Source organism: Oncorhynchus masou, chromosome 13, assembly GCF_036934945.1.
Source record: "Oncorhynchus masou masou isolate Uvic2021 chromosome 13, UVic_Omas_1.1, whole genome shotgun sequence".
In the NCBI taxonomy this organism is placed as follows: domain Eukaryota; kingdom Metazoa; phylum Chordata; class Actinopteri; order Salmoniformes; family Salmonidae; genus Oncorhynchus; species Oncorhynchus masou.
The window spans coordinates 36,631,114-36,761,496 of record NC_088224.1 but is presented as its reverse complement, the minus strand read 5'-3'; the positions used below and the strand labels follow the sequence as shown (position 1 = coordinate 36,761,496).

The following is a 130,383-nucleotide window of genomic DNA, read 5'->3' as shown; positions in this document are numbered from 1 at the left end:
ACTGTGGGCCGAAGGCAGAGACAATAAGAAGACAGTGCTGCATAATAAGCTCAACCACACAGGTGAAATCCACAAAGCATATTGCACGTAACAGACAGTTACATGACCTACAGCATGGTCAATCAAGTTAATGCTTCCGCCATTTTCAGACCACTAAACAACTATGGATTTAGAACCATGGAGAGTTACAAAAACAGTTACTGCCTCCACTATTCCAGCACCATTTCAACATCAAATCACCTATGCTTAGTCTTATGCAGTGACAACTAAAATATACCAAAAATGAGTCCAATCAATGTAAGCTAAATATGATGTGGTTGTCCATGGTTCTGATTTGTTTGTAGAAAAAACATGACTCACTCAAGCCAAAACCATGATCCTTTATCTCATGTTGACTAAACGGTCTATCACTGTCATACAGTACACGCTTTAAGTTGGTTGTCTTGCTACCTGGCTAAAAACTTCACTTCATGGGTAACGTTAGCTAGTTAACACTGGCTTACTACATCTAGATACATGTTGAACTTCCATCCTCTCAGGCAAGGGGCACAATGTAGGAATGTATGGTTGAGTCAGATTCCCCGTTATAATCATTGGCCAGTACGGAGAATCAACTAAAACCACAAGTCCAAAACCCTATCTCCATCCCATGGCTAATTTAGGAAAGAGACAACTTTAGCTAGCTATCAACCATGTGTTCAAATGAAATGTTTCTTATTGTTGAACACGTGATTGATTTTTAGAGCATGTCCTTTGAAAGGAATGCCAAATTACATGTCAACCATTGAATATTTTCAACGTCACTCAAAATTCTGACGTGCGATTGGGTCGAATCACCTTATAAACCTCTTACTTTTGTCCATCTACGACGGTCTACTCTGTCTTAATAGTAATAATATTATTGGATAGGGCGACTGAAGAATCAATCTAACAAATCCTTGCTTTGATTGGATCTTGTATTGAAAATGGGCGGGCTTTTTGCGGAAATTTCGTTTCTTGTCTGGATGTCGTCATATGCGAGATGGTTCTGTGGACCGAGTGGATATTATGAAACAAAATACATACAAAATCTAATGTTTCGCGTAAGAAATTATAATTGTATTTTGTACGTCGATGGACCCAATCGCCAACTGAACATTATTTGCTGTAAATCGAATTCGCGGATTTATATATTTTTTAATATAATCGATCGGTGATTGTCTACACTCCCTCTAATTAACAAACGCCTTGTGGCTATGACTACGGATTTACTATCTGATTTGGATAGTCGTTTCTTCGCTGATAACCTTCTGACAAGCGAGGATTGGGGTAAGTGAGAGATAATAAATGGTACTGTAATGCATGTTTACCACCTGGGCAGCATGGATGCGTTAGATAGCTAAAATGATCAGCTAGCTAACGCGACTTTAGCTGATAACGAATGCGTGAAATTGACTATGCATCTTTAATTTCCTAACCTTATCAGGTTGACCCTGACAACAAATTACGAACAATCATAATGTTAAAGTTGGTGGTAGTTGGGTTTCTTGCGTGGGTGTGTGCGCCAATGTCTAGCTATATGTACACTGGGCAGCAAACCGGATATGTCACTGTATTAGCACATATAGGAGTGTTAACTTTAGTTATAAAAACCCTTTGGTATTAGTGTGATAAAAGCTTGTGCTCGGCAAGCTTTTATTTTCCATAAGATAAAGACTATCTGAAAAGACCATCGATTCCAAATACCTGAATTTAAAACGTATGTAATGTGTTGAATAAACCATAGGCCTCAGCCTACCTAAAGACTGAAAACCAAGCTGGCTTTTTGCGACATCTGGGTATCTCGGGCCCTTTTTTAAATCAATAGCATTTGCATCTGACAGATTGGCTTGCTTTCATTGTATGGCACTGTATTTTAGAAACAGACTTTTCCCTTTTACTGACTCCCTGATCATTGCTTTTATATGCTGAAGTTTGCAGACTTAAGTGTCGTTGTCTAGGGCGGGTAGCCTAGTGGTTAGAGCATTGGACTAGTAACTGAAAGGTTGCAAGTTCAAATCCCCGAGCTGACTAGGTACAAATCTGTACTTCTGTTCTGCCCCTGAACAATGAAGTTAACCCACTGTTCCTAGGCTGTCATTGAAAATAAGAATTGGTTCTAAAGTTAGTTAAATAAAGGTTTAAAAAAATGTCTCACGCATTTTCACTCACTTCCTGTGATCACTGAACTTGATTACATTTTACATTTACTATTTGTGATGGACAGCATTTAACCAGTCAGGCCTGCAGTGTGAATCAAAACTAGTTGTGGAAAACGAAAAGCATTCTTTCAAGAAAAAACAAACATCCCACGATAATGTAGGCTAGAATTAATTTCAGCCCATAAGTTGTCCCTCTAGTTAATGGGGTCTACTATTATCATGAGTAGCAAACACTTGGCTAATTCAAATTCAACAGTAATGGGGAACCATTCTCAGCACTGAGCAGGTTGGTTACCGATCCCTCTGCTATTGAAGATGGGTCACCTCAGGGCAGAAAACCTCCCATCTCATGTATTTTAAGCCAGCTTCCCCTCCATTGCTTAGATTTCACTCAATTTGTAAAGCTGGAAAACCAAACTGGACTCCAGTGAATTGAAGCTGCTTTGAATTTAAAATGGGTGTAGAAAAGCACCAAACCTCGAGCTCATTTTTAGGTGTGTTTATGATCACAACCATCATTTACTAGTAGATCCCTCTTCTTGTTTTAGCTCAAAGGTCAGAGTCGTGTTTCAAGCCCTTGTCAAACCAAATAAGGCACGGGAAACCATGGCGACAAGGGGTCACTGTGGTATAGTGATAAGGCTTTACTTACAACCGCGATAGCAACTGATACTCAAGCAACTTGCATGTCTGTCCATGTGCATAATTATGTTCCTACAGTGCTAACTAATTGGTCTGTCTGTCTCAGATGCCTGTCTGTACCAGTGTGAGAGCATGGAGGAGGGAGAGGACGGAGAGTACACGAGAGGACCAAAATATGAAACATCGGTACGGACAAAGATTTTCTGCTCACAGACCCTGACTGTATTATCTGACCACTGTACTACACATGTTGTATCACCACAATGAAGTTAATTCAAAGCTGTCAATGATTTAGACCTAATTTCCTGTCTACTCAACATGAGGCCTATTCCAGGAATGGGCATTTGAAATGTTTTGACAGTTAGCGCTCTTGCTTTGTTTTTGTTGAGTACTCCAATGGGGGGAGGGGGGTCTATTTTAGAACACAAGGGCCACACTGGAAATAAATATGTGTGCATTTGTCTATATATAAAAACAAGTGTCATTTAAGATTAATTTATTGTAACTGTTATATTATGGAACACAATCTTCACAAAAGGTAATAACCTTAGCAGTGGCACTTGCTTGTTGAAGCCTATGACTGTGTAATGGTAGAGCCTTGTTTTGTTAATTTAGCAGACAAGACACTTTGTTTTTTATTTCCCAAGCCCTATCACATTCAAGACTCATCATTTCTAGAAAAAAAAATGATGTCGTGTAACTGAATAAAATATAACTATTTTTCTAAGTGAAATAAGTTGCCGATGCGCATATCGCGTCTGGAATAGTTATTCTCAGAGTAATCATTTGAAACGGGGCTCAATTTAGCGAGTTGAAAGACAATTTTCTGAGGGTTACAAACAAAAATCTGTCATCAATATACAGATGTTCGATTTAGTTTTATTTTGCCTTTTGGAATGTTTCTAAATGAATTAAGAATTCTACGTTGAAAACTGCATGGAGATGAATTACGATCACAAGATCTGTTTAGTGAGTCGGCCTGTTCTTAAGATTCTGAAAATACACTCTGTCTTTTTTCTTTTCAGTGTGGAACTTGTCTATGTTTAGGGGGGGGGGGGGGGTTGTAGCCTAGGCTAACCAATTCTAAATGGCATTAGCAGTTCGCAAAGTAGCCTAAGCGGAAAATAGACGGGACGCAATCATTCCAAACCTGCAGCTCGTCGTTGGAACACCTATTTCCCTACATCAATCAACTCACGGACGGAACACAATTTGTTTTTAAAACTGTCGTCATTTAGCAAGGAATGTAGCTTGTGTATCCCATCAGTTAGACATGTTTTTATAGGCATTTGTTTCTGTAGGCTTAACGGGGGCTTGCGTGCGCTCTTAGCAAGCGTGTGTAGAGGGAGTGGACGGAACACAGTTTAGTGAGGGACACAGAAGGGAAGATTAATTCAAGGAGAAGAACTGATGCTTGGCTTGGCTTCTTTTTGTGTTGTGTCCCACAAATGCACATGTAGAAATGGAACAGGAGAAAGCAAATTAACGTTGTCTCCAAGACGACAAAATAAATATGTAAAATCGGGACATGTTTTCTTGCTCATTTGTGCAGCCACAAAGCACGTTCCACAAAAGTAGTTTGACTGTCAAACAAAGTGATCTTTAGTCGGGTTAAAGAGAGACTTTTGACATCCGTTTGAGGACTCGATTACTCATGTCCATCCCTATTCCAATCTACATCACCTACAGGTAGCCTAGTGGTTAGAGCGTTGGGCAAGTAACTGAAAGGTTGCTGGATTGAATCCCCGAGCTGACAAGGTTAAAAAAAAACTGTCGTTCTGCCCCTGAGCAAGGCGGACCGTTCCCTGATCTGTTCCCCGGTAGAGTGTCATTGTAAATTAAGAATTTGTCCTAAACTGACTTGCCTAGTAAAATAAAATACAGTGTGCAATAGTGCGGCAATCTGCTCATTCTTCCTTTTATCAAAATAAAATAAAATTTTATTGGTCACATGCACATATTTAGCAGATGTCAATACTTGTGTTCCTCGCTCCAACATTGCTGTAGTATCCAACAATTCACAACAATACACAGGAATCTAAAAGTAAAGAGTGGAATTAAGAATATATAAATATTAGGACGAGCAATGTTGGAATGGCATTGACTAAAATACAGTAGAATACAATACAATATATACAGTTGAAGTCGGACGTTTACATACACTTAGGTTGGAGTCATTAAAACTAGTTTTTCAACCACTCCACAAATGTTTTGTTAACAAACTATAGTTTTGGCAAGTCGGTCAGGACATCTACTTTGTGCATGACACAAGTCATTTTCCCAACAATTGTTTACAGACAGATTATAACACTTATAATTCACTGTATCACAATTCCAGTGGGTCAGAAGTTTACATACACTAAGATGACTGTGCCTTTAAACAGCTTGGAAAATTCCAGAAAATTATGTCATGGCTTTAGAAGCTTCTGATATGCTAATTGACATAATTTGAGTCAATTGGAGGTGTACCTGTGGATGTATTTCAAGGCCTACCTTCAAACTCAGTGCCTCTTTGCTTGACATCATGGGAAAATCAAAAGAAATCAGCCAAAACCTCAGAAAAACAATTGTAGACCTCCACAAGTCTGGTTCAGTCTTGGGAGCAATTTCCAAATGCCTGAAGGTACCATGTTAATCTGTACAAACAATAATACGCAAGTATAAACACCATGGGACCACGCAGCCGTCATACCGCTCAGGAAGGAGACGTGTTTTGTCTCCTAGAGATGAATGTACTTTGGTGCGAAATGTGCAAATCAATCCCAGAACAACAGCAAAGGACCTTGTGAAGATGCTGGAGGAAACCGGTACAAAAGTATCTATATCCACAGTAAAACGAGTCCTAAAGTGACATAACCAGAAAGGCCGCTCAGCAAGGAAGAAGCTACTGCTCCAAAACCGCCATAGAAAAAGCCAGACTGCGGTTTGTATCTGCACATGGGGACAAAGATCATACTTTGGAGAAATGTCCTCTGGTCTGATGAAACAAAAATAGAACTCTTTGGTCATAATGACAATCGTTATGTTTGGAGGAAAAAGGGGGAGGCTTGCAAGCTGAAGAACACCATCCCAACCGTGAAGCACGGGGGTGGCAGCATCATGTTGTGGGGATGCTTTGCTGCAGGAGGGACTGGTGCACTTCACAAAATAGATGGCTTCATGAGGGAGGAAAATTATGTGGATATATTGAAGCAACATCTCAAGACATCAGTCAGGAAGTTAAAGCTTGTTTGCAAATGGGTCTTCCAAATGGACAATGACCCCAAGCATACTTCCAAAGTTGTGGGGAAATGGCTTAAGGACAGCAAAGTCAAGGTATTTGAGTGACCTCAATCCTATAGAAAATTTGTGGGCAGAACTGAAAAAGCGTGTGCGAGCAAGGAGGCCTACAAACTTGACTCAGTTGCACCAGCTCTGTCAGGAGGAATGGGACAAAATTCCCCCAACTTATTGTGGGAAGCTTGTGGAAGGCTACCCAAAACGTTTGACCCAAGTTAACCAATTTTAAAGGCAATGCTACCTTATACTAATTGAGTGTATGTTAACCTCTGACCCACTGGGAATGTGATGAAAGAAATAACATCTGAAATAAATCCTTCTCTCTACTATTATTCTAACATTTCACATTCTTAAAATAAAGTGGTGATCCTAACTGACCCAAGACAGGGAATTTTTACTAGGATTAAATGTCAGGAATTGTGAAACTGAGTTTAAGTGTATTTGGCTAAGGTGTATGTTTACTTCCGACTTCAACTCTACATATGAAATGAGTAAAGCGTTATGTCAACATTATTAAAGTGACCAGTGATTCCATGTCTATGTATATGGGGCAACAGCCTCTAAGGTGCAGGGTTGAGTAACCTGGTGGTCGTCGGCTAGTGCTGGCAGTATCAGTATAAACCAGGTATTGTTACACACTACCTAGCAGTCGTGAGAGTTCAGTGTGTGATGCCAAAGTTAAGGTAATTTGAGTGAGCCTGAGACGGGCCGATAATGGGGCTGATTTCCCTGTTGGGCCAACCAATGGCGCACCCCCTGCCGACCTACTGACTAATCCAGACGATGGCCTAATTCTGCCCTCCGCTTCCTCTCTCTTCTCGCAGTTTGACAACGATCTCGTGCTGACCCTTGATCCCGACAATCCCACGTCGCCATGGAGACACCTGGACGACAACCTTCTCACAGGTGCAGAGATTAATCAAGTGTGGCAGGAAGGAGAGGTTTTCCTTTTTAAAAGTATTCGTTGTGGTAGTAGACATGTTATTACTACTATAGAAGTCCAATGAAGTAAAATAGCAACGTCACTTCAGTTTATCAGTAAAGTGTCATTGTAGCGCAGCGTCGGTTGTGGTGTACTTTTGAAACCTTTCTCCCTGCCACTCTCTCTCTGCTCTGCCTTCCTCGCACTCTCTTAAGGGGACATTCCCGTACTGAAAGATGAAATGACGATAACGCAGCCTTTGCCAGTGGACATGTGTAAGTCCCTCTTTGGCTATTGTGTATGTGTTTGTCTTATGGTTGAATGTGAATTATTCACTGTGTCCTTTTTGTATCATTTGTGTGTGCTGTTCCAGTGTTCCGGGTGAAGGCGGAGCCTCCCTCCCCTGCCTCCTCGCTGGCCTCCGACTGCTCCCTGACCTCACTCCCAGACTCACAGGTCAGTCCAGACAGATCAGCTTCCACATCGCACTACAATATTGATGCATCACAGTTTAGAGACTCTGAGATGCAATGTACACAAAGTGCACATGTTCAGTGACACAGAGCCTCGTCCGAGTATTTCAGAAGTAACTAAAGTGTGAAGCCTGTTTTTAACATTTCTTGCACATCTCTCTTTCTACCATTCAGATCCCAGTGAAAGGAGAGAACCCGCCCACACCTCCTTATATGTTTGGAGATGTGCTGGCACCACCACTTGGCACATGTGAAGTCACTGTGGCCTCTGCACAACTGGCCCGACCACAGTCCAAACTGCCGCCTCAGCAACACCAAACATCAACCCACAATGGCATGGACACACAGGCCACAGGTACTCGTTTCTGCAGTGATGTCCAGCTATTTGATGTGTTGCGCAGGAAAGACTTCAGCCACGAGAGTACGCTTCATGTTTAATATTATGTGCTTTGGGTGCAAATGCCCTTGACTTTGTTCTTGGCAGACATTTTATAGTGCATGTCATGTTCTTTCTCTCCCTCCAGTGCACCCCACTGCGGCCACAATCAAAGCCAGTACCATCCTGAGCAGTAAGCCTCTCATCCAACCCAGGCCTGTGTGTGTAGCGGCTCTCTCCGTCCCCCAGGCTCCCAGTCCAGCCAAGGCCCTCATACTGCACAGCCTGCCTAGCAGGGACCAGAGCAGGCCTGGTGAGTCCTGGGACCAGACTGACCATTTTTCACACATGACCTTATTCCAGGCTTACCGTTTGGTGAATCGCCGAGGTTAATTAAAGGGGAGCGTTGAATTCCAAGTTATTTTATGTATCTCTGTGGGCGTGCATGCTCAAATCGCCACAATACCTATTCATGTCTATTTCTGTGATTTGTTGATTAGAAATGTATTTTAATACTTGTATTTTGGGTATTTGGGTGTCTAAGAGACACAATATGACATAATATGTTACGTAATAGCTGAGTGATGTCACCTTCTTTTCCCTCTCTTAGTGGTGCTTTCCCAGTCAGTCTGTCTGGGGTCCGCGCCAGCCATCGTCAAAATGGAGCCCGCCTCCCCCACCATGCCACACTGCCATAGCCCCACGGCCCGATTCCCCAGCAAACCCATAGTCCCGGCGTCCTCTCTGCCAGGGAGCAACTGCAACGGCGTGGATGTGAGTGTCTGTCAGTCGCATGTCAGTCAGTCAGTGAGTAGTTCTCTTTCACGCTCTACATCAACCGCTGCCTTACCCCGGGCTTCACTGTCAGATCACACGCCCAGTTCTGCCGTGATTAACTGCCATGTGTTCTCCCCTCCGACCGGGTCTCAGATGAAGGTGATGAAGAGGCAGCAGCGGATGATCAAGAACCGGGAGTCGGCGTGCCAGTCACGCAAGAAGAAGAAGGAGTACCTGCAGAACCTAGAGGGCCAGCTGAGAGAGGTGCAGCAGGAGAACGAGCACCTCCGCAGGGAGAACCAGGCCCTGAGGGAGAGGCTTGCCGGGAAAGAGGTACAGGAGGGGTGGAGAGAGGAGTGGGAGGGAAGACGGTACAGGGGAAGGGAGAAAGGAGAGGTAGTGGCGGAGGTACAGGAGGAGAATGAAGGGGAGAGAGAGGAGGGAGGGAAGACGGTACAGGGGAAGGGAGAAAAGAGAGGTAGTGGCGGAGGTACAGGAGGAGAATGAAGGGGAGAGAGAGGAGGGAGGGAAGACGGTACAGGGGAAGGGAGAAAAGAGAGGTAGTGGTGGAGGTACAGGAGGAGAATGAAGGGGAGAGAGAGGAGGGAGGGAAGACGGTACAGGGGAAGGGAGAAAAGAGAGGTAGTGGCGGAGGTACAGGAGGAGAATGAAGGGGAGAGAGAGGAGGGAGGGAAGACGGTACAGGGGAAGGGAGAAAAGAGAGGTAGTGGTGGAGGTACAGGAGGAGAATGAAGGGGAGGGGTAGGAGAGGGTGGGAAGACGGTACAGGGGAAGGGAGAAAGGAGAGGTAGTGGCGGAGATACATGAGGAGAATGAAGGGGAGGGTTAGGAGAGAGGGAAGACGGTACAGGGGAAGGGAGAAAAGAGAGGTAGTGGTGGAGGTACAGGAGGAGAATGAAGGGGAGGGGTAGGAGAGGGTGGGAAGACGGTACAGGGGAAGGGAGAAAGGAGAGGTAGTGGCGGAGATACATGAGGAGAATGAAGGGGAGGGTTAGGAGAGAGAGGAGGGAGGGAAGACGGCACAGGGGAAGGGAGTAAGGAGAGGTAGTGGCGGAGGTACAGAAGGAGAATGAAGGGGAGGGTAAGGAGAGAGAGGAGGGATGGAAGACGGTACAGGGGAAGAGAGAAAGGAGAGGTAGTGGCGGAGGTACAGGAGGAGAATGAAGGGGAGGGGTAGGAGAGAGGGGAGGGAGGGTGGCAGGGGAGCTGGAAAGCCAGGAAACCTCCCTTAAGCAAATCTGTTCGGTGATTACATTGCTGAGGCAGAGATAGATTTCCCTAATGAACCGGATGGACTGCTTTCAATTTAATCTTTCTAAATGAAAGTCTTAAGAATGTGGTTAAGATTTGACTGTTCAAGCAACAACTAGGAATACCTTCAAAGAGGACATGTTGGTACATGCGTGTTTACTAGGGCCGGGACGATTGCAATGTCGCAGTAGGTTCAAATGAAAGCACGAAGCAGACCAAACTCTTTTGGTTCTTTAAAAACCTGCTGTATGTAAAATATTGTGTTCTATAGTTTTGGAAAGAAATACATTTGACTCTGGAGGACAACATAATTGTTTCCCACATCAGGTCTCTTTTTCCTAAAGTTAAATCCCCTTGGTGTTTTGTTTCCTTGCCACAATACTGAGTCTCGCGATACTGGTATCGTCCCGGCCCCAGTGTTTACACTGCTCTAAATCCTCTCTCTGTTCCAGGGCAGTGAATCTGGTAACAACAAGAGGGCCGTCTGTGTCATGGCAGTGCTACTGTTCATGACCTTCAGTTTCGGCCCTGTCAGGTAAAAGTCACTGTTCATAGTCACTGCCATTCAATGAAGTGTTATCAATTGGCAAATTGCCCCCCCCCCTTCAAAAAAAATCCTGTTTTTAAAAAGTATTGTACATAACTGCATGATTTAGTTGATTTTGACTACATCTTTTCCTCCAGTATCACAGACAGGAAGCTGGAGACGGGGTTACAGGAAGAGGTGGTCCCTCACACAGGAAGACATCTCCTGGAGTTTGAGACGGCTCGGGAACATAGCAGAGTGGAGGAAAGGATAGATCCTGAGGAGGAGGGAGGAGAGGATGGGTGGAAGGGAGGAGAGGTGGAGAGGGAATCCACTGATTCTTACCAGTTTAGGTTGGTAATAAAGTCCAACTCATCGTTAACTCTGCATATCCACGATGTAACTCTGCATATCCACGATGGTGAGCCTGTTCATTGCCACAGCCCTCTGCGGCTGCTGCCCTTGTGGTTCTAATCGATGAGGCTTCGCAAACATGGTTCAGTCAAGTAGAACGTCATTGGAGAACAAGACCGTGTTTGAGCTGGACATAGAAATATGTAACGGGCAGTGGTGGAAAATGTATTCAATTGTCATACTTGAGTAAAAGTACATTTACCTTAATAGAAAATGACTCAAGTAAAAGTGAGTCACACAGTAAAATACTACTTAAGTAAAAGTCTAATTGTATTTGTTTTTAAATATCCTTAAGTGTCAAAAGTATAAATCATTTCCAATTCCTTATATTAAGCAAACCAGACGGCACCATTGTATTACATTCTTTACGAATAGCCAGGGGCCACTCGGACATAATTTACAAACGAAGCATTTGTGTTTAGTGAGTCAGATCAGAGGCAATAGAGATGACCAGGGATGTTCTCTGTTTAGTGAGTCTGTCAGATCAGAGGCAATAGAGATGACCAGGGATGTTCTCTGTTTAGTGAGAGATCAGAGGCAGTAGAGATGACCAGAGATGTTCTCTTGATAAGTGCTGGAATTGGACCCTTTTCCTGTCAAAATGTAACGTGTACTAACGTGGGTGCGAGGTAAAGTGTATGGAGTAAAAATGACATTCTTTTCTTTAGGAATGTAGTGAAGTAACTAACTGCTAACAGGCTGTCATGAAATGATGTCCACATGTGACTTGCCTGTACGATGTTTACTTCATGTTTACAGCTCTTTAAGGACTTTTGCACTTTGAAATCACTATGGTTTTCCATATAATATTATTTTGTATAACGGTTAGGCTTTCAGAAGGATGTTTCCATCTGTGTTAGATGTTTTGGCTGTTTTCAGGAACCTGAGTGACGTGTTCAGCGACGTGAAGGACCTGGTCCTGCAGGACATCGACCGCTATTTCACCTCCAATGACTGCAGGCAGTTCAACCGCTCCGAGTCCCTCAGGTCAGCAGCGCTGCTCTGGTCCTAACTCGGGCGTCCGGGAATCTCTCTCTGCCATGTCTCTCACCACATTATGCAAATATGATATTGAGTTACAACATCGACAGTGCACCTGCGCTCTCACAGGCCTGTCACTGTATCCGTGTGTGTGTGTGTGTGTGTATATGTGTGTGTGTGTGTGTGTATATATATATATGTGTGTGTGTGTGTGTGTGTATATATATATGTGTGTATATATGTATATGTATATATATGTGTGTGTATATGTGTATATATGTATATGTGTGTGTATATATGTGTATATATGTATATGTGTGTGTATATATATACAGTGCCTTGCGAAAGTATTCGGCCCCCTTGAACTTTGCGATCTTTTGCCACATTTCAGGCTTCAAACATAAAGATATAAAACTGTATTTTTTTGTGAAGAATCAACAACAAGTGGGACACAATCATGAAGTGGAACGACATTTATTGGATATTTCAAACTTTTTTAACAAATCAAAAACTGAAAAATTGGGCGTGCAAAATTATTCAGCCCCCTTACGTTAATACTTTGTAGCGCCACCTTTTGCTGCGATTACAGCTGTAAGTCGCTTGGGGTATGTCTCTATCAGTTTTGCACATCGAGAGACTGAAATTTTTCCCCATTCCTCCTTGCAAAACAGCTTGAGCTCAGTGAGGTTGGATGGAGAGCATTTGTGAACAGCAGTTTTCAGTTCTTTCCACAGATTCTCGATTGGATTCAGGTCTGGACTTTGACTTGGCCATTCTAACACCTGGATATGTTTATTTTTGAACCATTCCATTGTAGATTTTGCTTTATGTTTTGGATCATTGTCTTGTTGGAAGACAAATCTCCGTCCCAGTCTCAGGTCTTTTGCAGACTCCATCAGGTTTTCTTCCAGAATGGTCCTGTATTTGGCTCCATCAATCTTCCCATCAATTTTAACCATCTTCCCTGTCCCTGCTGAACAAAAGCAGGCCCAAACCATGATGCTGCCACCACCATGTTTGACAGTGGGGATGATGTGTTCAGGGTGATGAGCTGTGTTGCTTTTACGCCAAACATAACATTTTGCATTGTTGCCAAAAAGTTCAATTTTGGTTTCATCTGACCAGAGCACCTTCTTCCACATGTTTGGTGTGTCTCCCAGGTGGCTTGTGGCAAACTTTAAACAACACTTTTTATGGATATCTTTAAGAAATGGCTTTCTTCTTGCCACTCTTCCATAAAGGCCAGATGTGTGCAATATACGACTGATTGTTGTCCTATGGACAGAGTCTCCCACCTCAGCTGTACATCTCTGCAGTTCATCCAGAGTGATCATGGGCCTCTTGGCTGCATCTCTGATCAGTCTTCTCCTTGTATGAGCTGGAAGTTTAGAGGGACGGCCAGGTCTTGGTAGATTTGCAGTGGTCTGATACTCCTTCCATTTCAATATTATTGCTTGCACAGTGCTCCTTGAGATGTTTAAAGCTTGGGAAATCTTTTTGTATCCAAATCCGGCTTTAAACTTCTTCACAACAGTATCTCGGACCTGCCTGGTGTGTTCCTTTTTCTTCATGATGCTCTCTGCGCTTTTAACGGACCTCTGAGACTCACAGTGCAGGTGCATTTATACGGAGACTTGATTACACACAGGTGGATTGTATTTATCATCATTAGTCATTTAGGTCAACTTTGGATCATTCAGAGATCCTCATTGAACTTCTGGAGAGAGTTTCCTGCACTGAAAGTAAAGGGGCTGAATAATTTTGCACGCCCAATTTTTCAGTTTTTGATTTGTTAAAAAAGTTTGAAATATCCAATAAATGTCGTTCCACCTCATGATTGTGTCCCACTTGTTGTTGATTCTTCACAAAAAAATACAGTTTTATATCTTTATGTTTGAAGCCTGAAATGTGGCAAAAGGTCGCAAAGTTCAAGGGGGCCGAATACTTTCGCAAGGCACTGTATATATATATGTGTGTATATGTACTCCCCTTGACTTCTACGAATGACTGCTTCACTTTCTCACTCAGGCTGGCAGATGAGCTGAGAGGATGGGTCCACAGGCACCAGATCGACAGGAAGAAGTCTGGAGGGAAGCCGAAGATAGTGAAAAAAGCTAAAATAGCGCAGGTGCGGTTTCATCTAGTTTCATCTAGCATTTCACATTCCCACGCGAGTACACATGATCCCTCTGGCGTGTTAAACGACCTCGTTGATGTGTGTTGTTTTGGTACACGTCAGTTGTTTCCCTTCCCTTTTCTACAGAAAGCGCAGCTTAGGAAGACCAACATCTCCAGATATCTTCCCATCCAGACCCATCGTTCCATTGACAGGTAACCGTTGTCGACCACATTTCCCAGTAACCAACAGTGGTGTTCATCCGTCAAAGTGATTTGTCGACTTGCATGTTCACTTGTACAATACTAAACCAAGTATGGTATTTGTATCAACTGAGGGAGGAGGGGGAAAAAAACCTGCTGCTATTGGTATTTGTAGTCTTGGTCTCACCCAAACTATTTGTCTCTCACAGTCAGATACAAGTGTTCCCTGCCGGTCCAGAGATCAGCTACAGTGACTTCATGGACGCCATCGACCGGCGTGAGGACACCTTCTACGTGGTCTCCTTCAGACGGGTAAGACGGAACAACAGCGCCAAACCTCTAGGGAAGTGACAACCGAGTGTCAATGAAGCGGACAGTGGGTGCCATTCAAATAATGCACGACGTATGTCTGACGTTCATGAGCCTACGTTCTCTCTCTCTCTCTCTCTCTCTCTCTCTCTCTCTCGTAGGATCACCTGCTGTTGCCAGCCATCAGCCACAACAAAACCACACGGCCCAAAATGTCCCTGGTGATGCCGGCTATGTCCGTCAACGGTGAGTTTTCTTTTCTTGATATCTCGACGCAACTATCAGCCGTTTAGAATTGTGCCAAAATATAGCTCTCCTTGTCAGTATGTCTTTTTTTACATTGCACTCTTTCGTTCTCTCTCCCTCCCACAGAGAGTTTATATAACAAATCCCAGGGCTATGAGATGATGATGCAGGTGGATTGTGAGGTCATGGACACCCGGATCATCCCCATCAAAGCCTCCGCTGTTCCCCCGTCGCTCCGCGACCCCCCTCCCGCTCCCCCCGCCCACCATCACCACAGCAACCACACCTCCCTCCGAGGCCGCCACCATCCCCACACCGGCGGAGCGGCGTCTCCACGGCAACCCTTACCTGCCAGCAGACAGGAGGCCGAGTATTACATCGGCCAGGGGGCGGGGTTTGAGGTTAGTGAAGGTGAACAAATGAGTGGGGGATTGGAGGAGAAAGGAGAGGATCGTGTAAAACGGGAAGGAGAGGGTAGAGGGAAAACAGGAAGGAGAGGGTAATGGGAGATTGAATAAGTGAAGTGAGATGGAGAGGAGGACTTAATAAGGGAGAGTAGGGTTGTAGGAGGCAGATCTGTCATGGAATAATGGAGGACATCTGTACTAATTGCAGCAAATGATTAACAATGAAGTTACGGTGCCACAATGTTGAAACGTTGTCCCAGCAACTCAAAGCAAATGTGTTTTATTCTACTGAAGACTCTGTATATTAATAGACCAATGAGTAATACCCATTTCACAAACCTGATCTGTTCAATATAGAAAAAGTAAAAAAAGATTTAAAAGGTTTACCAATGGCTCCTAACTAAATCATTTCTTAATATATACTTTTTGAAAAACTGCTCAAACATAGACCTATCAGTTCACTGCACTTAGACACAGCGCAGAATTAATCACTGAAATATATGCAGCTAATGTTAGTGGACTGCTCGTGGTTTCATTTGAGGACCATTTTTTTGTGTGTGTGACGGTTCCGTTTTGTATATTTTGTGTGTATCGCTCTCCATTGAAATTCCATTCAGAGGGCTCCTGCAGAAAATTCAGGTCAGATGCTCGTCAGCTTAGATTTCGTTGTTTTTGTTTGTTTCTTTTATTATGTCAAATGTGTTTGGATTTGAATGAGAATTATTTAACTTGTGTTTATTGGTTGTAAATATCAATGGTAGCTTTTGAGATATTGTTTTTTTTTTTCTTCAAATTCATAGCTATGTTTTGCTCTGTCCTCATCATCTTATGGGCACAAACCTTCCGTTCCTATACTCCAGAAGTTAACACATCAAGTACATGGATCGGCCTAAATATATTTGCTTTGAATGTAGACGACCACCTTGATCATACAGTGTGTTGTGTGTTTGTATATACTTGTCATTTTTTTAATCACTTGCACAAAGTCTTGCAACATCGAGCTCGATCCACTGTATCTCCATGTAATTAGTACAGAAAGAAAATATATAGGTTGTTAACATCTGAATACATTCTCAATGTCATCAGCAATATAGCAACGTTAAATTACTGACACCTTATCCAGAATCGATCATCCAGGTACTCTGTAATTCTAGAATTGATTGTGTTTCTTATACACGGTTTATGTAATGTAATTCTGTAAGCATCGTTTTCAGTTGTATTTCGGGGTTTTACCCCCCCCCCCCCCCCCCAATGCAGTCAACTTGAGTCTTCTGACCAAAAGTGGTTTCTGAATCTTACAATGAGATTTGAAGTCATTTTCGTTAGTTGCAAACTCTGTCTGTGAACTCTCGCTATGTTTTTGTCTGTCATGCTCTGCCTGAGGCACTGCACACACTTCTTCAGCAAGTGTTTTTGTTCGAGATAATGCCGTTTTACGGGAATACCACCCATTGTTTTTCATTTTTATATAAAAAATATAATTATTCTTATCAAAAGAAATTAAATATTAAAAAAATAAAATTTTATATGAAGCTGTACAAGTTATGTTAGGGGGTGTTGAGGTCTCTTTTTTTTTAGTAGTTTTTCCATTTCAGAACCCACTTTAGCCTCAGAACCCACTTTAGCCAACGGGAATACAGGAACACAATGCTACTAGTGATATGGTGAAGTGTTGGATCCAAGACATTCCCTTTTGCATGTACATGTCAATGCACTCTCTCACACAAACACACTCGCCACACACACGCACATTATATGTACACATACACACGGCAAAAACTTTAAGCATGAAAATTGGTGGTTGTAATGGTAGCAATGTACATATGGTCAATGCCTCCTTTTTTTTCTTAAATGAATTTCTAACTTTAAAAATGATCTTTCTCTGATTATACGAGAGGTTTGAACTGCTGCCTTTTTTTGTTTGTAGAAAATGAACATTGAATTTTATAAATAAAGTGATTTAAAAAAAAAAGTCTTTCATTTCTCTCGCACATACCAAAAAAGCATAACTTGAACATTACTAGTGGCTATCATCCAACTTTTTTTGTTTCAGTTTTCCTTAGGCTGGATGCATAAGAAGAATTCTATCACACTTTTTCTTTAACCTTAATTTGATTATCTCTTAAACCGAAGGTCTCGTTACAGCATCCTTGTATTTGTCAGTTGGTACAAAGAACATCCTTGGTTTAGTCTGGTCCAAAGTATCTGAAAATAAACATAACGCCCTCTCTACTGAATGCTTCCGCTTCGTCTCATGTAGCATGACAAATGCAAATGATTAACAAGTCAAATTTGTCTTTGCAGCAGGAAGAGACATTTGCATCGGAGGGGAAATACATGCAAAAGGACAACTTAAAAGTAAAGGCAACAGCGTCATGTAGACTGGCAGCCATGTTTTTCAGTACGAGAATCCATCATTATTCATGGCCAAGCTGAGGTAGCTGAACGTTCAGCACATGCTTTACTATCTCACGTCATCGGTATGTTTGAATTCCCAGAGGACAGGGGCACTACTTTGACAGAGAACCAGGGGCCAACTTGCTGAAGTAAATGCCCAGCTGTAAAGCAGAAGGCAGATGATGGAGGGCAAATAAGAGGGAGAGATTATCCATCGTAAATGCAGGATGAGGCCTCTTACACACTGACAAAAGTTTGAAGCTAAGCTCACACACTCACAGATCCTGTTCCTGAGGTATTTTCTGAGAATCGAGTCAAGAACAGTCACAAAATAAGAATCTGCCTGACTGGTGTCTTTGACATTAACTTTAAGGAATGTCGATGTAATCAGTCAGGTTCTTTTTCGGTGGCTTTTCTTGCTCATCCGGCTGTACGGATATCAAAGAACGCATTGGTAAAGGTTAATACAACAGCGACTCAAAACATGTTTGTCTTCATTAGGCATCTTTCACAGCTAGGGGGCACTCTGGTTCTGTGCATTGTGGCAACTGGGTAAATCAGACCCCAGTCTAATGGTGATATTGTCTGACCAAAGAAAGAAATCTCCATGTTAGACCCCTACAGGATCTCACAATGGTCCATAACATTTGGAGACATTTCGGTCTGGTCACTTGAACGGTCTGCAGGGAAATACTACTTTCGTCTGGAAACATTTGCTCCTGTTTTGGAGGTAATAAAATGTACTTTTGGCTCAGAAAACATGGGAAAAGAGGGAAGACTACAACAAATTTTGATCAAGTAAAAGGTTCAAAGGAGAGTGTTTTGGCTTTGAGAAAGTATGGATGGGGGGTGACACCCTAACTCTTGGGGGTGATACTGTAAACATGACAATTCTGCCTCCTGGACATTCCAATGTATTTTTGTATTTAAAAAAAAACAACCTTTATTTAACAAGGCAAGTCAGTTAAGAACAAATTCTTATTCACAATGACGGCCTACTCCGGCCAAACCCGGATGCCGCTGGTCCAATTGTGCGCCGCCCTATGGCACTCCCAATCACATCCGGATGTGATGCAGCCTGTGATTCTCTTTAGATCACACTTCAGTGTAGCTGCACAGAACGTAGTAATTTACACTGATTTAGAAGATGACTTGATTAGAAGTTCATGTTTTTTTAACAGTAGGTAGTATGTCTTAGATTTTAAATTCAGTTGGAAACATCCTCTCACACATACACACTCAGCTGATTAGGGAGTATTGTAAGGCTGTTTGGCCCTCGGGTAGGTGTTTACAGTCAGCTTCTACGTTAACCCCTAGAGTTACAGACATGAGAGGATGTCCCAATAAGGAAAATTACATTAAAAAGATGTTTAAAATACGACTTTTCCATTTTAGGTTCTGAATGAAAGGTGAAAATGTGTGACATTTAGAAGACGTCTTTTCAGGATGTTCAAAATCCATATGTTCTGGGTGTTAATGATGTGACGTTTAATACTGGAGCCCCGAGGCGTTCGTCAAAGTCGCTAAGCAGCTAACTTCAAAGCAGCAGGCCACCGCGTGTATCACTTTTAGCAGAAATACGTCATCAATGATGTCCGAAGCTTCATTTGTTCACGTGCGAACCATGTGTCGCAAAATGTGAGATCCCACTGATTTCACTGTGGTTCCGGTGCTTTCTTCGATTAAGCTGCTTTCAAATCCTGACCGCTACTGGATACCTATCTACTTGGGATCCTGAGTGGTACAGCAGTCTAAGGCATCGCAGCGCTAGAGGCGTCACTATAGACCCGGGTTCGATCTCGGGCTGTATCACAACCGGCCGTGATTGGGAGTCTCATAGGGCAGCACACAATTGCCCAGCGTCTTCCGGGTTTGGCCAGGGTAGGGAGTCATTGTAAATGAGAACTTGTTCTCAACTAGCCTACCTGGTTAAATAAAGGTGAAATAAAATTTTAAAAGATCTGACCAGCAGATGTCACTAATCTCCATTGTGAACAGATAATGAAGCTGTTTGACACAATTGTCTGGAAAGCCTCAATGCTTCAGGGAGCTTCGTTTCCCTATTACTACTGGATTTGAAAATACAGATGAAAACACAGATGTGGAAATCAAGTTTATTTCAGGTTCTACAATAACATTCTCAGTAATGGTTACAGATTTTTTTATTTTCCTGCTATGATTAATATGTTGTTGTTTATCTACGTTAGTTGAATGCCCTGACTACAAGTCACTTTGGATAAGAGCGTTTGCTGAATTACCAAAATGTTAAAAAAACGAAAACGAGGATTTGCATTTATTGTTTGCAAACATCACTATAGATATTGATTTACATAATATTAATGACATTGGTCTGTAATCATTTATTATGACAGTATTTCATGCTTCAGGTCATTCTGCATGCCTCTGCCCACTGATGCCCATACTTTACATTGACCACTTCCAGAACAAACTCTCTGCAGAGAGAAGGGAGAGAAAATGTACACCCCATCCCTCAGTACTTTGGCAGGAGTGACACAAGCAGTGTCATGCCAGCACAGCCATCTTAATGAGCGTGAGAGAGAATAAGAGAGAGAGAGAGAGAGAATGAGAGAGAGAGAGAGAGAGAATGAGAGAGAGAATAATAGCGAGAGAGAATGAGCGAGAGAGAGAGAGAATAATAGCAAGAGAGAGAGAGAATGAGAGAGAGAGAGAGAATAAGAGAGAGAGAGAATAATAGCGAGAGAGAGCGAGAATGAGAGAGAGAATAAGAGAGAGAGAAAGAGAGAGAATGAGAGAGAGAGAGAGAGAGAGAATGAGAGAGAGAGAGAGAGAGAGAGAATGAGAGAGAGAATAATAGCGAGAGAGAGAGAGAGAATGAGCAAGAGAGAGAGAGAATAATAGCAAGAGAGAGAGAGAATGAGAGAGAGAGAGAATAAGAGAGAGAGAGAGAGAATAAGAGAGAGAATAATAGCGAGAGAGAGCGAGAATGAGAGAGAGAATAAGAGAGAGAGAGAGAGAGAGAGAATGAGAGAGAGAGAATAATAGCGAGAGAGAGAGAGAATGAGAGAGAGAGAGAATAATAGCAAGAGAGAGAGAGAATGAGAGAGAGAGAGAGAGAGAGAGAATAAGAGAGAGAGAGAGAGAGAATAAGAGAGAGAGAGAGAGAATGAGAGAGAGAGAGAGAGAATAAGAAAGAATAAGAGAGAGAGAGAGAGAGAGAGAGAGAGAGAATAAGAGAGAGAGAGAGAGAGAAACATAAGAGGAATGGGGTTCAAGAGTAGAGTAAAAATGATCATGATAATATCAGGGATGGAAACTCATTAGTAAGTTTGCTTAACACGATTAAAAGGTCCCCATGACATCATTTCCTTAATTTGTGGTCCTGACAGATGATGTCATTTGAAATATATTACTCTCCTGATTTTTCTAATACAGTAATGGGGGTTATTTTTCTGTACTTTTTCTGTATTTCTTTCCCTTTTCTACTATTATTCTTTCTGGCACACAGGGAGAAAGAGTAGTTTTGAAACCAATTGCTGATGACAGACTAGTGTGTGTGTACGGGAACGTCTCTAATTCTCTCCCACTGTGTTTTACGACAGTGTCCAGTTATTGTCTTATTGCTGCTGAAACAATGTCAGAGTGCTCTTCAAACTGTTTTGATATTCTCATTCACACACAAACATAACAGGCATGTACACATGCAAACCACACAGTTTTGCACAACTAACCTTGTGTGGACACACAATTCAGTCCCATTCAAAATCCTATTTTCCCTAACCCCTAAACCTAACCCGTGCCCTTACCCTAACCCTAACCTTAACCCAAAAACCTAACCGTAACCCTAAACCTAAACCTAGCTCCTAACCCTAAAACTAATCCTAGTTCCAACCTTAATTCTAACCTTCACCCTAAACCCCTAGAAATAGCATTTGACCTTGTGGGGACCAACAAAATGTACCCCAGTTGGTCAAATGTTGGTTTGTTTATTATTGTTGTGTGGACTTCTGGTCCCCAACAGTATTGTTAAACACGTCCACACACACGTCCACACACACACACACGTCCACACACGTCCACACACACACGTCCACACATGTCCACACACACACATGTCCACACACGTCCACACACACACACACGTCCACACACACACACGTCCACACATGTCCACACACACACACACGTCCACACACACACACGTCCACACATGTCCACACACGTCCACACATGTCCACACACACACACACGTCCACACACGTCCACACACACGTCCACACATGTCCAGACACACACACGTCCACACACACACACGTCCACACATGTCCACACACACACACGTCCACACACACACGTCCACACACACACACATCCACACACATCCACACACACACACGTCCACACGTCCACACACACACACACACACACACACACACACACACACACACACACACACACACACACACACACACACACACACACACGTAAACCTTAATGCAAACCATTCATACTATGACCAAAAATGGGCTAAAGATGTCCATTCAAATACATGCCTATTAAATGTCAACAAAGGCCCAACTAGAGCTGCTGCAATGTGGGTGAGGGAAAGATAGACTCATGATAATAACAATGGGCCTGGAGCACAAATAACTTTTATGTCAAGACAGTGATAAAGTCCAACCACCCGGAACAGCCTCGACTTGTAAACACTCTGCCACAGGCTGGCTGAACGTGTGTGAGTATGCGTGTATGTATGTGTGAGTGTGTGTTTATACAGTATGTGTGTGTGTGTACCCACTGTCCAGGCATGTACATCTGTTTGCTTGTGTTTACATTGTCTCCAGGTGAAGTTGAGGAAGTGTCAGGGAATGGACATTGGTTTATGTTTGTGTGCTGTGTATCCACCTGCGTCGCTCTCTCCACCTTTCTGAGCGACGACGAGTTTGGAACCTTTCTGAGCGACGACGAGTTTGGAACCTTTCTGAGCGAAGACGAGTTTGGAACTTTTCTGAGCGACGACGAGTTTGAAACCTTTCTGAGCGAAGACGAGTTTGGAACCTTTCTGAGCGACGACGAGTTTGGAAATCTGTTATTACACTTAGTATGGGGGTTATGTCGTTTTGTATTCACACCATTTTATGTGTTGTTGCAATTAGTTGTGAAATGTTTTGATTACTTGTTAGATATTACTGCACGATCGGCATTTCGCTACATTCGCATTAACATCTGATAACCATGTGTATGTGGCCAATAACATTTGATTTCATTTGATTTATAAACGCAGACAGAAAAGACGAAGTAAGGTATACTAAGCACGGTGCTCATTTAGCTTGATTACCTAGTGGTTAGAGTGTTGAGCCAGTAACCGGAAGGTTGCTGGAAAGGTACAAATCTGTCGTTCTGCCCCTGAGCAAAGCATTGATTCGCCTTTTGGTGCCGAAGACGTGAATCTCGATTTAGGCGCCCCCCCGCACGTCTGATTCAGAAGGGTTGGGTTAAATGCGGAAGACACATTTCAGTTGAATACATTCAGTTGGACAACTGGCTCGGTATCCCCCTTTTCCTTTAACATGTAGCATGTTTAGGCCTCTCTAAGTTGTCCCCCTAAAAATGTATACCCTCCAGTCATTTTATTCAATTGAGCTTCATTTCTCTTTTATTTGACTGAGTCTGGTTGGCTTGGGCTAAAAGCAGTGGAAACTCTCCATTATATAAAACTGGCTTCCTGATTAACGACTGGCGGTCCAACTAGGATTGTGTGCGCTGATAGACAGTATGTGAGATGGGCAATGTCAGTGTGTGTGTGTGTACAGTAGGGTCTGAAATTATTGGCACCCTTGATAAAGATGAGCGGTAATGTCTGTATAAAATAAACATTTCCAAAACTGAGCTATATTGTATGCTCAAAATAATGGGGAAATTATATTATTTTATATTAATACCACTGTTTAGTGAAAGAGATTTTGTTTAACAAGTCATTTATTTTCTTTAAAAAAAATCTAGGGGTCAAAAATATTGACACCCCTAAAGATTCTTAGAAATAAAGTAGTCAGAAGTTTAGTATTTGGTTCCATTTTCCTAGCATGTAATGACTACATCATTCTTGTGACTACAAACTTGTTGGATGCATTTGTAGTTTGTTTTGGTTGTGTTTCAGATTATTTAGTGCCCAATAAAAATGAATGGAGAATAATGTATTTGGAGTCACTTTTATTGTAAATAAGAATATAATATGTTTCTCACCATTTTCAATAAAAGGGGAGGTTAGCATTTCTGGGTTGTATGATATTTATACCTCTGTAACTTTCTCACTCATCATTATTCACGACTCATTCAGGATTGTCCCTAATCATGGTAGCATCCACATTAATGTAGACGTGTTTAGAAACATATTATATTCTGAGCTACAATAAAAGTGACTCCAAAATGACACAATACATTATTTACCATTAATTTCTATTGGGCACAAAATATTCTGAAACACAACCAAAACGACCTGCAAATGGATCCATCACGTATGTAGAGTCACAAGCTTGATGTGGTAATTGCGTGCTATGAATATGGGACCAAATACTTAACTTTTGACTACTTTATTTAGGAAGATCTTTAGGGGTGTCAATAATTTTGATAACTATCTATTTGAGAAAAAATGATATATTACTTGTTAAACAAATATCTTTGTCTGAGCAATTGTACTAACATACATTATAGCTCAGTGTTTGAAATCTTCATTTTACACAGTCATAATTGCTCATCTTTATCAAGGGTGTCAGTAATTTCACCCTGGTCTCAGAGCATTTTGTTATATTCTGTACATAAAGCCGAGACACTCCATTTATTATGTTATGTTTTGTACAGTCTGTATTAATTTGTGGATGTTCATCGCTCATTTCATATGATATGTTACGAATTACAGTTCATATTATATGTTGCGAATTTGCAAAACATAGTATATGTAACATATTTGCAAAACGTATGCTATGATATCAATTTGAGCTAGGTGGTTAATGTTAGCCAGGCTAGGGGTTAGGGTTAGAGGCTAGGGTTATTGACCCATCCATCCACCCATCCATCCTAACCAACCACCCTACATTTGTTTTGCCTTAAGTAATCACATGTCTTATGTAACCATACCAAACATAACACAGCATACTAATTTGAGTGCCCCGGATTTACATTTACTATTTTACGTCTAGTCTATGAGACCAGGCTGATAATTTCGGACCCCACAGTACGTGTAGATGTGCGTGTATGTGCAGGGCCCACGTGTGAGGGGGACATGCAAATCTCTTGAAAGAGAGAGTCTAGATTTATGCCACCTTGTAGGAGCTGGCGACTGTGATTTACACAGTGCGTGCGTGAGCCAGTACTATGAGCACTGAAACAGCACATGTTCTCATTGTTTATATATGCAGGGAAATATGTGCTTGCTTTGTTTTGTAAGTGTTGAGCACATGCCCTGGGCATATGTCTGCCTTGGGCATATGTTTGCCTTGGGCATATGTCTGCCCTGGGCATATGTCTGCTCTGTGTGAGCCTATACTTTGTGGGAATGAACATATTCGGACACGATAACAGATTGAGATCTGATGAACACGCAGAGCGTAAAAGGTGGCCAAGCCTTCTCCCGCTGGACTTATAATTCTCCACTAATCCCGGTTAAATGCTGTTTATCATTTCTCATTTGAACATGTGGCAATTATAAGCAATTTAAGGACAGCAGCATTTAAGGTAGCTGTTAAATGTCTCCACATGCTCACAGCAAGGGTGGAAACAAGCCTCTTGCTTGCTCCTTTCAGGGCATTTTCCCTCATAAACACCTTGTGTCAGAGCCAGCCTCCTACACTGGAGTACAATGGCAACAAGCACAATCCCGCCATTAGCAATGTAATGTCACCCGCTCCCGGCTAAAAGCCATCAACGATCTCTTGTAACAATGCGGTTAAATGTACGTCCCATAAATGTTCATTTAAAGTGCTTGGTATGTGTTGGGAGATGTTAGGCCAACACAGCTATATGGAGAAATAAAGTTGGTAGCTCAGACCAGCTCCTCTTGCAATGGTAAGGCTGCATTGGGTTTCATGTGCACTCTCTGGCCTATATGCTGCCTTCGCTGAAGCCACCCTCACAATCAGCTCTTTTGACATGAGGGCCCGAGATGCATCAGATGCCCCAGACGGGCGTTGACACCTACGTTTGTGTGTGTGTCCTAACTCCAAGCCATAGGTCTGCGGGCATCTGTGTGTCTGTGTGTGTGTCCTAACTCCAAGCCACAGGTCTGCGGGCATCTGTGTGTCTGTGTGTATTCGGGCACATGTGTCCATGGATGGATGTTATGTATGAGTGCGTCTGCACTGGATGTGGTGAATGTGTTGTCAAACGGGCTTGACTCAGTAACGCTTGTACATGACTGCAGGAGGTAAGTCTAGAAGACTTAAGAGTAGCAACGTGACGTGGATACTGCCTTGATCGAATAATGCATCTGAATTCACCATTTGCAATAAAGGGTATGGTTTACAGTTATACATGCATTCAAGTGTCAAATGTGTATATGTGTGTGTGGGGAAATGTGCTTTATTGTGTGTGTGTGTGTGTGTGTGTGTGTGTGTGTGTGTGTGTGTGTGTGTGTGTGTGTGTGTGTGTGTGTGTGTGTGTGTGTGTGTGTGTGTGTGTGTGTGTGTGTGTGTGTGTGCAAAATAATGCTAAACGTCATGGATTGGGCGTGTTTGTTGTTAATGTATTTTTACTGTGTACTTAATCCACCTCATGTCTTCTCTCAAACCTCAGATGAAAAAAGTAAAATCGCCGGCGCCAACGGTCCCAGACCCAGAGTGTCACGTTCTGACCCTAGTTATTGTGTTAATTGTTTGTTTTAGTTGGTCAGGACGTGAGTTGGGTGGGCATTCTATGTTTTGTGTGTCTAGGTTGTTTTTCTGTGTTCGGCCTAGTATGGTTCTCAATCAGAGGCAGGTGTCGTTAGTTGTCTCTGATTGAGAATCATACTTAGGTAGCCTGGGTTTCACTGTTGTTTTGTGGGTGATTGTTTCCTGTCTTTGTGTCTATGCACCAGATAGGACTGTTTTCGGTTTTCACATTTGTTGTTTTGTAATTTGAAGTGTTCAGTTTGGATTTATTATTAAATAAGATGAACACTCACCACGCTGCGCTTTGGTCCTCTCCTTCCCAGGAAGAAAGCCGTTACAGAATCACCAACCACAAAAGGACCAAGCGGCGTGGTAAGCAGCAGCAGCAGGAGAGGCAGCGGCAGCAGCAGCAGGAGAGGCAGGAGAGGCAGCAGCAGCAGCGGCAGCAGCAGCAGCAGCGGCAGCAGCAGCAGCAGCAGCAGCAACAGCAGGAGAGACGGCAGCAGCAGCAGCAGCAGGCAGAAGAGGCAGTAGCAGCAGCAGGAGAGGCAACAGCAGCAGCAGCAGCAGTGGGAGAGGCAGCACTATTTGGAGAAATGGACTTGGGAGGAGATCCTAGACGGGAAAGGACCCGAGCCAGGGGAATGTTGCCGCCGCAAAGCCGAGCTGGAGGCAGTGACAGCAGAGAGGCGGCATTATGAGGAGTTAGCACAGCAGAGCGGCTGGAAGCCCGAGAGGCAGCCCCAACAATTTCTTGGGGGGAGGCACAGGGAGAGTGTGGCAGAGTCAGGAGTCAGTAAGGAGCCATGGACGGAATCAGAGCAGTCGGCGAAGTTGAGGTGTGCGGCTGAGAATGTTGAGGAGTTATTGGACAGAGTAGAGAGAGAGCTGTTGGTTTGGTGTAGTATGCACGGCATTCGCCCTAAGGAACGTGTTAGCTGTCCGATGGCATCTGTGTCAGTTCCTCGTACTCAGCCTGAAACTTGTGTTAGAGTTCCGGAAGATTTGATGCCGGCTATACATACCAGGTCTCCAGTACACCTTCACAACCCGGTGTGTCCTGTTCCTTGCACTCACCCTGAGGTGTGTGTCCCCAGCCCGGTACCACCAGTGCTGGCACCCCGCACCAGGCTGTCTCTCCGTTCTTTGGCTACAGGTGCTCCCGCCTGTCCAGCGCTGCTAGAGCCTTCATACTCTCCAGAGCTGCCGTAGTCTCCCGTCTGTCCGGCGCTGCTGGAGTCTCCCCTCAGTCCAGAGGCGCCAGAGCCCCTCTGTCCAGCGCTGCCAGAGCCTTCCTCCTCTCCAGCGCTGCCGGAGTCTCCCGCCTGTCCGGCGATGCCAGAGCTTCCGCCCCTCAGTCCAGAGGCGCCAGAGCCCCTCAGTCCAGAGGCGCCAGAGCTCCTCTGTCCAGTGCTGCCAGAGCCTTCCTCCTCTCCAGCGCTGCCGGAGTCTCCAGTCTGCCCAGCGCCGCCTGAGCTGGCCGCCTGCCCAGCGCCGCCTGAGCTGCCCGTCTGCCCAGCGCCGCCTGAGCTGGCTGTCTGCCCAGCGCCATCAGAGTCTCCCGTCTGTCCAGAGCTGCTAGAGTCTCCCGTCTGTCCAGAGCTGCTAGAGTCTCCCGTCTGTCCAGAGCTGCTAGTCTCCCGTCTGTCCAGAGCTGCTAGAGTCTCCCATCTGTCCAGAGCCGCTAGAGTCTCCAGTCTGTCATGAGCCGCCAGAGCCGCCAGTCAGTGTGGAGCCGGCAGAGCCGCCAGTCAGCGTGGGGCCGGCAGAACCACCAGTCAGCATGGGGCCGCCAGAGCTACCAGTCAGCGTGGAGCCGCCAGGGCAGCCAGTCAGCGTGTAGCCGCCAGAGCCGCCAGTCAGCGTGGAGCCGCCAGAGCCGCCAGTCAGCCAGGAGCCGCCAGAGCCGCCAGTCAGCCAGGAACTGTCAGAGCCGCCAGTCAGCCAGGAGCTGTCAGAGCCGTCAGTCAGCCAGAAGCTGCCAGAGCCGTCAGTCAGCCTGAGCTACCCCTCAGTCCTGAGTTATCTCTCAGTCCTGAGCTACCCCTCAGTCCTGAGCTACCCCTTAAGTCCAGAGGTGTCCCTCAGTCCGGTGGGCCTGTTGTTTAGGGTTCCCAGGTCAGGGTCGGCGGTAAGGGTCGTCGTTCCTAGGAGACCACAGAGACGGACTAAGACTATGGTGGAGTGGGGTCCACGTCCAGAGCCGCCACCGCGGACAGATGCCCACCCAGACCCTCCCCTATAGGTTCAGGTTTTGCGGCCGGAGTCCACACCTTGGGAGGGGGGTACTGTCACGTTCTGACCCTAGTTATTGTGTTAATTGTTTGTTTTAGTTGGTCAGGACGTGAGTTGGGTGGGCATCCTATGTTTTGTGTGTCTAGGTTGTTTTTCTGTGTTCGGCCTAGTATGGTTCTCAATCAGAGGCAGGTGTCGTTAGTTGTCTCTGATTGAGAATCATACTTAGGTAGCCTGGATTTCACTGTTGTTTTGTGGATGATTGTTTCCTGTCTTTGTATCTATGCACCAGATAGGACTGTTTTCGGTTTTCACATTTGTTGTTTTGTAATTTGAAGTGTTCAGTTTGGATTTATTATTAAATAAGATGAACACTCACCACGCTGCACTTTGGTCCTCTCCTTCCCAGGAAGAAAGCCGTTACACAGAGCTCCTGGGTCAACACGAGATACAGTCTTCCTCTCGCTGTATGGGTACTGTCTCTTCGTCTGTCTCTATCTGTCATCAAATTTTACAATCAAGAAACTATGTCACGAAAAAAATGCAATGTGTTCGATATTATAGCAATATTCAAAACAGTCAAATGAAAACATAATGTGGCGTTGATTTACTTTCTTCCCTTTTTATCTGTTGCTGCATGTACTGTACTGTATGGATCTGACCTCCAAGAGCCAGCCATCTTCTTCACTGACTGTCTTTGTCCTGACAATTTTGCCTCTTTCTCTATTTCCTGAATGATTGACACGGTATGTGCCACCATTTTGGCTCCAGAGTAATACGAGTCAACTGGGGCTGCTTTAAAAGTGAGACAGAGATAATCTGTGTGCGTGTATGCGATAGTGCCTATAAACTGGAAATTAGGCAGAGGCCGCTAGGTCCAGGGACCATTTCAATGGCTCTGCATGGGGACTATGGCAGTAGGCATGTGTCCATCTTGGCTCTAGTGCTTCATGGGTTATATCTTTCACTGCAGTGGAAAAAGAGCGAGCAGGGGACACAGAGAGGAAGGGAGAGGCATGTCAGAGGAGGGAGGCTTCCCATAAATGTCAGTTTGGACAATTCAAGCCAAACTTCAGGGGAGATGCCCCCTCGGAATATTCAGCCTTCTTATTGAAAAATATGATGATGGAGAGGCAGGGAGGACATAAAAAAAACATGAAGATCTGCAGAGAAACGTAAATGAAATGGTCAAGGAAAATTCAATTAGCGTCCTTAAATGATGGGGAGAGAGCGAGAACACCAGACAGAGGCAGGGAAATAAAGAAAGAAAAAGATTGACAGCTGAGTGAGCTCTTATTGGAACTGAGTGTACTGTGCGTTGGCCTTGATTTATGACCTTTAAGTGGTTTGGCAAAGATGGGATATTGCTGTCATAGCCATAAAGTCACTTTGAATTATAGAGAGAGAGAGAGTAGTGGGCGAGAGACAACGAAGAGAGAGGGTGGAGGGCATACGAGACTGCAAAAGGGAGTCTGCACATGGAGAGACTAAATGAAAGAGTGCTAGAGTCATGGTAATAAACAAAACGGTCAATTTAATTTATTCAAAATGCTACACTCCAACGAGGGAATATCATGGAGACATGGTGCTAAGAATATTGACGGTTGCTTTTAAGCGTTGAGAAGAGCAGAGGCGGAGACACAAGGAAGGAGAAAAGGAAAACAAAAGACAAAGGCGAGGGAACAGAATATTGGACAAAGCCATTACGTTCATTTTGCGTTCCACCGGTCAGTCGTTTTTTTCCCAGCTTCAGACAGCGGGTGTCACCAGCTCTGTGGAAACCGTTGGGTGGGAGGAAGGGAGGAGGGATTTGGCTGGTAGGCTACAAAGAGCTATGTCACCATCTGAAACCATGACGTCCAGCCCTTTATTGATTCCATAACTTTGCGTTCCGGGTACAAGACAGCCTTCTATCACCTCATCGAATCAGATTTCCTGATATGTGCAAACCAACCATCCCACAATCCAATTGTCTATATTTTCACTACCACGCAGCCAAATTTGCTAACTTTCTGGAATAGAGAAAGTGTGAAAGGCAACACCTGCCAGAGTTTGGACAAGTACATGAGGAACCTGAGAGCGGAGGATGAAAAGGAAGTATCCCTGTTGCACATAAACTGGACTGTCATGGAGGGAAAGCATTGGTGAGCTACATATCTCATCGTTGCTGTCATTGCATTGCTCTGCCATGACCTCAGCGTAATGCAGAAAGGTCAAAGGGTAAATAAAAGCCATATTTCCCGATGACAATGGCCTGTTCACAAAAGTGTCTAAAACTCCATGATACATCAAACTGACTCAGATTGTTGGCCTTTGTGGAAATGTGAAAAATGATTTTCGATTGTAAAACAAATGTTTCTCTGTACGAGCCACTGTTGATTTTGGGGTTATTTTAGGCGAGAAGGATGATCTGATCAGATATCCAAATCATCAGGATGAAGGGTACCAACGTGTCAGTAACAATTTACATAACACACAGTATGTGAACTTCAGGACTGCAACATAGTCACTCTACCGTTTCATTGTGCCATATTGCCAGTAATAAAGTGTTTGAGCTTTACTGCAATGGGAACATATGCTAAAATGTGTTCATGGGAATTCAGTGACCTTTCGAGTGAAGGTAAAGTACAGCATCTCTGTACCATTTTGCATCATGAGATGGTGTTCTTAGCCCAAAGAGAGGCTTTCATTTTATAGCATGTTTTATGGACAAAATTGTGTTTATACACCAGTGGAAAGTTTGCAACACATTTTTGCAGAAGAACAACACTTTGAAAACATGAAACTGTTGTATACAGTTGCTTTACTGTATTGTCTTAACATTTATTTGGACATCTTTTTTACAGCTTATTGTTCTTCCACAGCATGTTGAGTTCTCAATACTCAATCGTTCAATACTCAATCCCTTTGTCTTTTTGAAAAGCATCTAACTGAATTGGAATGATATATTATTATTAAGTATTACATGAATACTTTGCTAAGTTGCTAAGAACTTACATGGATTTGTCCATCGTTATTCATTGTCACTGTCTCTGCTTCCCGGAAGGAATGTTGCTGATGTCATTATGATCTCAGACAGTTCAACGAAGACTGACTATAAGCCAGACGTGTGTTATTGTAACTTCTAGATCTAAATCCGTCCGCACTATAAGATGGTAGACTGATTGGAGATTGGAAGTGTTTTCCACAACCTGGGAAGGGACTAGCTGTCGCCTATAAAGAATCATCAGCTGGGACGCTCAACCTTCAAGTGCAGGACTACCTATTCTTACTTCAATTCATTCGGAGGTAAAACAGCAAACCTTCCCATACATCAGAGTGCTAAAATGTAATGGTTAACTTCAACCTGAACCACCTGATTTGCGGGTTAGTGGGGGGTCTGACTCATAGCTACCGTGCCTCATTGCACCGTCATCCACATAGCAATGCACAGCTGAGTGGGTCTGGGACAGAGGAACCTGCCTGGCCCTTGGGTCCCCCAGGGTCCATTCACAGCCTGGTAATGTGGAGATAAGATGGCTACTCTATGTGGCGGATAGTACAGTACAGTTCCAAACAGGTTCCAATGTCAACAAGGCTACGCCAAGAGACACATAGGTAACTGACATCATGTCAGATTAATATGGAAATTACGGTGTCATGTCGGACTACAGAGGGAAACCTCGGAGTGATGAATTAGCAACTGGCGCACTCGCCAGCCGGGGAGAAGACGGGAAGAAACTGTGTATAAATATACACTGTAGATGCCATCGCAATTTCTACAGAAGCTCAGGCTGAGCATTATAAACTCACTCGCAGAGTGACGGGAAGCAAAAGAGAGGGAAAAAGAGACACTCACCTGGAAACCATTAACCTGACAGCAGCGTCTCCAAGGGGGAGGGACTTTGGGGGATGCGAGCAGTCATGTGTCCCCAATAAAAGGGTCCCCCCCCATGGCCAGATGTTTTGCACTGGTGGGTTTAACAGCTGCTGTGAAATATGCATCGATAATGTAACACAGGCCCATACTTTGTAAAAGGGGCTCTCACACACAGACAACTAATATGAATTGATATATCTCAAACACTTACTAAAGTGCTGCTTTCTAGGGTCTATCATTAGCTCATAATGAAAATACAAGAAATAAGAAACTGCTAATCTCGATTTCATCCAATAATTGCAAGCAACTTTGCCATACTTGGTGTTTTATCCATTACAATGTAGAGATGAAGTAAGTACACACACCCATTACAATGTAAAAAACAAATATTCTTAATTATGAACTGGGTGGTTTGAGCACTGAATACCGATTGGCTGACAGCCGTGGTATATCAGACCGTATACCACGTCTAATTTTTACTGCTCTAATTACATTGGTAACCAGTTCATAATAGTAATAAGGCACCTCTAGGGTTTGTGGTATATGGCCAATATACCATGGCTAAGGGCTGTATCCAGGCACTCCGCATTGCGTTGTGCTAAGAACAGCCCTTAGCTGTGGTATATTGGCCATATACCACACCTCATGCCTTATTGCTTAATTCAATCACCGCTATGGGATAGCTACTGTATGTTGTTTGGCCAAGGGAAACTCCTTGGATGGAGATACAATGTCAGCTTTGTTTAGCCTCAGTTGGGTTATTTCTCCTGCAGACAGTTGGGTTTGTGTGAAGACCGCGTAGTCTCAGGATATGGTCCATGTCACAGTTAAAGGGAGTAAGCCAGGAGTGAAATACTTCACCTCTGGCTCAGTGGCATCCAGCCTCCTTTTCTCTCTACTACAGTGACTAACCAGTAATATATGCTAGCTAGGGCCACACAGAAACGCAAGTGCCGCCAGAAATTTTTCACACCCCTTGACTTTTTACACATTTTCTTGTGTTATACCCTAAATGTAAAATTGAGTAAAGATTTTTGTCACTGGCCTATACACAATACCGATAATGTCAAAGTGGAATTTTGTATTTTCATTTTTTTTAAATTTGAATTAATTAAAATTGAAAAGCTGAAAAGTCTTGAGTCAATAAGTATTCAACCCCTTTGTTATGGCAAGGCTAGAGAACTTCAGGAGGAAAAATGTGCTTAACACGTCACATAATAAGTTGCACTCTATGTGCAATGATAGTGTTTAATATGATTTTTGAATGACTACATACAACTATATGTATGGTCCCTCAGTTGAGTATGAATGAATCACAAAATAATAATAATAATATATCCCATTTAGCAGACGCTTTTGTCCAAAGCGACTTACAAGTCGGCTGGGGCCACTACTTTCACATATGGGTGGCCCTAGCGGGAATCGAACCCACAACGCTTGGCGTTGCAGGCGCCATGCTCTACCGACTGAGCCACACAGGACCCCCACAAAGACCAGGGAGGTTTTCCAATGCCTCACAGAGAAGGGCACCTATTGGTAAATGGGGAATAAAATGTAAAAAGCAGACACTGAATATCCCTTTGAGCATGGTGACGTTATTAATTATACTTTGGATGGTGTATCAATACACCCAGTCACTACAAAGATAGAGGCGTCCTTCTTAACTCAGTTGCCGGAGAGAAAGGAAACCGCTGAGGGATTTCACCATGAGGCCCATGGTGACTAAAACAGTTACAAAGATTAATGGCTGTGATAGGAGAAGTCTGAGGATGAATCAACAACATTGTAGTTACTCCACAATACTAGCCTAATTGAGAGAGTGAAAATAAGGAAGCCTGTACAGAATACAAATATTCCAAAACATTTGTAGTATCACTAAAGTAATCCTGCAAACAATGTGGGAAAGCAATTAACCTTTTGTCCTGAATACAAAGTGTTATGTTTGGGGTAAATCCAATACAACACATTACTGAATAGCACTCTCCATATTTTCAAGCACAGTGGGGGGGCTGCATCATGTTATGGTTATGCTTGTAATCGTTAAAAGTTTTCAGGATAAAAAATACACAGAATGGAGCTAGGCACCGGCAAAATCCTAGATGAAACTCTGGTTCAGTCTGCTTTCCACCAGACACTGGGAGATGGATTCCCCTTTCAGCTGGACAATAACCTTAAACACGAGGCCAAATCTACACTGGAATTGCTTACCAAGAAGACAGTGAATGTTTCTGAGTGGCCGAGTAACAATTTTGACTTAAATCTACTTGAAAATCTATGGCAAGACCTGACCATTGTTGTCTAGCAATGATCAACAACCAATTTGACTGAGCTTGAAGAAGTTTGAAAAGAATAATGGGCAAATGTTTCACACTGCAGGTGTGGAAAGCTCTTAGAAACATGCCCAAAAAGACAGCTGTAATCGCCGCCAAAGGATCTTCTACAAAGTATTGACTCAGGGGTGTGAATACGTATGTAAATTATATGTTTCTTTATTCACTTTAAATTAATTTGCAAAACATTTTACTAAACATTTTCATTTTTCATTATGGGGTGTTGTGTGTAGATGGTTGGGGGAAGAATTTCATACATTTTGAATTCAGGCTGTAACACATTAAAATGTGGACTAAATCAAGGGGTATGAATACTTTCTGAAGGCACTGTATATGCCAATAAAAACACAAACACATTTACAGTTTGAGCAAAGCTATACGAGCAAAGAACATTCTCAAATGTTCTCTAGCTTGTTCACATAAAATGCTATTAAATGCCTATTAATGGAACACACACACATACGCATTCTGTTATGTATCTTATGAGACTAGACTAATAAAAATTATACCGCTAATAAACATTCTACCCACTTCAGGAGTGTATTTGTTGTTATTTATTTTACACATTTTTGTTGTTTCTTTTTGGCCAGCAGTACTGAAGTACTTTAGGGAACTCTGTGTGCTGTGGACTCATGTGCCCCCTCAGAAGAGGTTGTGGCTTAGAGGTCAGCACGTGTCAACAGAGATTGACTGTGTTTTGCTAATTAAAATGACCTACAGTAGTCTCAATAGGGGTATTTATATGGAGCTTGCCATAACTCACCAGATTTGGTTCAATTCATACGCTTCACATACAAGCACTGTGTGTTGCAATATCCCTAACAATCTGGAACGGAAAGTGATTTGTTAAGTGCATTTCTATATACCATAGCTACTTCAGTGAAATTAGCATGTTCCAAGTTCACTGAACAAAGTGGGACCAAAGCGACTGGTGGGACAAACACTAGGTGTACTGTCCCACCAACACTAGGTCCCACTGTGCCTAATGTCACGTTAACCCGCTCATTAACTCTGAGTCAACAGCCAGGTAAACAGCCCTCCTTCAAAGCACTGAAGTAAAATATTTCATTCGCAACACTCCCCCTCTCTTTTTTTCATTTTTACTGCCCCAGCTGTGATATTTATTTAATGTTTCTGCATCCCTTGATTTCCCCCCTCTCTCTCACACACATTCAGCATTACTCAGATTCTTTAACTCCTTTTTTCTGAATGGTCGGCTTTGAGCTTGAGAAAAAAACAACTTTTCCTCTATTTCTTGTTACAATGGTGCCCTTTCACGTCCCCGGAGAGACAGAAAGGTCTTTTTCAATGACATTTTTTCTGTTTCCAAATGTCCCTTCGCCAATGCCTAACTTCTGCCACCTACATCATTGTCTGTTTCATTACAATGATAGTCGCCAACTATTACCCATACAGTATGCCATGCGAATAGTTAGCTAACCAGGGGTGCAACTGTCTTTGAGGACGGACGGGATGGGGGGGTCATGTCCCCCCCACATTCTGAAATTGCATTTTTGTCCCCCCCCAGTTTCAGTGGCAACGCTGTGCTTTAAGACTGTTTAGAGCGGTCAGCTGGCTGGATTTAGGACCGCACGGACACCACAGAGTGGACTGACAGGCTGTGTGAAGGCAAAGCATCTCGAAGGCTGGATGGACCAGCACTGGCGAGTTGAGCATAGTTCATTGTGTTTGTGTTGTGCTCTTTCACCAAGTTTTAAAAGCAAGCAGAGCAAAAACTGGCTACTCTTTAGTTGACTGATGTAGCTGGCAAGGTAACTGCTGTTTGACTTAACATGTTTTTTTAAATATTATTTGCAGTCCTGAGCTAGTATTGTAATTGACATGCAACATTAGGGGAAAACCTAATCAGTTGTACAACTGAATGCCTTCAACTGAAATGTGTCTTCCGTATTTACTCCAACCCCTCTGAATCAACATCCACATCTTTGGCACCCAGGGAACAGTGGGCTAACTGCCTTGCTCAGGGGCAGAGCGACAGACCTTGTCAGCTTGGGTATTTGATCCAGCAACCTTTCGGTTACTGGCCCAACGCTCTGACCACTAGGGGATGAAACATTTGCTAATATTTCATCCCCTCTTGACTGGGGTGAATGAGTAAGCTACACTAGTTGGTAGCTTATTCTAAGCTACCAGCTAGCGTAGCTACTACAGCCAGGTCAGCTCTAACCTCTATCTGTCAGATAGCGATATGAAGTGGCTATTATTACTATCTAACAGCTGTTGTTTTCTATTGGAAGTGTTTTTTGTAGCCTTTGTTTTGTCCCGTTTCAGAAGTAAATGAACTTGGCTCGCTTTCGCCAGTTGTTCTACCATTAGAGAGAGATAACGTTAGCTATTATTCTTGCCTCAATCACACTAGACCTGAATCAAACGATAAACACATCTGCCAAACTATTGAAGATTGATAAATGATTGAAGTTTTTTCTCAGTGCAATATGAGTTGTATTTGTCAGTATGACAATGTAACGTTATTGATCTGTCAGTTTTCATTAGCCAATTCCCTACTTTTCACACGGACAAAGTAATAAACAGCTCTAACAATACAGGCTTCACTGTCATGTTGTCCAGTAGAGGTCTGTGCAGTATAGAGTTCTCCATCCCTCTCCCGCCTTCACCCGCTGGCTTTCTGTCCGATTCCCACCCGCTACTGCATGAACTGGTCCTAAACCCAACTCCAGTCCTGCAATGCTATTTGAAGCGTACAGTATGTGACGCAGCTCACTTTGCCAGCCATGGTCCCAATTTTGCGCCCTGCCCTGTCAGGCAATATCAAATGCGCAAACGGAACTTAAGAAATATGTTAAATTATCAGAGATTCTCACATGGCCCTTACAGTGTATTACTGGGCTATATCAGCCAATATGATAGATGTAATTTGAAGAGAGCAGAGTAGGAGTGACTTCAAATCAAATCAAATTTGATTCGTCACATGTGCCAAATACAACAGGTGTAGTAGACCTTACAGTGAAATGCTTACTTACAAGCCCCTAACCAACAATGCAGTTAAAAAAAACCCGAATACGAATAAGAAATAAAAGTAACAAATAGTTAAAGAGCAGCAGTAAAATAACAATAGCGAGACAATATACAGGGGGTACCGGTACAGAGTCAATGTGCGGGAGCACCGTTTAGTCGAGGTAATTGAGGTAATATGTACATGTAGGTAGAGTTATTAAAGTCACTGTCACGAGTCCGACCGAGGGTGGTTCCCTTTCCCAGGCGGGTGGCGCTCGGGCGGTGTCGTCACCGGCCTATTAGCTACCACTGATTGTCTTTCCTCCCCCTCCTTGTATGTTTAGTGGTAGCACCTGTTTAGGTTTAATTAGTTTGTCTTTATTAGACAGCCGGCCCGCCTGGTTGTTGTGCGGGATTATTTCAGTGTAACCTTCGGCTCTGTTGTAGAGGTACGTGTTAGTACTTGGTCGTGTATTTTTCGTTGTACATTTTGATTCCCTGTGTTTGGGAACGTAACTATTGTGAGCACCCTGTGGTGCGTTGGTGCTATTAAAGACACACAGCATTAAACTCTCTGTCTCCTGCATTTGACTCCACACCCACGACACCCGGAGCATTACAGTCACTATGCATAGATAATAAACAGAGAGCAGCAGTGGCGTAGGGGATTCCAAATAGTCTGGGTAGCCATTTGATAAGATGTTCAGGAGTCTTATGGCTTGAGGGTAAAAGCTGTTTAGAAGCCTCTTGGACCTAGACTTGGCTACCGCTTGCCGTGCGGTAGCAGAGAAAACAGTCCATGACTAGAGCCTTCCTCTGACACCGCCTGGTATAGAGGTCCTGGAATGGCAGGAAGCTTTGCCCCAGTGATGTACTGGGCCTTACACACTACCCTCTGTAGTGCCTTGCAATCGGAGTCTGAGCAGTTGCCATACCAGGCAGTGATGCAACCAGCTTTCGATGGTGCAGACGTAGAACCTTTTGAGGATCTGAGGACCCATGCCAAATATTTTCAGTCTCCTGAGGAGGAATAGGTTTTGTCGTGCCCTCTTCACGACTGTCTTGGTGTGCTTGGACCATGTTAGTTTGTTGGTGATGTGGACCCCAAGGAACTTGAAGCTCTCAACCTGCTCCACAGTCCACAATCATCTAGAAGATAAGGAGGACCGAGCACGCCCCGATTCTCATCGACGGGGCTGCAATTTCTCTTGAGACAGTTTTATATACATTTTCAGACTGAGAAATATAAGTGATCAGTATTTAGTCCTATATCTAGTCAATGTAGTAAATTTTAGCCTAATCATAGGCCTATTTAGGAAGTACATTTCCTTGGAAAGATAACTGCCCTGTCCTTCTCCGCCCATGCATAGGCTATAGCCTGTTCTATTTAATTGAGACCACAAGTACACCTAATCTCATAGGTATGGCTACTGAACTGGAAGCAACAAGATTAATGACAGCGACACTTGCTATGTTTTGCATAGTCCTATAGGATATACAGCGCAATCAGAAAGTATTCAGACCCCTGGACTTTTTCCACATTTTGTTATGTTACAGCCTTATTCTAAAATGGATTAAATTGTTTTTCCCCTCATCAAGCTACACACAATACCCCATAATGACAAATCAAAAACAGCTTTTTAGAAATGTTTTCAAATGTATATATGTAAAGAAATATATATATACAAAAATTACATTTACATAAGTATTCAGACACTTTACTAAGCACCTTTGGCAGCGATTACAGCCTTGAGTCTTCTTGGGTATGAAGCTACAAGCTTGGCACACCTGTATTTGGGGAATTTCTCACAATCCTCTCAAGCGCTGTCAGGTTGGATGGGGTGCGTCGCTGCACAGCTATTTTCAGGTCTCTCCAGAGATGTTCAATCGTGTTCAAGTCTGGGCTCTGGCTGGGCCACTCAAGGATATTCAGAGACTTGTCCCGAAGGCACTCTTGCGTTGTCTTGGCTGTGTGCTTAGGGTCGTTGTTCTTTTGGAAGGGGAAACTTTGCCCCAGTCTGAGAACCTGAGCGCTCTGGAGCAGGTTTTCATCAAGGAATTATCTTTACTTTGCTCTGTTCATCTTTCCCTCGATCCTGACTAGTCTATCAGTCCCTGCCTCTGAAAAACATCCCCACCACCATGCTTCACCGTAGGAATGGTGGCAGGTTTCCTCCGGACGTGATACTTGGCATTCAGGCCAAAGAGTTCAATCTGGGTTTTATCAGACCAGAGAATCTTGTTTCTCATGGTCTGAGAGTCCTTTAGGTGTCTTTTGGCAAACTCCAAGCAGGCTGTCATGTGCCTTTTACTGAGGAGTGGCTTTTGTTTGGCCACTCTACCATAAAGGCCTGATTGGTGGATTGCTGCAGAGATGGTTGTCCTTCTGGAAGGTTCTCCCATCTCCCCAGAGGAACTCTGAAGCTCTGTCAGTGACCATTGGGTTCTTGGTCACCTCGCTGACCAAGGCTCTTCTACCCCGATTGCTCAGTTTGGCTGGGCGGCCAGCTCTAGGAAGAGTCTTGGTTGTTCCAATCTTCTATCACAGACTCAATGCTGCACAAACATTTTGGTACCCTTCCCAGATCTGTGCCTCGACACAATTCTGTCTCAGAGCTCTCTGGACAATTCCTTTGACCTCATGGCTTGTTTTTGCTATGACATGCACTGTCAACTGTGGGACTTTATACAGACAGGTGTGCCTTTCCAAATCATGTCCAATCAATTGAATTTACCACAGGTGGACTCCAATCAAGTTGTTGAAACATCTCAAGGATGATCAATGGAAACAGGATGCACCGGAGCTCTATTTTGAGTCAAGGGAACATTTCTAAAAACTTGTTTTAGCTTTGTCATTATGGGGTATTTTGTGTAGATTGATGAGGATATTTTCTTTATTTAATCCATTTTGGAATAAGGCTGTAACGTAATAAAATGTGGAAAAAGTCAAGGGGTCTGTGTCACGCCCTGACCTTAGAGCTTTTTATGCCTCTATTTTGGTTTGGTCAGGTTGTGATTTGGGTGGGCATTCTATGTTCCTTTTTCTATGTTTTTGTATTTCTTTGTTTTGGCCGGGTATTGTTCTCAATCAGGAACAGCTGTCTATCGTTGTTTCTGATTGGGAACCATACTTAGGTGGCTTTTTCCCACAGGGTTTTTGTGGGTAGTAATTTCTGTTTAGTGTTTTGCACCTTTCAGGACTGTTTCGGTTATTCCCTTTGTTCTTTTGTTATAGTGTTCAGTTTTAATAAAGAAGCATGAACACTTACCACGCTGTGCTTTGGTCCGATGATTCCTCTTTCTTCAGACTACGAATACCGTTACAGGTCTGAATACTTTCCGAATGCGCTGTAGCCTACCTTTTAGAAGGACGATTTGCAGGCAGAGACAAATAAATGGGTACTCAATTCTTATTGAAAATGAAAAGGTTTGTGGGTAATGAAAAACCTTTGTGGGCATTGTGCCTTTTCCTTTTCAATGATGATTTCATTTTTTGATTGCACTTGAACATCTAATCAAATGGCTACCCAGATTATTTGCATTGCCCCCCCCCCACCCCTTCTATGCTGCTGCTACTCTCTGTTATTATCTATGCATAGTCACTTTAATAACTCTACCTACATGTACATAATACCTCGACACCGGTGCCCCTGCACATTACCCCTGTATATAGCCCTCTATTGTTATTTTACCACTGCTCTTGAATGATTTGTCATTCTTATCTCTTACTTTTTTTTTAGGTTTTTCCTTAAAACTGCATTGTTGGCAAGTAAGCATTTCACTGTAAGGTCTACACCAGTTGTATTCGGCACATGTGACAAATAACATTTGATTTGATTTGACTTGACTCACGTTGGTTGAGTGCCCTCCACTTCTTCCATTATAAATATTTATTTAAAGACACTGTAGCACACTAGCCTGATCATATTTAAGTACATTTTATATTCAAGTTAACTTCCACGTGATTCTCTGCCCATGTTGGCAGCCTACACTATTTCAGTGAGACCACACATACTAGGCACACTTGAACTCTCACGCCCAACTAGGAGGGGTAGGCTACTGAAGTTTGAGCAGCTAAAAACATGTGCTTTTAATATAATAGGTATGCTAACGCATACAAAGCAGAAAGAGGACCGTTTCCAAATAATCTGTTAAAAAAATAAAAAATACATTTTAATCTTCTGTCTGAGCGCCCAAGCTGCAATAATCCCAGCGGGAATGCAGCCCTCTGGTGCAGTCAGTACCCAACACTATGCTCATTATGTTTTAGCAGAATCAGCTGGTGCAAGGGGTCCCAGCAGGGTCAGACAGCCAGGGAAGACCAGTCTACGGAGCAGTATATTAACAATATCAGTGAATGATACAAAGTTCCATTTTGAATTGATGGGTAGACCTATAGTAGCTACAGGACAGCAGCTTAAGCTTAAAGCTACAGTCTGGGATTTGGGAGTAATGGTCATTTAAATGACTGAACCATTGATTCGATTGTTGGATAATATCATGTAAAAATGTACACCAAGGTAATTCTTTGTCATGCGTCATTTTAAGAGGATCAGATGGTGACAGGAGTCTCAGCAAGCTCAGGCAGCCAGAGAAGACCAGTCTATGATGGAGGTGAGGTGAATTTCTGCACATACAACACGTTATTCTCCTTGTGCAGCAAACACTGGACAAGCCAGATGCTATTTTATGGCAGTCTGACAAAACCTCCAAAGTTGATTTCCAAACTGTATGTGGTTGATAAAAAGGCACAAAACATGTCAAACAGAAATGTGAGGAAGACCTGGTAGAAGCTATTGATGAGGATGATGATGATGAATGGATACAGATGTGTTTGAATGCCCGCTGATGTTCCTGTCAACTCAGAAATAAATTACTGCAGTTTAAAACCATAGAACGTACTAGATGCCAGTGAAACTGAATATCATGCACTCAGAAATGTTATTCCTCTGCTGGAGGTGTAAAACACAAAAGGGGACATATTGGCGTATGTTATGGTCTTGTGAAGGTTGGCTTAATTCTGGCAAAGAGTGTGTTCTTTTATCTCCGCATGTCTACAGATTCTCCCTTCTCTCTGTTTTTGTTTGCTTGGAAATGTTGATACTGGAGACTGTTATCTGAAGAAACTGTGTAACCAAGCATTTATAGCGGCTAAGTAATGCATTGGCATTAATTGAAAGGTTGGTGATCCTCCCACAATGTCCAAGTTATGCATCACGATATTTGATTTATTACAAGATTAAGGGTATAGTGGGCAACTTCCATAAGGTCTGGATGACTTATATGGAATACAGTATGACAAAAGGAGGCTGTATTGAAAACATGCCCACGTCGGGGGGAGGGGATAACAATTTAGGCAAGCTGTAGCTGCTGGGCTGCTCAGTCCTGGCCCTGGGGGTCTGGCCCTGGGGGTCTGCTGTCTTGGCCTAACACACCCGAAATAATGAATGTTTCACTAAGATCCTATAGCTGAGTGGGGTGTGTTGGATTTGGGCGCTGCAGGGTGGTAGACCACTACGGACAGGAAGGGGCAACCCAGCTATATTGTGTGCAAGTAAAAAGAGCTCTACGGTACTGTTTATCCTATGAAATTAACGATGTGGAGGATTTGATGTTTCTGTGTGTCAATGTATATTTGAGGTGTATTTGTTTTTTTGTTGTTAAGTTCTTTGTTTCCAAACCTTTCCCTTGGGAATTAGAAAAATGTACGGTGTGAACTGGAAAGGAAATTGTGTTGGGAGAGAGTTGAGTTATTGACTAAACTTGTGGGGGTCGGGCGTGAGGGCGGCTCGGGCTGGCTGGTCGGTCTGGCTGAATTTTTTTTATAGAGGATGTCTTAATAAAGACAATCAAAAGTCTTTGAATTTTTGCAAGGAGTTGTTAATTTGTTAGGCTGTTGGTTAAAGGTGCAACACAATATTTCTTATTGAATTGACTTTGATCTAGTTCAATCTTATTAATCACTAAAACATGATCCCTTACCTAGCTTGATGACAGTGGGCATTTTTTCTTACTTTTCTAAATAGAGACGGTATATTGGATTGTGTAAAAATACAGGAAATTAGCTTTACATGGCCAAAACAATTCAAGGTTAGGACCCCCAGACCCCATGCCAGGTTATGTCCCCCCCACTTTTAAAACCAAAGTGGCGCCCCTGGAGCTAACCTTCCTTTCCCAGAGCATTATGCAGCCAAAACATACCCCATTCCTGGCTTATATCCAATCGCAAAGACACGCCTAAATCAATGGGAAACTTTTACCCTTTAAGATGCTAATGAAATCCTTCCTCAAGAGCCAGCCGACTGACAAATCCATGCTCTGAAGTAGACCAGTAGCAAATTCCAGGGTGGCTTGGAGAGAGAACAGAAATGACCAGATATCTTGAGCTTTTTAGGCAAAGACATGGATTTTAATCATAAGTCCGAACCCTATCCCTACGGTGAGGTCATAGAATAGGCGCCTTAATGATGTGGTTGCTACAGCAATATTAGTGTCCGTAAGCGAAGCAGAAACAGATGTAGGATCTTCATTTGATCAACCTGTTGCAGAATAGCAATAGGAAATGTAACATTTGGAGTGTATTTGAAGTATAAAACGGCTTCTGAAGTTTGTAATTTACACTTGAATTTCCCTTACGAAATGTTTGTCAACCTCTACAAAAATGTCCATTAATTATAATCCACATAACAATTAATATTTTCTGTTGTTGCAGGATTATTTTCCTGCTGTAGCAAACTGGCTCAAATTAAGCAAGGTATTATAGTATCTAATAGAAATGTTTGATAAGGATATTCAGTAGGCCTTGCAAAGCCCCTATCCTGGCTGGTTTAATCTAGTAGTTACTTCAGAGTCTCTAGTTCTGTTAAACATGAAACCAATCAAATCGCTGGTAATAAGGATTCATTCGGAGGGGGACTAAACACACCCGACACCATTCTAAAACTCAAAGTGAGTAGCCTTGGTAGAAGACCTACGTTCCATTTGTAAAAGGGCCATGCTCACTCCAGGTTCCCTGTCCTCCAGGCTTTCATAGAATGAAGAGCACCATATGGCACCAAAAAAAAGTCAGTGAATGAGAGCGATAGTGGCTTGTCTTGTAATCGCTCTCTCTCTCTCTCTGTTGTTTCTTGATGTCCTTCCAGTCCCTACTCTGCCTTCTGAAGATGGACAAAACAGAATTTTCTTTCCAAGCCCCCACTTAGTGCACCATATGGCATTCACTGTTTGTTTGGAATTCCATAGCAATTGCCCCATAAAATGTACACATCTGTTTGTGTATCCAACAGTGTATTACGTGTGCAATAGTATAATTCAAGGCAAGTCCTGCATGAGCGAACAACAATCAGAATACGCGTTCAAGTCATTTTGAAACATTTAGGTCGTCTTGAAGTCAGAAAGCTCTTTGATTAAATCTCACATCACAGCTGCTTGAAGCTTCGGTATATGTGCCTGTGTGTTTGTGTATGTGCATGCGCATTCCGTTTAACCTACCTGGAGCGGTGCTAGCTTGGATTGCAACGTTGCAAAGTCTGAGTCAGGACAGAGTGGATGGTGCTTCTATCTCTACCTGTGGCCAGAAAGCTCTGACCCCTGAAAAAAACCTGGGTATATCGGATCACAGAGGGTAGGCAGGTCACATCTGTATGGCACGTGTGGATGGATATGTGTATGTTTTGTTAGTGTTTGCGTAGGTGTGAGCCCATGTCTTTCAGAAAAGGGGTGCTATAACAACTGTTGAGTAATGCTAACACAAAGTGGTGCTATAACAAGTGTTAAGTAATGCTAACACAAAGCGGTGCTATAACAAGTGTTGAGTAATGCTAACACAAAGCGGTGCTATAACAAGTATTGAGTAATGCTAACACAAAGCGGTGCTATAACAAGTATTGAGTAATGCTAACACAAAGCGGTGCTATAACAAGTGTTGAGTAATGCTAACACAAAGCGGTGCTATAACAAGTATTGAGTAATGCTAACACAAAGCGGTGCTATAACAAGTGTTGAGTAATGCTAACACAAAGCGGTGCTATAACAAGTGTTAAGTAATGCTAACACAAAGCAGTGCTGTAACAACTGTTGAGTATTGCTAACACAAAGCGGTGCTATAACAAGTATTGAATAATGTTTTAATAACAAGTGTTGAGTAATGCTTTAGCAAGTATTGAGTAACGCTAACACAAAGCGGTGCTATAACAAGTGTTGAGTAATGCTAACACAAAGCGGTGCTATAACAAGTATTGAGTAATGCTAACACAAAGCGGTGCTATAACAAGTATTGAGTAATGCTAACACAAAGTGGTGCTATGAAAAGTATTGAGTAATGCTAACACAAAGCGGTGCTATAACAAGTATTGAGTAATGCTTTAATAACAAGTGTTGAGTAATGCTTTAGCAAGTATTGAGTAACGCTAACACACAACGGTGCTACAAGTACCAAACGACCAGCTCTAGTATTTCGACTCCGCCTCAGAGACCAGTGAGGTCTCTATCGTCCAGTGGGCCATAAAGTCAATGGGCTGACCCGCCATGGTGTCAATCAACAATATTACGGCCCATGAGTAGAGAGCGCTTGCCTGGTAAGTCCTAACGGATTTCAACTGGGCTCAGGGCCAGGCATCCACGTCCTGATAGTACAGTGAAACAGGATATTAATGCATATATAAAAATGTGATCCTCTGTGACATAAAGCATCGAATCACTTACTATTTACGTGAGACCCCAATCCAGAGAACAACATGGATGGCTATTCTAGGATATGTGCTCAGAATTCTTCAACAGATGCTACTGGTAAACTTTCTGAATATGAAACTTGCAATTACACATATTTCTTATTTAATGTGACATGTAAATGACTTGAATAGCACATGACAATGCATTAGTATTTGTCTTGTTGTGGTTGATGAACTATAGGTAAACTCTTAAAGTCTGATGTACCCTACGTTATTACACTCCATTCATGTTCGCCCCACATTTGAGTGCTTTCTGAAGAAAAAAATACCTTCACCAAACCAGTTTCATCCTAAAGCTTTCAACCATAACTGCCAAGTGAGGCTGGTGACTAACCTCTTTCTTTCCCCACCCTTTATTTGAAATGCCCCAGTTGATCTAAACGGGCTGTACAGTATATGTGGCACAACATGCATTGCATATATACAGTGCCTTGCGAAAGTATTCGGCGCCCTTGAACTTTGCGACCTTTTGCCACATTTCAGGCTTCAAACATAAAGATATAAAACTGTATTTTTTTATGAAGAATCAACAACAAGTGGGACACAATCATGAAATGGAACGACATTTATTGGATATTTCAAACTTTTTTAACAAATCAAAAACTGAAAAATTGGGCGTGCAAAATTATTCAGCCCCCTTAAGTTAATACTTTGTAGCGCCACCTTTTGCTGCGATTACAGCTGTAAGTCACTTGGGGTATGTCTCTATCAGTTTTGCACATCGAGAGACTGAAATTTTTTCCCATTCCTCCTTGCAAAACAGCTCGAGCTCAGTGAGGTTGGATGGAGAGCATTTGTGAACAGCAGTTTTCAGTTCTATCCACAGATTCTCGATTGGATTCAGGTCTGGACTTTGACTTGGCCATTCTAACACCTGGATATGTTTATTTTTGAACCATTCCATTGTAGATTTTGCTTTATGTTTTGGATCATTGTCTTGTTGGAAGACAAATCTCCGTCCCAGTCTCAGGTCTTTTGCAGACTCCATCAGGTTTTCTTCCAGAATGGTCCTGTATTTGGCTCCATCCATCTTCCCATCAATTTTAACCATCTTCCCTGTCCCTGCTGAACAAAAGCAGGCCCAAACCATGATGCTGCCACCACCATGTTTGACAGTGGGTATGATGTGTTCAGGGTGATGAGCTGTGTTGCTTTTACGCCAAACATAACGTTTTGCATTGTTGCCAAAAAGTTCAATTTTGGTTTCATCTGACCAGAGCACCTTCTTCCACATGTTTGGTGTGTCTCCCAGGTGGCTTGTGGCAAACTTTAAACAACACTTTTTATGGATATCTTTAAGAAATGGCTTTCTTCTTGCCACTCTTCCATAAAGGCCAGATTTGTGCAATATACGACTGATTGTTGTCCTATGGACAGAGTCTCCCACCTCAGCTGTAGATCTCTGCAGTTCATCCAGAGTGATCATGGGCCTCTTGGCTGCATCTCTGATCAGTCTTCTCCTTGTATGAGCTGAAAGTTTAGAGGGACGGCCAGGTCTTGGTAGATTTGCAGTGGTCTGATACTCCTTCCATTTCAATATTATCGCTTGCACAGTGCTCCTTGGGATGTTTAAAGCTTGGGAAATCTTTTTGTATCCAAATCCGGCTTTAAGCTTCTTCACAACAGTATCTCGGACCTGCCTAGTGTGTTCCTTGTTCTTCATGATGCTCTCTGCGCTTTTAACGGACCTCTGAGACTATCACAGTGCAGGTGCATTTATACGGAGACTTGATTACACACAGGTGGATTGTATTTATCATCATTAGTCATTTAGGTCAACATTGGATCATTCAGAGATCCTCATTGAACTTCTGGAGAGAGTTTGCTGCACTGAAAGTAAAGGGGCTGAATAATTTTGCACGCCCATTTTTTCAGTTTTTGATTTGTTAAAAAAGTTTGAAATATCCAATAAATGTCGTTCCACTTCATGATTGTGTCCCACTTGTTGTTGATTCTTCACAAAAAAATACAGTTTTATATCTTTATGTTTGAAGCCTGAAATGTGGCAAAAGGTCGCAAAGTTCAAGGGGGCCGAATACTTTCGCAAGGCACTGTATGCATGGAATTAATATGCCTGCCAATCATTGCAGGCCTTTGATGGGGCACTCCTGCATGTATTAGCATAGGGAACTGTAAGTACAGAGTCAACCTGGAGGGTCTGTGATGTGGTTTTGTGGGAAGGGTGGAGGGGGCTCTTTCATGTGGCCTGAGATGCACTGTCATAGGTGGATAACGTCACAGAGTCACATCTATGACACCCAAGACGTCTAGGACTGCCGCCCCACACTCAGAGCCAGCCACAGAATCCCCTTTCAGTCACACTAGGCCACAAGCTCTCTATTCTGATAAATGGAAGTAAGACACTGATCTAGGATCAATAGGTTTGGCAGCTTACACAAAAGGACCCATTTTGACAGCACAAATCATCTGCGCTTATGTCAAAAGCACTTTGGCTGTTTTTCCAATGCCGTTAATTTCACTGTAAATTCACGAGGGCAAGGAATGGAGATAGTGTATGCAGATAGTGTATGCACATGATCCAATTGGGAAACTGTTGCATTGCAAATGATTTGGAGTAATACGGTCTACCTCGAATAAAAACCACAACGCTAGCTGCAGCTGTCGTTGACTGATTGATATCCTTATAGGGATATGATGTGATGAGACATTGACGCAGAAGCTGGTGGAGAAACACTGATAAACTAACAGGATCCTCTGTACAGCTCCGATTTATGCTCAGCATGCCGATGTCAGTTGGCTTCAGTGCCTTACCTGCAGTTGATTGACACACACACTGGGGTTAACCACAGCAAAAACATTCAGTGACACATGGACAAATTGACCACAACAAACCAGGCTGAAAATGTCCAAATATACACACCCCATTAGCGTGAGTAACCGGACACCCTCTTTATATGCACCACGGTCCCCCTTGTCTTACGGTCCAACCCTTCATGTCAAAACAGAGAGGCTGTTTACAATGTGTTTGAATCGTTTCACTTGATTGATTGCCATCGCCGATGGTGCTCACACATACGGTACATTCATCAAAAGCCTTGCCTGGACAACTGAACATTAAACAAGCATAACAGGGGAAATGGCCTAGAGGGAAACATGTTTTGCAAATACAGGAAACGGACTGGTAGTGACGGTGAAAAAAAAGGAAAACTAACGACTTTGGATGCGGAAAATACTTAAGAGGACTACATCTGCACATTAGTGATGTATTAATTGACATTTTTTGACTGCGAGCAACACTGAGCGGACCTCATTGCTGGAAAACATCTGTGACCCCTCTCCTTCCTTCCTCTGAACCCTGACTCTTTAAATCAAATCAAATCAAATTTTATTTGTCACATACACATGGTTAGCAGATGTTAATGCGAGTGTAGTGAAATGCTTGTGCTTCTAGTTCCGACAATGCAGTAATAACCAACAAGTAATCTAACTAACAATTCCAAAACTACTGTCTTATACACAGTGTAAGGGGACAAAGAATATGTACATAAAGATATATGAATGATATATGAATGAGTGATGGTACAGAGCAGCATAGGCAAGATACAGTAGATGGTATCGAGTACAGTATATACATATGAGATGAGTATGTAAACAAAGTGGCATAGTTAAAGTGGCTAGTGATACATGTATTACATAAGGATGCAGTAGATGATATAGAGTACAGTATATACGTATACATATGAGATTAATAATGTAGGGTGTGTAAACATTATATTAGGTAGCATTGTTTAAAGTGGCTAGTGATATATTTTACATCATTTCCCATCAATTCCCATTATTAAAGTGGCTGGAGTTGAGTCAGTGTGTTGGCAGCAGCCACTCAATGTTAGTGGTTGCTGTTTAACAGTCTGATGGCCTTGAGATAGAAGCTGTTTTTCAGTCTCTCGGTCCCAGCTTTGATGCACCTGTACTGACCTCGCCTTCTGGATGATAGCGGGGTGAACAGGCAGTGGCTCGGGTGGTTGTTGTCCTTGATGATCTTTATGGCCTTCCTGTAACATCGGGTGGTGTAGGTGTCCTGGAGGGCAGGTAGTTTGCCCCCGGTGATGCGTTGTGCAGACCTCACTACCCTCTGGAGAGCCTTACGGTTGTGGGTGGAGCAGTTGCCGTACCAGGCGGTGATACAGCCCGCCAGGATACTCTCGATTGTGCATCTGTAGAAGTTTGTGAGTGCTTTTGGTGACAAGCCGAATTTCTTCAGCCTCCTGAGGTTGAAGAGGCGCTGCTGCGCCTTCTTCACGATGCTGTCTGTGTGAGTGGACCAATTCAGTTTGTCTGTGATGTGTATGCCGAGGAACTTAAAACTTACTACTCTCTCCACTACTGTTCCATCGATGTGGATAGGGGGGTGTTCCCTCTGCTGTTTCCTGAAGTCCACAATCATCTCCTTAGTTTTGTTGACGTTGAGTGTGAGGTTATTTTCCTGACACCACACTCCGAGGGCCCTCACCTCCTCCCTGTAGGCCGTCTCGTCGTTGTTGGTAATCAAGCCTACCACTGTTGTGTCGTCCGCAAACTTGATGATTGAGTTGGAGGCGTGCGTGGCCACGCAGTCGTGGGTGAACAGGGAGTACAGGAGAGGGCTCAGAACGCACCCTTGTGGGGCCCCAGTGTTGAGGATCAGCGGGGTGGAGATGTTGTTGCCTACCCTCACCACCTGGGGCGGCCCATCAGGAAGTCCAGTACCCAGTTGCACAGGGCGGGGTCGAGACCCAGGGTCTCGAGCTTGATGACGAGCTTGGAGGGTACTATGGTGTTAAATGCCGAGCTGTAGTCGATGAACAGCATTCTCACATAGGTATTCCTCTTGTCCAGATGGGTTAGTGCAGTGTGCAGTGTGGTTGAGATTGCATCGTCTGTGGACCTATTTGGGCGGTAAGCAAATTGGAGTGGGTCTAGGGTGTCAGGTAGGGTGGAGGTGATATGGTCCTTGACTAGTCTCTCAAAGCACTTCATGATGACGGAAGTGAGTGCTACGGGGCGGTAGTCGTTTAGCTCAGTTACCTTAGCTTTCTTGGGAACCTTGAACAATGGTGGCCCTCTTGAAGCATGCGGGAACAGCAGACTGGTATAGGGATTGATTGAATATGTCCGTAAACACACCAGCCAGCTGGTCTGCGCATGCTCTGAGGGCGCGGCTGGGGATGCCGTCTGGGCCTGCAGCCTTGCAAGAGTTAACACGTTTAAATGTTTTACTCACCTCGGCTGCAGTGAAGGAGTGTCCGCATGTTTTCGTTGCAGGCCGTGTCAGTGGCACTGTATTGTCCTCAAAGCGGGCAAAAAAGTTATTTAGTCTGCCTGGAAGCAAGGCATCCTGGTCCGTGACTGGGTTGGTTTTCTTCTTGAAGTCCGTGATTGACTGTAGACCCTGCCACATACCTCTTGTGTCTGATCCGTTGAATTGAGATTCTACTTTGTCTCTATACTGACGCTTAGCTTGTTTGATAGCCTTGCGGAGGGAATAGCTGCACTGTTTGTATTCGGTCATGTTAACTGGACGATTTCAGCTTGTGACAGGAGTCTGTTGAGAAAACTATTTTAGTTGAAAGGAGAGTTGAGCTGAACCAGAATGTATACCTGTGTCCCTTCGCTAAGCCACACCCCTGGCCACTTGAAGGTCAAATCATTGAGGGGGAGAAAAATGCATGATACATTAACTAAAATCCAGTAAAGCGGCAGTGCAGTTAAAAAAATGATTTTCCTGCTTTTTTAAATAATATTTCCACACTATGAGGTCGAAATAACACTGAAATTGTGACAATGATGATAATGGCCTTTTGGTGTAAGAACACTTTCAAAAGAATTGCATGTAATTTCAGCCTGTTCAGGTGGAATGGAACTTTTGCCCACATCATGACATCGCAATGTGATCTGATTATAATAGACCGATAACAGTTCAGCTGGGTAAGTGGGTGGGCTCTAAACCATCCTAAACCACCGTACCTTCTCCGCTGTGCAATCCGGTGTCCGAGCTGGTCACAGGTGCACCTCAGCCACACTCAAGGTCCCAAACGATATCATAACCACCCTCGATATAATACAGTACTGTGCAGCCGTCTTCATTGACCTAGCCAAGGCTTTCGACTCTGTCAATCACCGTATTCTTATCGGCAGACTTAATAGCCTTGGTTTCTCAAATGACTGCCTCGCCTGGTTCACCAACTACTTCGCAGACAGAGTTCAGTGTGTAAAATTGGAGGGCCTGTTGCCCGGGACCTCTGGCAGTCTCTATGGGGGTACCACAAGGTTAAATTCTCGGGCCGACACTTTTCTCTGTATATATCAACGATGTCGCTCTTGCTGTGGGTGATTTCCTGATCCACCTCTATGCAGACGACACCATACTGTATACATCTGGCCCTTCTTTGGACACTGTGTTAACTAACCTCCAAACGAGCGTCAATGCCATACAACACTCCTTCTGTGGCCTCCAACTGCTCTTAAACGCTAGCAAACCAAATGCATGCTTTTCAACCGTTCGATGCCCGCACCCACCCTCCCGACTAGCATCACTGCTCTGGACGGTTCTGACCTAGAATACGTGGACATCTATAAGTACCTAGGTGTCTGGCTAGACTGTAAACTCTCCTTCCAGACTCATATCAAACATCTCCAATCCAAAATTAAATCTAAAATCAGCTTTCTATTTCGCAACAAAGTCTCCTTCACTCCCGCCGCGATGGGCGATGTCATCTACAAAATAGCTTCCAATACTCTACTCAGCAAATTGGATATAGTCCATCACAGCGTTTTGTTACCAAAGTGCCGTATGCCATCCACCACTGCGACCTGTACGCCCTAGTCGGCTGGCCCTCGCTACATATTAGTCCCAGACCCACTGGTTCCAGGTCATCTATAAGTCTATGCTAGGTGAAGCTCCGCCTTATCTCAGCTCACTGGTCATGATAACAACACCCACCCGTAGCACACGCTCCAGCAAGTATATCTCACTGGTCATCCCCAAAGCCAACACCTCTTTTGGCCGCCTTTCCTTCCAGTTTCTTTGCTGCCAGTAACTGGAACGAATTGCAAAAAAATCACTGAATCTGGAGACTTACATTTCCCTCACTAACTTTAAACATCAGCTATCTGAGCAGTTAACCGATCGCTGCAGCTGTACATAGTCCATCTGTAAATAGCCCACCCAATCTACCTACCTTATCCCCATATTGGTTTTATTTACTTTGCTGCTCTTTTGCACACCAGTATCAATACTTACACACCATCATCTGCTCATCTATCACTCCAGTGTTAATCTGCTAAATTGTAATTACTTTGCTACTATGGCCTATTTATTGCCTTACCTCACTACATTTTCACACACTGTACATAGATTTTTCTATTGCGTTATTGACTGTACGCTTGTTTATTCCATGTGTAACTCTGTGTTTTTGTTTCTGTCGCACTGCTTTGCTTTATCTTGGCCAGGTCGCAGTTGTAAAATAGAACTTGTTCTCAACTGGCCTACCTGGCTAAATAAAGGTGAAATAAAAAAAGAATTTAAAACACAATCAGGGCTATGTATGTAAATATCTTTACATTTGTTTCCTAACGCCCACACGATCAGACTGAGCATTGAAAGGGCCAAAGAAGGCTCAGGGAAATAAATTACATATATATCTTTTTCTTTTCATTAAAAAACAAATATATTGATTTATTAGACATACAGTGAATTTTAAATGTGTGTTCAAAGGGCTAAATGGGGGCTTTTTCCTCACACATGTCAAAGATCAGGTCATAAAGAAGTGTTAATGGGTCTACGGAGGACAACCATCTTTTTGAGCACAATAATAAACTCAATTGCCCTTTAAGCCCTTAACTCTAGGCCTGAAAGGACTCAAACTTCTATCTCACGCCAAATATGCAGTGGCCTGTAAATGTCCTCAGTACATAACCCAAAGGTGCCAATTTGACCCAATGGAATTATTTTGCACACTATGAACCAAAGTAGACTTAATGCCATGTAAATTGTGTTTTTGTGACTATTTGTCACCCTTTGTTCTCATTATTGATGTATAAACCCTCCTTAAGAAATCATGGCTGGTGAAAGTCATGTGGTGACCCCAGAAAACTGACACGAATGTCAAAGTAACATCTGTACCTATTCTGTTACACTTGACACAATATGAGCCTGCTAGGAGCTTTTGAACAAAGAACGCTGTGTGCTTGGTTCAGACTGACGCCTTTGCATTTGAAAGGTGGAAATACAGATGAAAGATGAAGTGGCCTGACAATGTAGATGAAAGAAAGGTCTGACCACCATGGCTGCGTTTAGACAGGGAGCCCAATTCTAAACTTTTTTTCCCCAATAATTGATCTTTAAGAAATCAGATCTGAAAAAGTTTGGATGTGAAAAGATGTATCGTGAAAAGACCAATTAGTGGAAAAAAAGTTTAGAATTGGGCAGCCCGTGAGTGATATAACGTATTCAGATGAAAAAGGAGAAACACGGGTGTCATCATCAGAGACCAATTAGAAAGTGCAGGATGACTGTCAGTTGATGATCATGATGATCATGATCACGATGAGGGTATGGCATAATATTGATGATAAGGATAACAAACAAAAAAAGACTGGATGATGACATTGAGGGGAAGATAGCGGTAAACATATGTCCACAATAATTTCTAAATTATGTTAAAATATGAATAGAGGACAAATTGAGAAATGTGTTTTGGTTTAACGATAAGAACAGCTCAAGAGATGAGGCAAGAGGTGCTGATAGTGAGTTGACATAAGGTTTGGGGAAAAAACAACTCATTGCCAGTGTGTTAGCATGGGACACAAACACAGAGGGGAAATAAGAGCTACTGTAGCACAGACTAATTGTGTTTTTGTTGTGACCTGCTCAACATTTCCTTAAACAGAAATTGCACCTGCCAAGTTGAGCTTTTCCTTTAGCTTTTCTATACGTGCATAAAGTGTATCAACTAACTCAAATTAGACTCCTATCCCTGAGTGGGATGGCCAACTTAAGTTCTGCACCGGGTTATGTCCATTCCATCCTAAACTCAACCCAGAAATTGAAGTGAATCATCACTGGTTAAACTGGAACACACTGCATCTGACATCACCACTTTGATTGGCTGCCTGGCACCCTCTGGTTTCGTCAAAGATGATCTATTACATTGACAAGATAGTCGAGTGACCGCTTTAACAATAGAAGTACACGTCCTCAAAGATGGAAGGCAGGCGGGAGGAGGCGAGATTAGGTGGGACTATTCTAGCCAATGAGAGGGCAGATACATGTGTGAACAACAGGCACAACTCATTTTATAACGTGTTCCTTTCCCAAGTATCAGAAATGCCACGTACGTCTACTTATATCAGTGCATTCGTAACAACCTAGCCATTATGAAACTTCTATTCCATCAAATAAGCTTCATGTAGCAAACCAGCAAAAATGTTATTTTACCAAATTCGACACAAAATTTCCTCACTTAGTGGTCTTTTTTTCATGAACAGATTTTGGCCGGAGTAAACCCTCTCGCTTCACCTCTTACTCTCCTGTTTTGTGTCCCAGGGTGCCCTTTGACCCCAGTCTGCAGGCTCTGTGAACTTGATGGGGTCAAGAGCGTGGGCCGAGCGAGGAGCAGGAAGAGGAGGAAGGATGGGAAAGAGGCAAACACTCAAATTAGTTTCAATTCAATTGATTCCTAGAAATCAAAAGTGTTAAAAAGGAATGACCCCTACCCTGGTAGATGGTTTTAACCACAACAGAAAATCTTGCCAATAGAGCTCTTCAATTGTAGTCTACACAGATTGCAAGGGAAAGAACATTAACCACATGGGAGTGGTAACAACAAGTGAGGAAGACGGCATCTGTAAAAACTAGAAACTACATTAGGGTGAGAATACGATACGGTAGGTGGGAAAGTCTGGAGGACAATGACGAGTGGATGGATGAGGAGTCGCACTATTGTGGGACGAAGGATGCGTTTCCATGGTTTCGGAGTTGGAAAAGAGTGTAGCTCTACTAGGCGAGGATAGGGCTGGATACTAAGCGAGTTAGGGTGAGATTCTTTTGGAAGAGGCGAGAGTGTTTACTATAAGAATAACAGAATGACTGAAGTTGGGGATGTGCTATGGGTTGGTAGATAGATGGTGCTATCTGACTTTACTGTGAGCTTTACATACGTTCAACCAGGCACCTATAAAAGACATCAAGTTAGAGATGGCTCCCCTTTTCTCACGACAGACATCAGACAATTCCATATTTTCACTTCCCAGAATCCCTCGATACCCCTAAAGCCCAAAACCACATTTCATCCACAGCACAAGTGAAATATATTCTGACAGTTTTTATTACGGCCATACAGAGTACAGAAAATACAGCGAGGATACATATTGCAAAAGTCTGAAAACAGATGCACCTTCAAGCCGTATGTGCAAATGTACTGTCTGAAGAAGCGAATACGACTGATATAAAACATTCAGATTTTGTCAACTGCCAAAAAAGAGCAAACGGAAGATAACGAGGAATGTCTCACTAACATCCTAAAGTGTCCAAGGAGAGGACAAAGATGAGTTCAAAAAAAGATTTCAGATTAGGCCCAGTTGTTCAAAACATCCCAAAAAATGTTTTCCATCGAAATCCAACGCCCAAAAGGGACCCGTAAAGCACATAGAATTACATCAGAGAGAAAGAGGGAGAGGAGAGAGAAGTGAGAGAGGGAGGAAAAATTCTTGAAGTATGAGAAAATGTTACTGCTCTCCTCCCCTCTCTCTTTCCTTCTCCCTCCCTCCCGCTCTCCTATCCCCCCCTCCCTTTCTCACGGTCAGTCAATCAGAGCTTTCCAAGAGCAGGGAGAGGGAGCTTTGGACTGACTGACAGACATTGGTCAGGGAGAGAGGCAGAGTATCCAGGTAAGCCCTATGCATTTGTACTTTACATTAGCAATGTTTTTATGCTCAAATGTATATTGACAATAAATGCCAAAGATGGTTCATTCATATCAATAAGAATTAAATTGATAGATTATTAGTTATATGAATAAAAAAGTAGAGTAGAGTACATTATCTGGACATCCGAGATGTACATTTATAAGCAACGCATATTAGTGTAAGTACTGAATAACTACATGAGGGAACGGTTTTAAATATGTTATAGGTAGGATCAAATCCATATGACTTTGGCCCTGCAAACGTTGTATTGAACAAGTCTGTGATGTCGTTCATAGTGTCTGTGTAGACTTCAAATGCAAGAGAGTGAGTCACTAGTGCCAATGCACAAAAGCATGCCATCCCTACCCGTTATACAATCCAAAACCATACTACAAAAGGTGTGTTGACCGGTATAAATAGTTTTGATATTCCATTGTGTATTTTAATGTGTGTATTGAGGGCGCTTGAATGCGAGAGAGCCGGAGGGAGGTGGGAAGGTGATGCAGATGCCAAAAAAAGGATGCAAAGCAATCGGAAACGCTTCACAGTCCGTTCGACTAAGACATCTGCAGACAGAGGTGCTGTAAAATATACCCCTTTCTTCTGTGACTAGAGACGTATTACCAGCCGTGACAGGTATCCGTAAGGAAACCGTTGGAGGATGTCAGCACCTTTTGAGTCTATTACGGAGTTCCAGACCAGGATGGAAATGACAGAGAGATGGAAACACCAGTTCCACTGTTAAAAATCAATCACCTTGCAGCCTATCATTCAGAGAGGTGGCAGTAGGCACCGTAGCCACAAAGCCTGGCCCCTGCTCAACTCCGTTGGTGGAGTTCATCAGAACTTCCTTCACCATGGAGTTGGGTTCAGTCAACAAGCACAGTAGCAACCACCACCGTAGTAGCTAGGTGGACTTTAGTATTCTGTTCCTCTGCCTAATCCTCTCCTTCCTACCTCGCTCACTCTGTGATGTTGGCCGTATGTTGTGACTGTGAGTAAGGCTGGTGTTAAGTTTTGGTATCCCCCGTGCCAGAGATATTATATGATTGTAAACCCTGAGCGACATAGCCTCGCGGGACTGGAAGCAGTGTAGCTCTGAGGGACTGAGTGAATCTATCCCTGAGTGATGTGTGTCTGTGAGTCTCCTCATGCTGACAAGATACAGTGCAATTGGAAAATATTCGGGGACCTTTGACTTGTTCCACTTTTTGTTACGTTACAGCCTTATTCTAAAATGGATTGAATTCATATTTTCCCTCGTCAATTGACACACAATAACCCATAATGACAAAGCGAAAACAGCTTTTTTTTAAAAATCACGTTTATTAAAAATAAAAAACTTAAATACTTTATATTCATAAGTATTCAGACCCTTTGCTATGAGACTCAAAATTGAGCTCAGGTGCATCCTGTTTCCATTGATCATCCTTGAGATGTTCCTACAACTTAATTGGAGTCCACCTGTGGTAAATTCAATTGATTGGACATCATTTGTAAAGGCACAAACCTGTCTAGATAAGGTCCACACAGCTGACAGTGCATGTCAGAGCAAAAACCAGGCCATGAGGTCAAAGCAATTGTCCATAGAGCTCCGAGACAGGATTGTGTTGAGGCACAGATCTGGGGAAGGGTATTTCTTCTAAAAAAAACAGTTTTTGCTTTATCATTATGGGGTATTGTGTATAGTTTGATAAGGGGGGGGAAAAAATAAGGTTGTAACGTAACAAAAAGTGGAAAAATTCAAGGTATCTGAATACTTTACAAACGCAATGTATTTGCCCACCAAGGGCCTCGATTTATAAGCTTTTTCTAGGCTGCCGGAAATTGAATAACATGTTGTCATTTCTTGGTGCTATTTTGTTTCCTATTCTCTTTTACTGCCCCCTCATTTTTTTTTACATCTCTGTATATTTATCTATTTCCCTCACTCTCTAGGTGCTATGGCGTTATGCTGCTCTTAATGCTTTACCTCTCATGTCATTTGAGCTGAACTGTGTGTGCATAGATCATTTGAACATTATCCACTTTTGTGCATATACATTCTGGGGATGTTAGGTAGGTTGTGACTTAACCTAGTTCATTTAGAAAATACATAGCACATGTTACTGGACAGATAGCAGGTCGAGGCATTAGGCTGGTGATATGGCAGCCATAGCATTCCATATTGTGATACACGGGCAGGTATGAAAAATGCTTGAGAGGACTGAGGATAGGCTGGTTAGGGTTCAGTCAGGTGAGAGAGGGAGGGATTGTGGGTACACTGCCCCTTGCCTACGTGGTACGGACTGAGACTCTGGCTCCGGGTCAGACAATTGCATCCAAACCCCCTGCTGGAATGAGGATAGTGACCTTATTGGGTCCCACCGGTAAATCACATTATCCTGCATGGCTCTTCCCTGTCCAAACACAAGCTTAACCAACACCAACTGGGCATGGGGATGACCCCATGCCCAGTTCACTGTGGGCTGTTCACAAATGGCAAACGGTTCAGAACCAGTTTGTGGTTCCACATGTGCCACAATCACGTTGCCGTAGGAAAATAGGAACGCACTGGTCACAGAGTATATTGAATTACTCTTCTAGATAAACATTTTTTCCAAGCTAACATGGTGTGTTGACAGGGCCATAAACAACTAGAAGGCTATTCCAGCTCACTATAGCCACTGTGATAGTTGTTGTGCTTGAATTCAGGTGAATGTTTATTCTGAACTCTCTTGTTTCCCAGGGATACAGTGGTGACGGTTCTACAGAGTCACATGAATAAGGCAACCCCTTGATGACAAAAACCCTTGACTTGTAGGCACCTCCACAGCAGAGTTCATCCCTCTGCCCCAGCCTGTCTTTGATAACTGTAATCATTTTGTTAAGTGAATTGCCCTCCCCCTCCACCTGAAGGTGACTTCCTGCCCAAAATGCCTCTTGTCCCATCCTTCCTCCTCCTGCTCCTCGCCTGCCCTGCCCTCCTGACCCTATCAGGTTCCCAGAGCCTGCAGACTGGGGGTCAAAGGGCACCCAGGAACACAAAGCCAGAGGGTGGCGGGCAGCCAATCAAAGTGGTGATCTCTGAGGCATGTGTTCAGGGGGACTCCAGTCAGAACCAGGGAAAGGAACTGGACCTTGAGCCTGGTTCCCCTCTAGTCCTTACCCATCGGATCCGACTGGTTCCGGGGTCATGCGGAGGCGGGTGCGAAGCCGAGTTTGCTGCCCTGCGAGACCGTCTGGAGAGGCTGGAGAAGGAGGTGTCTGCCTTGAGGGAGAAGTGTGGAGGCCCAGAGGGGGGCTGCTGCACGTCCCAGCAGAGCAAAGGTACAGTAGGACTGCTGCCAGGTGACTCACTGATCAAATTGGTCTGGTTTTGACCATTACACAGAATCTCCTCATCATCTCGCTGAAATCCCCCAACTGGTTCTAATTTGAGCGCGCACACGCACACGCACACGATCCATTACTGACCTCAATCCTGATCACATTTATAAAACTGGCAGACTACAGCCATGCTCATATTATGATCTAACTGACCTGAGTAATCGGGACTCTACTAATGGGTTCGACCAATCAGAGCAAGTATAGAAAAAGGTCCAGCTCTAACTTTGTGCCCAATGTGATCTCAGACAATCCTCCCAATCTAGCTCTCCACCCTTCTCTCAGTGTGGGACACTTTCTGCAAAAGCAGGGATAGTTTATCCACTAATCTGTTTAAAATATCATATACAGTCTCGCAACGTTCCTTCACATTTTTTGGGGTGCGGCACAGAGTAAATTTCAGATCTGTTGAGTGCAAACTTGAACATTCTGAACATTCTGTGCAACCTCCAGCGCTCGTTTACTGTGAACAGAAGTTGTGTCTGCTATAAGTTACCGTTTTAACAGTGTCCAAGTAGGCTAATGTGTCTACTTGATCATAACGTAGGCCTATCTGAGTGGCCTACCATCAAAAACAATGGAGAAAATGCATCCCATAACATTTTAACATGAAAACAGCTGTTCTATCATTCCGCCTACAGTAGCAGCCAATATGTGGTGTTCAATGTGGGCCTACATTCCATGAGACTGAACGAAGAAAACATGCAGGGCTTGACATTAACCTGTTTAGCCACCTGTCCTTCAGACAAGGAGGTGACTGAAAATGTTGTTGTGTTGTTTGATGCAAGAAACCACTTTACAAAATAAAATCCATTATTATTCCCATACCATTATTACATAGAATCAGACAAATGATGCTGCCCTATGTCTATTGACTACTTCAAAATACAACACTGCACCTTTAAGACAAAAAAAACAACTCTTTACCTGACTTGCTTTCAAAGATGTCTAGAAATGTGCACGTTACGTGCTCTTGTAGGAAGCAATCAGTCCCCTATTGATGACGACAAATGATCTATAACTGGGCTAATAACTCACTAACTAGTAAAGGATATGAACACAATGTGCGCACGTGGCTACATGCAGATAATTCTTTGATCTCGAAACAACCGCATCAACTCACGACCACAGCTGTAAACACAGTCCAGTTCAAAGTAAACGGCACAGATCCATATATGGCAATGATCTATTTTCATATAGGCCTACTGCAGCTCTGATTAGTTATGCCGCACGGCCTGTGTAGAGTATGGCCCGAGTCTTGCGCAATAGAATCCTACTCTGATTCGTTCTTGCATCGTTTTTTCTTCTTCTCTGTGTTGCATTGAAAGTGGTTAATATTGCGTTGATTCGATCACAATTGCCACAGTGAAGGGAAACGTTGATAGTGTTCACTAACAGGGAAGAGTCTAGAAAGTTGAGTGAAGTTCAATCTCGTGCTTCTCTCCGTGGGCTGATATTTATTTTACACTCTGTTGTTCCTTTTACACTCTGGTTGTCTTACTGTTTTACTCTTTGTCTCTGTCCGAACCCCCGCTTTAGGCACTGAGTGCTCCATCAAGCCGGAGGGAGACGAGTGTCCTAACGAGTGCAGTGACCAGGGACGCTGTGAGGATGGCAAGTGTGTCTGCTTCCCAGGGTTCAGTGGGCCAGACTGCAGTTTGTCTGACTGCCCCGGCAACTGCAATGACAAGGGGAAGTGTGTGAACGGCCAGTGTGTGTGCGACCCAGGTTTCACAGGGCCAGACTGCTCTTCAGAGTCCTGTCCTGGTAACTGTAACAACAAGGGGCAATGTGTGAACGGCAAGTGTGTGTGCAACACTGGCTTCACAGGCCCTGACTGCTCCACCAAGGCATGCCCTGGTAACTGTAACAACAAGGGGCGATGTGAGAACGGCAAGTGTGTGTGCAACACTGGCTTCACAGGGCCCGACTGCTCCACCAAGGCATGCCCTGGTAACTGTAACAACAAGGGGCAATGTGTGAACGGCAAGTGTGTGTGCAACACTGGCTTCACAGGCCCTGACTGCTCCACCAAGGCATGCCCTGGTAACTGTAACAACAAGGGGCAATGTGTGAACGGCAAGTGTGTGTGCAACACTGGCTTCACAGGCCCTGACTGCTCCACCAAGGCATGCCCTGGTAACTGTAACAACAAGGGGCGATGTGAGAACGGCAAGTGTGTGTGCAACACTGGCTTCACAGGGCCCGACTGCTCCACCAAGGCATGCCCTGGTAACTGTAACAACAAGGGGCAATGTGTGAACGGCAAGTGTGTGTGTGATAGCAGTTTTACAGGGCCAGACTGCTCTACCAAGTCCTGCCCTGACAACTGCAGCAACCGTGGAAAGTGTGTGAACGGCCAGTGTGTCTGCGATAGCGGATTTACGGGGCCAGACTGTTCCGCCAAAGCATGTCCCAATAACTGCAGCAACAAGGGAAGGTGCGTGAACGGGAAGTGCGTGTGTGAAGTGGGCTTCACTGGGCAGGACTGTGCCGCTAAGGGCTGTCCCGATAACTGCAGCAACAAAGGGCACTGTGTGAAGGGGAGGTGTGTGTGTCGCCGTGGTTTCGCCGTCCCGGACTGCAGCCAGTGTGAAGCTGGGTTCACTGGAGCTGACTGTGGCACCGGTAAGTCATCCAAATATTCTCCATAAAACACTCTCGGCTGTATTTGGCTTTTATATTGTCCAGTGAAACAGAGGGCACACTGTGTTAGCCACAGGGCAGTACTAATACATCAGTGTCCAGTCAGTGTGGCATATAGGGCGGCAAGTAGCTTAGCGGTTAAGAGCGTTGGCCCAGCAACCAAAAGGTCCCTGGTTCAGATCCCTGAGCTGACTAAGTGAAAAATCTGCCGGTGTGCCCTTGAGCAAGGCTCTTAACCCTAATTGCTCCCGTGAGTCACTCTGGAGAAGAGCGTCTGCTAAATGAGTCAAATGGAAATATAGTATTCCCTTCTATCCAAGTCGACATACTGTTATAAATGTTACGCGTTCAATGACTGTATGTAGACCTCTACCATGTGTTGCAGCTTGATGTTACTTACACATGGACTTGGAAAAAATACATTTACATTGACTTTACAGTTAAATGGGGGAAATGTGACAGCTGGTCAAAAGGAGGCCTTATTGCCTTTAAAATCAATTCCGCGGTAAACATTGCACGACATTGTTGGCTTGAATGACTGGAACTAAGCACCTACCCCCCTTTGTCTCTAGCCATGTCTGGTGTGTCCCAGCTCAACACCAAGGACGTCACTGAATCCTCTGTCACCCTCTTCTGGACCCCACCTCCAGTCCAGTATGACACCTACCACGTCACCTTCACCAGCCAGGTAACAACACCCTACACACTATATTCACAAGTTCTTATGAAGTTGTGAGTCTGGGTCCTAACTAAAGCACAAAGTAAACTGAACTTGAGAAACAACTGTTAGACAACAGATGTATTAGCTGAGAATGAACAGTCACCAAAATGAACAGAAGGTTGCTCTCATGGCAGGAAGCCCGGTCCTCATTCCAGGTTTTAAGACTTGTTCTGGGGGCAAATGTTGAAAAGGTCATGGTGGCGTGTTATTTCCATGACAAATCCCCAAATCTTTTGCCTAAAATGTCCCTGAAAGCCCAAGGGAATTGAATGGTGGCATTTTTATAGAGTAAATAAAAACCTCTTGTGGAAAAAGACATTGACTCCTGTGGCTTCTAATCAAATCAAATCCAATCATGGTATTTGTCACATGCTTCGTGATAAGAAAAAAGAGAATTTTTTATTTTTTTTTATAACACGAGGAATAAATACACAGCGAGTAACGATAACTTGACTATATACAGTCGTGGCCAAAAGTTTTGAGAATGACAGATATATTCATTTTCACAAAGTCTGCTGCCTCAGTTTGTATGATGGCAATTTGCATATACTCCAAAATGTTATGAAGAGTGATCAGATGAATTGGAATGAATTGCAAAGTCCCTATTTGCCATGCAAATGAACTGAATCCCAAAAGAAGTTGCTCTCGGAGGATGTGTTGGTACCATTCTTTCATGGCTGTGTTCTTAGGCAAAATTGTGAGTGAGCCCACTCCATTGGCTGAGAAGCAACCCCACACATGAATGGTCTCAGGATGCTTTACTGTTGGCATGACACAGGACTGATGGTAGCGCTCACCTTGTCTTCTCCGGACAAGCTTTTTTTCCAGATGCCCCAAACAATCGGAAAGGGGATTCATCAGAGAAAATGACTTTACCCCAGTCCTCAGCAGTCCAATCCCTGTACCTTTTGCAGAACACAGGGATTGGTTATGTCGATGTAGGACTCGTTTTACTGTGGATATAGATACTTTTGTACCTGTTTCCTCCAGCATCTTCATAAGTTCCTTTGCTGTTGTTCTGGGATTGATTTGCACTTTTCGCACCAAAGTACGTTCATCTCTAGGAGACAGAACGTGTCTCCTTCCTGAGTGGTATGATGGCTGCGTGGTCCCATAGTGTTTATACTTGCGTACTATTGTTTGTACAGATGAACGTGGTACCTTCAGGCATTTGGGAATTGCTCCAGAGGAGTTGTGGAGGTCTTGTGGAGTTTTTCTGAGGTCTTGGCTGATTTCTTTTGATTTTCCCATGATATCAAGGAAAGAAGCACTGAGTTTGAAGGTAGGCCTTGAAATACATTCACAGGTACACCTCTAATTGACTCAAATTATGTAAATGAGGCTCTAAAACCATGCCATAATTTTCTGGAATTTTCCAAGCTGTGTATGTAAACTTCTGATCCACTGGAATTGTGATATAGTGATTATAATTGAAATAATCTGTCTGTAAACAATTGTTTGAAAAATTACTTGTGTCAAGTACAAAGTAGATGTCCTCACCGACTTGCCAAAACTATAGTTTATTAAAAAGACATTTGTGGAGTGGTTGAAAAACGAGTTTTAATGACTACAACTTAAGTGTATGTAAACTTCCAACTTCATATGTATGTAGTACTTTAAAGTATTTTTACTTAAGTACTTTACACCACTGCCTACAGTGGAGCATGGTGGTGGCAGCATCATGCTGTGGTTATGTTTTTCAATGGCAGGGAATGCTAGACTTGTCAGGATCAAGAGAAATATGTACACGGAAAGTACATAGAGATCCTTGATGAAAACCTGCTCCACAGCGCTCAGGACCTCAAAATGGGCAGAAGATTCACCTTCCAACAGGACAATGACTCTAAGCACACAGCTAAGACAATGCAGGAGTGGCTTCGGGACAAGTCTCTGAATGTCCTTGAGTAGCCCAGCCAGAGTCCGGTCTTGAACCGATCAAACATCTCAAATCAAATCATCTCAAATCAAATCAAAACTTGAACTGTATGCTAATAAGGTATTTCAGTATTTTTAGCTTTTTATAAATGTGCAAATATTTCTAAAAAACTGTTTTCGCTTTGTAATTTTGGGGTATTGTTTGTAGATTGACGAGAAAGTGTATTGATTTAATCCATTTTAGAATAAGGCTGTACATGTACATTTAGGCTGTACCTTAAATTTAGAATAAGGCTGTACCTGTAAAATTGAAAAAGGTCAAGGGCTCTGAATATTTTCTGAATGCACTCTATACAGAGTGATTCACCATGCTGAAAAGGATATTCAATGTCTGTCTGTTTCTACCAATAGGTGCCCTTCTTTGCGAGGCATTGGATAACCTCCCTGGTCTTTGTAGTTGAATCTGTGTTTGAAGTCCACTGCTCGACTGAGGGACCTTACAGATAATTGTATGTGTGGGGTACAGAGATGAATTAGGGTAGGCATTCAAATGTCATGTTAGACACTATTACAGCACACAGAGAGTCCATGCAATTTATTATGTGAGTTGTTAAGCAAACTCTTACTCCTGAACTTATTTCGGCTTGCCGTAACAAAGGGGTTGAAGACTTATTTGACTCAAGATATTTCAGCTTTTCATTTTTTATTAATTTCTAAAATGTTATATAAACACAATTCAACTTTGACATTATGGGCTATTGTGTAGATGTTTTATTTATTTCTTTTTTATTTCACCTTTATTTAACCAGGTAGGCTAGTTGAGAACAAGTTCTCATTTGCAACTGCGACCTGGCCATGATAAAGCAAAGCAGTTAGACACATACAACAACACAGAGTTACACATGGAATAAACACACAGTCTTATGCCTTTGGCTTGGGGGGTGGAAGCTGTTCACGGCCCTGTTGGTTCCAGACTTGGTGCATCGGTACTGCTTGCCGTGCAGTAGAAGAGATCATTTTAGGAGCCTTCCTCTGACACTGCCTGGTATAGAGGTCCTGGATGGCAGGGAGCTCGGCCCCAGTGATGTACTAGGCCATATGCACTACCCCCTGTAGCGCCTTGTGGTCGGATGCCAAGCAGTTACCATACCAAGTGGTGATGCAGCCAGTCAAGATGCTTTCAATGGTGCAGCTGTAAAACTTTTGAGGATCTCAGGACCCATGCCAAATCTTTTCAGCCTCCCAAGGGGGAAGAGGCATCGAGAGTGCCTTCTTCACAAATGTGTTGGTGTGTGTGTGGACCATGATAATTCCTTAGTGATGTGGACACCGATGAACTTAAAGCTCTCGACCCGCTCCACTACAGCCCCGTCGTTGTGGATGGGGGCGCACTCAGCCCTCTATTTCCTTTTCCTTACTGTCGTTGAGGGAGAGGTTGTTGTCCTGGCACCACAATGCCAGGTCACTGACCTCCTCCCTACAGCCCGTCTTATCGTTGTCGATGATTAGGCCAACCACCGTTGTGTTGTCAGCAAACTTAATGATGGTGTTGGAGTCGTGTGCGGCCATGTAGTCATTGGTGAACAGGGAGTACATGACGGGACTAAGCACGCACTCCTGAGGGGCCCCCGTCTAGAGGGTCAGCTTGACGGATGGGTTGTTGCCTACCCCCACCACCTTGAGGCAGCCTGTCAGGATTCCAGGATCCAATTGCAGAGGGGAAGTGTTCAGTCCCAGGGTCCTGAGCTTAGTGATGAGCTTGGAGGGCACTATGGTGTTGAACGCTGAGCTATAGTCAATGAACAGCATTCTCACGTAGGTATTCTTCTTGTCCAGGTGGGAGAGGGCAGTGTGGAGTGCTATAGAGATTGTGTCATCTGTGGATCTGCTGGGGTGGTATGCAAATTGGAGTGGGTCTAGGGTGTCTGGGATGATGGTGTTGATGTGAGCCATGACCAGCCTTTCAAAGCATTTCATGGCTACAGACGTGAGTGCTACGGGGTGATGGTCTTTTAGACAGGTTACCTTCGCATTTTTGGGCACAGGGACTATGGTGGTCTGCTTGAAACATGTAGGTATTACAGACTGGGTCAGGGAGAGGTTGAAAATGTCAGCACATGCTCTGAGTAGGTAGATAAGTGTTACATTTGTCTGCCTCTATTTGCCGTTAGTGGATAATATGTAAGGTCATTTAAAGGTAATTTCCAATTGAGCTGATATATATAGCTTTTACCGTGGATGCAGTCTCCGCTAACGCCAGAACATTGCCTTTAAATTTCAATTACACTGTAACGTTGAATTTCTGCGATATGGACTGAATAGAGAGCCCTTCGTTTTCTATGCCAAATAAATCAATCCAAAGATTGATCTTGGGAACAGTAACACACCACAGTTTGACAGCTGAGCAGCAGAGGTTCATCACAGAAGTTACTGGCAGGGGAAGTCTCAGACCATGTCAGAAACAGATGACTCTCAATCCCTCTTAACTCACGATTCCTGTGTTTTCCTATTTTAAATTCAGTCATTCATTTCAGTCAGCCTTGAAAGACTTTCAAATGGCAAAACCATTGTTTCACTGCGTAAAACACTTTAGTGGACTGTTGGAGTACATAGCAACGTTTATAGATCCTGTAAAAGTGCAGCTATTCAAACGCTTTGCAAAAAGACATAGCCGTGGACATTTTTCCAGTTTCTGTTTAATGATGTTTGGTGTTAACAAACTGTCACTACAGTAGATACTAGATTCAGCTGATATACTTCTATACTGGTTCAACTTATATGGTTGGATTCACAGCCATAGTAACCACAGAACAGAGGATACAATATAAAATAATAATAATAATATAAAATTAATATAAAAGCATTACATAAAATGTAAAACATATGACGGGACATCATAACATGACATAAGTGTGTTGTTGTATTAATTTTGTTCAGCAGCTCATGGTATCAATCAATGGACTAAAAAGAGCACATCCAGTATCCAATATCAAAGGTAGCTAACCGATGCAATAAGTGAATTCCAGTGGATTCACAGAGACATATGCTACCAATTGTATTCAAAGCTGCCTTTGTACTCTTTGTTTTGAGTATAGGATGTTATTAGTGTTTCGCATTACAGAATAACTTCCTATTGAGTTCAAGTTCAGTTAACATACAGTAGCCTGGACACTATGTATAAAGAACATGCATTGTGATGATCTAATACAATATCTGGGCCACGTGAGGTCTCCCACTGCCTTAAAAAAGGCCCAGTGCAGTTTTATATATGTTTCAACATTATGAGGATGGAATAATACTGTGCAATTTAGAAAATGATGATAATGCCCTTTTAGCGTAAGAGCTGGTTGAAAAGGCTGCCTGAAATGTTTGCCTGTTTTGGTGAGATGGAGTTGTGGTGACATCACCAGGCGGTAAATTAGCTAATAGACCAATAAGAAAGAGTTCCAAACCTCTCTGCCAATAACAGCTAGTTTTCAATGTTTCTCTCCCAACTCAGACCACTCCCAGACAGTCCTAGCAAAAATCTTGCTTGAGAAATTACTTGTTACGAAGAAGCTATTTTTGTTTCTTTTTAACCATTTTAATTCAAAAACTAATCAAGGTAACTTAATTGTTATCCAGAAAGGATTTGATATTAATATATAAATGGCTGCATTGGACCTTTAATAGAACATATGCTCCCAACCTGCACAGAGGGGTGATGTCAGATGTACACAATGACAAACTGGATTGATACTCATCATGCACATATTGTTGGACCTTGCTATTACAATAGGCACACGCACTCTAGAGAAGCTGTATCCATGTCCGCAAAAGTCTCATCTCCAACACTGAAACAAAGAGAAGCACCTTAAGAACATCCAAAAGTAGGGAAGTACAACAAGATTAAACCACACTCTTTTTCCTACTTAATGGAACTCTTTCAATGTGTGAATGAGATTGTTGTTCTTCATAAAAGGGTTTCCGGACGAAAAAAAGAGAGATTTTTTGTTGTTGTGAAAAACAGAGACTATTGGAGGTTACTAGAGTGAAGTTTGGCCACAGCATCAGCACCAGGATGCATTCCAAAAGCTCACCGCAAAACAGCAACGGAAACAGCCTATTTTCCGTACATGACATTGGTAGGTGTGAGAAGAAATATGGATGAAGGGAGGATATCCTTATAAAGGGAATAAATTAAACTAGTCATAGGAGAGTCAAAGGACAAAGTCATAGCAACAATAGTTAGGGAAAGGGAAGGATAATGGGAGATAGAGAGAGTGGACAGCAAGGGAGAAGAAAAGATGCAGATGTGGGATGCTTGTTTCTAGGGCAACCGTAAACACTGTCAAAAACATGGCCCTGGCCAGACAAATGACTTCACTGGTCGGCAGCTGTGACACAGCGGAAGGGAATGAATGAGGGAGATACACATTCATCTCTCATGTTTACAGATAAACAACACACGCAGACTAAACAGGACACAAACCCCACATTGTGCAAGATAAAGCACAATGACACGCTCAAAACTGGAGGCATATCACATACGCACTCTGTTGTAGGTCAACGCTGGGCAACCTGGCAACCCAGCTGGGCTCCATTTCCCATATGAGAGAATATATTACACCATTGTGAAAAACTTGGAGAACACCCCCATATTGGAGTAATTGAGTAAAACCTGAAACTACTGCTTTTAAATGAATGGAAATAATGGTCATCTTCCAACACATAGGTTGAAGAATAACAACCTGATACTGTTCCGGGTTTTAATAGCATATTTCCTCAGCTGGTTTCTCAAATGATCACATATCAATGAAGGAAATTGTGAGAGTTGGAACGTGAAAGGCTGACAACAGTTCTCAAAGCTCTGTGATCACCTGGATTTCCCCCTTTACACGTTAATCATTTATTATTTTCACAATACTACTACTACTACTACTACTACTACATCATTGGAATATGAGGCTGTTCATCTCAGTGCCAAGAAAATAATCATCTGATCATTAATAAATATGAGTCCAGTTACTAATTTTAGAGAGTAGGCTCGGTTGATGTTTACAAAAAAATCGGAATATAGGCTTCAGCCTGACACAATTTGTAAGTCAGCCTACTCCCCCTGCTGGTAAGCATACATGCACCCATTCCATATCATCTTTAACAGGTTCTAACTACAGTTACTTTAACAAATTAACTGAAATACTAGTAGGCCTGTGAAGGAAAAGGGATTATCAATCCTCGTGATATCTGTTCTAACATTGACTTGATCATTTTCTGTGCCACACAGAAAGAGGGCGATCAACAGATAACATCTCAGGTTGGAGGCAAGCTCACGGCCTACACCCAAACAGGCCTGGCGACCGGACAGGCGTACACGGTGACAATCAATGGAGAAATAAATGGGAGAATGGGCGCTGAGAGCACAGCAGAATTCACCACTCGTGAGTCAGGAAAGCCTATTTTGTATCCCCTTATTATCATGATCATCTTCTACTTCGGTTATCGATAGACATAAATGCTAAGTTGTTCTTCCCCCCCAACTGCTTTTCCCTCACCCAGTTATCTCTGGTCCCACAAACCTTCAAGTTGTGAAGACAACCACAACATCTGCCGTTGTCCAATGGGAACAATCGCAAGGAGACATCGACAGGTATCGCTTAACTGTTACACCCAATCAGACAGACGGAACAACCAAGGGAAGACAAGACCTGACCCTGCCCCCTGAGAGGGACTCTGCCCAGATTGACGGTTTGGACCCGGGACATTTGTATGACATCACATTAGTGGCTGAAAAAGGCGGGATCAAGAGCAAGCCAGCAACAGTTCAAGTCACTCCTGGTGAGTTTTATTGGATGAGGGGGTTGCTTACCTTACTTACTACATTGTATATGAAAAGGTCCAGGGACTAGATTGTATGAGAAGCGATCTTGATTAAGTGGGTCAGATTATAATACTATATTTTGAGATAAGGGAGTTGCACAAACATACAGTCATGAAACAACAAAGATATTGTGAACTAAAGCAGAAGAAGCAGGAGACGTCATCACTATGTTTAAAAAGAGAGACATCTCTGAAACAAATTGGATTCCCTGGCAATGTGAATATGCAAGGGAGGCCAGCCCTGCTCCTGTGATGTGTTATCCCACTAAAGTGAACATGTCTAGACACATCATTATTCAATTGAGAAGGTCATTGGAAGTGAAATTAAAATGTTAGATTGAAATGAATTTATGTACAATATAAAACCTCCTCATGGAGCTAAGCTGATCTCTCTTCGTAAAATACATTCTCCTTTTCTTTCTTTCTTTCGAATGACTAATGCTGCTCTCTTTCTCGACAATAGTAGCACACACTTAACTCACAACATTTAATATTTCAGCACCCGAACAGTGAATGGCAAGGTTGTGTTGATGACCATATGTAATAATCTTTCCACTTCTCTCTGCAGGTTTGGACAGCACATAGGCCAACTATTTATTGCACTAATGTCAATGCAGGTGTTGTAGGAAAGAATACTTTTTCGAATTGTTCAGTTCAAAGATAATATTTGTGACTTTCCCATTTGGATCTAACAGTGCTTCCCTCCTGTAGTTTTATCTTTGATTCCAAACAATCGCTTCATGCCTTTAGGAAAATCCACAAAGACAATATCCAGGGTGACCATGCCGGTAGCACCAGGAGTAGAAAGCCACAAGGGAGACTCAGCCGGGAATACAAAGCCTGTCAAGGACATCCTCAACACGAAGGCCAAGAGTGAAGAACCAGAGAGGGAGAAGGATTGGAGTGGACCAGGCTCTGTGACAGTCAAAGGCACCAATGGAACCAGAGAGGACACATCTGTTAGAACCAGTACAAGACCACTTGTCAACACAAACTACAGGGTTATACCTAAACCAGGTGATAGAATAACCTTGCCCAGGAAACCATACATTGGAGGCTCTATCCGTTTTAATGGTACAAGAGTCGGCCAAGGTGGGAGGAGAGTGGGTCACAGTCTTCTGAAAAAGCCTACGAGCAGAAATCCAATGGAGGTGCCAAAGGTCAAGGAGACCTTGGATACGGACTCTAAACCAGAGAATCCCTTTGTTGGGGACAAGACTGTCCCCAACAAAGCCTTAACTGTGAAAGAAACTAACCTGGAGACGAGTCCTCTTGGAGAAAAAGATGAAACTTTGACAAAGGCATATCCTGTCGGGATCCTTCCTGTAAATGGCACTTCAAGATCTGGTTCTGAACCATCAGTGAAGGACCTACCCGATAGAAAAAAAGATACAGAGATTGAAACAAATGAGCCAGGGCCAGGGACAGAGGGTTTGGAGCATACCACCACATCAGAAAGAAATACGACGGTTCACCCGAATGGGAAGAAATGTGTCAACAAGGTTAAATTGACACACAGGAAAGTCAATGTGACACGTAGAGAGAGAGTCATTGGAGGGCAGTTGAATGGCACAATAGTTCAACGTAAACCCACAGCAGGGCAGGGTTTCGCTGAAAAAGAGGATGGTGCCCTAAAAGTGTCCGAAACAGGACATTCAAAGACAACATTTCATGAGCGTAACCGGGTCATTCACACACAGAGTAAAGCAGATGACATTTCTCCACACACAACCCAAAGTCCTGCATATGTAACTTCCTCTTCACCAGTATCACCTACTTCCAACATGTCACTTTCTTCTTCAGCTCCCGCTAAGCATGATGAATCAATGACCGGTATGGGTCAACCTATGACTGACAGAGACGTGGCGAATGGAGAGACTTTGCCTGTTCCCCAAACCCAATCATCCAACCTCCCTCCAGAGACAGAACCAACATCCTCCAGTGAATCAGAACCAAATGGTAAAGGACCATCTCCCTTCAACCCTGAGGACTCATACTCAGGTAAAGCTCATGTTGCAGTAGCAGAAGTGGGAGTCAGCAAAGATGGAGCGAAAACCGCTAACGGGGGATTGTTTGGAACCAAACAAAACAAGACAAAGACTCCGAGAGTGGGCGGCTCACCACCTTTTCGCCGCCTACCTCCAAAGGGGCCCTACCAACGCCGCCCGTACCTAAATATGAGACCATTCCAAAACAGGACACGTTCACCTTTTTCAGCTCCCGCAAAACAAAATGAATCAAAGACCGGTACGGGTCAACCCATGACTGACAGACAACTAGTGTTTCCAAAGACATTAACCGTTTCCTCAGCACAATCCTCAACCCTCCCTTCAGATGTCCAGCCAGAGAGAGCACCAAAGACCTCCAGTGAATCAGAACACAGTGGCAAAGGCCATTCATCATCATCATCCACTTCAGAGGAATCAGACTTTACTAAAGAAAATGTTGCTGTGGCAGAGGATGGTATCAGCAGAGATGGGGACAGGGCAACTGACGTGGTGTCGTCTGGAACTGAACGAAACAGGTCAAGGACTCTGACACTGGGCAGCACACCACCCGTGCGCCGTCTACCTCCAAAGGGGACGCAGCAACGCCGTCCACACCCAAATATGGGAGCATTCCCAAACAGGACGCGAACAAACCTGATACCCCCTTGGCATCCATCAAGAGGCCCAATACGCAGACCTTTCCCACCTAAACTGACAAACAGGGACAACGGCATCATCGTTCAAACCCCTCAAACAGGGGAGCAGGGCACCTACAGCACCAGCCAGAATGACACAAACACAGACCTAAAGCCCAAACCTCTCCTCAAGAAAACAAATGCCACAGCTGGTAAAATAGCACGAGATCAAACACACATAAGAAATAACAGTAGCTTGAGCCAAAGGGGCCAAGATTCAAAAACAGGCCATCCTGACAAAGGTAGCCAAGTGAGTAAGAACGCTGACTCAAGAGACAGCCCAAACCAGATAAATGGGTCAGATGTCACTACTACTGGGAAAACAGGCCAGCCTCTAAACTCAGTGGGGGTTCAAAGCATAACCTCAGGAGGGCTCATACTCGTTTGGGAAGCACCAGAGGGGATGTACAGAAATTTCATAGTAACCCGGGAAGAGCATGGAAGTAAGAACGAGGCAGAGGAAGAGGAGGAGAAGGAAGAGGAGGAGAGCGAGTCAGAGGAGGATCGGCAGGAGGAAGGGGAGGCGGAGGGACAAACTGAGAAGGAGAACAATGGGAATGAGGAGGAAAGTGAAATGGGGGTGAGTCAAGGTAAGGAGGGCGGAGAGGAGATCACTGTTACCAATAGCAAAAGTGATAACCAAAGACAGAGCAGCGACAGTAATGCTACGGCTAAAGTTGGCGACGGTGGTACAATCAAGTTCTCCAAAGTCCTTCCGGGGTCAGCTCGCTCATTCCGATTCCAGAATCTCCATCCACAGACCCGCTATTCCCTGTCCGTGTTTGGGAAGGGTCCCGGACTACGCTCCAAAATACACAGACTCATCATCAGCACAGGTACCGGCCATAGTTTAAACTCTCCAACCTCTACAAGGGTTTATTCATTATCGTTCAAATACAGGACTTGGCTTTTCTTGAACTATGCAAGTAATTCCAGACACCCAAGGTAGATGCCGATGCATCCTCACACCGTTTTAGGTGAGGTACACTTGCACCACTGCTTGATCCATATCAAGAGCCGTCACACTCTTGATACTGTAACTTCCTGAATTACAGTACCTCATCACGTATGCTGTTAATTTGCATCATCTGCTTATTGATACCGTGAGCTGTGTCTCTTTTGGTTTGTCCTTGACAACCGGGGGCTTTTAATTAAAGCAATGTCCAAAGCTTTAATTGCAAAATATGCAATGACCAAATAACCATGCGTATATGTGCTAATCAATTGCATTTCAAGTTAACCCCTTGTTTATGCCATGTTGTGCAGTGATGCGTGCAACTGTGATGTGTGGTGTTCATACTGGGTGCATTGTGGAAAAACAGGTATGATTGCCAAAACACACAGGGGGAAATGGGCAGTTGTTTACAGGCAAACTATTTGAAGCGTGTCCCATCAACAAATGTCATTTCCGAAATGTAATCTATAATCATTGCATTTGTAACAGTTGCAGATCCAGGTTTTTGATCAGTGACACATCTTACACAATAAACACATAGTCTCACAGTTCCATACACGACATATTATATAAAGCCTGTGTTTTCCATTTTGTACGTGTACAGTATGTCAACACAAACACATCCATGTGTTAAGCACACGCAGTGCATTCAGAAAGGATTCATACCCCTTGACTTATTCCACATTTTGTTGTGCTACAGCTTGAATTCTAAATGGATTAAATCTTTGTTTTTTTTTACCCATCTACACACAATACCACAAAGTGACAACATGTTTTTAGATTTTTTTTTCCAAGCGTATTGAACATTAAATACAGTAATATCTCATCTACATAAGTATTCACACCCCTGAGTCAATACTTTGTAGAAGCACTTTTACAGCTGTGAGTCTTTTTTGGGGAAGTCTCTAAGAGCTTTGCACACCAGGATTTTACCATATTTGTCCATTATTGTTTAAAAAAAATCTTCAAACTCTGTCAAGATGATTGTTGATCATTGCTAGTCAGCCATTTTCAAGCCGACTTAAGTCAAAACTGTAACTAGGCCACTAGAATATTCAATGTCGTCTTGGTAATCAACTCCAGTGTATATATGGCCTTGTGTTTTAGGTTATTGTCCTGCTGAAAGGTGAATTTATCTCCCAGGGTCTGTTGGAAAGCAGACAACCAGATTTTCCTCTAGGATTTTGCCTGTGCTTATAGCTGTATTCTGTTTCTTGTTTTGGAACATTTGTATTCTGTACAGGCTTCCTTCTTTTCACTCTGTCATTTAGGTTAGTATTATGGAGTAACTACAATGTTGTGGAGCCATCCTCAGTTCTCATTTCACAACCACTAAACTCTAACCATTTTAAAATCACCATTGGCCTCATGGTGAAATTCCTGACCAGTTTCCTTCCTCTCTGGCAAACTGAGTTAGGAAGGACGCCTGTATCTTTGTAGTAACTGGGTATATTGGTACACCATCCAAAGTATAATAAATACATTCACCATGCTCAAAGGGATATTCAGTGTCTGCTTTTAAAATTTGATTACCCATTAACCAATAGGTGCCCTTCTTTGCGAGGTATTGGAAAAACTCCCTGGTCTTTGTTGTTGTATCTGTGTTTGAAATTCACTGCTCAACTGAGGGACCTTACAGATAATTGTATGTGTGGGTACAGAGATGAGGTAGTCATTCAAAAATCACGTTAAACACACAGAGGGAGCCCATGCAACTTATTATATGACATGTTAAGCACATTTTGACAATTGTTTTGACTTTCTAAAATGTTCTACAAACAAAAATTCCACTTTGACATTATGGGATATTGTGTGTAAATCAGTGACACAACATCTCAATTTACTCAATTTTAAATACAGGCTGTAACACAACAAAATGTTTGTTTTAAGTAAAATGGTGTGAATACTTTCTGAAGGCACTGTACTAATGAAAATTAGACATTGACATAGACATTGAATCATTCAGCCACAATCGTCCTTCACTGCTGGTCTGATCTTCTCTCACTTAGGGTAAGCTTTAAGTCAGCAACCTTCATTGGCTCCCTTCATCACTCACAAAACCCAGGGTAAGACCATGGTTGGTCGCTATGGTTTTTCCTGATCTTAAGTGTGAAATGTACAGATTTTAATCCTATGAGTCTTTTTTATATCTAAAAAAAAGAAGAAGAAAATAATTAAATTCCACAAGGTTAAAGATTTTTTTAACGTTTATTTTTTTAACGTTTTTTATTTATTTATTTTTTCGGAGGGTGAGGCCTCAAATGTTATTTGGAATCATTATGGCAGGCTTCTGCTCACTCAAGGTTGAAAATCTGTTGGTCAACACATTTCTTATGCCTTAGAAATGATTTATCTTGCTTTATCTCTCTTATTTGTGTATTTAAAACAATTAGCGGTAAACTGTATTTGTTATCAACATCTTAAGATGTTTCCTTTCTTCTGTTATAACTATTTTCATTTTCTCTTTCCTGCCAACTTTTTTTTTCAGGATCAAAAGACCAGCTCAACATTAATATCTCATCCTTTTCCCTTGCTGCTTTCCAGGGTCCAACATCTGCATTTAACAGTGACATCTTTGTCTGTTTTAGTATATGCTGTACTGCGTATACTGTATATATGTTTGCACTGTACATATATACACAAACTCATTGGAGCACTAATAATAACAGCGTGAGTAAAGTATGGGTGCACCTACAGTTTAGGGCATACTGACCACAGGAGGTCAGTGGCACCTTAATTGGGGAGGATGGGCTCGTGAAAATGGCTGGAGCGGAATTAGTGGAATGGTTTTAAATACATCAAACACATGGTTTGATGCCATTCCATATGCTCTGTTACAGCCATTATTATGAGCTGTTCTCCCCTCAGAAGCCTCCACTGATATTGACCTTCTAATCTATTACTTCTCCACACATGTAGTAATGACTTACCTTCTCCTCAAGTCTACCTTTTCTGTTTCTCAAATGCATTGTAAGCTCTGTTTCCAAGTCCACTATTTTCACCTTCCTTTCTTTCGTCTTGTTTTTATTTGTCTTTCTTTGTTTTTATGTCTTTCTTCCTGTTTTTATTTGTCTTTCTTTGTTTTTATGTCTTTCTTCCTGTTTTTATTTGTCTTTCTTTGTTTTTATGTCTTTCTTCCTGTTTTTATTTGTCTTTCTTTGTTTTTATGTCTTTCTTCCTGTTTTTATTTGTCTTTCTTTGTTTTTATGTCTTTCTTCCTGTTTTTATTTGTCTTTCTTTGTTTTTATGTCTTTCTTCCTGTTTTTATTTGTCTTTCTTTGTTTTTATGTCTTTCTTCCTGTTTTTATTTGTCTTTCTTTGTTTTTGTCTTTCTTCCTGTTTTTATTTGTCTTTCTTTGTTTTTGTGTCTTTCTTCCTGTTTTTATTTGTCTTTCTATGTTTTAGTCTTTCTTCCTGTTTTTATTTGTCTTTCTTTGTTTTTATGTCTTTCTTCCTGCTTTTATTTGTCTTTCTATATCTTTTTCCTTCTTTCATTACTCTTTTTCGCTCTCAATCACACATATCCTTCCCATGCCATGCCCAGGCCCAGAGCTTCCCTCAGGTCTTGTCTTCAGTGAAGTGACTGAGACGTCTCTCTCTGTATCCTGGACCAAGCCAAAAAGTCCAGTGAGTGGCTTCAAGGTCACCTACACTCACACACAGGAAGGTAGGACCTTACACAGATGTTCTGGAAGTCAACATCCGGACTGTTGAGTCACGTCACTTCATTGTGTGTTCTTTACATCTGTAGAAACACTTCATATTTCGCAATTTATTCGCTCTATTCCAGGGGAGCCTGTCTCAGTAATGGTGGACTCTGGGGATTCCACTCTGGCACTGTCAAAGCTCTCTCCGGGGTCCTCCTATGAGGTCAGTGTGATATCCGTCCTTGGACTGGACGAGAGCGATGCAATCAAAGACCACGTTATGACACGTAAGTTTACTGTTGACTTTCAGTTTTCGGATGAAATTTAATTTACAGGAAGTTATCCGATTATAAATTATAGTAAATTATCAAGACTATCGACGTCCATTTTTTTTTTTTTTTGGTCCTTTGTGATGTCTCGGCCAACAAATTTAAGTTAAGCATTAAAAACCACATGAATGATGTGTGTTTTGTTTCTTACTTTCATGTGTGTTCTTCAATGGGTTCTGTGTTCTGATAATGGTTCTAGCAGGTGCAGGATCTGGGAAAGATCTGTGCATTTTCATATTTTCTCAAAGGGTCTATTCTGGAACTGCTTCAATTAAAATGTCTAAATACTTTATTTATTTATTTAGCAAGAATGAGATTCTTATGTTCCATATGTTGCGAAATCCAATGATACATCAAAGGGGTTTGAATTCACACTGTGATAATTAACACTCACTTTCTCGTGCCTTCATTTTCTTCACAACCCAAACCCATCTTAGTCCCTGACCCTCCAACGACTCTCCAGGCCATTAATGTCACAGACACCAAGGCGTTGCTGCTATGGCGACCAGCACTGGCAACGGTTGACCGCTACGTCATAGTTTATGGCTCTGAAAAAGGTAACGGGTATCACAGGTTGGATATTCATTACAACAATATCCTGTGGGACTTTTTAAAACCCCTAGCCATATTAGAGCATTTCCCTTCCCAGTTGGAGCTTTCACAGGCCACAGTCATTCTAGATGAGATCATAATACTTGTATTGGCCAGCCAGTTTATGACCCCCCCTACAGCATTACAATATAAACACTGAGAAATAAATTCAATTCTGAAGCCTTACCTCTCTCCCCTGCCACTCACCTGCTCTCTCTTTGCCGCTTACTTGTTTCTGTGTCAACGAAGGGTCAGATGATGTGAAGATCACTGTGTCGGGCAACGCGGCCGAGCAGCAGCTGAAGGACCTGCAGGGCTCCACTATGTACACCGTCACGGTCACCAGTCAGTTGGGCAACCTGGATGGCCCTGCCGCTATCACCGTCTTCACCACCACCAGTGGTCAGTCCGGCACACACTCTCAAACTACCCTAATGCTTTAAACAATCAACTCACCCGAGACAAAAAAAAGAAAAGGAAGGCTGCTGTTTTTATTGAATCCCACAACTGAGCTTCTTGTGATTGTGTCCATGTCCTTCTGGCAGGATCTGGGGGAGATGGGGAAGTCCCGCGTGACCTGAAGGCCAGTCAGGTGACTCCTCGCTCAGCGTTGCTGACGTGGAAACCGCCCTCTGCCGCTGTGGAAAGCTACAAGCTGACCTATCAGACGGAGGGACAGGAGATGCAGGTAAGGAACTAATTCAAAAGCTGGAGACAGACACACATTCTATTTTATTCAGTGCAGCACACGAGGACAAAATGCAACAAACACTGGTCTAGACAGATACCTTTTTACTTCTCAACAGGAGGTTACCATTGATTCCACAGTAACGGAGTTCAAGTTGACCAGGCTGCATCCCATGTCCAAGTACACCGTGCAGCTACAGGGAGAGAGGGGAGGGAGCTATACTGCTGCAATTTCCACTGAGTTCACCACAGGTAAGTGGCCAAATATATTTGACTAAACTGAACAAATTAAATACTTACATTGAAAGCACAGTTTCATAAAGTTGGTCTCTCTCTTTGATTTTTTTCTCTCTCAGGGAATCTCCGGTACCCCTTCCCAAGTGACTGTTCCCAAGAGCTGCTGAACGGGATGCATGAGTCTGGAGAGGTGGAGATCTTCCCGAGGGGAAGGCAGGGAAAACCAGTATTGGTCTACTGCGACCAGGTGACTGATGGAGGCGGCTGGACGGTAAGAGAAGATGATTGTGAGACCACACAAAAATGATCTTTTGGTATTTCATTAGTCCACTGTCGATACAGTCCCCAAAAAGGTTTCTGCATGTCAGTAGTCAAGTTGTCAATATATAAGTCTATCTTGAAAACGTGATTGCTGACATGCAGAAAATGTTGGGACTGTATCAACAGGGAACTAACAAAACAAAAGAGTGGTATTTCACTTTAACTGACATGTTAAGGGGTGGTTTAGCATGGTATATGTCAGCTGAATTAGCGTGTGTGTGTGTGTGTGTGTGTGTGTGTGTGTGTGTGTTACAGGTCTTCCAGAGAAGGATGGATGGGAAAACTGACTTCTTCCGAGGTTGGGAGAACTACAGCAAAGGATTTGGAGAACTGAGTGGGGAATTTTGGCTGGGTGAGTCATTTGTCACGCAAAGTTTGTTTTCACCCGCTTCAGCAGCAGTGTACCAGCGTAACATCAAACGGAACGGCTATATTGACGACGCAAAAGCTAAACCATGTCACTTTTACATAAACAGCGCAAGCTCTGGTGACAGATCAACTCGGTAAATAGACCCATTGCTAGGCAGAGAAATGAAACAGTGCAGTGCCAGATGAGAAGGATCAATTTAATGTGGAAACGTATGGCAAGGGGGTAGAAAAAAAGCAGACTACTGGCACTATTGGTGCACAAACAGAAGGAAATCCAAGAGCAGTAGCAGAGGGCCTATCACTAAGTCCTTTCACTATTATTGGAGCAATTGGCTGAGTATTAGCGCCGGCAGCACAGTATCCACTATTCTAACATTGAGGGGCATCATGCTCTACTGCACAGATCTGATGAAAATAGTATTTGGCGCCCCCTAGAGGCAATACATATAGTTTACTACAGTTGGCTTAGCAGCAAGCATTTTTGTGTGTGTGCTATAACACCTTCTTTCCCACTCATCCCTATCCATATATAGGTAATGAGAACATACACAATCTAACCAGCATGGCACCGATGACCCTACGTGTGGACCTCCGTGCAGGGGACGAATCCGTGTTTGCCAAGTACTCCACGTTCACGGTGGACACTGTTAGGAGGAACTACGCTCTCAAAGTGTCTGGGTACAGCGGTACAGCAGGTATGAACAGAATCTGTCCACTAAACATGATTGACCTCTTATTGTGCATATCTCCACATAATCATTAAACCCCATTGTTTATTCCCTTTCCTTTTCCCTCTATTCCACACCTACTGTTTTCCCCTCCTCGCGCCTGCCATCCGTCTTTCCACTCGATCTCCCTTTTCCCCTTTCCCTCTCTCCTTTTTCGTCCCGGTAGGTGACTCTATGAGTTACCACAACGGGCGCATGTTCTCTACCAGAGACAGAGACCCCGCGCCTTTCATCACTCGCTGCGCCATGTCCTATAGGGGGGGTTGGTGGTATAAAAACTGCCACCAGGCCAACCTTAATGGCCTCTACGACACCAGTGTCAATCACCAGGTAATCCCAGCTGACTTCATACCTCATTTCACTATTTCAGAGTCTAAATCATCAAATTAATCTAAGTCAAGTAATCTAAGTCAGCTACTACAATCAGTTACATTTTTGGGGTGGTTTATTAACCTAATTGCCTCTTTGTGTCCCAGGGTTTGATCTGGACTGCCTGGAAAGGCAAGGATTATTCCGTCCCTTTCACTGAGATGAAGCTCAGACCAACATCTTTCACCCCTCCAACTCAGGGGTAATGACAAAGTGGTGGACAGAAAATGAGAAGGGGAGAGAGGCACACTTTATGAACACACACACACACACAACCCCCAGGTAACTGCCAAAATAAAGGAAACACAGATAGTGTCTTAATAGGGCGTTGGGCCATCACGAGCCAGAACAGCTTCAATGCATCTTGGCATTGATTCTACAAGTGTCTGGAACTCTTACGGAGGGAGGAGACACCATTCATCCTCGAGAAATTCCATAATTTGGTGTTTTGTTGATGGTGGTGGAAAACGCTGTCTCAGGCACCACTTCAGAAACTCCCATAAGTGTTCAAGTGGGTTGAGATATGGTGACTGACACACACACACACACACACACACACACACACACACACACACACACACACACACACACACACTTTTAAACTCCTATGCTCCTTTGAGACCCCTCTTTCAAAGTCACTGAGATCTCTTCTTCTAGCCAGGGTAGCCAAAATAATGGGGCAACTGAGCATTTTTATACATGACCCTAAGCATGATGGGATGTTAATTGCTTAATTAACTCAGGTACCACACCTGTGTGGAAGAACTTGCTTTCAATATACCTTGTATCCCTTGTTTACTCAAGTGTTTCCTTCATTTGGCCAGTTTCCTGTACATAAGCACACAGGCAAACACACTCAATCCCACCCACAGAACATGCACCTATTAGCTTTTGTTGAAAAATCTCCAAATGCCTTTCTCTCCAGACTAAAGCGAGGACAGTTATTCATCCGTATGTTATATTGTACAGTTTCTAGATTATCTTTGCAATGTCCATTTTTTTACTACTCTTAGTGTTGTGGCACCCCTCTCGTCAGCTGTAAAAAATGTATGCATTGTCCCCTCGCAATGATGGTACAACCATGGAAATGAGCGGGTGAATAATGGAGATTTATGTGTGTACTTGACTGGTAATTTTCAAGTTGTGTCCTTTGTTTGTCTTATTTGTGGTTGTATGTCCTGTATTTTCTGTTGCCCCAATTCTCAAATTGTAGTTGCTACAATAATAAAAAAATGATGGTGGAACACGGGCAGCAGAAGCCGCTAACTAAAATGATTTGAATTATTTTTTTGCTTTCTGCTTTCGTGTATTATGTCTGCTTCCAGTGTTGTAAATGGGCTAATAGTTCAACATCAGTCTTTATTTACATTGCAGACACAAAATGCACTGGGTGTACCGTTATACGAGCAAGTACTGTATGTAAGTGAGGTTCTCATTAGGTGTTAGTAGGTGTTAGATTTGGAGACCTTGATGATAAACTGCACAGTGACAAAAGGTGTTACAATACAGTTCTTTAAAAAAAAATGTTGAATACCAAACCTCCTCACTCTACCAAACTCCCCAGTTAGTCCCAATTTATGTATTTTTTTATTTCACCTTTATTTAACCAGGTAGGCCAGTTGAGAACAAGTTCTCATTTACAACTGCGACCTGGCCAAGATAAAGCAAAGCGACGCAAACACAGAGTTACACACGGGATAAACAAACATACAGTCAATAACGCAATAGAGAAATCTATGTACAGTGTGTGAAAATGTAGTGAGGTAAGGCAATAAATAGGCCATAGTGGCGAAATAATGACAATTTAGCAATTAAACACTGGAGTGATAGATGTGCAGAAGATGAATGTGCAAGTCGAGATACTGGAGTGCAAAGGAGCAAATAAAATGCTTCCCATAGTTATGCATTACCACCGGTCATTACTCACTGACAAAGACTACACCTACTGCACTTTTACTCAAATGAAAACAGTTGTACTTCAACAAGACAAGTAATGTCCACAATCAGATCTATTTGAAACTTCTATTATTACATATGCAGTGAGTGTACAAAACATTAGGAACACCTGCTCTTATCATGACATAGACCGACGGTGAAAGCTATGACCCCTTATTGATGTCACTTGTTAAATCCACTTCAATCAGTGTAGATGAAGGGGAGGAGACAGGTTAAAGAAGGATTTTTAAGCCTCGAGACAAATGAGACATGGATTGTGTATGTGTGCCATTCAGAGAGTGAACGGGCAAGACAAAAGATTGAAGTGTCTTTGAACGGGGTACGGTGCCAGGCGCACCGGTTTGAGTGTGTCAAAAACTGCAACACCAGATTTTTTTTAACGCTCAACAGTTTCCCATGTGTATCAAGAATGGTTCACCACCGAAAAGGCCATTTAGCCAACTTGACACAACTATGGGAAGCATTGGAGTCAACATCCCAGGTGGAGGTTCCTGTACCAACCCAGGTTCCTGATCAGCAAGTCCACATGAAGCCATTGGTGAAACCTGTGTTGAAGCCTGTGGTGAATTCTGTGGTGAACCCTGTGGTGGCCCTATTGCAAAAGGTATGTAAACAAAATTAGGTCATTTAGAGTCTAATGTGTTACAAAGATAATGTATGTTAACAGAGTGACATACAGTATCATATTAATTTGTATAGCAATTGACAATAACCATGTACAGTACCAGTCAAAAGTTTGGACACACCTACTCATTCAAGGGTTTTTCTTTATTTTGTCTATTTTCTACATTGTAGAATAATAGTGAAAACATCAAAATGTTGAAATAACACATATGGAATCATGTAGTAACCAAGAAAAGTGTTAAACAAATCAAAATATATTTTATACTTAAGATTCTTCAAAGTATCCACCCTTTGCCTTGATGACAGCTGTGTACAGGCTTGCCATTCTCTCAACCAGCTTCATGACGAATGCTTTTCCAACAGTCTTGAAGGAGTTCCCACATATGCTGAGCACTTGTTGGCTGCTTTTCCTTCACTATGCGGTCCAACTCAGCCCAAACCATCTCAATTGGGTGATAGTCCCACTAAGCGCAAACCAGATGGGATGGCATATTCCTGCAGAATGCTGTGGTAGCCATATTGGTTTAAGTGTGCCTTGAATTCAAAATCAATCACAGACAGTGTCACCAGCAAAGCACCCCCACACCATAACACATCCTCCTCCATGCTTCACGGTGGGAACCACACATGCAGAGATCATCCATTAACCTACTCTGCGTTTCACAAAGACACGGCAGCTAGAATCAAAAATCGCAAATTTGGGCTCATCAGACTAAAGGACAGATTTTCACAGTCTAATGTCCATGTGTTTCTTGACCCAAGCACGTCTCTTGTTCTTACTGGTGTCCTTTAGTAGTGGTTTCTTTGCAGCAATTCGACCATGAAGGCCTGATTCATGCAGTCTCTCCTGAACAGTTGATGTTGAGATGTGTCTATTACTTGAACTCTGTGAACCATTTATTTGGGCTGCAATCTGAGGATCAGTTAACTCTAATGAACTTATCCTCTGCAGCAGAGGTAACTCTGGGTCTTCCTTTCCTGTGGTGGTCCTCATGAGAGCCAGTTTCATCATAGCACTTGATGGTTTTTGCGACTGCACTTAAAGAAACTTTTAAAGTTCTTGAAATTTTCCAGATTGACTGACCTTCATGTTTTAAAGCAATGATTGTCTGTCGTTTCTCTTTGCTTATTTGAGCTGCTCTTGCCATAATATGGATGTGGTCTTTTACCATATAGGGCTATCTTCTGTATCCCCTACCTTGTCACAACACAACTGATTGGCTTAAATGCATTAAAAAGGAAAGAAATTCCACAAATGAACTTTTAACAAGGCACAATTGTTAATTGAAATGCATTCCAGGTGACTACCTCATGAAGCTGGTTAAGAGAATGCCAAGAGTGTGCAAAGCTGTCATCAAGGCAAAGGGTGGCTACTTTGAAGAATATCAAATATAAAATACATTTTGATTTTTTTAACACTTTGTTGGTTACTACATGATTCCATATGTGTTATTTATTGGTTTTGATGTCTTCACTATTATTCAAAAATGTAGAAAATACAAAAAAAATATTAAATTAAATGGGATGAGTAGGTGTGTCCAAACTTTTGACTGGTACTGTACTTTCAAAATCCCTGTCAGTTCTTTCATTAACTTGCAGCAAGCCGTTGCCAACCCACTTGAGGCAGCTAGGCGACATGGCTACAACATGGACAAATTAGAACAAGTAACCGGAATAACACCCTTCTGGCTCAATGTGGCAGAGAGATTCATCAACGATGTGTGCGATAATGTCTTTCAAGTTCGGCAGTATTACAAGTCTAAAGGGATCCCTGTAGATCTCTCTGATTTCACTTCATTTCAAGATGTTGGAGATAAGAGTGTCTTTAAGCAGTGGGAGGACGACACAACAGACGAGTTTACCTTGATTGTTGGCTGTCTGACTGGGCTCGTCCTCAATAACCTCATGGAGAATTTCATGAAGGAGTGCCGAGGGGACACCAGTAAGCACGAGTGTCTGACAGACCTAGGTTTCAACATGGACGTCTGCAATTTTCTTTGTGGATGGGTGGATTTCGCAGTCAACATGACTGTGGTAAACGGACGGGAGATCAGTCACACTCCGGGACCACTGCCCATGTCCGCCTGTTGGCCAAGGTGCCATTGTCGACCAACGCCGTCGCCCGAGAGTGCTTTCAAATCCACAAAGACTGGTTTAGAGGAGAGATTAGGAGTCAACTGAACAGCCAACTCTGGATCAGAATCATCTGGGCTCTTAGTCACCAATAACCACAGTTAGGTAGCAAGTAGCACACAGAGACGCCCCAAACTAAAGCAGGGACAGAAAGAGATCACAGGTTTAGTGACAGTTCTACGGTTGATTGCTGATCTTGGAAGGCATGGAGATCTACCCAACACCATCCACTGGACATCGGTCATCCTCTGACAAGAAAAAAAATGAGCATACTGCATTTCTGTTCTAGCAAAAAGCTCGAATTTGGCATTATTAAACAAAGAAAATGTTGGTTACTTTACAAATGATTCCCGTACCAATTATTGGCGGTATGGGTGTTGAGATTTGCAGTAGCCCTAAATATTGCAAATTGTTGTTTCTTTTTTGTCATGATGCATTTTTTGTTTTCTTTTCTTTATGAAGGTCAATGTCACAAAAAGCTCATGCTACTGCTCCATTATTAATTAGACTAGTAAAATGTTGGTATTTTTTTGTTGTTGATTGGAGCCTTTACAATGTTGCCCGCAATGCCATTGCACAGTGGTCAAGTAGCAGACGTTCTTCAACTGAACAGCCTATGAACACCTGGACTCTGTTTGCACATGGACAGCTCCCAGTGCTGAATTGCTCAAATCAGAATGTGGGCCTGCTTCAACATTAGTTTCCCCAAACCAAATCTAATTGTAATTCTGCAGCAGGGGAAAGAACTGAATATAAAAGGGACATAAATCAGTGTCTTCTGCTTCACATTCCTTATCAAGCCACAATATGACCCTCCATTCTCATTGCACGTTGTGCGGCATGCAGTGGTCATGTCGCTCAGTCATATAGTTCACGTGGAAAGGACGAAAGAGTCGCTGGCCTTTTATCAATTAGATTGACTCACCTCCTGCTTCCTCTCTCCTCCATCCTCCTTTTGGAAAAGGGTCAAGGTTAATTGTACAAAACCCTGCCCACTCTCCTCCTACCTGGAGGGGAGCCCTCCCCTCATTGGTCGCCACACACCTCCGTCAAAGCTTGTTAAGAACAATCACGTCCACCTGAAAGAGGCGAAGCTACCCCTTTTTATGCCACACCTGCAGTCATTTGTCCACTTTCAAGTGGGTATAACCAATGAGATGTCATGTGGGTACCTGCGTCTATAAACCAATGAGGAGGAGAGGCAGGACTTGCAGCGGAATCGGCATCAGAAATAGGAATGAGTTATATTTTATCCCTTGGCAACGCAGACGCTCGTTGACACGCTCGAGCAGTGTGGGTGCAATAATTGAATAACATGGATTCCGAAACGTATTTTGCAACGCTTGCGCACTCGACGCGTGAATGGAGTTGGGACGTCCAAACCCGGACGGTGACATCAGAATTGGGACGCCCAAGGATCCCGTTCCTATCAACCAACCAGCCATTGAGAATCCATTTGTTCTGTTTTGACAAGATGGGATACAGTTTCAAATTGGACCTTTTGCAGCAAGTTAGAATTTACGCAGCAGGTTAGCATAATTAACGTAGCAGGTTAGGATTAAGGCTAGGGAAAGGCTTCGCTAAAATGAAAAACAAATCTACTTTTGAAGTTAATTTGACAAAAGCTGTAACCTTCTAGCCATGACAATACTGTATTTTGATTCGTCTGAGGCTGTTAAAATTGAAAGTGAAAGTTCACACCACGAAACGCTGACACATCCAACCGAGACAGTTAACCGTGACAGCGTTTAACAAAGTAAAAGGGGTTGAAACGTGAAGTGCAGTAGACGCTCTCCTTTCACCTGAGGGTTGTGGATTCGTTCGCCCAGCTTGATTGAAGATGCTCCATAATTCTCGACCTCCCCAACCTCAAAGCGCTGGTTTTTCCTTTGAGAACACTCGCAGGTGAGTTCCTTCCTTAGTGGTCCATGGGGTAATTTGAGTAACATTTACTGGAACTCATGTTTTATTATTTATTGGGACAGTTCTTGAGGTGGATGTCAGGGGTTCGAGTCAAGACCATAACATTGGTCGAGACCCAATTCGCGCACAATTAAAGGGCAACTCCACGTTTCAACCTAATTTTCATTATCTCAGCACAATACCAATGTCAACCAGAAGCTTTTGGGAAGAACTATACTAGGACTGGCTGATTGTTATGGTATTAAACATATGGCAACCACGTGTGACTCAGGTCCATTTTTTTTTCCATTACACCAAATACAATGCCCACCCTCCTATAGTCTAAAGGAGGCTGGTGGGAGGAGCTAACATATGTGAAAAGGGCACATTTTCTATGTTTTGTAGAAAAAAATATAAAGTTCTACCAGATGACATCAAGTAAAAACATTTTCAAACACTGAGATTCACGGATGTGGAAACCAAGAAAATACCTTCCCTTGTCGCAGGTTTTGAAATTCACTTTACTTTTAATCCTACCCTGTGATGAAACAATTTTGGAACCTTTATGAAGGTAACCACAGATCATAGAAACACACTGTTTATACAAAAGCATTTCACTACACCCGCAATGACATCTGCTAAATATGTGTGTGACCAATAACCATTTTTTGTAGACCGGTTTGGTGCTGGAGGAGATTGAGGTTGAAAAGTGGCAGAATTGTCCTTTAATTTTATTAGATTTGTCTGCTTTTGTAAAATTGTGAACCTGCAGAAAAATAATTAACACTTTTGTAGTTTAAAACAGGATAATTACTGTAGGCCTACATTGTTACCATGTAAATAGTTTTAGCAGAGGAAGATTTCCTAACAAATTTCTGGTTTTAGTAGGCTTAGGTTTATAGCCCGACTTATTTTTATATTTTTTGGGGGGGGCCCCGACTTTTTTTTTTTTTTTTAAGTAATCCAAAATAACCAGGCTATATACATGGGGTACCGAGTCTGTGAGGCTAACAGGTTAGTTGAGGAAATTGAGCCAATATGTACATGTATGTAGGGGTAAAGTGACTATGCATAGATAAAACCGCAAGAGGCAGCAGTGTTAAAAAAAGGGGGGGGGGGGTGAAAATAGTACTGTTAGCCATTTGATTAACTGTTTGGCATTCTTATGGCTTGGGGGCAGAAGCTGTTAAGGAGCATTTTGGACCTAGACTTGGCACTAAGGTACCGCTTGCCGTGTGGTAGCAGAGAAGTCTGAGTAGGGTGGCCGGAGTCTTTTGACAATTTTTAGGGCCTTCCTCTGACACCGCCTTGTGTGTATATAGGTCCTGGGTGGCACGAAGCTTGGCCCCAGTGATCGGCCGGGCTCTGCTTAGGCCAACACGAAGCCAGCTTCTCTAAATATACCCAACATTGTATAATAAGTTCTCACTCTGCAGGAATGCTGTGTTGGAGGGGAATTTGTCAGAGCTTGGTTACAGTTCTCCTAAGGCAAGGAAGACTGGAACCACCATCGCTGGCATAGTGTTCAAGGTGAGAATCAGTCATTACACATTTTCCGTTTACTGTGATGTAGTGGTCTCAAGATTGAGCTCAGCACAAAGTATGATTATAGTTTGCGTTTCCTCCCTCCACAGGATGGGGTGATACTTGGAGCTGACACAAGAGCCACTGATGACATGGTGGTAGCTGACAAGAATTGCATGAAGATCCACTACATTGCACCCAACATCTAGTAAGTACCACAAAGAATAGACCTTGTACAGTATAAGTGTCGCTTGTGTAACCCATATGTAGTTGAGCATCAGCCCCTGTACAATGACATGCACAGACTGGGGATTTTGTTGAAGTCTATTTGAACCACCATGTTTCACCCACTAATCTCAATTTTTTTATTGTAGCTGTTGTGGCGCAGGTGTGGCTGCAGATGCAGAAGTCACCACTCAGATGATGTCATCCAATGTGGAGCTGCACTCACTCAGCACAGGACGTCCTCCCCTTGTTGTCACGGTTACCCGACAACTGAAACAGATGCTCTTCAGGTGAGAGAGCATGAATGAGTCTGTGACGATGGGAAAATAAGACCTCTACAGTGGCCATTCTCATAACATGGTTTGAATGCTGACAATCTAGTTACTTTCCAGGCCATAATAGACAGCAATACCACAACAGTGCCTTCAATATCAAATCCCTCACTTGATTACAATTTTATCACACATTGATGATGCTATTACATTGTGGCTCTCTACACCTGAATTGTGGCTTCTGCAATGCTTCCATTCCAGGTACCAGGGACATATTGGCTCCTCTCTGATTGTTGGCGGTGTGGATGTGACTGGTGCTCACCTCTACAGTGTCTACCCACACGGCTCCTATGACAAACTACCATTCCTTACTATGGGTATTGATCTCCATTTGTTTATCTAGTCAATGCTTGACTGTCAGAGATTGAGACTTTTTTTGCACAATGTCCTTGAGTTTCAGTCCAGCATAATCAGATGGATGCCTGTATTGTTTGTCTTTGGTAATCATCTGCCATCAACTAATTCAGCTGGGCTGTGGGAAGAGCTTCTAATGGTAAGTTGTATTGAATATTGAAACATTAGAAAAAGGTAACAGTACTGCCGTTGTATTTGCAGGTTCGGGAGCAGGTGCAGCTATTTCTATCTTTGAAGACAGATACAGACCAAACCTGGAGGTGAGATGCAGTTAATTTTTATTGAACAGTTAATTTCATACAATGTCTTGCTCACCTGTCTTACCTGCCTTATCTGTCTCTTGCTCAGCTAGAAGAGGCTAAAAAGCTGGTGCGGGATGCCATTGTTGCTGGGATTTTCTGTGACTTAGGCTCTGGCAGTAATGTGGACCTGTGTGTCATCACTCAGGCAGGGGTTCAGTACCTTAGGGGCTATGACCAACCAGCCCAGAAGGGGAAAAAGTGAGCCATCCAAGTTTCTACTGGGCTACAACCAACACAATTGTGTGATTATTACTTGATTATTCATAATGGGAATTACAATATATTTTTCCTTTCTCTTTGCCCATTTCCAGAGAAGGACAGTACAAGTACAAGCCTGGCACCACTGCAGTTTTAACAAAGACTGTCACACCCCTGCCTCTGGACATTGTTGATGAATCAATTCAGCTTATGGACACTCAGTAAAATCTATGCTGCTACAGGTTTTATCAAACCAAAATTAATTCCAAAACTCATTAGTAAAAATGTCTACTTTGATTCTAAATCCTGACTGGTACTTACTACCAAAATACAATTAATGCATTTAGATGTTTTTATTAAACCTATTACCACAGGGCTGCCCAATCTTCCTGGAGATCTACAGTCCTGTGGGTTCAGTCCAACCCTAATTTAATTAGCCGCTCAACAAGACCTTAACTAGTTGAATCAGATATGCTAAATTAGGGTTGGACTGAACCTACAGGACAGTAGATCTCCAGGAAGAGGTTTGGGCAGCCCTGTTTCTACCAGAACATGCATGCAATAGTACAGCAGCACTATGATAACCCCACACCTGAATCTGTTGATTTTGTCTGTATAATTGTCTTTTACTATTACAAAGCTACTTTTTTATATTATTTGAGTATGACATGCTACTAATGTAACAAATATTTTTATAACCAACCGATGCTTCACATTTATACATCCGGTGAAATATCTGGCTCATTGTTGTATCTGTGACTGTACGTTAATGCCATGTTAATTGTAAGTCGCTCTGGATAAGAGCGTCTGCTAAATGACTTAAATGTAAATATTCTCGAGCTGACTGACTTGTCCAATAAACATGCAGCTCATCTTTCTCTAACACCACCCATTGGAGTAACGGTAAACAAGGCGTTTTCATGCGCTCATCGACACATCTCATTGGCTCTGCGAGGAGACGGATACCAAGGAGCGTCGTTTGAATTTCGGTCACATTGGTTCAGGGAGAGGTTTAGTCTTTGGTGCACTGTTGACAAAAAGCTCTTCGCATAAGACTTGCATCGGCTGGTAAGTGTGGAATTTCGACACGTTCAAAAGTTGTTAGCGCTATGGTTTGCTTAGTTAGCGGTGGCATGCAAGCTAATTTAGTAGATGCAAAGCTCTGAAGAACTAACTTACGTAACGTTAGCTTTCTTACCTCCCTAAAATGAGCGTGCCAGTTACCGGTTTTTAATTCTTGATTTACAATTATATGGGTTCAACCCGATGCTAACTAGAGAACTAGTTAATGTAAGTACCTTGTGGCGAGTTGGCTAACTATCTGCTTGTTACTTTTGAGTGAATGCGGGTTTGCATTGTTTCCAGCTTGGCCCTGGTTGAGTTCAGAGGCATGTTCAGGACGCTGCAACGTTACAGAACGTTCAGATACTTAACGTTAAGTGATAATGCCCAAAGGTTATTTTGATGAATGCACTCATACTTCCACGAGATATAGTCAAGTCGCGGATCGTTCCTTCTATCGGTTTGGTTTTCAGAGACGCGAGCCAGTCGTTGAGTCTTTTTGTTCTGTATCTATGGACGTGACCCGGTCGTTCGTTCAAAATGTTCCGTACCGGCTGGCAACGTTCGTATCCCTTGCATGCTAGCTAGCCTACAACTACGATTAATTTAGTCATGTCAAACATTGCAGCCAGAATAACAGCAAATTAGCTGCGTTTGTTTAAGCTGTTTTCTAGCAGTAGGTCCATAAGAATGAGCTAATTATGCGCGATTTCGCATCTCTTGTCAGGACACTATATACTGAGGAGCTAGCCAACAACACAGCTACGACAATCATTTCAAACTGGAAATACAGCCATCGAGCTGCCTTTTAGTTTGAACTGTTTTCTGTACACATTTCTGTCTATATCCTAAATAGTTATAACAGCTGATACATGATTTCGACTGGCTAAGAAAAGCTGACTGTCCCGTCCCAACATTTTCATTAGTGACAACTGAATATCGAATTTCAATATTGAAACTGTTTTGCTAATTTCGGAGACAATCAAATGCTTGTCTAACAGAAATGGGAGATGATGTCTAGATGGTTTTTATAGTGGAGATCAAGTTTATAAATTGTCTGGCTGGGCTGATGAGAGAGTTGATTGTGCAGTGAGATGGAACAGATTAAATAGGCTTTTAAATGTCAGCTTTAGCTGGTGGTAACTTGTGGAACAGACACTGGTTGGAATGAGGTTTTAACCAATCAGCATCCAGGATTAGTCCCATCCGTTGTATAATGTTTAATGTATAACAGATTGCATATCTTCAGAATGTTCAGATGTAGTGAAGAACGTGGCACCTATCAGAACACCCCCCTGAATGTGACCCCACGATGTCATGCCTGAGCCTAACAGAGTTACCAGACCATGGTAGATGCTAAGTGAGACCCCTGAGACAATCCTACCCTGAACCCGACCTAACCCCTCGTGTCACTGAGGGGTTTGATTAATCTGGCCCGGGGTACACTGGGCCATGGCCTGTCACGTCACCGGCAAAAGCGGGGAGGGAGGAGCACCCTTATGGGGCGGCAGGGTAGCCTAGTTAGAGTGTTGGACTAGTAACCGGAAGGATGCAAGTTCAAACCCCCGAGCTGACAAGGTCGTTCTTCCCCTGAACAGGCAGTTAACCCACTGTTCCTAGGCCATCATTGCAAATAAGAATTTGTTCTTAACTGACTTGCCTGGTTAAATAAAGGTTAAATAAATAAATAAATATAAAAGTAATCTGCGCTGCTCGTTAATGTCAACAAGGTATCATGGTGCATCGTCCAGAAACGTATATCTATTTTCCATAGATGTTTTAATTTAAAAAATAATAATAATAATTGGGAAGACAGATAAAGTGTTTTTCAGCAATGCCTTTTGCATGTGAGGAAAGAATCCTACTACAATAATTCAGTGTTTGTCATGGCGCGCTGAAGTAGCCAAGGCAGAGAGCTCTGAAAATGTTTTTACATGTTTTTTTACTGCATATTTCAAACCTTCTTTGTTTTTGATAACTTGTTTTGGCTTGGCTAGCTAATATAGTGTGATTTTAATGATGCATCAACAGCATCAGAATTTTGGCCAACTGCCCCGGTTCTTAGAGGGAAGTGGACAGCGGTGTGAGAAGATGCAGAGGCTCGCCTCGTAGGGGGCTTTTCCAGACTACTGCTGGGGAGTAGTGGTTATTCTGCCGCTTTTACAGTCGCTGAAGCATCAGCCAGGTGGGTGCTACATTTTAGTAATGGACTTGCCTTCGGAGAAGGAGCTGTGAACATCAAAGACAACAAGGTGCCCGATGAAGAGCTCCGTGGCCTTTTTATCAGATATTTCTACCTACCTCCCTGACTGCTCCATCTGCTCAAGATACTACTTTTCTGAACTGCTTATCATCTAATGCTGTTGAAGACCATCACCCAAGAACTGACACATGTTTTTTAAGCGACTTTGAGATTCTACTGTTTTTTTGTTTGTTTTATTTAACCTTTATTTAACTAGGCAAGTCAGTTAAGAACAAATTCTTATTTACAATGATGGCCTAGGAACAGTGGGTTAACTGCCTTGTTCAGGGGCAAAACGACAGATTTTTGCCTTGTCAGCTCGGGGATTCAATCTAGCAACCTTTCAGTTACTGGCCCAACGCTTTAACCACGAGGCTACCTGCCGCCCCCTTTGTACTGAAAAGCGCTATATAAAATGTATTATTACACATGCATAATTATGTCACTTTGGTTTTGAACCGAATTCGCTGTCGGACAGAGGGGCACCTGGCTCACTCCTGGTAGGCAGACCTGTTCCAAATCAAATGCGATACACTTTCATCCGGTGTAAAACACGCCTACCAGCAAGCCCGGTCGAGCTTAATTGAACCCCTTCACTCATTCATTCCATGGAGGGCTGAGTGTCTGTGGGTTTTCACTCAACCCTTGTACTTGATTAATCAATTAAGTTAATTAATTAGTTAGGAACTACCCTCACCTGGTTGTCTAGGTTTAAATTGGACACAATTTTGAAAGGGAATAACAAAAACGAGTAGATACTCAGGACCTCTGTGGAATGAGTTTGACACCTCTGTCATAAGGGGATTTATTTTTATTTTTTTCAGTATGCATTTTGAGTCCAACCCTTTCTATTCTTCTTTTCCAATATACACCATATGGCTAACAGGATCGTGTGTGATGACATGCAAGATTAATGACGAAGACCATTTAAACCTATATGGTCAATACTGGAGCCAGTCACAACACATTTACTTTTCTCTATCTCCTCTTCACTATCAGGCAACAGTCTGGCTTCATTGACGCTGTTTTGTGAACTAGTATTGGAGGATGCCTCGTCACGATCCTGACAGTTCTTCTGCAAGCCGGCGCAAGGGTGCAGTACCCAAGCGTCGGCCTCCAGCCTCCATCGCGACTGCTTCAACATCAAAGGCACCACGGCTGAGCAGACCATCGGGTGAGGAGAATAGGGGGAATGTGGGTTGGACTCATGGCTTCTCAATGCTTAAACTGAAGCAAACTGTTTTTGTTTAGCTATGTACAGTGCATTCGGAAAGTATTCAGACCTTGACTTTTTCCACATTTTGTTACAGCCTTATTCTAAAATTGATTTTATTTTATTTTACCCATGATCAATCAACACACAATACCCCATAATGACAAAGCAAAAACAGCTTTTAGAAATGTTATCAAATGTATTAAATAAAAATAACTGAAATAATACATAATACAAGTATTCCCCTTTACTCAGTACTTTGTTGAATCACCTTTGGCAGCGATTACAGCCTTGGGTCTTCTTGGGTATGATGCTACAAGCTTGGCACACCAGTATTTGGGGAGTTTCTCCCATTCGTCTCTGCAGATCCTCTCAAGCTTTGTCAGGTTGGATGGGGAGCGTCGCTACGCAGCTATGTTCAGGTCTCTCCAGAGATGTTCAAGTCCGGGCTCTGGCTGACCCACTCAAGGACATTCAGAGCCTTGTCCCGAAGCCACTCCTGCGTTGTCCCGTTGGAAGTTGAACCTTCGCCCTCAGTCGGAGGTCCTGAGCGCTCTGGAGCAGGTTTTCATCAAGGATCTTTCTGTACTGTGCTCAGTTCATCGTTTCCTCGATCCAGACTCCCAGTCCCTGCCGCTGAAAAACATCCTCACAGCATAATGCTGCCACCACCATGCTTCACCCTAGAGATGGTGCCGGGTTTCTTCCAGACGCGACACTTGGCATTCAGGTCAAAGAGTTCAATCTTGGTTTCATCAGACCAGAGAATCTTGTTTCTCATGGTCTGAGAGTCCTTTAGGTGCCTTTAGGCAAACTCCAAGTGTGCTGTCATGTGCCTTTTACTGAGTGGCGGCTTCCATCTGGCCACTCTACCATAAAGGCGTGATTGGTGGAGTGCTGCAAACACTGTTGTCCTTCTGGAAGGTTCTCCCATCTCCACAGAGGAACTCTGGAGCTCGTGTCATAGTGACCATCGGTTTCTTGGTCACCTCCCTGACCAAGGCCCTTCTCCCCCGATTGCTCAGTTTGGCCGGACAGCCAGCGTTAGGAAGAGTCTTGGTGGTTCCAAACGTCTTCCATTTAAGAATGTTGAACCTTCAATTGCTGCAGAAATTTTTTGGTGCCCTTCCTCAGATCCGTGCCTCGACACAATCCTGTCTCGGAGCTCTACACACAATTCCTTCGAGCTCATGGCTTGGTTTTTGCTCTGACATGCACCGTCAACCGTGGTGCCTTTTATATAGACAGGTGTGTACCTTTCCAAATCATGTCCAATCAATTGAATATATCACAATTTACCACAGGTGGATTCCAATCAAGTTGTAGAAACATCTCAAGGATGATCAAAGGAAACAGGATGCACCTGAGCTCAATTTCGAGTCTCATAGCAAAGGGTCTGAATACTTATGTAAATAAGGTATTTCTGCTTTTTATTTTTAATAGATATGCATGTATTTAAAAAAACAAGTTTTGCTTTGACATTATGGTTATTGTGTGTAGATTGAGGATTTAAAAAAAGGCTGTAACCTAACAGAATCTGGGAACAGGGAAGGGGTCTGAATACTTTATGAATGCACTGTATGTGACCACTAGTTGAAAGTGTTGCAATGAAGAAATATTATAAGGTTCTGTTCTCATTGTTTAAAGATGATCTGGGTCCCTCTAGCCTCTGCCGTTCCAGCTCCCCCCAAGCGAAAAAAGACAAGGTTTCGCCCTGGCACCCGAGCTCTGATGGAAATTCGCAAGTACCAGAAGAGCACTGACTTGCTTTTGCGCAAGGGACCATTTGCACGCCTGGTACGATACCCCTGGTTCTGTCCTTTCTTGTCTGGTAGAGGTTGGTTAGCACATGGCTCCTGCAAACTGATTTTACAACCACCATTTTGTCTATAGTCACCTTACATTCTTAGATGCATGCTGCCACTGTCTGACAATACATTACTTGTTGATAATACATAGTTAGCCCTGTGGATTTTACCCTTTTTTTTGGTTGCAAAATCAACAATTCCCTCATATTTGACCAATCACCATACTATTACCGCATACAACAGTCAAATCATCGCAATATTATCTCACACAACTGACCAATCACTGCACTACAATAAGGGGGTTTGCAATTTCGACCAATTAAGCTACATGTCACCAAACATTCCCTTGTCAGTGCATTTTCTTGACAAGTTGGACAAAATCATTGCATGACAGAATTGCCACAGCAGCAAATTGCAAGGTTGTTTACTCAGGTTGTCTACGCAGGTTCGGGAGGTGTGCCATACTTATACCAGGGACTTCATGAGATGGCAGGTGAAGGCTCTCCTGGCCTTGCAGGAGGTATGTTGCTTCCCACTCCTGTGCTTATTTGAATAACTGTTATATCAATACTCAACCAGGGGTCTCCATCATTTTCTAGCATGTGAGCTACTTTATTCAAATGAAACAAGCTACACATTTTTCTCTAGCTTTCGAACAAGCACATTCTTCTCTCCCCTGCCACTCTTCCCCAGCTCCTGAGTGTAGAGAAAATAGTGCGCGGTGTTTCCTGTCAATATACCGCAAAGAAACAGTTAAATAAAACTCAAGTGCGGGCACTATAAAATCAGATGAATTTTCTGTTTTAATTTGACTGTTTTAAGATTTATTTTTAAAATTATGTTCTGAGTCAATGTTTACATCACATCAGGAGACAATGTTTTGTTGTTGGTATCTGGATTTGTGTGTAATTCTCCTTTTAATTGCACATCTGGCCCTTTTAAATGCAAATCTAGTGTGCCGGTCTAGTGATGTTTCTGTACTGCTGCTGCTGCCTATTTCATGGCAAAGTTTGTAAATAACAAATAAATTATATAATTTCTCATCATATACTTCTGTCAGGTAAGCCTACTTTGCAGTTAACATTCAATTGAGAAGGTTTTGGGGAAAGTATTTCTGTCTACCTGCAAGACGGTTATCACATCAACTGGCAGTGGCTACACATGGACTGATAGACAAGGGGCAATATTGCTGGAAATGAATTGGCATATATTGTGTTAAGTTTGGCTTTTTAAGCAAATAGTGGCTAACCAGGGGTGGGATAATGTCAATGTTGCATTGGTTAAATAATATCTGGGAGTTTGCGGTGTCTGATACTTGTGAGATTTGTTTTTGACAGTTTGTGGTGGAACACGTGAAAATTGCAGCTACTGGTAGCTCGCGATCAACATGTTGGAGACCCCTGCTCTAAACCCTTCTTACAGTTTAAAATGATTATAACAACATCATAGTACACATCGACAATAATAAAAAATCCCCTCTGCTTTTTTTGTATCCCTATTAATGGTGTTGTCAATATATTTGCTGGTCATTGTTTGACACCATTATTTATCTTCCAGGCTGCAGAGGCTTTCCTTGTTTTACTGTTTTCCGACGCCTACCTGTGTACAATCCACGCCAAGCGTGTAACGCTGTTCCCCCGTGACATTCAGCTTGCCCGGCGAATTCGAGGAGTGGATGACCTCTGAGAATGCTCAGATGAGCAGTTTGGCTTGGGATGGGGTCTGTTGTAGCCTCTCTTCTTCTTGTCACTCAAGCTCAGCCAAGGTGACCATGGGGTGTTGAGGACCTAACAATGCTATGTTTTGATGCAAAGCATTATTGGACCTAATTTACCCCAAACACATATGCATTATGTTCATGCCAGTTATAACCTCAGCATATTCTATAACAACATGCTAACTCAGGCAAAGTCTATTGACCAATGTTTTGCAGTTAGAAACACTTATTTTTTTGTACATTGTGAAGGGAAAACACTGTTGGGTATACTGCTTTAGTTCATCTGTGTTTTGGACCTCATGGTACCTAAGCCAAGTTAGTATACTGGTAAAATCTGTAAAATATTAGATTTTCTGTAAATAATTTAGATAAATTGTTTTGATTTAAATAAATGTTTTTATTTGGTACAAAAACAATTCGAAATGGCTCACATTTGTATGTTTCATATGTGCAGGGATAAAATCATAGAATTACATGTAGTGGATTATATGATGTCTATGGACAACCTGCTAATGACATTTCTGTAATGAAGGGTGGTGACCCATACACCCATTGTAGCACTACAGATCCATTCCTTATAACCTGGACATTAGTTTCTTTCATGTTAACCTGTTATTTGTCATGCCCAATTTTAACATGTCTCTGTGGTGTTTGTGTGCATGTGGTTTCATCCACCGCCTTTTGTCTCATTGTATTTTCATCTGATGGTGTGGTGTTGCCAAGATGCCCCTTTTGGCTCTCCCTTTTTTAATTGGTCTCTTGGGACAGCTTTCTGCTGCCTCCTGGCCCCTGATCTACCTGCTTTCCCAGCAGGCAGCCAATCAGATTTTCTGTTTACATGTGTGCTAGGGCATCACTTGTGACCGCGAAACACACCGGGCAACATTTAGAGTTAGATGTTTAAACGGCACAGCAGTTGAACAACTACAGACAAGTGGGAACACTTTCTGAGTAGGATCCCTTTTAATGGCGAGGATTCTTTGAGTCAAAGAGAAGGTGTTCATGTATTCACATGGACGGAGAATAGTACTGTTTATTCAAGTGCCATAATGTACATTGATGCATTTTAAAGGGGATATTATTCATGGATCCAAAATAGGTGCATTCTTTCGGGCCATCGACACGTCAGGTAAGACAATTTTATGCTCTTGAGTCTAGTCAAGCCAATTCATTGAATAGCAATGTTAAGAGCAATATATTCTTATTCCATGTTGTTTACTTGCATGTATTGTAAATGTGTGTTAAAGGTGCATTTTAGGATTGGAGATGGAAGTATCCACTGCACGGATAGTGTTAGAAATCAACTTAATGAAGTTGTGTAGTGTATAAACAAGAACTCTTTAAATGGCTTATTGTTATTTGATGTGATCCACATCCCTCTTTTTCCCCTCTGTCATTAGAGCAGCACCCTGGAGGGCTTATTGTATGGCGGCTTCCATGGTGACAAGGGGGAGGGGTCTGTGAACCAAGGGAGCAGCCAGTCAGGAGAATGCCACAGCCAGTGTAAGCCCCAGTTAGCCGGAACCAATTATGTTTGTCTGTAGCCTGGTCCCAGACGTTTCTGACAGCCAATAGTCAAAGGAGTTGGCTAAAACCCATACACTCCTGTAGAAGGGGACTATATAATAGCATATGCCCCAGGTTTGTGAGCGATCAAATGTGTTTTATTAACATTCCTAAACAGACATTGTATCTGAATTTTTTTCTAAATAAACAAATTCGGGAATTGGATTGTTTCCATTTTGATAGTCCTTTCAGACCAGCACCATCGACCAACTGGAGCTCTCTATGCTCACTGCCCCCCTCAGTAACCTGCCCCCAAAGCACCACCAACCAATCAGCGGGCTTTAAAGACTCCATCTTCCTGGACTACAATTCCCAGGGTGCACCAAGGCTCTCCCCTTTGACATATGAGTTTGGAGAGTCTGGATTAGGTACAGAAGGGAATTATGTCAGGGTACATCAACCATATTAATGTTAGGCGTGTTGATGGTAAAACTATGTGACCTGTAAACTGATGGACTTTTTAGTTACACTGAACAAAAAATATAAACGCAACATGTGTCTGTTATAAAGCCCTTTTGTGGGGGAAAAACTCATTCTGATTGGCTGGGCCTGGCCAGTGTGGAAATCCATAGATTAGGGCCCAGTTTATTTAAATTGACTGATTTCCTGAACTGTAACTGTAAAATTGCTTAAATTGTTGCATATTGAGTTTATTTTTGTCCAATATATAATAATGCTATGTAAATGTAAGCATTTTATGATTATTCCTCGTGACCCCTTGTTTTGTTCCACAGTTTGCCATGGTTGTTATGATATCAGTATGTGCACGTAGTTTAGAATTTCAAGTTTTAATGTCATGTGCATAAGTACAGTGAAATGCCTTTCTTGCAAGCTCTAAACCCAACAATGCAGTAATCAATAACAAGATGTATAGGTGTTTGTGATTATATTGTACACAGTAAGTGCCAGGAAATGTGTGTGTGCAAGATTAAATAACCCAAACCCACCCCAAATATGACAGTCTTTGTACTTTAATAAATGGTCTATATTAAGTAATGGATGTATACAGTCGAAGTCGGAAGTTTACATACACTTAGATTGGAGTCATTAAAACTTGTTTTTCAACCACTCCACAAATTTCTTGATAACAAAGTATAGGTTTGGCAAGTCGGTTAAGACATCTACTTTGTGCATGACAAGTAATTTTTCCCAAAATTGTTTACAGACAGATTATTTCACTGATAATTCACTGGATCACAATTCCAGTGGGTCAGAAGTTTACATGCACTAAGTTGACTGTGCCTTTAAACAGCTTGGAAAATTGCTGAAAATTATGTAATGGCTTTAGAAGCTTCTGAAAGGCTAATTGACATCATTTGTGTCAATTGGAGGTGTACCTGTGGATGTATTTCAAGGCATACCTTCAAACTCAGCGCCTCTGCTTGACATCATGGGAAATCAGCCAAGACCTCGGAAAAAAAATTGTAGCCCCCCACAAGTCTGGTTCAACTGTGGTACCAATTTCCAAACGCCTGAAGGTACCACGGTCATCTGTACAAACAATAGTACGCAAGTATAAACACCATGGTACCATGTAGCCGTCATACAGCTCAGGAAGGAGAAGCGTTCTGTCTACTAGAGATGAACGTACGTACTGATTCGAAAAGTGCAAATCAATCCCAGAACAACAGCAAATGACCTTGTGAAGATTCTGGAGGAAACGGGTACAAAAGTATATATCCACAGTAAAACGAGTCTTATATCGACATAACCTGAAAGCGCTCGGCAAGGAAGAAGCCACTGCTCCAAAACCTCCATAAAAAGGCCAGACCATGGTTTGCAACTGCACATGGGGACAAAGATCGTACTTTTTGGAGAAATGTCCTCTGGTCTGATGAAACAAAAATAATACTGTTTGGCCATAATGACTCGTTATATTTGGAGGAAAAGGGGGAAGCTTGCAAGCCGAAGAATACCATCCCAACCGTGAAGCACGAGGGTGGCAGCATCATGATGTGGAGGTTCTTTGCTGCAGGAGGGACTGGTGCACTTCACAAAATAGATGGCATCACGAGGAAGGGAAATTATGTTGATACATTGAAGAAACATCTCAAGACTTCAAAGTTAAAGCTTCGTCACAAATGGGTCTTCCATGGCTTTTTCCTCCACCATCACTTCAAGCTCTTGTTTACTGGAGTTTTTATTGAGATTTCCTTGTTTATCCATTTTTGTGGGTTGATGTAGAGTAGCTAACGTTAGTCTGATGGCTATAATGTGTGAAAAAAAGTTTTTTGTTTGTGTGTAAAGGGTTTGCGAGCCAACTACAACCTTTTTATTCTCGAGACATAAAGCAAAAAAATCTATGTAATAAAATTGAAATATCAACACCAAATTTTATCATGCCTGTCACATAGGCTCATTTATTGGTTTCAAGCATGTCACTAAATGTCAATGCCACATAAGAAGATATTTACGAAGTTCCTAAGAAAACAACGAATTCCTAAATACATTTTGGTTAATTGCATTTATGAACTATCTTATGAACTTATTTTTTTTTCTTAAGCAGCTTCTTAAGTTTTTTCGTAAGTAATGTTTAGTGAATCCGGCCCCAGGTTTAGTTCAGATCATACTGCAATCCTCTTAGACATGCTCTGGGAACTTTGGCAATTTTTTTTTTTAAACCTCCTCCTTTGGGCTGGATGTTTCAATGTGTAGTTCATGCGTGATCTATGAGCAGAATTTGTATTTATTTTTTATTTTACCAGGTAAGTTGACTGAGAAGACGTTCTCATTTACAGCAACGACCTGGGGAACAGTTAAAGGGGATGAATGAATGAGCCAATTGTAAGGTGGGGATGATTAGGTGACTGTGGATGGTGTGAGGTCCAGATTGGGAATTTAGCCAGGACACTGAGGTTAGCACCCCTACTCTTACAATAAGTGCCATGCGATCACCCGTTTAACCCCCCATCCTAAAGAAAGCACCCTACACAGGGAAATGTCCCCAATCACTGCCCTGGGGCATTTTCTTTTGAGTAGAGGGTGCCTCCTTCTGGCCCTCCAACACCACTTCCAGCAGCATCTGGTCTCCCATCCAGGGACCAACCCTGCTTAGCCGCAAAAGCAAGCCAGCAGTGGGATGGAGGGTGGTATGCTGTTTCACCTCAATTGGCCACAAAATCCCTTGTTTGAAAGCGACTGTTTTCCTGGAAGCTGCGGAGCAACATTTTCCCCCACATGGGCCAGCCCCTAGCAATTTGAGTTTCAGCCAATGAGCTTCATCCCCTTGCCATTTGAGTAACAGCAAGTGAGATGCACACACAGCAGAACGAGAGAGGGAGAGCATATCTGCACACACAGGACATGGGAAGCAATTTTCAGGGCCCACTTTTGGCTTGTAATTACTACTTTCAGAACTACTGGCTAAAAATATACAAATGTACCGGAGAATTTTTTTTAAAGGAGAATTTACTAAGCACACAGGACTGTCCTCTATGAGGATAACCGCTATGTTAAGTAATTAATAACATTTATAGTGTAGGTGTGACCTCAATAAACCACTTACGCTTGCATAATACCAATTACCCACTGCCCAAAATAGGATATTTTGTAGACACCCAACAACACCAGACAATGACATAAACTTGGGTACCAATATACAGATAAGAAAACAAACAAAAACATCCAACTACCCATATGAAAATGAGGATTTTTACATGGCAAACAGGAAGCAAAAGATAAGTTATATTTCGTGTTGGAATGTTAGACATAGTCTGTTTTGTATGATCATTATAGAAGTCTGGTTGAATGACGTTTTTACTTGAATAGTTCAAATGGAAAAAGTGACTGATCCAGAGTATTTATGAACTATGTCTGTAATGATTGGGATTATGTCAGGAACCGGACAATGGAATTCTTTCAGGTGTGTCTGTGTCCTCCCCGTGAGATGACCTTAATGACTGAGACCTTAACGCGGTTTCTCCAATCCTAATGATTCACTTCACAATAATTGGGCACTTTAGAGTCCATCAGTTAAGTAAGACTTGTTTCCAAGTCAGAAGAATGTAGATGTCAGAGTTGCATTATACTTGTGCGTCAAGGGCCCGATTAACCAATCAGGGACAGTGGACACGATGCTGTCAGCTGATAACTCTTTTCATTTATGGGGTATTTAAAGGGTCAGGGGAATGTTAAGGCAGAAACACTGAAAACTCTACAAGGTAAGCCAATGGATATATCAATGCTTATGTGGTTGGTATTAGGTGTGGACGTTGATATTCAGTTTATTTCTGTGTACTAATATGTACAGCAGGTACATATGATTCAGTGCTTACATAGTAAACGGTTCTCACTAAATGTCTGTAGAAATCTGCGCTGCTGTTCAATGTTATCTAACCCACTTAGTGCTATTTCAGGGTAAAATTACATTTTTGTGTTAGAAGGAGGAATGCTGTGTTATGAAATTGAGGTTTCTTGCCCCACACAGTTAATTTTGTATTATTCTTTAATAGGGCCCTAAGAATCAGGGCTTGCAAATATCTGGATAGGTTTGCAACTTATGATACATTGACTCCTTTTATATTTTGTGATTTATTTCACAACTACTTTATCTTTCCAACAACCTATAGATGAGATTATCTTCGTTCCTTCTCTGTGCCTCTCAACCGATGCTCACTTTTTTCTCACTGGCTCTGCTGGTTCCCATCCCGGGGGCACACGGGCACCCCTACTTCCCCCTTGCCATCCTGCCCACATTGGAGAACCCTGAGTGGGAGGCTGACTTACTCCAGCTCCAGGCCTCCCTTGATGTCCCAGGGGCTGTAGCTGCAGCGGGTCTCCGCTCTTGGGGGCAGCTGCTGGAGCTGGGACCAGAGGACCCACGCCTGGGCCTGCTCAGCGAGCTGGTGGAAGAGAACGGCTGGGGACAGAAGGGCTTGATGAGGGGCCAGAGGGGGGATCTGGAGAGGAGGCCGCTGGGTCCCTTCCCCGGTCACCCTATGGACACTCTGCACTACCAAGAGGGGGGAGAAGAGGGAGGAGAGGGGGAGGAAAGAGGAACGAAGCTCTCACATCCATCGCCGGCGGGCTTCAGGCTTTCAACAGAGAGAAGGGAGGCTTCGGGTTCCGCTTCGGAAGGAAGTAAAAAAGGAGGGAGGGGTCGGGGAAAAGAAGCACTTGGACTTCTTGAGTGTGGGGAACTTGGAAAAGGGTAAGGTAGAGGGCTGGAGGATGAAGATGATGAAGGGAGGGATGAGTTGACAGTAGAGATGTACTGATTGACACTTATGTCAGAGCAATCAATCATTACATTATGATGAGATATGTATCATCAGAGAAAGAGACTGACAAACTGATAAACAGAAAGTTTACCAAGTGGTCAGAAAATGTCTGTCAATGTATCATAATTGTTACATAATAAAATGATTGAGGGTATGTGAATGTTTGTTATGTTGTCCATGATTTAAGTTATCCATTTCACCTAAGGTGAAAAATCACTGTATTTTGATAGCCTTTATATTTTTTTACATTTAAATGTCAAATTGCAATACAATAACAAATGAACATAGGACATCATTACAAGTATAAAATAACATTAAAGCAAATAAACAAATAAAAATTACCTCACATGAAATGTCAGTGACAACAGTTTCAAAAGTTTAAGTACGTCAAATAAAAATGTGAGTTGTAAGAATACATGTATTTATTTTTTGTCCTTTACTTAGTCTATGGATATGATTAAATATTTGATTTCAAGTAAAAACCTGTTATTATATTTTCAAAGTCTTTTCTTTTTCCGCAGTATGACGCAACAGCATACATCCGCGGAAACCTCCTACACTCTATTTTACCTGACAACAGCTAGGTTAATTTCAGCCTTAGAAAATCATTGGCTAGTAGTGATGGGCATTCTGGCTTTTTTCAGTGAGTCGTCTCGTTCGGCTCAGCTCACCAAACGGCTCTTTAAAAAATATGTTTTGTATTTTTTCAAGTCAAACAGTTTGCGATAGTTTGACTATGATTGGTGTTAAAACAATTCTAATTAAAGTATTACATGAAATCTTACTCTACCTTCACCAAAATGTATTTAAAAATTCATTGGTTTGTTATGAAAAATAATGTTATTTAACATTTGCATTTAAAGTATAACTTGTTAATGTATATAAATCTAACCATTCTAAACGAATACAATCTGAACAGAATAATAGAATATTGCACCATATCAAATAAAAATAAATAGTGTAAAACTGCAGCATCCCACTTAAAACATTAAACTGGTCCTTCTTTTCTCTCTCTTCTTTATTGCCATGTAATAACCAGCAGCACACAGCAATGCTGACCAGATTTAGCTTTTGTGAGAGATTTGTATTCAGAAATGCAAGCGGCCTCACTTTCCATAGGCTGATGCTGTTTCTTCTGTCAGTAATTATTTGTCCCGTGTTTGAGAAGAACCTCTCAGAGGGAACAGATGTGGCCACTATGCAGAGTCTCCCTGTCATGACTTTAGTAAGCCGTGGGTAGACAGAGGCCTTGTTCTTCCACCAGCTCAGAAGATCTGCAGATCTTTGGAGGAGGGGCTCCTCTAAATAGGATCGGACCTCCATTATGGCATCTGCTGAGATTCCTTCGTGCTGCATCCCCAGTTGCTCTCTCGCAAAACAGCATCCAAACAGTAGATGTTTGTGGCACTATTGCTGGTGCTTCTACTCCATCTGATCCCTCTTCTTCCTGTTGCCCTGGTGTCTGAGCCAGCTGACTGCTGGGGCTGTCCCTCCCTGCTGCTGAGGTTATTCTTTGAAGAGCCTCATCAATCGCTCTGGCATCACTGAAGGCTAACTTCTTAAACCTGGGGTCAACTGCAGCGGTTTCTGATAGCACGTGATTATATTCCATTCTGTGGCACTTTCTGTCCATTGATGAACATAGGGTGTCCATCAACTCTGTCACTTGTACTGTGATTACATTTGCTTCTCTCTGGTGGCTGGCAGTAATTCACTGCAGACCCTGACACAGGAGTATCAGTTTTGAGGCTGTCACATAGCTGAAAAGAGAGAACAGTAACGTATTAGTTCAGGTTCATGTTTTGTCTACTGATACTACATTCTCATCTACTGCTCATATACATATATAATACTTGATTAAATAATGATGTAGTAATAACTGCTTACTGTACCTCCCTCCACTGACCTCCACAGTGACCTGCTCAAAGGGTTCCAGGACTCTGCACAACTCCTCCACCAACTCCCATTCCTCTTGGGTCAGAGCATCAACAGGTGCATTGACAATGGCCAGGGTAGAGATGACGGCATCTTTTGACTCAAGAAACCGCATCAACATATAAAATGTTGAATTCCACCTTGTAGTGCATGCGGTCTTGTTTAGGCCTCAGCTCAGGCATCCCCATCTGGCGTTGTGTAGACTTTAGTTTTCAGCACCTACTGTGCTCCTGTGGAAGTAATCCACAGCTGCTTTCACTTTCTCCACAGTGGGCTTCATCACCTTCAGAGCATCTATTACAATCAGGTTGATTGTGTGGGCAAGACATGGAAGATGGGTCCATTTTAAAATTTGGTTAGGTTAGCTGCATTGTCGCTAACACAACAGACCACTTTTCCATCTACTTGCCATTCTCTGGCCACTCTCAACAGTTACTCTGCAGAGTTCTCTGAGGTGTATCTGTCGCTAAACTCAAAGCAGTCCAGAAGACAGCTAGACATCGACAAGTCTTCAATGAAGTGACATGCAACATGTAAGAAATGGTTACCCTTGATGTCCAGCAGTCAGTGGTAAGGCAAACTGCAGTAGCTTTTTGGACTCTTCCCGCACTGAAGCCTGTGTGCTCTCATACAGTTGTGGAATAAGTGATTTTGAAAGGGTTTTCCTGCTTGGAATTGTGTGCACTTGATTTAGACTATTGCTTTAATTTCTAAAAACCTCTGTCCTCCATGATCGAAAATGGCTGAAAATCGGTGGCAATCATTTTAGCCAATGCAATATCAATTTGGCCTCGTTTTGCTACAAACATACACTTAGGCATAAACTGGTCCATAGAAGACTGCGTTGCTGTGGGTCGCGGAGTAGGCCTATTTGAGTGAGTGGATTCTTCTCCAGGTGTGGAGGTGCTGGCTCCACCACTATCACTAGCAGGCCCGCTAGTTTCTCGAAGCTCCACTACAGCTAGCTTCACAGTTGGGTGCACAGTTCGCATATGCCGGTGTAGGTTGTGCGTAGAACCGGCTTAATATGAGATTTTGTGTTGGCAAATTTTCCACTGTGCTTTAACATTGTCTACGTTATTAAAATGCATCCAAATGCTACTATGCTTCTGACTAATTTTCCAGCTGTTGTTTTCACAGCTGTCCTTCCTCTCTCTCTTTGGCTGCTAAGTGTGTGACTGTGAGTGAACCCTCCCTCACGCATCTTTGGTTCATTGGTTGACACTGCTTGTCTGATTGACAGGAACAACAGGTGAGGCTGTCAGTCTGAGCAGACAGTCAGAACGAATGTGTGGCTTGAGCATTTAGGCCTATATTATTTTCTTTATTTTTGCTTTCTTTAAATTAGTTAATTATATTTGTTACGGATACAGGTATCCTGTGGGTGTGTGTGTATGTGTCCTGTGTTCTTTTCTCTCCTTCTCCTTTCACAGGTGAAAATCATCACTCCCCAATCAATCATCAATCAGAAGACACACCTCCTACTGTTTCCTACCCAATCACAGTTCCTTTCCCTTGGTTTAAAAACCCTGTCAGTTGTTTGCTCTAGCTAGAGCTCAATTTCTCTGTAAATGCCATATGTCTGTAGATCGCTCTGGTTCACCCACTCCTACTATGTCTCTCTTTATGTATTAAGTTATCTTTTGTTTGAGGACCTCCATATCACTTTGTCCTCACCTGTGAGTATTGTTTTTGGTTATGGTGTTTGCTGGTGGGAAAAGGGGAACCAAGAAAAGTTGCCCATGGGCATACACTATCCGTGTTTTTTTGTTAAAAACACTAGTTAGAACTGGGCGGACCACCCACTGTATTTTTGGCTAGTTAGGCTAGCCATAGGCTTGTCTAGCTTAGGGGTGTTTTGGATGCTTGTTTCTTTCCTTGGGTCCAGCTCAGCCCCTTTTCCTGCTTCCCCCCCCCATTGCCGTGTGTTTTCTAATAAACCATGTGTTTGACGGTAATTTAGTTGTCTGTGGTTATTTCATTCTCACATTTTCACTATAATAATGAGTTATGTTACGGGTCTCGTTACCATCTCCACTAGACTGTCGGGCCAAAAGGGATTCGTAACAATATTCATTTGAATCTTTTGATTATTGTTTTAATTTTTTATAAATAGATTCGGCTGTTCTGATACGCGAGTCGGCTCCCAACGTTCACCTACAAGTGCCAGCTTTAAGAGCCGACTCGTTCGCAAACGACCCATCTCTATTGGCTAGAAATACTCTTCAAAGGGCAAAGAACGCAACATTTTTAAAGGAGCTTTCCATCAACATATACTATAATAGGGATATAGCTGAAGAAAACGGCTGTAGTTTAATTAGCAAGATGTATAGACCTAATTTGATGTTTTTTGTTTTATATTTTTCACTAGAATGTATTTGCCGGAGCCAAAGCGGTAAGTTGTGTACTCGATATCAAAAGTGAAAGTAAACGTTTACAGCCAGGCGTGGCAAAATAATAAAAATATTAAAATCGCTTACCGTATATACTGCTGTGGTCTATCAGCATAATAGTCAACTTGTTGTAATTGCAATGTAGTATTTATAGTCGCCTTTTTTTTGTTTTTTTGTATCGGTTACTGGAAAGCTATTGCGCACTTACAGGCCAGGAACGGTGCAATAACACACATTTGTAAGGAAACATTACATACATGAGCTTTTTTACTTTGCTTAGACCAACAAGGCATAGCATTATCTAGTTTTTTTTTTTAAATCACAAAGAACATGCGAAAGTAAGTTTGTTTGCAATTATACTGTAGGCTATATACTGATAATGACTACTGGAATTTTACAATTTGTCTATTTGTTTAGCAGCAGCTACTCTTCCTGGGATCCACAAAAAAAGACAGCTTGACAACTAACACAACCCTTATCCACTTAATTTGGGGGCGCTCAAGATGGTGGCATGAGAGGGTGTGACATTTCTAGCTGAGGAACAATTTTAGGGTTTTCTCAGTTTAGTTTTAGACTGCAGTTGCAATTTGTTTTTTTTCAATGATATATAACCATACAATGTAGCTATTTTGAATAACTTTGTAATTAATCAAGCCATTGAAATATATTTGACGATTTCCAACGAACATGCTAGCTATCGAAAAGTTTTAGCGTGTGTAGTTAGCCTGAAAAGAGGCATTGTTGAAACGCACTCATATGCTTGCAGTGTAAAAAAAAAAGGGGGGGGGGGGTGAATGTGAATCACACCTGAATACCCCACCCAAGGAGCAACTTCCAAAGAAGCTGAGACGTTAACCATCAATGAGCCAGCTACAGGAGCATCACATCTAAAATCAAGAAGAGCGTAGATGACATCATGGATTTGGTGAAAAAGAACACTATCAGTATTGTTAACCTGAAGAAATTGATTTTCAATGCTGAGTAAGTAAACTCTGAAGCAGCAGAACGCAACATTGAAAATTCAGGATGCAAAGCAGGAGAAGAAACTCACTGAAATGGAGTCCCGGAGGAGGAGCGAAATGTTGCAGGTTCTCTGGATGCAGTGCACCGCCTGGGTAGGCTGAGAGATGGGGAAAACAACCAGCCACCACGACCAGTGATCATGAGATTCATCTCCAGGACAGTGAGGGATATGACATGGAAAAGTGCAAAGAATTACTATTTAAAAAAAAAAGAACAAACTGAGGCTCAAGAAGGATCTGACAGCATTTGACAAAGAAGCTCGGAATAGACTGTGGCCGATGATTTGAGAGAGCAAGGAAGGAAGGGAAAAGTGCAAACTTTGCGGGAGCCAAGGCTTTGTTAATGGAAGGGAAATTCACGGAATTTAAGGTGTTTCAGCACTTGGCAATGAATTTATACTATGTCAACTGGCTGATACCACCATACTTTTAAGAAACAGGAATGAGGTTTATAATGCAGTTTCCTGTATTGAAGACTTTTCCTTAGTTGCGGGTTTCAAAATAATATCAAGTCAGTCTTATTTCCACTCAAGGCTTGTGTTTTACAGGAAGTATATGGTATCCCAGTTAAAGATAAGGTGACTTATCTTGGAATTGTTATATGCAAGGATGAAAAACAAAGGAGAGAATTAAACTTTAAGCCCATTATTGAGAAAACAAAGAAATTGAACCTCTGGTTGCTTAGAGATATTTCGTTATACAGTTGTTTTATTTTCCAAAGCTGAAGGGTTATCCAGATCGGTGTATGTCTCGTCATTACTTGAATTATCCCCTAAAATTGTAAAGGACTTAGATGAGATTCTTTATAATTTTATTTGGAGGAACAAGCCTCACTATCTACGAAAAGATATTCTCACTAATATCCAAGAACAAGGAAGTCTTGTGGTTTTTAGATTTCAATACTCTAAATAATACTTTTAAAATAAATTGGATTCTGAAGTATGTTAAGAACAGTATTTGGAATGTCTTCCCTAAGTATTTATTTGACTCTGTTAGTGGTTTAGAATTTTTGCTTCAATGTAATTTAGATGTTTATAAAATCCCAGAACAGTTGGCCAAATTCCAAAAGCAGGCAAATGTAGCTTGATGTTAGCGTATAAACACAATTTTTCCCCTCACAGATACTTTACATGGAACAACAAAGATATACGATTTAAAAAATGTATTTTTTTTCATAACAGTTTTGAAAATAAAATTATTTTGTTTGGTCAGTTACTGAATGAGGATGGATGTCTACTCTCATACGGGGAATTTCTTGATAAGTTTAAAATATGCAATTGTTTTTGATGCAATTCCAAGGGGGGTTGTATCTCTTTTAAATTCCTTTGTGGTTGATGTAAGTAACATAGCTTTACATGAATATATTCATTGGCAATATTAACATCAAAGATAAATGTAGTTATAAACAGATTAGGAATATTGTTTGATACTATTCCCTCAACAAGATTATTTTGGTCAAATATCTATGGTGAAATACAATGGGGGAAAGCATGGAAAATTGCTAACAAATATTGTATCAGTAACAAGGTGAAGGAAGTTTCATTTACAATGTTGCATAGAATCTATCCTGTGACACATGTTTTGGCAAGATTCAAGCTGAATATTAATGTGATTTCTGTGGAATGGAGGAGACCATTAAGCATTTGTTTTTTGCCTGTTTTTATAGTAGAATTTGCCATACAGAATTTTGTTACAAAAAAAATAGGACTTGTACTATTTCATGGTTTTGCTATAATTTATTTGAGGTATTTTGATGTAGATAAAGATGTAGTATATTTAATTATACTGCTAATAATACTAGGTCAATTTCATATTCACAAATGCAAATGGTCTAATTCAAAACCTAACTTCACTTTATAAATGAATTTAAACAATACGGCACTACTTTAACTAAAATGAAAAACTAAAAGGCAATTTAAAACTTGTATTATTAATGATTTGTTTGTTTAGGATTCCTGGAAATGTAAATAGTTTATGTATACTTATTTGCATGTGACTTCCTCTTTTTGTTTGTTATTTGTTAATAAAAAATTATTTAAAAAAACAAACACTTCTACACAAGGACAGTCACACATTTAAAATACGATATAAAAACAATAAACGAACAAAGGAAAGAATTTGCTTGATATGGTAGCGATTCTGGAGGATAGTCCCGACCGGGACTCAAACCAGGATCTAGCAGCTGTCAAGCCAACACCTTAATCATTACACGAAGAGGTCCGAACTACTTGAGGTCGGGTGGTGTTGTGTTAAAGGGATAGTTCAGGACTTTATCAATGAAGCCCTTTATCTACTTCCCCAGAGTCAGATGAACTCGTGGAGACCATTTTTAGGTATCTGCATCCAGTATGATAAGTTAAGAGGTACTTTCGCGAGCCAACGCTAACGAGCTGTACCCATAGCCTTTTAGTCATTGCACTAACACTAGTTAGAAATTGGCTTGTGAAACTACCTCTAACTTCTTTAATACTGGACACATAGACATACAGCTGGTATCCATGAGTTCATCTGACTGGGGAAGTAGATAAAGGGCCTCATTGCCAAAATCCAGAAGTATCCCTTTAATATATTAATAGGAAATAGATTGATTTCTAAGTTGCAGAATGTGTCCCACTTCTCACTAATGCACTAGTGTGGGCTTATTTGTTCTTTTATGTCACCTACCATTTAGACAACCTAATGCAGAGCCTCTTTGACACTATTAATTGAATACATTGTTTTGTTTGCCATTACAGACCTACAGTATAATAGAGAAATATTTGACATACAGTAATTTCCGTTTCATGTTTTACAGCATTGTCTGAGTAACATGGAGAGAAGGCAGATTCAGACAAATTATCGCCATGTTTAAATGTTTTCCCTACAGACATCTACTCCCTGACTTACATCTACACTGCCCTGTCAAAGCCAGTAGAATTGCCTGGTATCCATGAGTTCACTGCCATGGGTCTGATGAATGACAAACAGATTGATTACTATGACAGTGTGGCAAAGAAGAAGATTCCCAAACAAGCCTGGATGAGGGAGAAGCTGCCAGCAGACTACTGGGAAAAAGGCACTCAGTCACGCAAGAGCAAGGAGCAGTGGTTCAAAGTCAACGTCAACATCCTGATGGATCGCATGAGGCACAACAACACTGGTGAGAAACAACACTTGCATTTGTGTCACTCTACACAGCCTACTGTAGATATTTTACCAAAACTCCCAGACTTGACCATAACATAGGTGAGTCATTCCCTCTCCTATTCTATTTGTTTTTCCTCTCAGATGTCCATATCCTTCAGTGGAAACATGGCTGTGAGATTGACCGACAGAGTGACGGCACATTGAAATTCATAAAGGGCACAGACCAGTACAGCTACGATGGTGACGACTTCCTGGCCTTTGATGATGCCACTATGCAGTGGGTGGCCCCAGTTGTTCAAGCTCAGCCGACTAAGAGGAAGTGGGACGGGGTGCAGATCCTCAACCAGTACACCAAGGGCTACCTGGAGAAGGAGTGCGTGGACTGGCTTTCCAAATTCATGAAATATGAGGACAGAGAATTCAGTAGGGCTGATTGTGAGTACTTAAATAGTATAGCCTAACAAACAAAAAACAACCATTTGTACATGTGAGATCAGAAATAATATTAATGTTCTCTGTTTATTCCCTCTTTAGCCCCTCCAAAGGTCTATGTATTTGCTAAAAAGGCCAAAACTGCAGGACATGTCCGACTGACCTGCATGGCCACAGGTTTCTATCCCAAAGATGTGATTATGCATATTAAGAAGAATGGTGTTCCATTGACCGAACGTGATGGAGTGCAGTCTACAGGAGTCCTACCCAATGATGATGACACCTACCAGATCAGGATGAGTGTGCAGATCCCAGAGGCAGATAAGAAAACTTATGAATGCTTTGTCAACCATACAGCATTGAAGGAGCCAATTGTGGGAAAATGGGGTAAAGTATGGCTAATTTGGTTTAGTGTTGTTATTGATGGTTAATATGGTTTAGTGTTATTGACACAGGAAACAATTTTAATTTTAACTGAACAGCATATTAACAACAGCTTTGCAAGTGAAGCAGGAACAAAACTGAAATTAGCTTCTGGTTACATATTGTTGCTTTTTATAAATACTCTGCCTTTTGTTTTGCAGATGGAATATGTTGTGATTGCAGTAGTTTCGGTGCTGTAGTCATTGAGGCAGTCATCCCCATTATTGTAGTTCTGATCTTGGTTTCGGTGGTCCTGTTTTTTGTTCTGCACAAAAGAGGGACAATTGGTAGGTCTTGATTTATATGAATTCAATTGTTTTTGTTAAATGTTAAGAAAAGATTAATCAACGGTACTGCTATGAAAGTTGGGAACTACGGCCTAAATCCAAATGTATTATAACATTTCTATGTATTTTTCTCTTTACACATCAAAGTGATTCCTGGCTTGAGAACTAGAGGTTAGTATCACAGCCTCTCCCTCTGTCTGTATACAGCACATTCGGGAAAGTATTCAGACCCCTTGGCTTTTTCAACATTTTGTTTTGTCACAGCCTTATTCTAAAATGGATTACATTGTTTCTTCCCCCTCTTCAATCTGCACACTGTTAGGTTTTAATTTTCAGAGTAAATAACTCTTGTCACTAGAGAAGCTTAGCCAAGGTTCATTCTTCCCAAGGGTCGATACAGCTATAATTCAGACACAGACATGACTTCCCCTGTGGTGGTATTCATATCCCACTTTGGGTGGAGTCTCCTCCTTAGCGCTAAACATTGCATCATTCTTGCTAAGCGGGGAGCTAAGTGATATGAGCCTTCAACGGTTTATCACTACTGCTACATGCGATCGTGTTCCCTGCACTCAACTCCTTCCAAGCTTAGTTGCACCTACTATATACCTTCCTCCTATAACCCTTAACTTCTTGTGTAGACCCTCTTAACCTTAGCGCTCCATCAGTGACATGAATTAGTATACCTGTATTTTATATTCTCTAAACCCAACAACACAATACCCCATAAGGACAAAGCAAAAACGGGTTTAGACATGTTTTGCAAATGATGGAAATGTGAAACTGAAATAAGACATTTACATAGGTATTCAAACCCTTTACTCAGTACTTTGTTGAAGCACCTTTGGCAGCGATTACAGCCTCGAGTCTTCTTGGGTGTGACGCTACAAGCTTGGCACACCGGTTTTTGGTTTTTCTCTGCAGATCCTCTCAAGCACTGTCAGGTTGGATGGGGAGCGTCGATGCATAGTTGTTTTCATGTCTCCAGATCGCAGATCCTCTCAAGCACTGTCAGTTTGGATGGGGAGCGTCGATGCATAGTTGTTTTCATGTCTCCAGAGATGTTTGATCAGGTTCAAGTCTGGGCTCCTGCTGGGTCACTCAAGGACATTCACAGCCTTGTCCCAAAGCCACTCTTGCGTTGTCTTGGCTGTGTGCTTGGGGACGTTGGCCTGTTGGAACATGAACCTTTGCCCCAGTCTGAGGTCCTGTACTTTGCTCCGCTCATCTTTCCCTCAATGTTGACCCGTCTCCCAGTCCCTGCCGCTGAAAATCCTCCCCACGGCATGATGATGCTGCCACCACCATGCTTCACCGTAGGGATGGTGCCAGGTTTCCTCCCGACGTGACACTTGGCATTCAGGCCAAAGTGTTCAATCTTGGTTCATCAGAGCAGAGTATCTTGTTTCTCATGGTCAGAGCCCTTTAAGTGCCTTTTGGCAAACTCCAAGCAAGCTGTCATGTCCTTTTACTGAGGAGTGGCTTCCATCTGGCCACTACCATAAAGGCCTGATTGGTAGAGTGTGGTTGTCCTTCTGGAAGGTTTTCGCATCTCCATATTGGATCTCTGGAGCTCTGTCAGAGTGACCATTGGGTTCTTGGTCACCTCCTGGAGGCAACTGTTCTTGGAGACCTTCTATACAGCAGACATTTCTTTGGTACCCTTCCCCAGGACAATTCCTTTGACCTCATGGCCTGGTTTTTGCTCGGACATGTCACCTGTGGGACCTTATATAGACAGGCGTGTGCCTTTCCAAATCATGTCCAATCAATTGAATTTACCACAGGTGGACTCCAATCAAGTTGTAGAAACATCTCAAGGATGATTAATGGAAATACGGTGCACCTGAGCTCTATTTCGATTCTTATTGCAAAGGGTCTGAATACTTGGGTAAATAAGGTATTTCTGTTATTTTTTATCTTTATAAATTAGCTAAAAATGTATTGCTTTTTCATTATGGGGTATTGTGTGTAGATTGAGATTCTTTTTTAACTTTATCAATTTTATAAGGCTGAAACTTAACAAAATGTGGTAAAAGGGGAAGGGGTCTGAATACTTTCTGAATGCACTGTACATGTCATTTATCAACATAATGGTTGATTGTTACATATAACATACTTTTGACGTAAGTTATAAGGACAATATGATGCTTTAATATCAGAACAACAATCTGGCCATTAAACTTAAAAAGGTGTTCAATGTAACAACCAATACTGTTTAGATTTACCTTTTGGGTTTTGAATAAGATCCCATTTATTCTGAACAAGTCTGAAACACTTTAGTCATTCATTCAACTCCTATTACAACATGATCTTCTTGTACTGAAACAGATATTTTTGTAATATCTGGAATGAAATGAGTGACTGTTTTCTCCCTTTTATTAGCCACTTATGATGAAAGCAGAACCTCATCAGACTCTGGTAATCTAATATCCGTTGACCCATAATAAATAATAAAATACATTAAGCAGACGTTTTTATCCAAAGCGACTTACAGTCATGTGTCCATACTTAATATCAATCCAAGAATTAGATTGTATTTGTTTTCTAATTACTTTTGAGACTGTAGAAAGACTGTTTCCCTCTGCCACTATTTCAGATCAAGGCAGCCAGAACGCAGGGTCCTCAGACAGAGGCAGTAAGGAGGACGTTAAGAAGTCAATGCTGCCTCAGGGAAGTAAGTCTAGATTGATATCAACCCTTCTGTCACCTCTTCTTCAACTTGCAATTTGGATGGTTGAATAATTCAGTGATATCCAACTCAAGTCTTATAAGGGTTCTTCTGGTTTCCTCTAATATTGAAATGTCGCTTGTTTATTACCAAAATAATTTCCTAACGAGTAATTATGGAGATGGCATAAAACGAGTGTGAATTATATGCTGCTTTGGTTTGTCACTTAGAATTGGTTACTACAAAATTTGCATTTATCAATAAATAGACAGTTAAGAACATAAGGAATATCACTTTCAAAATGTCACGGATAACACTTGATTTATCACCAAAAGTTAAAGATCTAAACCACTGGTTGGTTAATTTAATAACATTTTTATTCAACCTTTATTTAACTAGGCAAGTCAGTTAAGAACAAATTCTTATTTATAATGACGGCCTAGCCCGGCCAAACCCTGATCCGGACGATGCTGGGCCAATTGTTCGCCCCCTTATGGTACTCACAATCACGGCCTGTTGTGATACAGCCTGGAATCAAACCAGGGTCTGTAGTGACGCGTCTAGCACTCAGATGCAGTGCCTTAAACCGCTGCACCACTCAGAAGCCCATAGTTGGTATTTGACACCATCCATTTGTAATTAGAGCTGAGTCATGTCAATTATTGTCATGGGTAATATTTTACAACATTGCACTGTAATGTATGTGTTCAATCTAATAATGCACATATTTTCCATGTTGTCTATTTATGTGCAGGTGTCTAGATGACCGTTGGTGGCCAAACTTCCTGACCGGACCATGAAGGACAGTCAATTCATTTCATAATTTTATAGTATGGCGAGAGCTGTTTCGGTGTGGCCACGAGTCATGACGGCAGTCAAAATCCACATGACCGTTTCGTCACGCGAATTAGACTTCTCCAAGCTCTGATGCTGCTGATGGTCATTAGTAGCCTACCAAACTGGCTAACTACTATTGTCCCTTTAATCACTCTGAGATTAATGCAAATCTAATCAAACACTTCATGAGAGCCCATGAGCTCATGTTGCTCAAATATTTCTATAGGCTATGCAATTGCGTGAGAAAATAGCATGATGGTCATTGTAAAAAATAGGATTCCATCAGCTTTCCATATGCTAGGCCGACTATATTTGTCAACTATCCTAGTATTAAGCACATTGCTTCTCTTTAAAACAGGAGTATTGTCTACTGACGTATTTATTTCAGCTTCCCCTGTTTCCATACAGGTTCATGATAACGGTCCATTCTAAATCAAAACAAATTTCACACACAAACTATTTAGTATATGTAAAGACAAGATTAAATCAAGAATAGTCTGATGGGTGACAATATTAGCCTATCAGTGATAGGCTGATATTGTCACCCATCAGACTATTCTTGAGTGATATACAGTGGCTTGCGAAAGTATTCACCCCCTTGACATTATTCCTATTTTGTTGCCTTACAACATGGAATTAAAATAGATTTTTTGGGGGGGTTTGTATCATTTGATTTACAACATTGAAGATGAAAAATATGTTTTATTGTGAAACAAGCAAGAAATAAGACAAAAAAACTGAACATTTGAGTGTGCATAGCTATTCATCTCGGGGTGTTGAGTTTGCGCCAGACATAGCGTTTATCTTGATGGCTGAAAAACTCAATTTAGTCTCATCTGACCAGAGTACCTTCTTCCATATGTTTGGGGAGTCTCCCACATGTCTTTTGACGAACACTTTAAGCAATGGCTTTTTTCTGGCCACTTCTGTAAAGCCCAGCTCTGTGGAGTGTACGGTTTAAAGTGGTCCGATGGACAGATACTCCAATCTACACTGTGGAGCTTTGCAGCTCCTTCAGGGTTATCTTTAGTCTCATTGTTTTTTTATAACCCAACCCTGGTCTGTACTTCTCCACAACTTTGTCTCTGACCTGTTTGGAGAGCTCCTTGGTCTTCACAGCGCGTGAGTTTGAAGTTTGGGGAAGATAATTTTCTCCATAAAAATGCACCTTTATAAACAAACAAAAAAAGCATTTCATGCATAATCACCTTTGTCGTCACTTTTGAGAATGGCGTTCTCCTGCTAATGGAAAATTTGCGCTGATAGCCTACTGCCGTGTGCTCATTACTGCACTTATAGCCTACTGCCGTGTGCTCATTGTTGCGCTTATAGCCTACTGCCGTGTGCTCATTGCTGCGCTTATACTGTGAAGAAATACCCTCATAGTTGATCAACATTTTAAATGTTCTCATCTATGGCTTCAGGCTCATTACTGGAAACAGGAATATTTAGATCTTGAATAGAATAGGTGAACTTTTGTAGTGAATAGTAGTGAATGTATTATGTTGTGTATTTCATTATTTTACTGTTGCAATTGGTGTTTCTTAGAGGCATCTTTAAGGTATTTGTATAATGCTTCAGGGTTATATAAGCCGAGAGGTATATGCTGATATGTTTTCATACCTCTGGCCAAACAATATCTTGTTTTACGTTTCTGCAAATATAAGTACAAATTATTATGATGTTTAATATTATAGAGCATTGATAATCCTTAGGGTATTTGCAATATTGTTTGTTATGATTGTTTATCCTGGCCAAGATGGGCAGCACCAAGTTGTACACAATTAGTCAGACGACATGAAAAACTAAAAGTAAAATAGTAAAAACCATTTATGGTAGTGGCCATAATGATATCATAAAATGGCAAATTAAAAACATTGACAGGTCAAGGAATCAGCCACAAAATCCTTCATCAATGTTTTAAAAACACCAATCGGGACAAGTTCTTCCAGTTTAAACTATTTTGGAAGGTGTTCCAAGCCTATGGTGCAGAATAAATAAAAGCCTTTTTATCAAATTCAGTTTGGACATTTGGAATAGTTGGCAAACAGTCTGGCAGAGTTCCCACCACATTTCTGAATAATAAAAATGCCCAAATTAAATGGTAATAAACCCAAAATGGCTTTGTAAAGTATACCAGTGACTGAGCCTACGTGTGACTAGAGAAGGCAAGCCAACCCTATTTCAATCTAGGGCCCATTTCAAAACCGTTCACTGGGTTACCAAGCTAAGACAAAGCTACACTCTTGAATTAATATGCAGTGGAGTTTCTTTTAATGTCACCTTGTAAACATTGATTTATGGAGAACACAAATAATTCCAACATTCAGTCTTGAAGCTCAATACAATTTTTTATTTTTTTTAAATCTTATGCCAGAAACATAGTCAGCGTTTTCTTATGAATAGGGACTCTAGGATTATGAACTTTAACTGTGGACTAAATGCATTCACAAAATGATTTCATTCATTTCTCATGGCATTAATCTGTTACAATTCACTAAACCACTGTTACATGACTTATTGCATATATACATGCCTACAGATGTACACACACACACACACACACACACACACACACACACACACACACACACACAATGCATGTAACCTGTAATGCTTTTGAAACATCCTGCATGATTTGTTATTCTGAATAAAAAAAAACAATTATAAAAGCCACTTTTTTGCACATTCTATCATTCAAAATATGGTCTACCAGGCCAAAAATGTTCCAAAAGTACAGCCTATTCCACATTAATTTATCTACAGGAGGATAGTAGTGGCTAATGATAACGGAATTGTAAACAACAGCGAATTTGCACAGAGTTCTGATGATGAATGGTGTGCAAAGACAAGGTTTTGACTTTCTTATGAAGTACAGTTTCATCAGAGAAGAGACTGGATTTTGTGCAACACCTGTTCAACTTAATGATCAGGATCAACACAGGAGTTTACTTGTTCGAGAAAGCTAAGAGCGCACAGTCATAGCATCGTGGGGCGGACTTAAATTAGACAGAATTTTGTGTACTTGTATATTTTCAGGTCATTATTGATGACAACTTCAGCTTGTTGTTTAATGGTAGGCTAGTTTTGAAGGTCCTTATTTTGCGATGTTTCCTTGTTGCCGCTGGCAAGTTTCATTGATTACACACCTGAGAAAATAATTTTTAATTGGCAACATGATAAGATAGTTTCATTGGTTGGAATTCCTAGTTGTCAGGTGATAAGATTAGTATGACTGGCACATAAAAGTGCTTAGTCTCTGTTCTAGTATTATTTAGTCTCTTTCAGAAACACAAATTTGTCTAATGCATAATTGAATTAAACAAACAAAGTAATAATGGATTGATTTATTAGTCTAGATTTCATACCAAAACGATTACTATGATGTTACTATGCTAACTATTATCGATTATCATAACTTTTTTAATTTTTTTATTCCGATCTCTACCAAACTTCTTTTACATCTCTACCCAGGAGTTGTGACTAACCCATTTGCTGGATTTTGTAACCATTAGAGAAATGGTCGCTGAATTACATCTACACTGCCCTGTCAAACCAGTAGAAATGCCTGGTATCCGTGAATTCTCTGCCATGAGTCTGATGAATGACAAACAGATTGATTACTATGACAGTGTGTCAAAGAAGATTTCCAAACAGGACTGGATGAGGGAGAAGCTGCCAGCAGACTACTGGGAAAAAGGCACTCAGTCACGCAAGAGCAAGGAGCAGTGGTTCAAAGTCAACGTCAACATCCTGTAGTTATTTTACTAAAACTCCCAAGATAATTAACCTGCAATGCGCAAAGAAGACTGGACTTGAACATAGGTGTGTCATTGCCTCCTATAGAGTACCACAGTATGAGTCATAATACCCATAAAATCTAGCGGTCAAATGGAAATGGTTCCAATTGTTTTTCCACCATTCATTTTACCCATAGGGGATTTTCTTAACACTTAACATAAGGGCTGTTTTGTGTAGACTTACCCTGGCGTGACGTAACTAAATAACTAAATCTCTCAGACAAGGTGATTTTTATCAATATATTTGCCTGTATTTACCCCCAACAAATGAAATTCTAATTAGCTGCTAATGTGGCTATCATAAAGAACTACAAATGCCATGATGATCTGGACAAGACTGCCTAATCAAGGCAAAAGTAAGAATCTCTGGATTCACTATCTAATGTGAGCTAGATGTAGTATTTAATACATTTCTTTAAATGTACCTGTTAGAAAAGCTGACAGTTAAAGATGACGTGCTAGAGTTTGCAGGGATTTGTGTTCTTGCATGATGTCTACTTTGATGCTAATTAGCACTTTCAAATCTGAGAGTAAAATGGAGCCCAATACATATTGATAAAAGTCACCTTGTCAGAGAGAGATTTACATGGTTATCAGAACCAAGATGGACCACAGCTTGTCGTTTCCAATGGGAAAAAGTTATTCATAGTGGGCAGAACAAGCAAGGAGGTGGGCAGAGCCAAGCATGCGCTGGCGATATCCTATTGGCGTGATCTAGTATACATCTGCATATTTCCGTTAGGGAATTCCTACTTTGAAGTGCACGTGTGCAATAACTCAATTCGCCTTTGCACTCAATCTAAACAGATTTTTTTTAAACTTTTGCAAAGGGTAAAGTCTACAACTTAGTCCACTCTGTTCATAGCAGATTCTAGTTTTGGGAACAGAAAACTGTATTGTCATTAGCAGAATGTCAGCCAAAATCCATCTGGTTCCATCTTCTCCTACTGCCCACCAGTGGGCTTCCTCTCGGAAACACCAACCGGATGCTTCACATTTATACATCCATTCAAATATCGGTCTCATTGTTCTATCTGTGATGCCACTATGCAGTGTGTGGCCCCAGTTGATCAAGCTCTGCCGACTAAGAGGAAGTGGGACGGGGTGCAGATCCTCAACCAGTACACCAAGGGCTACCTGGAGAAGGAGTGTGTGGACTGGCTTTCCAAATTCATGGCATATGAGTACAAAGAACTCAGAGACTAATAAGGACTGTGAGTATTTACAAACAAGCTGACATTTGAATGGTCATCTGAACCTCAAATAGTGTAAATGTAGATTACAGAAAATAAACACTCATGTTCTCTGTTTATTCCCTCTTTAGCCCCTCCAAAAAGTCTATGCATTTGCTAAAAAGGCCAAAACTGCAGGACATGTAAGACTGACCTGCATGGCGACAGGTTTCTATCCCAGAGATGTGTTCATTCAAATGAAGAAGAATGGTGTCCCATTGACCAAACATGATGGAGTGCAGTCTACAGGAGTCCTACCCAATGATGACGACACCTACCAGATCAGGATGAGTGTATTACTCCACTCATACAGGAGTAATAAAGGCCTAGGTCATACATGATGACGCTAGCACCACGTCCTCTGATTCTGTTAATGTTATTTAAAAGTACTGCCAGTTACTTAATTGTATATTTCTTAAGTACATAGTGAATGCAGCTGAAATATGGAAGTGCTCATGTTAGTTCTGCTGTTCCAGGTCAAGGCAGCAACGAACGTCTAGACAGGGAGGCAATGCTGGCTCATGGAGATAACATAATTTATCCTTTTCTTTTACTGATAGAGGAATTCTAAATTCCTATATGTTTTGTAGCCAAAACCAAATTCACACTCTTTTATTATTTTACATGAAATAGATCGAGACCAGTCTTAAAAGTCAGGTAGTAGCGTTTAATTCAAGTGAGTACTGCCACATACACATTTTTCCACAGGTTATAAACTGAACAGGACGTCAGCGTTTTCTAAATGTTCTATCTCTTTCATGACACCGGTAGAGAGGCCCTATAGTTCTCGAGCCTTCCCTCCTCGCCTGAAGTCAAGGTCAGTCAGTATAAATCAGCATTCTAGACAGTCTGGAGATAGTCCGTCCCTGCCATCTGGAGATAGTTCATCCATTTGTACAATGGAACAGACCTTCATTGTTACTAAACTCCTGACAATATTATATACAATTGGGAATGGGAGCAAGAGAGAAAATTCATTATGTACAGTACATAATAGCATTTGGACTAGTCAGTCCTGATTGGAATGTATACATAATTAATCATTTCAACTATAATTTCCTCCAACATTTACATAAAAAAAGTAACTCAATCATGGCCTCCACAATCTCATTCTTAAAAGTTGCAGGTTTTTTTTGGTGTTATTTGATGTTGATTGTATAACAAACAGTATCTGAGCACTTAACAGATTTGGTGCCAGCAGCCATAGCACCCTGCATCCAACTACAGACCTTGACACTACAAACCATATATTAACCAACATCCCCAAACATCCCAACAAATATCAACATCAAGAGACGACATGGACATGTAACAATAACACACCACTACTATGTATTTCTTTAGGTTCGTGAAATGGGTCCTTGTCCACCCACAACTCTGGTAATATTGAACTTCTACTGTAATTTATAGTTATCTAAATTATTGTTATTAGAAATCCTACTGTTACTGCAGCTATAGCCCTGAGTATAAAAAGCAAGCACCCATTCCCATAATGACTTTCTCTCTCTATTCTCTCAGACATTAAAGTGACTGACAGCGCATCCAAACCAAAGAACGTGTGATTCTGTTTTGTTAATCAACAAACACTGTGAATCTGGATGTATTCCCTTTCAAGCATTAACCATTCTGATCAGATAGGCTTGGAAATGAAGTTCTTAGTTTTGGATCATTTTGTTCTTTTGAAAATCGCAGTGGGATTCCTTGTGAGAATAAAATGAGCCAAAATAAATGTAGCACTTGAATAACACTTTATATATAGAAAATGAACATTGTGTTTTTCATAGATTTTTTTTTCTTCATGCCAGATGAATTGGTATTGGAACCGTAATATGTTATGGTTGTTTATTTTAACCGAGTACCCATTCATTTCAACCACTACACACACACTGTTATGTACTTGAGTGAAGACCCAAAAGCGGTTTTAACAGAAAACAGAGTTCTTTAATGAAAAAACAGGAATGGCATAAATCCTCTTCCAACGTTGTCAATGGAACAAAAGAACGTTAGTATAATGCAGGATGCACCTGCCAGGCAGACTCCGACAGGATAGGACAAGGTGGAAGCAAACGAGACGACAGCTTGCTTCTGGCATGAAAAACACAAACGAGAATCAGACACTGAAAGTAGCAGGAACAGAGAGAGAAATAGAGACCTAATCAGAGGGGGAAGAGAGAACAGGTGAGAAAGAGTGAATGAGCTAGTTAGGGGAGATGTAGAACAGCTGAAGAATGAGAGACAGAGAAGGTAACCTAAAAAGACCAGCAGAGAGAGACAGAGTGAAGAGAAAGGACAGGAACAGACATAACAAGACATGACAGTACCCCCCCCACTCACCGAGCGCCTCCTGGCGCACTCGAGGAGGAAACCTGGCGGCAACGGAGGAAATCATCGATCAGCGAACGGTCCAGCACGTCCCGAGAGGGAACCCAACTCCTCTCCTCAGGACCGTACCCCTCCCAATCCACTAGGTACTGATGACCACGGCCCCGAGGGCGCATGTCCAAAATCTTACGAACCCTGTAGATGGGTGCGCCCTCGACAAGGATGGGGGGAGGGACGAGCGGGGGCGCGAAGAACGGGCTTAACACAGGAGACATGGAAGACCGGGTGAACGCGACGAAGATAGCGCGGGAGAAGAAGTCGCACTGCGACAGGATTAATGACCTGAGAAATACGGAACGGACCAATGAACCGCGGGGCCAACTTGCGAGAAGCTGTCTTAAGGGGAAGGTTCTGAGTGGAGAGCCATACTCTCTGACCGCAACAATATCTAGGACTCTTGGTCCTACGCTTATTAGCGGCCCTCACAGTCTGCGCCCTATTACGGCAAAGTGCCGACCTGACCCCCTTCCAGGTGCGCTCGCAACGCTGGACAAAAGCCTGAGCGGAGGGGACGCAGGACTCGGCGAGCTGAGATGAGAACAGCGGAGGCTGGTACCCGAGGCTACTCTGAAAAGGAGATAGACCGGTAGCAGACGAGGGAAGCGAGTTGTGGGCGTACTCTGCCCAGGGGAGCTGTTCTGACCAAGACGCAGGGTTACGAAAAGAAAGACTGCGTAAAATGCGACCAACAGTCTGATTGGCCCGTTCGGGCTTGACCGTTAGACTGGGGATGAAAGCCGGACGAGAGACTGACGGAAGCCCCAATCAAACGGCAAAACTCCCTCCAAAATTGAGACGTGAACTGCGGACCTCTGTCGGAAACGACGTCAGACGGAAGGCCATGAATTCGGAAAACATTCTCGATAATGATCTGAGCCGTCTCCTTAGCAGAAGGGAGCTTAGCGAGAGGAATGAAATGAGCCGCCTTAGAGAATCTATCGACAACCGTAAGAATAACTGTCTTCCCCGCTGATGAAGGCAGTCCGGTGATAAAATCTAAAGCGATGTGAGACCACGGTCGAGAGGGAATGGGAAGCGGTCTGAGACGGCCGGCAGGAGGAGAGTTCCCAGATTTAGTCTGCGCGCAGACCGAACAAGCGGCGACAAATCGACGCGTCACGTTCCCGAGTGGGCCACCAGAAACGCTGGCGAATGGAAGCGAGCGTACCCCGAACGCCGGGGTGGCCGGCTAACTTGGCAGAGTGGGCCCACTGAAGAACGGCCGGACGAGTAGGAACGGGAACGAACAGAAGGTTCCTAGGACAAGCTCGCGGCGACGGAGTGTGAGCGAGTGCTTGCTTTACCTGCCTCTCAATTCCCCAGACAGTCAACCCGACAACACGCCCGTCAGGGAGAATCCCCTCGGGGTCGGTGGAGACCTCAGAAGAACTGAAGAGACGAGATAAAGCATCAGGCTTGGTGTTCTTTGAGCCCGGACGATAAGAAATAACAAACTCGAAACGAGCGAAAAACAGAGCCCAACGAGCCTGACGCGCATTAAGTCGTTTGGCTGAACGGATGTACTCAAGGTTCCTATGGTCAGTCCAAACGACAAAAGGAACGGTCGCCCCCTCCAACCACTGTCGCCATTCGCCTAGGGCTAAGCGGATGGCGAGCAGTTCGCGATTACCAACATCATAGTTACGTTCTGACGGCGATAAGCGATGAGAGAAAAACGCGCAAGGATGGACCTTGCCGTCAGAGAGAGAGCGCTGAGAAAGAATGGCTCCCACGCCCACCTCTGACGCGTCAACCTCAACAACAAACTGACTAGAGATGTCAGGTGTAACAAGAATAGGTGCGGATGTAAAACGATTCTTAAGAAGATCAAAAGCTCCCTGGGCGGAAACGGACCACTTAAAGCACGTCTTAACAGAAGTAAGGGCTGTGAGGGGAGCTGCCACCTGACCGAAATTACGGATGAAACGACGATAGAAATTAGCGAAGCCCAGAAAGCGCTGCAGCTCGACGCGTGACTTAGGAACGGGCCAATCAATGACAGCCTGGACCTTAGCGGGATCCATCTTAATGCCCTCAGCAGAAATAACGGAACCGAGAAAAGGGACAGAGGCGGCATGAAAAGTGCACTTCTCAGCCTTCACATAAAGACAGTTCTCCAAAAGGCGCTGGAGGACGCGTCGCACGTGCTGAACATGAATCGAGAGAGACGGTGAAAAAATCAGGATATCGTCCATGTAAACGAAAACAAAAATGTTCAGCATGTCTCTCAGGACGTCGTTAACTAGTGCCTGAAAGACAGCTGGAGCGTTAACGAGGCCGAAAGGAAGAACCCGGTATTCAAAGTGCCCTAACGGAGTGTTAAACGCCGTCTTCCACTCGTCCCCTCCCTGATGCGCACGAGATGGTAGGCGTTACGAAGGTCCAATTTGGTGAAAAACCTGGCTCCCTGCAGGATCTCGAAGGCTGAAGACATAAGAGGAAGCGGATAACGATTCTTAACTGTTATGTCATTCAGCCCTCGATAATCCACGCATGGGCGCAGGGACCCGTCCTTCTTCTGAACAAAAAAAAACCCCGCTCCGGCGGGAGAGGAGGAGGAGACTATGGTACCGGCGTCGAGCGAAACCGACAAATAATCCTCGAGAGCCTTACGTTCGGGAGCCGACAGAGAGTATAATCTACCCCGGGGGAGTAGTTCCCGGAAGGAGATCAATACTACAGTCAT

At 42.5% G+C, this 130,383-nt stretch overlaps 6 protein-coding genes and 1 pseudogene across 12 annotated transcripts; all 7 read left to right on the top strand.

Moving 5' to 3' along the window:
- Positions 1–997: 997 nt before the first annotated feature.
- LOC135552201 (cyclic AMP-dependent transcription factor ATF-6 beta-like) lies at positions 998–16,664 on the top strand. Of its 3 annotated transcripts, none has more exons than XM_064983682.1 (17): positions 998–1,308; positions 2,929–3,008; positions 6,926–7,007; positions 7,239–7,298; positions 7,397–7,479; positions 7,671–7,851; positions 8,021–8,185; positions 8,483–8,646; positions 8,803–8,982; positions 10,374–10,456; positions 10,606–10,800; positions 11,741–11,848; positions 13,871–13,970; positions 14,106–14,173; positions 14,371–14,473; positions 14,632–14,716; positions 14,843–16,664. In XM_064983682.1, exons 1-17 carry the CDS (start codon positions 1,236–1,238, stop codon positions 15,217–15,219), a joined length of 2,187 nt encoding a protein of 728 aa, XP_064839754.1. In that variant the 5' UTR covers positions 998–1,235; the 3' UTR covers positions 15,220–16,664. The 3 variants fall into 3 exon arrangements, with proteins under 3 accessions (XP_064839754.1, XP_064839753.1, XP_064839752.1); XM_064983681.1 differs by having other exon boundaries at positions 8,483–8,679; XM_064983680.1 differs by having other exon boundaries at positions 8,483–8,982.
- Positions 16,665–57,304: 40,640 nt separating this feature from the next.
- Positions 57,305–84,038, top strand: LOC135552198 (tenascin-like). The gene is made up of 18 exons (XM_064983673.1): positions 57,305–57,379; positions 60,126–60,706; positions 62,303–63,391; positions 63,982–64,097; positions 71,272–71,425; positions 71,544–71,822; positions 72,615–75,383; positions 79,047–79,169; positions 79,293–79,436; positions 79,916–80,035; positions 80,319–80,471; positions 80,615–80,757; positions 80,876–81,008; positions 81,113–81,264; positions 81,570–81,666; positions 82,217–82,378; positions 82,578–82,741; positions 82,888–84,038. Exons 2-18 carry the CDS (start codon positions 60,313–60,315, stop codon positions 82,984–82,986), a joined length of 6,291 nt encoding a protein of 2,096 aa, XP_064839745.1. The 5' UTR covers positions 57,305–57,379; positions 60,126–60,312; the 3' UTR covers positions 82,987–84,038.
- Positions 84,039–88,711: 4,673 nt separating this feature from the next.
- On the top strand, positions 88,712–93,213 carry LOC135552196 (proteasome subunit beta type-7-like). Its single transcript, XM_064983669.1, has 8 exons — positions 88,712–89,398; positions 90,832–90,925; positions 91,030–91,127; positions 91,294–91,434; positions 91,678–91,793; positions 92,032–92,090; positions 92,179–92,330; positions 92,444–93,213. Exons 1-8 carry the CDS (start codon positions 89,334–89,336, stop codon positions 92,553–92,555), a joined length of 837 nt encoding a protein of 278 aa, XP_064839741.1. The 5' UTR covers positions 88,712–89,333; the 3' UTR covers positions 92,556–93,213.
- An 85-nt stretch (positions 93,214–93,298) lies between these two features.
- LOC135552197 (histone H3-like centromeric protein A) lies at positions 93,299–102,905 on the top strand. Of its 4 annotated transcripts, none has more exons than XR_010457410.1 (6): positions 93,299–93,398; positions 96,634–96,808; positions 98,514–98,644; positions 99,101–99,175; positions 100,213–101,875; positions 102,122–102,905. XR_010457410.1 is itself a non-coding variant. In XM_064983670.1 (5 exons), exons 2-5 carry the CDS (start codon positions 96,682–96,684, stop codon positions 100,339–100,341), a joined length of 462 nt encoding a protein of 153 aa, XP_064839742.1. In that variant the 5' UTR covers positions 93,299–93,398; positions 96,634–96,681; the 3' UTR covers positions 100,342–102,905. The 4 variants fall into 4 exon arrangements, 2 of the variants coding, with proteins under 2 accessions (XP_064839742.1, XP_064839744.1); XR_010457409.1 differs by having other exon boundaries at positions 100,213–101,501; positions 101,773–102,904; XM_064983670.1 differs by having other exon boundaries at positions 100,213–102,905.
- Positions 102,906–106,510: 3,605 nt separating this feature from the next.
- qrfp (pyroglutamylated RFamide peptide) lies at positions 106,511–107,068 on the top strand. The gene is given in 2 exon segments (XM_064983717.1): positions 106,511–106,920; positions 106,923–107,068. Coding segments are annotated over 2 exon segments (474 nt in total). The 5' UTR covers positions 106,511–106,545; the 3' UTR covers positions 107,022–107,068.
- Positions 107,069–111,271: 4,203 nt separating this feature from the next.
- LOC135552209 (H-2 class I histocompatibility antigen, L-D alpha chain-like) lies at positions 111,272–122,959 on the top strand. 2 transcript variants are annotated; one of them, XM_064983705.1, is made up of 9 exons: positions 111,272–111,487; positions 115,374–115,646; positions 115,775–116,068; positions 116,168–116,452; positions 116,650–116,775; positions 116,923–116,946; positions 119,161–119,196; positions 119,375–119,452; positions 120,201–122,959. In XM_064983705.1, exons 1-9 carry the CDS (start codon positions 111,418–111,420, stop codon positions 120,206–120,208), a joined length of 1,194 nt encoding a protein of 397 aa, XP_064839777.1. In that variant the 5' UTR covers positions 111,272–111,417; the 3' UTR covers positions 120,209–122,959. The 2 variants fall into 2 exon arrangements, with proteins under 2 accessions (XP_064839777.1, XP_064839778.1); XM_064983706.1 differs by lacking the exon at positions 116,923–116,946.
- A 155-nt stretch (positions 122,960–123,114) lies between these two features.
- Positions 123,115–127,196, top strand: LOC135553323 (major histocompatibility complex class I-related gene protein-like; annotated as a pseudogene).
- The last annotated feature ends 3,187 nt before the right edge of the window (positions 127,197–130,383 follow it).

Excerpts from the sequence above, each read along its gene's own strand:
- LOC135552201 (XM_064983680.1), top strand. The coding sequence starts at position 1,236 with ATGACTACGGATTTACTATCTGATTTGGATAGTCGTTTCTTCGCTGAT. Across the intron at positions 7,852-8,020 it reads CATGGACACACAGGCCACAG|TGCACCCCACTGCGGCCACA; the intron begins GTACTCGTTTCT and ends CTCTCCCTCCAG. Across the intron at positions 10,457-10,605 it reads TTCAGTTTCGGCCCTGTCAG|TATCACAGACAGGAAGCTGG; the intron begins GTAAAAGTCACT and ends CTTTTCCTCCAG.
- LOC135552198 (XM_064983673.1), top strand. The coding sequence starts at position 60,313 with ATGCCTCTTGTCCCATCCTTCCTCCTCCTGCTCCTCGCCTGCCCTGCC. Across the intron at positions 75,384-79,046 it reads CAGACTCATCATCAGCACAG|GCCCAGAGCTTCCCTCAGGT; the intron begins GTACCGGCCATA and ends TGCCATGCCCAG. Across the intron at positions 82,379-82,577 it reads TGGGTACAGCGGTACAGCAG|GTGACTCTATGAGTTACCAC; the intron begins GTATGAACAGAA and ends TCGTCCCGGTAG.
- LOC135552196 (XM_064983669.1), top strand. The coding sequence starts at position 89,334 with ATGCTCCATAATTCTCGACCTCCCCAACCTCAAAGCGCTGGTTTTTCC. Across the intron at positions 91,128-91,293 it reads TACATTGCACCCAACATCTA|CTGTTGTGGCGCAGGTGTGG; the intron begins GTAAGTACCACA and ends TTTTTATTGTAG. Across the intron at positions 92,091-92,178 it reads GATACAGACCAAACCTGGAG|CTAGAAGAGGCTAAAAAGCT; the intron begins GTGAGATGCAGT and ends TCTCTTGCTCAG.
- LOC135552197 (XM_064983670.1), top strand. The coding sequence starts at position 96,682 with ATGCCTCGTCACGATCCTGACAGTTCTTCTGCAAGCCGGCGCAAGGGT. Across the intron at positions 98,645-99,100 it reads AGGGACCATTTGCACGCCTG|GTTCGGGAGGTGTGCCATAC; the intron begins GTACGATACCCC and ends TTGTCTACGCAG. Across the intron at positions 99,176-100,212 it reads CTCTCCTGGCCTTGCAGGAG|GCTGCAGAGGCTTTCCTTGT; the intron begins GTATGTTGCTTC and ends TTTATCTTCCAG.
- LOC135552209 (XM_064983705.1), top strand. The coding sequence starts at position 111,418 with ATGTATAGACCTAATTTGATGTTTTTTGTTTTATATTTTTCACTAGAA. Across the intron at positions 115,647-115,774 it reads CATGAGGCACAACAACACTG|ATGTCCATATCCTTCAGTGG; the intron begins GTGAGAAACAAC and ends TTTTCCTCTCAG. Across the intron at positions 116,947-119,160 it reads TCCTGGCTTGAGAACTAGAG|CCACTTATGATGAAAGCAGA; the intron begins GTTAGTATCACA and ends CCCTTTTATTAG.